This window comes from Pseudopipra pipra, chromosome 8, assembly GCF_036250125.1.
Source record: "Pseudopipra pipra isolate bDixPip1 chromosome 8, bDixPip1.hap1, whole genome shotgun sequence".
Taxonomy (NCBI): domain Eukaryota; kingdom Metazoa; phylum Chordata; class Aves; order Passeriformes; family Pipridae; genus Pseudopipra; species Pseudopipra pipra.
The window spans coordinates 12,178,650-12,322,828 of NC_087556.1; the positions used below are offsets into that span (position 1 = coordinate 12,178,650).

Consider the following 144,179-nt stretch of genomic DNA (forward strand, 5'->3'; position numbering starts at 1 on the left):
TAACTAAAATTTTAATTTTTTGCTTTTTGGAAAATCTAGCTGTTTTGTGTGACCCACAGACTCAATATGTTTGATTTTAGCTAAGGTTTTCCTGTGCAAATACTTTAAATGAACACAGTATTTTTAAAAGAAATTTCACCAATTCAAAAATAATGTAACAAAACCAGTTCAGTTTGCTCAAGTAGTGTCCTATTTCTCCACAGAGCTGGATAACTTTTTGCTGAATATAATAGCAATGTAACATTCATTTATTAAAATGCTCAGGGATGGGAAAAATATTTTGGTAAATGCAATACATAAAACTGTGCCATCAGTAAAGCTACAATTTTGGCAACAGCAGAAGCACACAGTACCTTTGACATCACTGGTATGGCATTTGTAATGGTGAGCTGAAGCCACTTTCCTGAAAGATGTTCTACCTGGAGGCATGAAAGGCAACCAGGGTAGGGGTAAGCCATCACAAAAAGTTCTAAACTGTGATTTTCTATACTTACCCTTTATATTTTCCCAGAGTAAAAATGTGCAAGACCTTCTGCTATGGTTTGTAGGGTGAGCACTAAGATTATACCAGGACATCCACCCATTTCCCAAAGTCCTTACTTACCAAGCAATTCAGTTTTGACATACTTTTAAGGAGTGTCTCTGACAACGTTGATGGGGATGAATATTTTTCACTCAGTGAGAGGAACACTGTGGTAGAAACAGTGAGGTGGACACGAGCCAGCTGGAGAATGTGTTTGTGTAGCTACCCAGTTACATCCACACCCTTTTCTGGCCCTAGTCTACAGCTTGGGCTGAGACAAGTGAAAGAAAACAAAGTGCAATCAATATTAAAAGTGGGGAAATAAGCTCGACACTTTTTTCACTAGTTTGTCAAAAAATAGATCATCTGTTCATTCGTTCTTCCCATTTCCTAGCAAATATAACATTCCATAAGGTAGAAACATTGGAAAGTTAATTTTGGAGCAATTACACCGTTGCAGACTTCCTCAGCTTTCATTTTTATTTTTCATTCAACAAGTTATTAGTGTTAATGATACCCTTGGCCAATCCCATCCTCACAGGACCAGGCGGTACATGTTAACACCTCCAAATTAACAGCTATGTTTAAGATAGAGACACTGGTAGGCTTGTTCAGCCCTTTATATGAGAAGAAGCTACTTGTCTCACTACATGGGAAAGGTCAGGTCAGTACTTGCAGGCTGGCACCAGTCTTAAGAGGTTCACTGTAAGGGTCTGCAGTAGTGTCTAGGCAAATGTAGAGAGTAAAAATAAAGTTTCAAGGAGTTAGCAGGCAAGAAAAATTTCCGGAAGAATGGTATGGCTCAAAATATTCCAATTTTACACCAAGGAGTATGATATATTTTTCCCTAAGGCATGAGTGCCTATACTCTTCTGGTTCATTCATTTACTTTAGTCTCCACTATAACTTCATCTTTCTTATTTAGGATTGTATTGAAGAAACAAAGAAAATGTGTCTTGCTAAGAATTCACATTTTACCTTCAGTTGAATTAAACAGGGCTAACATGAATGTGAATTTGATTAGGGACAAGCAACCTTATACTGAGAACTCTGTTTTTACACAGGCTTTGGAAGAGCACTTTTTCTCCTTGTGAATATTTTCTTTTTCTTTGTGAGTGATTAGAATATAGTACTCTATTAGACAAGACATATATGTGAGAAAGAGTGATGTTTGTCAATCGTATTAATTGAGGTGAAAAACCAGCCTGTATTAAAAAGGAAGGGGTCAGATTTTAATGTTTTAAAGTAGGGGTTTTAGTGTTCCACCAGCAGTGCTAACTTATGTAACATCACGGTGATTTTTATCTAGGATTGATAGATGTGCATATATGAAAAAGGTTTTTTTAATAGAATAGTTTAGTCCATATTTATGTCTGCACCAATATAACTGTTCTCATAAAACTATACACCAGAACCAATGTAGTAAATCTAATCCAAAACCTGTACACCATGTATCTGTTATAAAAGCTGAGGACTTTTAGGCCCTTGATGGATGGTACTAGGCAACAGTTTCTTCCCATACAGAGCTGTAAATGGATCAGTACTTGCTGATCCACTGCCTGTATCAGACAACTCAGGACCAGATGATACTCAAGACAAGTCCTAGATGACTGGAGAATTTTGTAGGGATATAAGGTGTGCTGATTGAGGCAAGAATTGAGTCCTTCTGTGAGACAGAGGTCCAAGTTTCAAGACATAAAAATCAAAACCTTTTGTCTTCAGGCATCTGCAGTTCATTCTTTTCATATAAAGAATTGCCTAGAACCTGCTTGGAGAGTTTCCAATTTTGATATAAGTAATTTGTCAACTCAAAGTACCTAGGAAACAAACTTTCCTGCAATGGGCTTAGTGCTAATTAAGAGAAATGCCTACTCTAGAAGCAACGTGGCAACTCAGAATGGATAAATTGCATATACTCATGAACAAAGCAAACACCCATTCTGTTATTCAGCCTAATGGAAAGGGGGGATAAAACAGAAAAAGCAAACCCAGAGATAATCCTGGGTATGTAAAGAAAGCATAAAGACAAAATCAGTGAGAGTGCAACATTGAGGAGGTGGTGACAGTAATCTCAGTGATGACTGTGGTGCACGCAGTTTGCTATACCATGAATAAAATACTGCTTTCGGACCTGATCTGACTTAAGGAGGATCAGTACTTCCACAGAAAGCAGTCAAATACTCCATTAATCAAAAGATAATTGTAGATACTATCCCAGCTTCCAGTCCCACCAGAGCCACTGTGTTTGTAGGTCCCCCTCTTGTCCTCTCATCTCCTATTAACCACTATGACCAGTACCATCCAGTAATTATTTCATGTACCTTTATCTCTGTCATTCTCTTTCATCTCCTGCAGTTGCTCTGACTCTTATTTTATCAAAGCCTTGTTTTAACCCAGCAAGCAAACTCAGAGTTTACAGTTATTGGAAGAAGGAATCTGGTGGAGCTCCCAGGGAAGCACAGAGAAGTGGCATAAAATTAGGCACTATATCCAAGTCCTGGAGCTTGCTGTACCACAGATTTAATGAGAGAAGCAGATGGGCAGAGATACTACACACAGTAAAGGCATAAACAAAAAGATACAAATGAAACCCTCCATGCATTCCCAAAAAGGTCAAATAAAGGGTCATACTTTCCCTCCTTGGGCAGTAGTTTGAGTATTTTTAACATCAAGGTCTTTAAGGGGCTCCAGAAATAACACCTAACTTAATTCTTCAGCTAGTAGCCAGTTACAAAGCACTGAGGCCATTTCAGAAACACCCTCAGTAAAGCGTCTCCTGTAGTGTAAAGGCAGCTTAGAGGGATTCTCAGGTGACAGAAAATCCCTGGGCCTCCCCAGTCCCCTGCCATTTCTCTGGCTGGAGAAGCCACCATCAGCAGCAGTTCCAACACAGACACTTCCAGGTAAGGCAGATGGCCTCCCCTGCACCCTCTTCTCTTCTCCCTAACTGCTACTGTTCTACTCCTCTGCCCTTTTCCTTGGACCCCCTCTCTTGGATTCCTGGGTCAAGCAAGAGAAAGGGGTTAGGATGGGATAAGTAAAATGGCTAAGATACTTCAGCTACTATTTTTAGACGGAGATGCTGAACTTCTAGATCAGTACTAGAAACAAGGAGCTACTGCCTTTTAAAGCTGAAATAACAGAACATTTCAGATGCCTATGTGGCAGCTGAAGAGTCTACAGGAAGCTTTGCAAAACAATGCAAAAATCAAAGCAGTATTTCTCACACAGCTACTCGGTTCCAGGGCATATTTCATGCAATTACTCAGCAAGGCACTGAAATCTTCATGTAGAGCAAGTGAGGAGGCCCCAAGACTTGAAACCACAAACTGGCCAGGTGCAAAATCTGCATGCTCCAAGAGGATCTGTTACACCAATTACCCACTTGGTGGTTTGAGACAGTCTTGCAGGAATTGTGCTTCACACTCTATCCACAGCAAATCGTTACTGCATATGGTATATATTTACTAACATTCTACATACGGATGAGCTATATGTTCATATCCATCCGTTTCCAGAATTTTCTATGTCAAAGTTATAGGAGTAAGAGTAGCTTAGAGGAAGAAAACAGGAGTTTTTATTTTTCTGCCTGAGCACTGTTTTGCAGCTGATCCTTTATATAGGTGCAAAAATCCACAGTGTAACATACCCAAGCACATGCATTTCCTAGACTCGCTTTCACAAACTTTGGTTTATGCCGCGTTTTATTGCTGGCAGTAGAACTGTTGCACCTACATAGCGAGCACAAGAGGTTGTAACATCCATAACTCACAAATACCACATGCAGATGTACTTTCACAGTTTACAGCTCTGCTGAAATGGGTTTCTCATAATTCAGAGAGTGCTTACACACTGTTTCCACCGCATAGCAAAATTATTTCATAATAAGATAAGAATCTCTGCTGCAGCAGATGAAAAACATTTGCTTGGAATATTCCAGCTAAACTGCAGATGAGTGGCCCATTGCATTATGTATATCCTGATTACAGAACCCAGGGAATAGAGTGGTGGGTTCAAGTTACCTGTTTTCTCTAGTCTTATTGACAGTTCTGGGTATTCGTTATATTTTCCTTCTGGAGCCCCATCTAAGCTAGAAGACTACTAAGAAGGCAGCAATTCAGACACCTTTAAAAGCATGAGAATCGAGGATACTTGGTATTAGGGTACATTCATTTTTAAAGTATGGAGAACCATAAACATTTTCTTAAAAAAACCCCAAATAATCACATATGTAGTTTAAAAGCTGACATCATCTAAAGTTATGAACACTGAAAGCAAGACCATAACTACATTAGATTATGAAAGAAGCCCTGACCAGAAGGGGAAAATTATGTTCTTCACTCTTACAAAGATGCCATGGAAAGACAGCAGGCACAAGAGGTCTAGATCACTAAAGGAACAGGCTGAGTAAACAGTTATAGGGAGATTTTGGATAAATTACATGATTATCCACTACTTAAGGAATAGGACTGAAGAAGATGAATCCTGTCTCTGTGTTTGCCTTTGACCTGTTTCAAGGCTCCTATTTTCCAAGTCACTTAAGCCATTCACATTATTAAAAGTTCCATGTTACAGTTCCAGTTTTTTTTTTTTTACTTCATTAGCACCACTCATGAATAAAACCAAGTGGATACATAAATGTTTCAGCACCATAAGGCTGATGTAAAATCCATATAGTTGATGTCACTTATACTCCATCCCAGCATAATCAATAGCAAAATACTGTGCACATCTTGAAGATTCTTCCCAGCCATCAGACTGCCTTGTTGGGCAGTTGTGTCTCAAGTATTTTTCAGAAGAATAGATGCAATTGACCTTGATAACTTTTTCTCTACTCTCATGTATCTGCTAAATGGACAACTTGTATTGATCTTCTCCTCACTAATCTATGACTCCTAAGGGTGAAGAGGGGACTTCCAATGAAAAAATTGCTATCTTGAACTTAAGTGGACTGTGGCAAGTGTGGCAGGAGCATCTTGCTCTGCTATGAGCAGTATTAAATCCATCCAAATGGAGGGAAACTGCCTGGAAACTGTTTTCCAGAAGAAAACTGCAGCAGGAGACCAGGATGACAACTGAACCTCAAAGTGTGGGTGCTTTTTATTTAAGCTCTTCCTAGTGGAGGCATGTGCAACCTTTCTCTTTCTTGATACGCCAATCATATTCAGTTTACTCATTCTTCTGCGTGGTAACTAGAAGCCACCAGGGCTACTGTCAAGGGGCAATCAAAGTAAAAAACTTTAAATGTTCAAATGCATCTGGTGGAGTGCATGGTGTCCCTCACATCATAAAGGGCTGCTGCAATAAACACACCCTAACTCTGCCTTCGCTTGCCCTGCTGCAATCTTTACTGTATTGTCTAACTAAAGCAATCAAAACAACCATCTACTATGAGAGCTACATTCAGTTTGGGAAAAAAAAGTATCAAAATACACCAAACACTCTTCATCCAAAACACTCTTTATTTTGACCTCTATTAGTACAAGAACCCTGTCATGTTATCTCTTCTGCTTGCTCAGAACTCCCATTTGCTTCACAGCATCTTACTAAACAGAGTGAACAGTGGAGCTGTCAAATAAGAATACACACGTTTCAGTTTAATATATCAAGTAGAAGAGGGAAGTGATAAGAATAGAAATTGTCTTTAAGGAAGGAATTAGCATGCTTACAAAAAAACCTCCACAACAACAAAACAAGTGGCCTAGTTCCCCCTTCTAGACTTCCTACCATATCCTGACTTTTCTACTACCATCTGCCAGAAAGACAAGTTCCTCAGATATGATATCTTTTTCTTGTTCTTTTTTCATTTACCAGTAAATCATGAAAAATCTTCCCCCACAGTTTATTAACTCACTAAGCCTCATAGACATTTTTGCTGCTTTAAAACATTATGCAACTGTCTGAGTTTGGGATGCAAAGTGATTGAATTCTTCTTTTATGGTCTATGCTTTGGACAGTTGCTGAGCTCCAAAGACCCTTTACACTGGTGTAGCTTGTTCCTTCTTGTGCTGATGCCCACACACTTAGATGTGCTCCAAAGGACTTCTAAACCAAGAGAACTCGTGAGCAACTGCATTCATGCTGCAAGGACTTCATCACTAAAAACCCCCAAATAATATATTAGCCCCACTAAAGGAATTAAGTTTGATTGAGCTGTTCCAAACTGCACCTCACCTTGTACTTCTGGAAAATTAGAATCTTCACCTGCACTTAAATTCTCACAAGCAGATAGCTTTGTTGCCTTAACTATCTGCTCTCAGAAGTTAAATATATCCATCTCAGGTGTTTGCAGCTGACAATTTAATAACATTTTCTACTGTGTGTACGCTGACCTGCATTTTCTGTTGCTTGTAACCATGCCTTTTCAGGACAGTGATTTTTCTTCTATCTCAGTAGAGATGTACTGCTCATTACAGAAAACAGAGTTGCCAACTTTGATGCTTCAAAGGTCAGATTTTTTTTTTCTGTTAGGTAAGTAAAGAAGGCATTTCCCCCCCCCCAACACTTTATTAGAAAGGCAGCCTTTTTCAGCCTTCTGTCGCTCAGGAAAGAGCACAAGGAGTTATGCTCAAGTTTTAAGTTACCTCCTGGGAGTTCCTTTGAAAACTCCTAGTTTGATTCCTACGGTGCTTATACCAAAGCAAGAAATAGCTGTCCTGTTCCACACATCGCAGGGAAGGCAGCAGGGAAGAGTTTATGAACTGTAATTACCCACTCAGGGTACCTTACAGCTTACCCACTCAGGCTCCTTCCTAAAAGAAGAATCATTCATCATCCTCTTTTGTGCTACCGACTCCTTAAAAGGCCTACTCAGCTTAATCTCCCGGGTATCCCACCACAACCAGGCTCCCTAAGAGCCTATGCCAGGGCTACCTAGATGGATTTCAAAGGGAACATCGCGCCGCTTGCCTGCCTTATTTGGGAAACCCTCACTCTGCACCGGCTTGGCACAACCTCAGCGCCCGCGCAGGGCTTCGTAAACTGGAGCTCTGACAGAGATTTAACGACAGGGAAGCTCAGATTGCGATGAGCTCTGAGCACCGGCAAGAAACAGAAACGAGAGTGAAAAGGGAGGGCGGGCTGACTAGAGTTGAGCGAAACTTGTCGAGTTAAAAACAAGCCCGAAAGGGCCCGGCGAGGAGCCCTCGGGAGGGCTCTGCGCGTGTTTGGCACAAAAATCTCCAGGAAGGAGGAAAAGGAAAGCCGAGGAGCGAGCGAGGGAGCCGGCGCGACCCAAGGGGGGCGAGCGGCCAGGGGCCGGGGGTGTCCCCGGCCAGCGACCCGGGACCTCCGCGGCCCGCTCGGCCCCCCTGCCCGCTCGCAGGGGCAGGGCGGGGGCGGAGCGGCGCCGGGACGCCCCTGCACCCCCGCGGCGGCCGGGAGGCCTATGGGGGCGCGGCGCCGCCGCCGGAGCGCCCGCAGCCCCTCCCCGCCGCTGCCTGCGGGACTGGGAATAAAGACAGATAGCGGGGCAGGCAGCGGCTGGGCGGGAGGGAGGGAGCGCGCAGAAAGTTTCGTGCGGAGCCCGCGGGCGGCGGCAGCGATGCCCGTGCTGCGCGGAGCGCTGGGGCTGGGCGGGCGCCGCCGGCCTTAGGGGAGCGAGAGCGGCGCGGGGCGCGGCTGCGAGCCCCCGGCCCGGCCCGTCCTGTCCGCTCCTCGGGCGGCCGAGAGGAAGCGCCCCGGGCAGGGACGGGAGAGCGGCGCTGCCGGAGCGGGGGGAGCGAGAGCGGCACCGCGGGGCCAGCCGCGCCGGCAGAGCCGGGGGGAAAGATGAGCTTGTTGTCAACCATCGACACCAGCGCCGCGTCCGTGTACCAGCCCGCCCAGCTCCTCAACTGGGTCTATCTCTCGCTACAAGACACGCACCAGGCCAGCGCCTTCGATGCCTTCAGACCCGAGCCCTCCTCGTCCCAGCACCCCGACCTCGGCTACACCAAGAGCACCCCGGAGCTGGGCTCCTCGCTCAGCTCCAGCTATCTCAACAGCTTCTTCCAGCTCCAGCGGAGCGAGGTGAGTCCGCCCCGCCGCCCGGCGCGCAGCCCCCGGCCCCCCCGGGACACAACCGCCATGATGCCTCGGCAGCCTCCTGCCCCCTTCCCCGAGCCGGGACCGAGCCCGCCCGCGGCACGGGGCAGCCCCGCTCCGCGCCCCGCTCGGCCGGGGCGGCCCGGCCGCCCGCGCCGGCTCCTTCTCCTGCTCCTCCTTCCCGGCCCCTTCCCGCCGGGCGCTCCCTCGCTGCCCGTCCCGCTAACGGGCCGGGGCGAGGCGCCGCCGCGGCCGCGGCATTGGCGCAGCCGCCGCCTCCTCCCGCCGCCCGCCGGCGGCGCGGGGCGCCCGTGTTGACAGTCTGGTCAATGGTTACACCGATTTCCCGTGCGCGGCCGGGACGCGGCCAGCGGGACGGGGGGCAGGACGCGCAGAAAGTGCCACATCCGTCATAATGTGCAAAAATACCACCGCCGCCGCCCCCTCCCCCTCCTTTCTTTTTTCTTTTCCTTCAAAGTGATGTTTAAAAAGCTTGCTACGAGAATACGTGTCGCTTGTAAGAGAGATGAGGCCGGCACTGTTTGAAAGGAAGAGATATAAACAGGAACGTGACAAAAGCAGTGAAAAAGTTTTGTGCGCATTTCGTAACGCAAGAACAAGACTAAATGAAACCAGAGGGAAGGAAGCTAAAAAACTAGGGTATGCGAAGACAATTCGCTGTGGAACTCCCTGTCACAGGAAGTTGTTGAGGTCAAGCACTTCTGCATTGGAGGGATTTCACATGTGCGGAGATACTGCAAGGTGGCACCTCACACACCACAGCTCACAGCCTCTCCAGAAAAGATCCAGCTACAGTTTTGCACCCTACTGTGGGACTCTTGCCGGAGGCATTCAACAGTGGCTCTGTTTGACGAGGGTTAGATGGACTATGCATCCCTGCCTGCTCTGGCACTTCCCACAGAATGACATTTCAGAGTCCTTCCAGCGCCATTTGTGTTAAATATCGATTTGAAATGTATTCTCAGTCAAAATACACATTCCTGTTCTGTCAGCAGAGGGATGGGGTTATTAATTAAAACCAAATCAAATTCCCCAACTGGTCTCAAATTATAGCTGCTAACAGTTAAGAACCAGAGGTATACACACACATTCTTTTCCCCTTAATTCGAAACTTTCTTCTTTCACAGAGCACATCCAGTCTCAAAATAGGCACTGTTTTTGAGAGTATATAGTTTGCAACCTGTTCAAACTGATGTACCTAGTCTTATGAAGGTCGACACGGCATAGGCAGTTTAAAAACACACAGACTTAGCAAGCACATTGATTTTGGAAAAAGACTAGCGGGGGTGCAATTTAAACTATTAGCTACCTACCTGTTGGCAGCAAATAGTAGATTTTGCCCCTTTCTGCTTGGCTTACGAGCTTTGTGGTGCCCAAGTAGCAACAAGACTCCAGGAGTTTGGCCTTACATGGACTCCAGAGTGGGACTCGTTCAAGCCTGTGTTTGTTCAAGTCTGGATACATTTTCTGCTCACAGTGGGTCCTTTTTCTTCCTGGGAGAAAAAGGAAGAAACAAGTAAATGGTGGCTGCATTCAGGAAGCCTTTGAAACAGTCTCTGAGAAACAGTTTTCTTTTCCCCACAGTTCTCAGAGTTCATTTTCTGCTTCTACTATACTGTGTGCAAGTAGGGGCTAATCCTTTTGTCACACTCCCTTTCCACTTAGCTCACATTTCTTTCCACTTTTTTCCCCAAAACTTTTCTCCTTTATTCTGGAAAATCATTTCCCTGGTATGCCAGGCCTTCCCCAGGCCCCTGCCTCGGCTCCACGCAGTCAGCCCCTTTGCAGCCTCTCCTCGGCTGCACTGCTTTTGGATCCTAGAAGTCACCTTTGCTGCATTTCTGAATAGATTCCTATCATCCATACACTGTATGGATGCAACTTTATTCTGCCTTTTTTAACCTCGTTACGGTTTCCTGAGGCACATGAACAACAACTAAGAATGCTGGCTCTGTAGAAAGCCAAGAGCATTCACCATTCAGGAAATAAGCCATTTCATTCTATACAGATATTTTAATATTTTTAAAAGATCAAGCACGTTAGTTTGTTCCAGTTCACTTTCCAGCCTGTGACAATAGCATTGACTATGCGACTGATAGAGACACTTCTGTGTTTCCAGTATTTACCTGAACTATGTGTAACTACATGGTAACCTGAAAAGAGGGAAGGGGACATGGGAGTGCTTTTACCCTTCTGGATATAGCCTGAAGGAAGTAAGAAACCCATTAGTTCCCCAGGCTAACACTGCCTGCTTACACAGCAGCTTTCATTCAAGGGTTTAGAAGGTGCTAGAGATACTGTTGTTCAGAAGAAGTTCTGTCAATATATTAGGTACTCTGTTCTTTCCAGAGACTGGAAACTAGACTTCTCTTTGGCAGGAGTCACCCAAGAGTTTCCGACAATGTCATGCTCTTAATTCTTGAGATTCTAACATCTGTTTATTTGCAGATGCCATTGGGTATACACTACATATTTCAACTGCGTAAAATTATTTTGGAGCACATTAGTACTGCATGCTGCTTTTGCATCAAGTGGGCTTATGCTATCTTTGGAACAACACATAGCTTTCCACAGTTAAACTGTTGACTGTTTTCTACACAGTGCTTGCTTTGGTTGGCTTTTTTTTTTTTTCCTCACAGTTTTGTCCTGGGTTGGCTTAGGCTGGAGCCGAGCTGTGACAATGATTGACACATAGCTGTACACAATATTTGGAAAGTGACCTAATGAGGGGCCAAAATAGCAACAGATTGAGAAATGATAGGATCATAGGGTGTAAAATAGTCCTGCCTTCTGTATGTTGCATTGCGATTGAAAATTTCTGGAGGACAACACTTGCAATAAGACACAGCGCTTGTGAAAAGTTGCTATTATACCAGGTTTGAAAGTCTGCATGGCAGTGCCTGTGTATGTGACTTGCATACTGACCAAAGGAACAGGACAGAAAAAAATAAAAGTGCCAGCACCCACAGAGTAGTCTTGTACTTCACCAAGATTTTTGTCCTCCAGACTTTTTCCACTACAATGGATGCCTTCTAAATAAACATGATGAACACAGCTGTTTGGTGCATAAAAGCCCATTGTACCAGGGAAAAAAAGCAATAATAAAGGTTTCAACAGTAAAGCAACAAAGAGTGTTTTGTTCCATACGCAAGACTCATTTTGCAAAACAGACCTGCTTTAAACCAAACTTTACTGCAGCGTTTATTGTCCTAGATATGAAATGAAAGCATGTTAGAACATTAAGATGCAATAAATTGGCCATTGAACTGAGCTCCACCCTCATTATAACACCATCCATCAGAGCCAAGTATTTGAGGCTTTGTTGTGGGGCTGGTTACATGGAATTTAATGCCTTTGAGACACAGCCAGGTATCTGTGGCTTTGTCATTGAGGGATATAATTGAGAAACCTAGAATAAGGGGTAAGAGACTCATACGGTATTTTTCTATACTCACAGGAGGCATCCTACCAGGTCAACACTGTCTTTGGTCATACCAAGTCAATGCTAGCTTTGGTCAAGAAGAGACAGTGACCAGTAACTAGAAATTATCATATTATAATAGTTAAGTGTGTTTCTCAGAACTCAGAGTGCTAATTGCAGCACAACCTGTGAGAAGGAGCCTGTGTCCTAATGAATTCTTTGCCCATGTGCAGTACTCTGTGTGTCTTTCAAGAGGGAAATTCCTTCTAGAAACCTCTATGGCAACCGCTTTCTGAATCTAAACCATATTTTATTTAAGCACAAATAACTGCATACACCAGATTAGAAAAAAATCACCTTTTTCAAGAAGTAGTTAATGTTTCTGACTCACAGACTTCCAGATCCAGCCCTTATAAGCAAGAGGGAAACTAATTGTGAGAGAACACAAGATAGTTCAGTTTACAACAGTAAGGTATGGATTACTCGCTTGAAAAGAAAATCAGTGGAGTTAAAAAGTTTACAGAGTGTGCTGTGGAAACTAACATTCAAATCCCTGTGAAACTGAAGCAGGTCTACAGCACTGGGATAGATACTGGGATAGATTAGGTAGCTTCCCAAAGAAGACAATAACATTCGTAAGTTAGCAACAAAAACCTATAAAACACTGTCAAGAACAAAAAATGTAGGGAAGGAAGTTGGCAGTTCTACAGAAAATATATTTTACATCTGTCTTTCATAGAATTAGAGGGATAGACACTAGAGTGGTATTTGATGAAGAAGATTTGTCCTAGATGAATTAATTTGGAGGATGATTATAAGATTAGAAAAATCTCCATTCTCATAGTATCAGAGGAGTATATGGATTGCTATACCAGATCAGGCCATTGACCCACTAAATTAAGTGCAATATCTCTGAAAACAGCCATGATCGAAAGATTTAAAAGAGAGGACAAAACACCTTATAAGAGGCTGCTCACAACCAGTATGGTCTGGGGGCAAGCACAACAGAGATGCAGATTAGCAGAGATTGCCATATGCTCCAAAACATATCTGATTTGTTTATGTAATACAAAATTAATACAGTTGTTCTAACATAGACCATGTTTTTGATCCACAGAGTGCTTAATGTGCTAGGCTCCTAAGTCAGGACTTCTTGCTTTCTCACTTGCAGTCTAAAGAACCACAGTATTATCTCTTCTTATTAAGCATAGTTATTGATAGAGTACCACAGTGATGCCTGCAGTACATGAAATTATCCTTTAATGGTGATTATTTGATCGATTTCCTCATTTTCATTTTTCTCACTATTCTTTGTGCAAGTACTAACATTTCAGTGCCCTTATCCTTCTTCAAACTTTATTTAAAAGGCACTAGCACAACAATTCCAGCATTGGAGGAGTTTGTGCTCTCTGCCTCAGGGTGACTGTACACTACAGATATTTTGTGACTACTTAAAAGTGCCAGTCAAGTAATTTCAAACTGCTTTTCAGGAAGTTAAATGACAATTCTCACATTGGTCCTCGTAAGAGATCCCAGGGAACTGAATGTCTATGTTAATCAGAGGACAATATGCATTTGGAGATCTTGGCAACAGCAGCCTCCTCCATCCTCCCACACAGCCAGCTCCAGAGCCCTTTTGATGATACTGCCTCAGCACATGAAGTGCAGCTTTCACAGCCCACTCTATTCTGGTCTCAAAATCTCAGATCCTATTACAGGTATTTGTGCTAACAGCTATTTTGTTTCCAATTCCACATGAACATAGGCTTTAAAATGCAGAAATTCAGGGGTTTATGTCTACAGTCATTCTCTTTTGCTCCCCGTTTTTATTTCTGCAGCCATGGCCTCCTGCTTTGCTACTTCTGTAGTCTTTGGAAAACACCCTCTTTCGCCAGGGAAGAAAAAAACCCATATGTGAATGTATTTTAGGAAGTGGAGTCTGAAAATAAGATCTATATCTTGTATAAGAAGTGTGAAACTGAAGTTATCGTCCAAATTACACTGTTCCATTTGTATTGCCTGGGTATGGCTTTAGATTTCTCTGTTCTCCAGGACTAAGTTTTTTGTTTGCGTGGTTTTTATAAATGCACTGTACTGCATATGGTAGATACTCTTTTCTTACTCTTCACAATGAGGCTGAATTACCTAATAGCAATTTGATTGCAGGGGGAAGTACGCAAGAGCCAAATTTGGTTCACTTAAGCAAGCATTCTAAATACAATTACGTTGCTTTTACTCTGGCTTCCTTACCTGAACAAGAACAGCAGAAAGCTCCCAGAAGTAATAAGAAAAAGTTGTGTTGAATTTATTCCAACAGCTAGAACCTCTTGTGTTGTTCCTTACCCACAAACTGCCCCCACTCCCAGCAAATGCTGCTGTAGCTCTGCAGCACACCTGCCCTACCTCAGGCTTTAACTACTTCGAGCATGACTTACAGCTGGGCTTCAGTTCATTACTACGGAAGTGTTATCCACCATAGTCTTCTGCAGCTACTTGTTTTCACATAAAAATCAGAACCATGTTTGGAAAGCTGGCAACAACTAAAATACTAATTGCTGAAAGTAAATCAAGTCTTCTAGGAGAGGGATATGGGCTTTCTGCTTTACTGTTGACTTCTTTTTGATAGGTTGAAGAAAAAAAAAGTAATAGAAGATAGACCAATTATATATATTATTCCTGATTAGTTGAAAATCATTGCCAACTCCTTTAAATCACTTGGGATTTTGTGTTTATGCAAACTCCTCATTGAGGGAAGCACTGGCATGCACTTTCTGCCTCACAAAAACATCCACATCTTGAAAAACTCGTCAGGCAATACATAAAAAATCACCCCAACCTATAATTGGAGGCAAAAGCACATAGAATTCTTGTTACAATTATATTTTATACACAGAGCTTTCATTTACAGTTTTTTATGCGTTTACAGTGTCTTCCATGCCAAAGCACCCAAACAAAGGGGTGATGTAACTGTGTGTTGGGTAATGATTTTTCATCCATTCCTCTTTTGCTCTGCAGACACAGACTCGGTTATTCAGAATAGAAAAGGACGATCCTTCTCCAATGAACTACACAAATGATCAGACAACTAAGTCTGACTTGAACCAATATATTAATTTATGAAGTGTATGGAACAAATTAAATAACCAAGATGTGTACTCAACTGCTTTTATCCATAAGCCAATCCCCCTCTTCCTCCCAACACACACACACCCTCCCCCCCAGGCCTTTTTTGTTTTGTTGATTATTTGGGGGATTTTGTGGACTTGCACAAGATAAATAACAAGAAACTTTTATCAAAATATTGCATGTTATTGACAGATACAATGTGAGGATTAATGCAGAGAAAAGTTTTCTAGATCAGAGTTTAAGTGGGCCATAAAAGGACTCTGAAACTTGATTTAAGTGAAATTTAAATCTAAGACCAGAGAATCTTTTCTGTGCTACTTTAAGAAGCATGAAAACCAGTGACACAGTGCAGTTGCAAAAAGATGCAGGCACAGATATTAGAAAGCCAAATCATAGAATACTGATACTATGCATTTGCATAGAAACAAAAGCAAGTGTGTCCTGTTAGCCAAACTAGATGCATACATATAAATGCTACCTAAAAAGTGATACTGGGTGTCACCTTCAAGTTTCTGAACTGATTAATAATATGTCACAGTTAATATCTGTACCTTTCCCCAGTTTCTTTTCCTCAGAAAAATTGCCGCAGCCTGATGCCCATTTTGCTACTCTGCTGGATTGCTCTTCTTCCTCCTTCAGAAAGCCACAATTAAATGATTAAATTAAATGAGGAGAATGTAAGTGTTTGCTTCATGGCAGTTTACGTAGGTTCCGTGTGGGTTCCAGAGTAGTTATAATGGATCAAAGGAACTAATTACGTTTTGCAAAGCTATTAAGATCTTAAAGTAGTGCTGACATAATTCAGACAGACAGTATTTCCTATGTGTCAAAACTTAGATCACTTCTTTTTTCCTGAAGGTTGGTTTTTATTCTCAGAATGATTACAAGCAATCTGTGATCTACTAAAAGCAGAACCTAAAATTATAGACAGGTTCACCTGGGGAAAGCAGAATAAATGCAGGGATGTGAGTCTTGGGCTTTGTCCATGTCCCTTATTGTCTAGCCAGACCAGCACAGCTGTGGGGAGTTTTGGTAGGTTTTAAGTTTTAATGTTACAATCCTAACCCATTTCTTTCTGTTGTGTGTTTTGGTATAAGCAAATACTAACAAGTCCAATATTTTGACAAAGAGGAATTTTAAGAAGCCTCTTGTAGATCTTTTTTCTTAGCTCTTTCAACTGCTGCTGATAGGAAATACTGGTCTCCAAACCCGTGTCTAAAGAAATACATTTTGTGTTTCTACAGATTTAGTTTAAGATTAGCAAATGCCCTCATGATCCAGGACTTGAGCTCATATGCCAAGCAGGAATATGTTCCTGCTATATTAAATGGCCACCCACCACTACTCCCTGCACGTGGCAGGATTGGGTGTCTCTTTTGAATCAACAGAAGTGCAGTACCCTACATAGAAGAATCACAGGTATCTGGAAATACAGATATTTATTTACACTTCATCCAGCTAACTGCCAACTAAGCAAACACTTAAATGGAATCAGCTTGCTCTCAGAGATTTCTCTTGCTACTAGGAGCTCCAGGTGTCTAAGTGATTGTAGCAGGGGGAGTTGGAGCCGATATTTCTTCACACTAAGACAGCCTGCTGGGCAACTATTTGTAAGTAGTCATTAGGGCTGTGGATATCTGTGGCTGAAAGGATAGCAAAGGAACTATTGTACAGTCATTGCATCCTGAAAATGGAGGACTAGCAAGAGTTTTTAAGAGGGTTTGAGCATCACTGATCCTTGAAATAAAGAGGCATTCTTATATAAGCATCTTTCTCAAACATATGTTGAAACTGAAATTAATAGAGTAATAGATTCATTCCTCTAATAGTCCCAACTTAGGGGGGAAAAAAAATCCTTAAATCTCTTTGGAAACCAGATTACTCAATTGTTATTTTATAATTTATCTGAAGCAGATTGTGATGTTTTAGGTTTAATTGCTCAGATCACACTTCAAGCTGTGCTGTATCACAATTGATGAAGAGGGTGGCTTTAAATGTAGATAAAACTGTCTAAAAGCTGGAGTCACAGAATGAAATTCCAGCCTGTCATTTAGTATATAGAAATAATTTATTTTCCTCACTATATTCAATTTAATAAAAGTTTTTGTCTTCCCATGAGTGCAGGAACTGAGGCCCTGAGCGCATTGCGAGGGGCCCGTTCTGGGCAGATGATGTATTGTTTCTACCTCTGACAGCGACCTTAGCTTTGCCTCTTTTAAACTTTGGCAGGCATTGCAGAGGTTTCTGTGCCAAGAAGGCATTACTGAATGTAAATGATATAAACAAAACTGTCTCAGACTTACGGTTCTGTTTAACCCAAAATGGACATTTCTTAGCAAAACCTTTCATCATGCAAGAGCTGCACAGGAGGTAAATGCTTTCCTAAGTTTGTCTTGAACAGGCACATATCTATTTCCGGGTGTTATTTTTCTTATGTTTGGAGTGTCAAAAGAGCCACCAAACGAGAGGAAACCCGACTCTTGTTTTCCAAACTGCAGGTCAGATTGAGACAAGATTTCCTGCAGGAAACAGAGATGTTAACAGAAAGTGCAGGGATCAAAACATGTCCATCCGTTTCTCCCCTCACTTTATGCCATACAACCTTCATAACCTCCTCCTCACCCAAGAACCCTGTCTCAACCAGAGTGGCTTGTTTGTCAGCAGTGTGAGGAGGCAGTAGGATGGAGGTGCATGGCAAAGGCCCTCCCTGTGGCCTCAGAAAGGTCAGGGAAGTTGTTGGTGGGGGGAAACCCAGCTTCAGGCAGGCAAGGGATAGGCCGAGAAATGAAGGCTCCTGTGGGGATGTGTTAAAGTAATTTGCCACGTGAATGGTCTCCCTAATATAGTGCTCATGTGTTAGAGCTTCTCTTTAGCATAAGTGGGCAGTTGTTTGGCATTTAGTGGATGAAAAGGATCCCTGCAGAATTGGTGCAAGATTCAAGATTTAGAAAGTTCCTCCAAGACTGCACACCTTTGACCAGAGCAAATCTCTGTCCTCTTCCACACTTGCCTTTAAAGACTTTTTGTGATGTCCCCATACATTGTGTAAAATGAGTGTTCTCACTAACATCGACAGCAAACCCTTCCTGAGGCTGAAATAAGGAGGATCACACTGCTAGGAGAGAGCCAAAAGACCTACGCAAGCTCCAGCAAGCCTGGAGATGGTGACTGAGCAACTTCTTAACTGTCAGCATTACTTCTATACCACTGTATAGTAGACAGGGAGAGGTATGTTTTTTAACATCTAAAGATTTGTGAAACTTATCGAATTCTTTGGATCAACATGTTAAAGACCAGCAGATGTAAAGCAAGGCAAGGTGGTGTTGGTCTCCAGCCTTGCTGTGAACTGTACCAGTCATGTACAGATAGGGTGTTGCACCCACTTGCTGTTCTGCAGAATCTCAGCAATTACATCCTGAGAAGCCACAACCAGCCAAACTGTCAGATTTGGAATAACTAGATTAGAGAGATCTGTCTGCTAGAGTAAAGATTTGTCGCCCTTCAATGACTAGCTTCACAACCACTAGCAGGTCACACAGCATTCACGGTTGTTTCCTTAAGATACTGTTTCTGCAAAAGGAAAGTCCTAGTGCCATCTATCTGAAAATATTTATAAGTAGGCATTAGTGTTAGCAATTTAACATAAACATGTATTTACCTAAAACCCCCTACAGAAGAAGGATGAATTAAGGTATACTTGGCTAATGTAACTAGCCGGGAATGTATTAAGGTTTACTTGGCTAATCTGCATTTATCTGTGGTTTTATATGAGGAACTTGAGCAATTCAGATTTTACTGAAGTCAGCCCAAAGACCAGATTTTTTGACAGCTGACTTAAATGTTGATTTCAGAAGGAAACAAAAACCCAAGTCTTTTTTTCCTTTCTCCAGGCAAACATTTTCTTCACTGAGTGATGAGCTTGGCTTGCAGTTCTCTGATGATAAAATGTTACTGAGCAAACTCTTAAGCTTTTTTTTGTAATAGTATCCAATTTATCAGAGGAGTTAAAGCAGACACAAGCTATACAGGAGCAGTTTTTGAGGTTTTCCAGTTCAGCCTTGGTAATTAAACTTCTCTGTTTCTTCTGGCTCAAATTAATACAACTAAATTTATTACAGTATTTTCATTTAATCCCTCTGTTTTCAGAAGGATTTGGGGTTGGCCATAAACATTGATGATGATCTTAAAGGTCTTTTCCAGCCTAAACAATTCTATGATTCTATTCTATGATTCTGCATTAGATGTTTTCTTTGGGGACAAAACCACTTGATCACTTATAAAGAGCTGAAACACAGAAAAGTCACAGATCTGAAGTGCTTATATCCACACGTGGTCATCCTCAGGTGCAACTGTTGTGCTTTCACACATACTACATAGCCCTGTGGATAAACCCCATGAGAAAAGCAAGCCTTAGGACACTAGGAGAGAAGAGAAAGATATAGGCCCTCAGGTTTTGTGTATTAGCATGTACAAGCCACTGAATTACTGTTTGGGTAGCTCAGATTTCCCTCTCCTCAAACACAAAAATAGCAACTGAGCGAGGGTTTGGCTATCCTACTGTTATATCCATGACACAGCACAGGGATGCACTCACTTCTTAGCTTCACGAAAATTCAAGCTGATAACTTTAGCACCTTTTGACATTTCAGTGCAGGGCTAATAATTTGCATGCCTAGTCTGGTTACCATCATAGAGCCTTGAGAATGTTTGCAATTTACAGTATATGCAAACCTTACTTTTTCCACACTGATGACAGGGCAGCCCAACCTGCCTTTTCCAACGGGCTTCAAAGAGCCATGGTGCCTGTTGACTTAAATTTAACTCTGGCAGTTAAGATTGCTTCATTTTTGTTTGCTTTATTAGGTTGGCAACATACTAAAGGAAAAACAAGTCATCAAAAATTCTCTGCTCATTGCTTTTCAATTACAGACTATTTTATGGAAACATTGATGACTGGAGTAAGTTATAGGAATATTGAATTGGTACAGGACCTCACTTCAGTATGTGCAGTTAAAACAAACACGGAGAGAACCATGAGCACCAATCATACTAACTTAAAGAGCATCAAAACAGACCTACTGGCCAGATACAGCCTATCAACCACATCAGCCAGCACAGGTCATTCTAGCTTCAGGTAACTAATGGATATGAACCCCTTTATCATTGCCTTAAGGGTCCAACAGCCACAAACTGAACTTGGGGTAGAAACTGATTTTTCCAGGTACTTTTCCTGTCCATACCTAAAAGCTTCACTTCTTAAATCCTAATGAGAAGATACCATTCCCACATAAACAGGTTGCCATTGCTTATTAATATCAGCTGTTCTGGTAGATAGGTAATCCTTTCACCTTTGGTCAGAATTCAGCGTTTCATAATTGAGATGCTACTGTGCTATCTGTGCTTTCTGGTCCTTGTTAAAAATACCTTTACAGCTAAAGCAGTAGCCATACATACCAGTGGAAAACTTGGAAAGTAAGACTTGCCACTTACTTGTTTGAATGTTTCATTGCATATTCCTAACAGTACTGTTGTCTTTATTTTCAACATTTCACCACTGCTAAAAAAGAAGCTGTAGAGATAAAGGCAGTGTTTCCTTTTCCACCTCTTGGCACATCAATCCCAAAAGCTGTCTCTGAAAGGCAGGGAGCCAGCCAAGGGAACCAAGAGCATTTGCCAATCATTCACGTAACTAGGAATTTCATAGAGGTGAGTTAGATGCTGGAACTCTTGAGTCACTTGCATGTGTTACCCAACTGGAAATCAGAGTGAGGAAGCTATAGAAGACAATAGCTGCCTCTTTCACAAAGGACCACACTGCAACTTTACAGATTACGTGGCCTTTAACTGGAAACACTCAGCAAACAAATAACAAAGGAAGCTTTGCTTCCCAGCACCACCAACAGATATATTTTAAAGATCTACCAAGCAGAGAGGTTACCTTTGGAAAGTACAACATCAGACTTTCAGTTCAGTTCATTTGACTCAGTCAACAAGTTTCATAGGAAGGAAAACAAACAAACAAACAAACAAACTTCCCATCAAACCAGTTTCTAAGTTTTACCGTCAGATCCCCCATCCCCCAGTAGAGCAAGATAAGGAAATCCTGAATTCATTGCAGCTGGGCTGATGAGCCTTGTAATTAGGACATGCAGTGTGGTCTTTTGGCGCTTTGAAAGCACTAACCCTTTCACTGCCAAATCCTTTCTACCCTGTTAGAGCTCCAAATGAGACTCCATTGGAGAGGTACTGTTGTCTACTTTTTAAAGAAATAGGTTGGCTTTGCTACTGGTGCATTGTGAACACAGAGCAATCATTACTTTTGGTGGAATTCATCAGAGGAGCAATCTCCCTGCCACCTCCCAGATGTCTACTAATACACTTGAGACCATAGTGAGTCAGAATGCATTTCTAACTTCCTTTTTATTTTCTGTCTGAGACCATCAACATTCTCTCTGATCATTCCCTGGACATCCCCTTTGAGTGTGAAGCTAATTCTAAAGTTTTAATTCAAAATCCTTCTTAAAAATCCCCTTTGCAGCAGTGCAAACAGTAAGGGCTGAATTGCTGATCTGCACAATTAAATACTCCAGAAAGAAAAAAAAACCCCAAACAAAACTTTTGGTTCATTCACACCTTGTCTTCTACAAAGACAAAATGGACTGAAATACCATTTCATCATGTTCATTACATGCCCTAAGCTTTCACTATTTGATTCCAGGGGCCAGGATGAACTTTCGCATTACCACCCTTATTATATAACTTGGCTTTTGGGAATGGCTTATTTCCTCATCTCCTTCTGACGAACTGGAGATTTCCAGAGCTTGAAACAGGACGTAGCACCATTTGTGCTGGTGCTCTTTATAGCAACTTTCAAGTGCAACAGATTTGAGACCATTTTCCAGGTCAGATTGGCAGGAACCATTGAAGTGATTTGCTTGACTGTACCCAGAGGGATGGGCTGCATTTTGGGATCATCTAGGAATTTGCTTTAGGAAGTCATTGTTCTTTAAAGTACCAGTGACATCAGCAATGTGCATCTTCTCCTTTAGTGTCATCTTCTGGGATGATGTATTTGTTTCTTCCTTTTTTAACACTGGGCCTCAAGATGATTATAGGGAGGTGTTTTGTGGTGCCATGCGTAGACTGGATGTTTTGCCATGTCCAGCTTTGGCAAATATTGCACAAATGCACTGCCAGCTGAACCAGGTGGCCACTTTTAGAGCCATGTGCCACACTTTGGCCACAGAACCAATGGTGGCTGCTAAGATTATAATTTAGTGTCAGTGCAGCCCATAGTCTGATGGGATTCTGGCCTTTGGCAAGGCTTCTGGTTGAAACAAAAGTTTGTAAAGGTTTGCTGACAGAGTGGGCCACCTTATGTTACAGTATTGATCTGAAATGTGCCCAGAAGCGTTGGTGAGGAGTAAATTACATAATCCCCAGTTTCTCAAATAATTCCCAAATTTCTCCCTTTTAATGAGGGCAATAGCTCAGTGTAAGAGATTTTAGAAAACAGTCACCACTGCAAGCCATATATCCAATCCAAAGCCCACTGAAGGCAGCAGATAGGTATGTTTTCTTTTGTCAGTGAGTTGGCCCTGGGGGCAAGAATAGCAACCTCCTGATGGCCAGGAGTTACATATTCTACCTCCCCAGGAGATATTTTAGATTTTGGCAATAGGTAAAGAATTTGGGATTTCACACATTCTGTGTGTCCATACATACAACTTTCTATAAAAATCAGATAATAAGGAATTTGCAAAGTTACAGATGCGTGTAATGCATGTGAAGTACTTTAAGAATCTCTTAGAGGCAAGAGGACTCTTAAAAAAAGATTTTATATTATTCCAAGTATATATTAGAGAAAGTGGCTCCTAGGGAGACAAGAACTTCTCGAAGGCTCTTAATTAATACTATTTTGGCATCCATAGCACTTCCGCTTCCTCTTAACAATTTGATGCCAAGAATTTCTCATTCCAATAGCATCCAATAAATTCTACAAAATAAATTCTAGTGACTGCTGGAGGTATCTTTAGTTGCTTGATGGCTAAAGCAGCTAAAATCTTTTTATTCGTTTTTGAAATAGCTTTTCCTTTTAAAATCTATAGCTCTAACCCCTGAAACAAAGTGGCTGATTCTCCTCTTAGCAACCAAAACGTCCTGCACCAGCACAGAACTGTGCTGTACAGGGAGTAAAATTATGGGCATTTCAGTGCCTGGACACACGTGAAGTCCCCTGTGAGATCAGATTCTACTCTGGGGCCCTTTGAGTTGATCCTGCTGCTGTGCACCAGCTTCAGTTTTGTAAGAGAGGTCAGTGTTTTGTTTGACCATAGTGGAACTGGGTGAAGCAGATTATCTCAGGCTAAATTTTTCTTTACAGTGTACACCATCTGCAGTGGGATGGGATTCAGTGAGAGCTGGGACTCATCCAGATACTTGTGCCTAGAGCCTAAATATCATTCTTTTGGTGTGTGACTGTCAGCCGGAAAACACTCAGTGTGCAGACATCCTGAATGTTTGAGATCTCTGAAATAAACGTATTTTCCATTTCAGATTTGTTTCACAAACTCTCTAAATCAGTTTCAATGCATGTCTTCAATATGTATATAACAGGTATAGATGTATGAAAACATATATGACATATATAAAGATTCCTCTGAAGTATCTGGATTTAATAGCACTGAAAAACAAGGTCTCCACAGAAGCACAGCATAGATTGGATCTCTTCTTACCTCACTTCCTCATAAGCTGGTGGTAATTCTCTGATGCCAGAATTACATAGGCATAGCATTACAGACCTAAGGTGGAAACACCATGTGAAAAGTGTCCCATAACTTAAGGACGGTGCCGACAGTCAATAGTTGGTCCTATTTCTATAGTAATTCATTATTATGTTAATGTTTTTAAGAGTTATTTCCTTTTTAAACTCCTGCTACAGTTTATTCTGAATGTTAGCAAGTTAAAGAATGAATCCTTGTTATCTCCATTAGGGAGAATAGCTATTTAGGTGTTGATGGGTTTCCTGCTGTTCTAAAACTACTGAATGGCAAATTAGGAGCTACTGATTTAGATTTGCAGATTGAGAGAGCGAAGATCCTATTGAGGTGAAGTACAAAACCCCAAGTATTTACTGTTTATCAGGAAATGTTTAAATTGCAGTAGGTTTCCCCTTAGAAAATCCAAAACAGATATAGACCTCAATGTTTCTTGTTATGATTTGAACATGGGACTCTATATTGACTGTCTGATTAACCCAATTAGAAATTAAAAGTTATTTTGCATTTTTCTTGGTCTTCTTTTCCTTTCCCTGACTTCACTATTCGTTGCGTAAGTAGTTTTGGACACAAAAACATTTCTTTTTGTGAGTTGTTCTTTCAGCTTTTTGCCTGCATATTCTAACATACCATGAATTTGTACAGTCAAACACAAGAAAGCAGTCACTGCTTAGTGGAAAGGTTGGACTAAGTGAACCATGGCAAGCTCAACAGTTTCCTCAGCAGTGGGGTGACCAGCTCCATTGCACTGCCGTTGTGAAACTTCTTTATTAATGGCCTGTATATTGCTCTCCTCAAATATGCAGCCATGTTTCTAATGAAAAAAATCACTTTTTTGCCCTGCTCTTTTTATCCTTCTCCTACTCAGATCTGCCTCAGACCAATCAGTACTATGTCGCATGCAATTCTTTTCTTTTCTTTTGCAGGCTCTGAGCAGCAGTCTGTACAAGAGTGCATCGCCTTATGGCTCACTTAATAACATTGTGGATGGGTTAAGCTCCCTCACTGAGCACTTCTCTGACCTATCCCTTTCTTCAGAAGCCAGAAAACCCAGCAAGAGGCCACCTCCTAACTACTTGTGCCACCTCTGCTTTAACAAGGGACACTACATCAAAGACTGCCCACAGGTAAGGAATATATTATGGAAAAATCTTCATTAAAATTTTCCCCATTCCCCGATTTAGTAACACAGAATTTGAGAGGGAGTAGCACTGAAGAAATATCTTGACAAAGTGCCAAGCTAGCCATGTGTTCTTTTAATCTAGTCTTTATCACAATGCAGATGGAAAAAGTAAGCTATTTCATTTGCCTGATAAGTATTACAGAAGATATTAATCTACGCACATGAGTAGGTAGATTTTGGAAACTTTAAAAATGGCTACTATGAAATTTTCTGTTACAGAGATTGTGTAAAATACGTTTTCAAGCAACACCCTGTGTAGTCAGTTTGGCAATAGCACTTAATAAAAATATAACAAGTTACATATGCTAAAGGAGAAGAAATTGTTACATTGGAGAATTTTGAATCAGTAACACAAGCTCCAGGTATTTCTGGTGCAAACTCTCTTCTGTCTTATAAAAGAGTTTTGCTATACTTGGCAAGATGTGTTGGTCTTTGACTCCTAGAACTTTTCTGTAGTGGCAAAGCTGGCAATATTTATTTCCTTAGAAAAGAGGTATAAACCAGTGTGCAGAGGTATAAACCACTCACCAATGTGCAATTTATTTTTTTTCCTGAGGCTCCAAGCCACAGTGTACAAGGTTTTTTCATTTTCTCTGGTTTCAGCTGGATCCAGTTTTGTTGCTGGCTTAAACTTTCAGAATTCCAACAATATCCTATGTAGAGTCCCAAGGAAATTAAAATGCTGCCAATACTTTAGAAACACAGATGTGGACATTACCAGCATCCACTTCACTATGACTTTAACCTCTTATCCTCTTATTGTATGACTTTCAGCAGAATTAATCTGCGTAAAATTAACTACAGTTAATTTGCAGTTGAGGATATCAGACATATATTAGCCAAAACACAAGCAGAAGAGCGTCTGCCAGCTGAGTAAGATCAGCATGAAATCAAGTGTAACATCAGATGAGCTTTAACTGGGTGAATTCTTCTTGCTGTTATGAATAGACTAACTTTATTACTTTAGCTGTATTTAATTCTAATGAAAGCTATGGAATTAAAGTACATTTGCAATCTTAGGTGTGGCACTTGAAAATGGTTTTACTTATTATTTCAATATATATTGAATAAGAATTTTCTTTAGGAAACAACTGTGAAGTTTTCTTTGCTGGAGATCAAAAGTATTCTGGTTTGTGCACTTCTGTGTTTAATGTACTTAATTTAGCATGTTACAGAACAAAGTAAAGATGGGACCATGTAATAGCATACATTGCTTATCAAGGGGACTAAAACTAGAACTACTAACTATGTGGTGGAGTAAAAAACTGCTAATCTGGGGTTGGATGGCTGTGCTTTGCCGTGCAGTGTGAGAAACCAAATGAATGCAACAGGTCTCTTGACAATCAGGACGTGCAAGCTGCAGCTCACACAGTTGGTCCCAAGTGAATGTGTTAGTGTTGGAGCAGCAATGCATTGTTTATTTCACAGGCATTCTTATGGTTTGAGGCACTAGGGATTAAAGAAATTTAGTGAAAATTGAAGACATATGCATAGAAATCCAGGAGATCCAAACAAATAAAGGACTGTGGAGGAACAGTAACTCACTTAAACTGCACAAACTGCACATCCTATGTTGTTTTTTTTTTTTTTTAAAGATTTAACTTAATATCTTCAATTTCTCTGTGAACCGGGAAATGGAAAGACTTCCTACTGGATGTACTCTGTGGCTGTCCTATGAGATAGGGAGGAATGACTGAAGGAACACAGGACAGGGGGGCACCTGCTCACTCACTGCATGTGGTCTCCGATGGTTACAGGCAGCCGTATCATATAGCCCCTTTCAAAAACTGATCAAGTTCTGGTTGGGAAGCATTTCAGTATTTTGCCCTTGCTACTGCTGATGTGAGAAGCTGCTCCAGAACCTCAGTCCTCTCCTAACTAGAAATCTTCCAGTTTCTAGGATGAGTGTAACTCATGGCCACCTTACAGTCATTTGTTCTCCTGCCAACATTGTCCTCCACTGAAATAGTTCTTATCCCTCCCCGGTGTTTATCTCAGGGTGTATTAATAGACTGCAATCATATCCTCTCTCAGCATTCATTCTGTAGGACTAACCGAGCCAGGTTTTCTCAGTCTCCTCACAGAAAGTGTACAGACTCTCTACCTCCTTCTCATGGCTGTTCTCTTGTGCTTTTCATCTCCTTGCACATGTGTGACTACATGGACATATGGTCAGGTCTTGTCAGTGCCTTTTGCTGTGTGTACACATATCTGTTTCTATAGATTATGTTAGTTAAGGAACAGGTGATATGATATTGGTTCTGCTCTGTTGGAGATTTCTTCTAACACAAGCAGTTGCTTTATGGTTTAATCAGCATGAAAGTGCTTTCTTGAAAAAAAAGCAGAGTTAAGCATTCACAGAAGTTTACACATTTCCTTATGTTATCTAAATTTGAGGACAGATCTAAAGAGGATGACACTGTTTGCACAAGTTATGTTCAAAACATTGAAAACATCATGCTCAGGAAGGGAGCACCAGTGGCAGGATCAGGCTTTTGTCATAAAAATCCCCATTTGTTACCACTGCTTTTGACAATAACTGATTTCTTAGTATGAACATTACATGCACTACTTAATAGCTTATATTTTGATGCTTAGTTTTGCTAGTGCTGTCAAAAATGAAATTTGGTTTGCAAATCCTACCAATAAAGGACTGTAGCTATGCATTTTTAAAGTACTTAAACCTGGATAGAGAAAAGAGATAAAGTAATCTGATCTAGACAAAATGCATATCAGTAAATCATATGGTATTTTTATTTTCTTTTTATGTAACTGCCTAATAAGAAAAACATTTTGAAAGGGGGTGTTTTATGGAGTTTTTCCTGCATAGCAAAGAAATTGTGTAACAAGTTTAGGCCTTTAAAACAAGCAGAATTAAGTGAGGGTATAAACACTGAAAAGATATTGTCTTTTTCTGTTGCTGTAAAAGTTGATGAAAATACATGTATCGGTTCAGATTTATATCCTAAGTGATGATCATATTTCAGGAGGTTAAGTCATTATAAACAAAAATTGCCAGCTTTAGTGTTTGACTATCTCAGGTATCTGCAGTTTGTCCAATATCATGTCCAAAATTATCTGTTGGAAATTGAAATGGGATTTAGCAAATTACTATTATTTTAGCTTTTAGTTTATGTCATATATAGTGATAGAAAGTGGGATTTTTCTGTTAGAGAAACTACCAAAAATAAGAGCAACATTAGGACTACAATTCATAATTTCTAATTTGCTTATATTTGAAAAAACTGTTTGTTGCAATTACTATGTCTATAAAAAACAGAGCACTTACCTTTAGCATCATCTTTACAGCATAGCTACATTTGTGAGTTTCAGTGGCTCAGACAATAACATCTTACTCATACCTCTGATATTCTTTCACGTACAGAATTCTCGTTGACTTGAATGAACTGAAAAATGTGTAGAGAATAAAGGTTAAAAGCACTATTCTTAGTGTAGTGATCTCTTAAATTATCATTGACTGTGCCATAAAAAAATAAACAAACTATTTCTCTTTAACTAGCAAGGAAGGTGAGGAATGAGAGTACTTTTACTATGTAGTTTGCTAGTGGTTGATTGCATGATATATAAATATATATGTATATAGATTTGTCAAAACTTTGTATACTTATGTGCTCAAAGGTACGGTGCCAGCTTACATCTTACATATGCATGATAACCACAGGACCTTTTTCCCCTTACCAGGACAAAAAATGACGAGTTCTGGGCCAGTAATAGTTTAGATGTGTGATACTTTATGACATTTATTTATATAGCAGGTGTAGAAACTCATGGAAGACCTTTTTAAAAAAGTTGTATTGTCACTTTTCACCCATTGTCACTGTAGTCTATATTTAAATCCTATAAAATATAAACAGTGAGTTCCTTTGTACTATGTGTGGCCTTTACAAAATTCATCTTGTTCCTTTACATCATAGGGATGTTATTGACATGACCACTCTTCCATGATATCATCAACCTAAACTCAGACCTGTCATACGTGTTTAATTTGCAGAAAGTATAGGATAATGGGATGTACAGTATAATGGAGTATGGTGTTACATGCAGCATATATGGACATTTGTGAGTGAAACACCTAGTTCAGATTCTGAGATGCTGCAGAGTGATTGAACCTTTTCCACTTTTCAAAAATCTGCTGTTGGAAGGAAATACATAGACAGAGATCCTAGACCTCATTTATTGCTTATGTCATTCCCGTTGTTAATTTGGGCAATAAAGGCAACAACAGAAGTCCAAGCTTGGAGCTCCAGCAAAGCATCTCTGTATTCAGAATTTCCAAACACTATGTTTCTGCCAGGCACCAGTTCCATATTCTGGTGTCTCTGTCCTAACTTTATTCAAATACCTGTGCCAGTGCCAAGCTCTTTGAAAAAATCTTTCTAACAATTCCTGTAAATCTCTACACAGGCAAGGAGCTCTCACATCATGGAGACTTGGTGGCGAAAAAAAAAAGGGCAAATATCACCCATAATTCTGCAGTCAATTCCTGTGCACTGCAACTATTAGCCTAGTCCCTGGGAGATATAGAACTGTTGTATGTGTTTCCCAATTTTACATAATTCTTACAGAGGAAAATGTATGTGCATGCTTACAGAAGTACAGACATACTACCACAGACGTGTGTGTAATGGGAAACTATATTATTCTCTTTTTGCACTAGACTTTTAAATTTGTGACTAAAATGCATGGCATGATCCATATTAATAGGGCCAACACTGGGAGTCTTCCGCTGCCAACAGTGATCTTTGAAGCAGATCCTGAAAATCTAAAGTGCCTTTAGAACACATATTCAAGTCAGTGGGAGCAGTAGGTAATTGGTGTGGCTGCTTGAGCTTGCATAGATTTGCTTTTGTGGTTTCATGCAGGATGTGGAAGAAATCAGTGTCAAGCTGAGTTTAGTCTTTTCTTCTCAGTCCATAGCTTGATCTGCCAGATCATGCTGCCCTGAAGCTGTCCCTCCCTGTGGTCAGATATAGTGGATCTTTGGCAGTAGAGTTGGCTCAGCAAGCAGCTATTTGGCTGCAAGACTGGAGCGACTCTCATGCCTGAATCATTAATCTGATTTGTCTTGTGCCTTATGGTTGTGCAAGGATCTCAAAGGTCCACAACATTCAAGGAGTTCACAGCTGTGATTTCTCCAGGTACCAAAGGCTGACTAAGATGGCAATGAGGACCAAGCTGGCATCTTTACAGAGATGAAAAAAAAAATTTACCTTTCTGGGTTTTAGCTTAGAGATCTTAATTTTTTTAAAAAGCAAACCAAACACAAACCTCTTGAAATTTGTTTTTCTTTTAAAGATGATGTTTCAGAGAGCTCTGGAATTAAAGGAGATCATAGATCATTTAGCAAATCTTAAAATTCACTCTGAAAATAATAGTTTTTGACAGTTGCTACACTTTACAGTAGTCTTCTGGATGTTGTGTGATTGCCTCCAAATTAATGTGTCTTTTCTCTGTTCAACTGAGTGAAATATTGGTATTGTTACTCAGTTACAGGATGAGGGGTCAATCTCCCCAGCCTTGGAGGAGTCTGATACCCTGTATGGGCTCAATTTTTTCCAGTTTCACTATAGTTTTTAATCAGAGTGTACTTGCTGGCATTTGATCTGGTGTGGTGTGGGACACGTAATAAAAGAAAACAATAGCTAAACTCATCCCTGGTGCAGTAGCACTGATGTTAGTAAGGTCAGTACTGAGAGAGAACCTAATAGCCTGTATTACAAGGAGGGAAAAGGTGTTAATCTCTGCTATGTGTAATTGTTTTCAAACTGCATGTGGCACTCCAGAGAAACCTCTATATATCCAGCTCCTTGTTTCTGTAGCTTTGAAATACATTTTTATATGTTAATCCATTTTGTATGGTGCACATTTCTTCACATAAATATAGCTCTGTAAGAAATTGTAGTTCTGTAAGTACCTATGCACATACTAAACTTCCACGTTACAACATGCTGGAACAATCTGAGGCTCTCAAAAGTCCTGTTTATACACAACATGCTACTTCCATTTATACTTATTTTTCCATTCAGAACCTGCATAAAATTATTTTAGATGATTTGGATGTGGATGAGATTTTTTTTTAAATTCTTTTTTTTCTCACATGCAGCCGCTTTGACAACTCCATGATATAAAATATACTACAGAATTTATTGCAGGCTGTTGGATTTTTTTCTCATATACTTGAACTTAGCTCTGCCAAATTTTTTCAGAGTTTCTGAGATTAGCTGAGTATATTTTCCCAGATAATTTCTACTTTTATTATGAAGACTTGCAGAAATAGTGTAACAAAAGTGTAGTGGGCTATAATTTGGTCACATCCATTCTACCTCTGGAAATGTAAGTTGCTTAAGAGTCTAAAAGATCAAAAAATACCCATTCTGCACTGTTTTGGAAATTCTGGATAAGCTGTGCGTATCATTATTTAAACCACTTATCAGAGAAGCAAGTAACTCAGACAGCTGTACGTGAGTAGGGGGGATCCAAACAGCCCTGTTTTGAGAGCATGTTCCCAAAATACTAGTTTTGAAACTGCATCTGTAGTATGTGGCATTTATGTCCAGTTGTTTGATAAACGGAGTGCTTGGAAAGAAGATACTGAGCCTTAACATACCAGAACAAGAGCAGTTAGATAGTGAAAAAGAAAACAGAAATATCTAATAAACTGTGTCTGTGCCCCTTTCCTGTCTAGCACACTACTCAACATTACATTCCCAAAAGTCTGGCAGACCAGCCAAAACCAAACTCCTCCTCCAGGCCCATCACTAAGCTGTTATTACTGCGGCTCAGTCTTTATATACTAATACAAGTTCAAACTATTTTTTTTTCCTGTGGGAAATGCAATGTAAACAGAGGTGATAAAGGCAAATACTGTAATAGGGCAATGTTTGTTTGGTCTTTGCAGTGACCTTGGAGTGATAACTATCAGGTCCTGCATGATAGTTACCAATGGACTGTGTGACAGGTGTTGGAGGATCACCCATCAGAGAATGTGATTTCATTTCATTGAGGTTATCCAACTACCTTTTATTCACTTTGAAATCTCATTTGCATATTCTCTATCTAGATAATTTCAAGTCAACTGGCAACAAGGTGGGTATGAGGAAAAGAATACTATTTAAATGTAAAACCATAAGGGTACCTGGCATTTCAACAGAATAAGGTTTTGGCACTGGTAAAGCCTCATCTGGATCCAGGTTGAGCACAGAAATTCAGAGTAGACTGGAGAGGAGAAAATGTTTAATTTGCGGTCTCTGAAACATAACTTGTGTTGAAAGAGTGAAGAAGTGGTGTTGTCTGTTCCTACAAAAAGACACAGTAATCTGCAAATATGCAGAAAGCCTTACATGGAGAGCACAGTTTGTTTTCCATATGCACAACTAATGAGTCCAGTACTGGACTTCAACTAGGCTGCAGTTTCTGTTAGGCATTAGAGTGCCTGGGAAGGCTCTTGATCATTGGAGGGATTTCAGAACAGTGTAGATAAACACACATCAGGATTTTCCTTGCTGATCCTGTCCAGAAACAGGTTAGGAGAACATCTCAAAACATCTCCCAGCCTTATGTTTCTGTTATTGCATATCTGCAAACTAATATTACAACTCACTATCTTAAATGTGCATAATTTATATTTAAAAACCATGAACAATAAACCAGACCCAAATCCTGTGCAAGTCAGTGAGAGACTTTTATAAACTCCTTTGAACTGGAGTTTATGCTAATGCATTGGTCTAAATCTGAACTCTGTTTACTAACAACTTGGTAGTTACTTAGTTTGCAGTAAAACTCCTGATAAACCATAATTAGGTGCTTAGCTTGGAAATTAGTACTGAGAGCATCCCACTTGACAGTGGAAGTAAGGTCTGGTTTCCAGCCCTCCACAAGCTGATTTGTAGATAAGGTAAAGAGAGAACTAGCAGGTCAAACCACACTAGTTTATCAATTCCTCATTTGCACTGATAAGAAGTGAATAATGGAAGATTAAGTGAACCACATTTTCTCACTTCATAAAAGTATTTTGATTTAGTGTGAAATATAGGTTGTGGAATTTCCATTCATGATTGGAAACATTCAAGATCTGACTGGACAAAGTCCTAGTAAACCTGCCCTGACCTCAATGTTGGTCCTGCTTTGAGCAGAGGTTGGACTTGGTGACCTTCCCATGTCCCCTTCAAATTTAATGATAATGTGGCTTATGAAAATTAACTAAATTTTATGCTCTGCAGTAAGAGATCACTGCTCTTCAAGATCTCTGTGTCTCCCAGCTCCAATGTCTACCACAATCCTTCCTCACTGTGCTTTTAAATAAAATACTCTTACAAAATACACTACTGCTAAAACATAAAAGTAGAAGCAAATGGGTATTTTTTATAACATCAAATACAGAAAACAAAAGGCTCTCTTAAACCTAATACTCGTCAAAATGTTCATGCACAAACACTTCTTGTAAAAAGGTAGCGTCATTTAATCTATATTTTAAAAAATCAATCAACTTTTTTTTCAAATGGAGTTTTTTCTAGGAAAATTTATTTCAACAAGCTACTCAGCTGAAAAAAGCAAAAGAGGTTGAAGCAAAAATCTGAAGTGGAAGCTTTGGACTTCGCAATGGTTTGGATTTGTTTTGCAAGAGTTTGTTTGGAAATGTTTCAAAAACTTCATTTACCCAAAATGAACGTTTATATCTTGGGGTTTCTGGTTTGAAATTCCAAAACTGTTCACATCTGCCAAATGTATCAATATTTCAACTCTCCTTCCCAGTTTTAAGAGAACCTCGTTTCCCCGTTTCTCAAAAATGAAAATGCATTTTCCGATAAACCTCATGCCCAGTTAAAGAAGGCCTACAAGGTCTGAGCAGAGCCTGGGGTGGTGTCACAAAAATAGGAAACACTCTGGCTGTTGAGGAGAAAGTGACTGTCAGGGGCGTGAACCATCTTGTCTCTCCCTCCCTTTTCCTTTTAGCTTACTGTACAGAGGAGGAAGCTGGCAAACAGCAAAAACAGGGAAGAACAAGAGCAAATGGCTAAAGGCAGATCAGCAGTTTCTGCTGGCTACAGCAGTGGCAGCTCAACCCCTCCTTGCTTCTCTGATTGTCCTGGGACAGTCTGTAGATTGTGAGGGCACAAACCCAACCCAGGGAGCCCCTCTCATTTTCCTGCTGTCAAGATGTATCAGTCAGTCCTGCCCTTCCCTCCTGTTATATAGCTTCCCTTAAGAAATATAGATACTAAATGAAAATTAATCCCTCTTTCATTTCCCTGATATAGCACAAGTGTTGGTGGTATTCTACTTTATCTAGCTTATGTCAATCAATGTTATATATTTTGATATGGCTCCTTCCATAGCTATTAAAAGGTCTACTATGAGATGTGAACAGAGTTTCTGAGGTAACTAATGCCATCTATGCCTTGTAGGATTGTATGTATCCTTCAGACTGGCTGAGCAAGTCTTAACTCTAATTTTATGGTTGGTTTGTGGTAAATTATTTCCTTTCATACTACACTGAATTTATTTAAATAGAAGACATGAGACACTATTAACCTGCTAGATGAGAAGCAGAAGAGAAGGCAGCGCTGCATGGATCAGGAATGCAAGTCTCTGTGCTGATACATGGATGTCAGCCTCATAGACATCAAGCTCAGGATAAACTTAGTGAAAACTGCATTCCTTATATTTTACTGCATGCATTTTATATTTTACACTAGAGATGATCTCTCATATTACTGATAGAAGACTGTTATTTAAGGAGATATTTACCAGGTTTGTAGAGGCTTGTTTTTCAAGATCAAAAAAAATTAAGAAAAAAATTTGTAAGACAATTGTCTTCCAAGTTTGCTTCATTTGGCAAGAAAGTTTTTATAGTAACTAGAAAAAACAAGAATAATTTTATTTCAGAGCCCCGTCAGTGCCAGATTATTAGCTAAGGCAATAAAGCCCATATGCGGCACTCAGGTTGAAACTTTTGGGGATTTTAGCAGCAACAGCAGAAATTTTGGAAATGATGTAATCTTGATAACTAGTTCATCCTCCGATTTGCAACTGACTTTCCACAAGATACTTCCTACTCCTTGTTTCTAACTCATTCCCCAACTGTGCAGAAACGTGCATGGGAGTAAGGCAGCACCTTTTGAGATCTTCTTTATTATTGAGTCCTGTAAACAATTCTTTTTTCATTCTGCAAAGTAACACATTTCAACTAGCAGTCTCAAGCTGTAATTTTGGACATGAGCTCAGCGTAACACTGAACATTTCCCAGGTTCAAGAGTTTCACATACGAAATACTGGTTTCAAGTCCATTTCTAATTTTAACCCACATTGCAGGTGTGCAGCTATAGTTAAAGCTTTGCAACAGCCCAGACAAATCAATACTTCCACCTGAGCCAGCCTACCCACACCACCTGGCAGCCAAGAACACCCAGCCCAAGCACACATTCAGCCCTCCCAAACGCTGCCCTGTGGGTCTTACATGGGTGAAGAAAGGAGCCCCTCAGAAGGCTTCCCAAGAGCAGAAAGGCCCTCTGAGATGATTTTATATAAGTCACGTTACTCCCAAACTCATGATTACACAGTTGAAGAAATTAGAAGAGCAAAAAGTAGGGAAGAGAAAGGCTCCTTTCAAATAAATGGCAAACAAAAAGGGTTTATTAGAAGATCAAAGGAGATTCGTCATTAAAATAAAAATAGTTTTAAAAACCAAAATGAATTAGTACATTCCAGACATGCATTTTGTGTTTCTTTCTTAATTTTTGTATATCTTATTTAGCAAGTTAGAGCTCTGCAATTGAAAACAGATTGCTGTAAACCCTAGTTAAGAAGACTTAATAGAGTAGAGCTAAATGACAAAACTGCACTGTTGTCTCATAAGTTTTCTCAAAAATCATGAGAAAAGTCTTCCTGCACTGTCAGATGTCCACGGGCCAGATTTTCTGTACACTTTACATGAGGGCAAACCAACACCAAAATAGTTGATGGGGATCCCTGACTAAATAGCATGGCACTTGAGGTCTGGGAGCCAGATGTCCTGCTCTGGGGAGGATGGATAAAGTAGGTTGTAAAGATGGATAGAATACTGTATGCCTGCAACTGTCAGCCTTAGCAAATAAAAGATCTATCAGTCATCTAGAGGTTGTTAGCATAGCACCACATACAGGACTGACAGATAGTTACTGCTGTTGTTCTGTGATGAAAGTTGTGGTTATTAATAACAGTCTGACTTTTCGGCCACTGCTAACACTGCTGTTAAACTTTTAAAAAGAGTTGTCTCTCTTGCTGCTATCATTTACTGCAGTCTCCTAAGCAGCAGGTCTTACCTCTAATTTTATGCTTGATTTGTGATAAATTATTTCCTTTCATACTACACTCCATTTATTTAAATAGAAGACAGGAGACACTTACTCCTACAAAAGTAGCCGGCTACAAAAGTAGCCGTATTTACATGAAACTATTGGAAAGGCTTTGTTGGGGGTTTTTTACCTGTTGACATGTTTAAGTAAAATATACAATGTTCTCTATAGCTGCTTGAGCTACCATATATCTAGTCTTAGTAGGTACAGCTAATATGGCTGTACTGTTTATGCTGAGCTCACAACATGACTCACATGTTGTATTTGTTTGCAAAGCTGGAGAAGAGAATAGGGCATTTTTTTTTTGACCATTAACGTAATTTTAACTCTCATCTGCTTTCTTCTGAGCTCCCATTCCTGATTCAGCACGCATGAGTCTGCTAATGAAATCCAGATGTCAGACGAAAAAACAATAAGCTCTCCCACCCCTCTGGTGGATCAGGTTTCTCAGAGAATGAAAAAAAAAAAGAATCAGGAAAGATTCCTAGAATGTCTGAAACTTTAGATTTCAGTGTGTGTTCAGAGAGCATAGGGCAGCAGGGGGGTGGTTTGATAGCAAGTCAAGATTCTTGGTGGAAAGGTAAGAAGAAATTGAATGATTATGTTATCTGTTACTCTGAACCATAAACAGACCTAGTATATCCCAAATTCAGTGCTACCACTGAAAAATTACACAGAATGTCACCAATAGCAGCTCTGTCAGACATAAAAAGTACTGTGATGTAAATGATTAAATTGTTATATTCCTTGGCTTTGCTGTTTCAGAGTCCCTGGCCCTCCTGAGACTAAGTAAACCTGGGAGGAAAAATTATAACATCAGCCCCCAGTTCACTTTGGAGGATTATTCACAGAATCTCAAGTCCGTGACTTGCGGCTTCCCCTCTTTCAACCTCACCTTAAGCCTACCCCTAGTCCTGGGTTGAGCTGTACATAAAGTGCCCAAAGCCCTTTAGAAGACCAAGACTTGTCCTCAGGGAACAAATTTTTCATAGCCCTCAGCTTCTTTGGCAGCCTCTTTCCAGCCCAAATCCGACTGCAGCCTTAGGTTTTCTTCTCTCAACCCTGACCATAAACCTCAAGTTTAGACAAGAGAAGTTCAGTCCTTCCTACAGCTGAAGCTTTGCATTTTGCTTTTCTCTACTCTTTTTGATTACTGTAATGTATTATAATCCTGGAAATTTATTACACCTTAGGCCTGAGAAGAAGGGGTCAAAAATTTACTTGGGCTGAGTAGCCAATTGGAAAAGAAATCTGTTTCATTTTTAGAGTAAGTACTTAACAAAAATCAATTTTGTTGAAGCTTTTTATGTGACTAATTCAAATGAGTGTGCCCAGTAATTTTCAGAAAAGTGGATAATTGAAATAAAAGTGGTGTCTTCTGTACTTCCAATAACATTGGGATGAATCAGGGTTTGTTTGGACTCTGGAGGTGTCTTTCCATAGGCACACTGAGGCATTGTGAGCTTTCCTCATTTCAGCTATATTTGACTTAAACTAAGTCACAAAGTGCTGCTTTGCTGGAAGAAGTTTCCTTTGTGTCTGAAAACAGAACGGTCAACAGATGTGGCCTCCTCTCAGGTTGCTGCACCTCTCCCAGATCTGTCTGATCACAGTGCTTGCAGACCTGTGCAAATTCTGACTCTGCTCTGGGCCAGCTGGCCAGACTACTTCTGATGCAGAAGTCCTGTAACCACACTTGTTGAGATGCAATATGGAGCTCCATAAGTTTAGGGTTTTTAAATGCCACATCTTTCAGTACTGCATTCTCTTCCATGGAAAACTGTGTTTAGACCTGTTGCGATGGAGGTAAATCTTCCAGCCATCAACAGGCAGATACTTATGGATGCTGCTTAGTAGTAGTTGTCGTGGTTTGGACCTTGTTTTCCCCCAGAGGCTGAAAAGTGGTAGACCCCAAGGGGTGGAAACCCTTGGAAGTTTTGAAATTCTGCCCAATGGGCGCTCCTGCAGAAATGTAAACATATCACAACCAGACCGGAAGAGAAGAGTTGTAGTTTGGGTTGTTGGAGAAGTGGTGGCCATGTTGTGAGCCACGAGGAAGGGGCTCTGTGCCCCTTGGGGCCTCTGGCCCCCTCCCAGCCCCTGGCTGGGGGCTGCAGGGACCTGGAACAGCATAAAGCTGGGCTAGGTGCCTGTAGTTATGCTGGGAGACGTTTTTCTCCATGGGTACAGACAGCAGCCGGGACTGACCAGAGAAACGGTGGCAGAGAGCCAGAGAGATAAGACCTGAACTGAAGAAGCAGCAGAAACAACATGCAGCACCGGAGAGAAGACTCCTGGAAAGGGAGGAGAAGAAGAGAGCAGCAGAGAGACAGAGTTTGGGGTAAGAGACTGTACCAGATCCCCCAAAACTCCCTTGGAGACCCTCTTGGGGAAGAGGGACATGGACTCCTATTTTAGAGGAGCCTTGGAGTATGCAGCACTAGAGAGAGAGAAGCTGAGAAGCTCAGAGCATCCCGGGAGCTGGACCGGGACGGCCAGATGGAATGCAGGGGGAGTTGACCTTGGCTTCCCCCCCTTGCACTGCTGCCGCGGTGGCAGCCTGAGAGGCAGTGGCACAGAGGCCCTGCAAGAAGGAGCTGAGTCTCCTGAAGATACCAGACAGTCACGAAGACCCCCCTGTGTCTTCGTGATATGACGTGGTGATACGACCTTGTCTGGGGTTACGAAGCCCACGGAAGACCCCTCGGGTGAGGCGATGGGGCCGAGGGAAGTTGGATATCTCCCTCGTTGAGTGCTGGAAGAAAGCCAGCTATCAGCTGCTGCATGTGGAGAAGACAGACAGAACCTGCTGCATTAGAAGATCCTGCCGCTTAAGGACTGGAAGGGATCTGTCCTTCTTTCCCTCCTGGACTTTTATTTGGAGGGGAGAAGAGATCTGATCATTGTAAATACTATATGTCATGGTAGAGATAGTTGCAATCGTGTGTATAATGTGATATGGTATTTATTTGTACAGTCACTGTAATATATTCCCTTTCCCCCACTTTGAGTCTGGTGTGTTTTGTCTGGAAAAACCCATCTCACATTAGGTTGAGATGTGGGGGGGAATGGAGCTAGGGAACTGGATTTGGGGACTAGCTCAAACCATGACAGTAGTTTAGCATCTGCACAGACTCCAGAGCTCTCTGCTGTCAGACTGAACAGAGCTATTGAGATTTGTGCCTCCTACAAAGGGAACCTCTCTGTAACTACAGGCACTTCAAAGTACACATTCACTACTATGTATTTGGCCCAGGTTATCAAGCTGTTCATTATTCATGAACTGCTCTTATCTGAACTGTGGTTCTCACTGGTCATAACTTGTGATGATGGATGGTTAAGAGCTGGATGCAGGGTGCAGACTTTGCATTAGAGGTGGTGTTATTTTAACCGGTTCCTCTGGTAGTTGTACACAGAGATCCAACAGGATGATTGTGCACAGAAACCACAGTGGGGACCAGTGGCAGAGCTGTAATCACTCACTGCTCTTGAGGAGGGCAGGCTGAATGATCCTTTCCATGAAGGATGCAAACCACCTCAATGCAATCCCTTGGACGTTGCCATTCTTTTTTTCAGGAGAAAGAGCAGTATCTTATGAAAGCATCGCTCTTCATAAACATTTCTTATCGTGTCTTTTCTTTCTGCCCCATAGTCTTCTCTGTTACAACCCCCTGATACATTTGATGTCTGATAAGGGCCAAAAGCAGAAGCTAGTAGAGATAAGAGCCAGGGAAGTGAGAGAAGGAAGAAGACAGCTGTTGCCTGAAGACTACCAGCTGTTGAAAAATAATCAGAGAGGGCATTGTACAGCATCACCCTAAGGTTAGTTAAATAAGGACTTTAACTCCCATCTCTGTCTGTGTAAGAGACCTGCTTGTTTCAGTAGGAACTGAAGACAGACATAAGCAACTTTGGCTGATCAGCCTTCAGAGACAGGCTGTTGTCTTACGCCAGCAGAATTATTGGAGCATGTACAGAGGGTGTGACCCTGCTGACCCCACGTTCTGCATCCTGTCATACCTTTTCTTTATCTCACCTCCATTCTTGAGATTCTTTCCCAATCAATTCCTTTCCTTATCCAACTGCTAAAGTTAAATCCCTCATTTATTTTCCAGAGTATCTAAGATCAACATTTTGACCCATTCAGTCTCCTTTCCAAGGTGTCTTCCATTGGTGTCAGAGAATTAAGGCTAGAGAATGAATATTTAGCACACCAAAACAAATGCAATGGGGAACGAGAAGCACATCTCTCCTATTCCTTGTATACAGTTCCCACAGACACAAACCTTGTCTAGCTTTTCCAAACTCAACCATTATTTTCTCTTTTAATCTCCAGTGGCTGCCATTTCATCATCACTGTCATTTTATTAACAATTTTCAAAATCTTTACTCCCTCTTCTCCATCAGGTTTTACCTCACCACCTCTCCTGAATTTGCAGGAATTTTTTGTATGTTAGGCCTTAAACCTCAAGGCAGGCAAGCTAACATGGTCAGCACTCAGACAAATAAGCATGATTCTGTTCAAGTCTGTCAGGGTGCATTTTTTTGTAATATTGGATGATCTGGTCCACAGTAACAAACACGAAAAGCCAGGCAATAATGTAAGCTGAGAATTTCAGCTGGCTTGGCATTCTGACTTCATATAGCTGTTGTTTTTTTGTGGTGGAAAGAATTCAAAATGCACAATGGATGGATATATGAATCTTGAGTCATCAGAAGTGGCAAGAAAACTTCCTTGAGTAATTACTGTACATTGTACTTTTCCACGCATTTCCACATAAACCAACATTTATCATTCTGTACAATGCTCCTCACTAGAAACCTGTTTGCTTCTTTCTAATCCAAGGCTGGAGAGATACAAGATTTGAGGACTTGTATCTCAGCTGATAGCAAGTCCCTTGGCTCGGATGTTCCAGCAGTGCTGCAGAGCTGGCCTGTGGCAGATGCACACACTGTTCCCAGCATTTTACTACCCACTTAGATCCTTGGAAGGAATAGGCTTTCTGCTTGTTTCTGCACAGGTGACCTAATTGCTCAGAGAACTAAATTAGAGTAGGATTTTTTTGTTCTTTTTAATGACTAGTCTTGATTAAAAACAACAAACCAAAAAAAACCTCAGTGCTGTAGCGCACAAGATCATCAGTGATGAAGACAAAGGTTAGTTTTTTTCATAGTGTCATACTGGAAACTCAAATTTAGATGATTCTGAATCACTCTACTGAGAAGAAACCTAGAAGTAGAATGGTAACAAGTTGTAGCCCTTTGATTTTACATTTGCCCATGCTAAAACATGCCCATGTGCCATTTATCCAATGTTTGAGATCACTGTATCAGTTACTTGACCTCTTCATTATTTACCACATCCCAAGCACTCTGCAGACTTTTTTAGTTCTTATTACTTATGTTCCTCTTTTCAGCTGCAACTCTTGTAATATTATCAAACTGAAACAAAAGTGTTGCTTCAGCATCCACATGTTAAAAATAACGAATTTTTATTTTCAGATTCAGCTCACCCCTAAACTGCTTTTGACACTGAAAAGCACTTGTTACAACTAATTCAACTATGGGGATGATTCAGGGAATAGTGAATCTGTCAGACTGAATTACTAAGTCATTGTTATGAGTAAGAGTCAAAGCTGTTCTAGTATTTGTCCAGGGTATAAAAGCCTTTCTAATTTTGAACAGTTATTTTTTAAAATTTTTTTGGGTTTGAACCATATTTATATAATTGTTTATATTGGTAAAATTCTGCTTATGGCCCTTTACCCTTTAGGATTATAGTATAATCATAAACAGGTAATATAATATCTTAAAGATTTATCTATAAAAACTAATCAATAAAAATTGCCTGCAAAGAAGGTTTTAGAAGAACAGCACTTCAAAGTTACATTTGATGAAAAATCATGGGGTTTTTGTGCTCCCATGAAAAATCACAAAACTAAAAAAAAGTAGAGTTGAAACAACATAGCTTCTGTTTTATCAGACTAATAGAACCTTAGAAATAAACTCAAATACTGTTTTCTGAAGGTTTTTTTTTTTTAATTTGGATAATTTTAGAGAAAAGTTATTTCACTGGCTTTTATGATCACCCAATGATGTTTGAATTTGTGATGCCAGTAATTTTGCTATTCTGGTACAGAAGTTTCTCTGAAATATTTTTTCTCCCTCGCCATTTGCTTCTTATACTTTCAGTCACACTTTGTGGGCTTGCTCTAAGGCCAGTAACTCATTTTTAAGGCATACAAATCAATCCTAAACACCTTTTACACACATAAATATACATCATCACTCAAACTAATGGTTTCTAAACGCCAGCATAAGTTGTTGTCACTGTTCTAATTTCTCTCTCACTATTAAATCAACCCAACAATGATTTCTGTTTCAGCTAGTCGAGACATACAGGAACTAAGGACCAGGAAAGATTAGGAACCATTTACACTGAACGTCCATGTTTTTGGCATATCATTTTAGTGAGAGAGTTGTATAATGGTGGTGATTCCTGCCAGAGCCATTTATTAAAGTTTTTATGTCCTTATAATTTTTTACCTTTAACTAACACTGTTTCACTGTGGAGAAGGCTACCCAAGAAAGAGACGTTAAACACATAGCAAACACACCAATGTTCTGCCAAAGTTTGAGGGAAAATAAATAACTTAATGGACTGCAGGACTGCAACAAACCTATTACAGGCTACAGATGCAGCTGTATTTAAACATCAGTCTGAATAAATGCTGCTTTCTTGTGCCTTTTTGGTCTTGGAGCTTTTACTTATTTCTCACTCAAGTCAGCCTTTAGTCCATGGGAAAAACATTGCCTTGGTTTTCATATATTTTGTCATAATTCCTGTTCTCACAGTCTTTCAGAAGACACTCTTCACTACAATAACCATCAACAGGGAGGGAATATCTTCAACAGAGAAATTCAGCGTGCACTTGTGGATTATTATTATCTAGAGTGTCTCTAAAGGTACCAGTCTCAAGATAAAATACACTTATGAAAAACTCCAGACTAGAATTGCTAGTCAGTGTCAAAGTATGTTTCGCCATCAACTCTTGTCAAGAGTCATTCACCTTTTGCATATCATATTACAAGATCATGTTCTTTCTATGTGACACAAAAGAAGAGGCATCCATGTGCTTCTGCCCAGGAGCCTGGGCGAGTTTCTTCCATCTTTCTGGAAAGTGAGTAGGGTATGTTACCTCTTGAAGCACATGATAATCCATTTTTCTGTACTGCATCTTAGTTATACATGACAGTCTTTGCAACACCATGCAGAGGATGCTGGCTAAAGAATGAACAAAGAGGACATTGTTACAATGTGCATCTTCCCCTTGTATAATTTTCTGTTCCTGCTAAATTCCTCCAGTCCAAAAGGAAAACTGGATTTTTTTCCTAGTTCTCTTCCTGAGATCAAAGTGCTCAGGGTACACATACTCTGTTTGTGTGGAGCACCTATTGCAGTGCAACCCCACATGAACTTGAGCAATTGATGGACCTTGTGCTTCCTGGAAGGAGGATCCAAGGTGCTGCTTCTCAATGAACAGGAAGATGGAGGAGGGAAGACGACAGCCAAAAGAGTCAGAAGTAAGTCCCTTGGCTGCATAGAGAAAATAACTATATATCCCTAGTGAACCTGGTCTGAAATACCTCACTAGCTTGCTATGGAGCAGTAGTTGGAAGTGGATTCTGTTGTACTTCCCTGCTAGGGGTGCTTTGAAAAGCTGCACTGATGACTTTCACTTTTGGTGCTAAATGGCTTTATCAGCCACCTTTCTAAAGTACCATCTCTCTGCCTTCCTCCTGGCAAACAATCCTCTGTGTACAATGTGCCTCAGTTCTTCATTCAATTTGCTTTTAATAGAAGTAGAATGCTGAGTCTTTTAGAATTACCAATGAATTGGTGGAGTTTAAAAATAGCCACTGGTCCTCTTACGTTATTGAAGAGGTCCCTCCATGCCCTATTGTCAGACTTTGTCCCCATGAATTGTCCTGTAACTCTGACTCATGAAACAAGGAACCAAAGCTCTGGAGGCAAAAATACCAGTATTAGTTTCACCAGCTGCTGGTTTTCTCCTTTTCATTCTTGTTACTCTGCATAACAAAGCAGTTCACAGAATCTGGCAAATCTGGAACTCAAGTCCAACCATAATTTCTGTTAAATTAGCATAATGCTTATATTGTTACAAGGAAACAAAATATAAAGGAAGATCATACCCTGATTACCTGCCTTAATTTACATATTACAGGTTTTGCTGCTTGGAAAGAGCAAAAAGTGTGCGCTTCCCTTAGGGTACATAACCCCCAGGAATATATTATTGACTGTTTAGCACAAATCACCATAAATCTTATATGATGCTGATCTGTAGGATAAGGATCTGTCATGGTTCAAGAAAACACAAACTTCAATGGCTGCGTGATTTCCAACTTTTACCTCCAAATGCACTGCCTCACAGTCCAGCTCTGTTCATACTTCTGTTGACAGGCCAAAGTGGTTAAAAGCTGTATTAAGAAAACAGACAACACAAAGAAAGACTGTGTGCATACATGTACACACACGTGTGTGTGGCTGGCTGTGATGGAACAGGGAATGCTGTGGGAAGCTGGGCTTGAGGAGAGAGCACGCTCACTCAGCTTCCTCGAGAAGGAAATCAAATGTAAAGAGCAAAAGAGGGGCTTCCTGCCAGCTGTGTGGGACTTGCAGAGGCATGCAGCCTTCCTCTGCTGATCTAACAGGGAACTTGCCTTTGCTGTCACTTGGCAGCCAAAAATGAACTCCTATGAATGCCTACCTTACTAGAAACTAATAAAACACAACATTGAAAGTCATAGTGGATGAGAAAGAGCTGTAAAGTTTGGATTTGAAAGAGGCTCACTAGCATTCAGGCACACTTTCTCTGATGGCCTTTGGTATATGTATGGGTGCTATCAGTCCATTTATTTGTAGACAAGCATCTGTAACATAAAGGCTCTTGTAATGGCTGTGACACCATTATTCACACCTTCAGTAGAAGGGCCAAGAATGGATCAACACTGACCCCCACCTACTCTTCTAAAGAGGTCCTGTGGTCAAAATGGTGTGTGATATGCCTGTTCGTGTAGTCTCTCAAAATTACTCTAGCTCAATCCTTGTGCTGTGGCAGGATCAATATAGAAAGCTTTACCTGTAACAAACTGTACCATTCATGTCATTAAAGGCAGGGCTTTGAAACCTAAAAGCTATGTATTGCAAAACCTGTCTGCAAGGTATAGTCTATGTGTTTCTGTATGTATCCAAATAGAAGAGTTTTGCAGGATGCCTGACAAGTTTTTGTGATTTAATCAATCTCAGCGAACTAAATCTGTCTAAATACTTTAAAACATTCCCATGTGTGCCTGTCCCTTTGATAGCATGGTTGGCTTTTGTATGGCATAGTTGCAAGCTGAAATGTGAAATAAATGCTGTTCCATCCTTCTGAGAGGTTTCGTCCAAAGTTCCCCATCTCATGTTGAAATGTGGTGACATTCAATATGGCAGTCCCATTCATAAAGGAATTTATTATGGCATCTTGAGTACAAGATCCACTAGTAATGCTCTGTCTTTTTACTGTATCAGTGTGGAGCTCTGCATCACAGCATCTTTAGGCCAAATCATGGACTATTTCTAAATACTTTTGGTCCAGAAGCTGCTCTTTGATATTGCTTCATGTATCAAAGCCTAGGCAGTTCAATTCTGCTGAGTTATGAAAATATTATAAACCGAAAAAAAGATAATCTCTATTCAGTGTTCGGTGAGGACTGTCCCATCTGCTATTGTCTTCTTCAGTACCACATATTCACCACAGAAATACAACAGAGAGATTGTGTGCAGACCTCCCCAGTTTAGCTGCAGTGTGCAGTATGCTCAGGAATTTCAGTCACAAAGAAGATCCTTTTTTACAAGAAGGCGGTAATGTGCCCTTAGAATCCATTCATATCACGTAAAACAGAACTGTGTTTGTTCTGCCTAATGGACTTTGCATGGGGCATCTTTCTAGCACAGACAGAAATATATTCCTTGGCTCTACCAATTTGCCCTGAGGCACTGCAGTACCCCACAGATTCTCCCCAGGGAATTCATGCTTTTCAAAATCATAGCCAGGTCCTCCTTGGTTAATGCATGTGTCCCTGGAACTTGTAGCATGTTGCTATTGGCTCCATGTCATAACTGTAAAATATAGGCTGAAAACAGCATGAGGGGTTTGTGTCATTTCTTTAATATAAAGAGAAACTTGACTATGTGTCTGTAGTTAATTGAAGTCAGTCTTATTGCTTATTTCATTGAGGAAGGAGATTGTTTAATGAGAATCATGTTCTTACTTCAATTACAGTATAGCAATTAAAATAGCAGTCCAGTTAGCAAAGTAACATGGCTTTCAGTAACTGACACTAAATTAATGGAAAAATTCCTGGAGAAGTTGACTTCCATGGAGGCCTGCTGAGTCAGCAAGCTCTCCAAACTTTCTGTTCTTTGATAGTTACAGCACTCAACTTTACAGTCATGTATTCTCTAAATCGTGTATTTTCTAAAATACATCTTTGTCTTCTGTAGGTCATCATTAGTTTTACTAGTTGCAGAACCTGGGAGTCAGAATTTTTTTCTTTTAGTAAGCACAGAAGTTGTGCATATTGACCTTAAAATCAGTTCTGCTGACTGTCTACCACAGACGCAACAATAGAACATAGAAACTTATGTGGTCAGTCAGTTAGGCTGACTATGGACTCACTGAGGCAACAGAATGAATCCCAGCCAGTTTCCTGCACAACAGGCTTTTGAGATATTTTCGTTTCCATTTAGACTTCTTGTAATGTGTAGCTCATTAATTTGCAAGTGAGAGAATGGTCTTGTGGTTTAAGTTCTGGACTGGGATTCAAAACCATCTAGGTTGAAAGCTGACTAGTTGTATACACATGGGTTAATGATATTAATGATGCTGTATATCGATGTTTTACAGATGAGGAACTGTGACAAAATCCCACCTTACCTACTAGAGTCTGAGGTCTTGTGGCCAAAGCATTTTTCTATCATTTTGTATATCTCCCACTGCAATATACTTGGGGTCTCTGCTTAGTAGTAAATGATAAATAATTTTTAGACAAGGGTTGAAAACCACTTAATCACTGCTGGTTTGCACAGGTCTGGGGATAAGTGTGTCAAGTCAGCCCAGCTGAGATACCACAGGTTTACAGAGTACTATTTACAAAAGGCATGAGAAACCAAAGAAGAATTCAATTATGGTTCAAAACCAAGGGGAACCTGGTTTAGCCTTCTGGATATGCCAAGCAGGGCTGGAAAGCAAACGAGAACAGTCTTTCATGAGATTTTCCTACTTCTGGTCAGGCCAGAAATTTTGCAAGAGCAGCTTTTCTCATGATATTTTGGCACTTTTGCTTCTGGTCTTGCCCAAAGCCTGGAGGCAGAGCCATGTGAAAATGCTAATGGAAAAAGCAACTTCTCTCAATGTGTTTGATCTTCAGCTACAGCCTGAAAGATTCATGTTCTCATCCTTTATCTATGTCCAGCTATTACTTGCAGGTCTAAATATTTTTTAACTCATGTCTCGTTCCTTTGCTGCTGTAAACTTGTGGCCTCAGATTCAGCTTAATCCTTCTTCGCAGGAAGAAACTGAAAGCATAAAATGAGGTCTCAATCTTAAAAGAGACAACTTTGAATTAAGGAGAAAAACGTGCTGTCCTTAAAGCCAACGTTGAAACTACCTTAACACCACTGTCTGCCTCAGAACTTCCCCACTGTCATCAGTAACAACACTACAAGAGCTGACATACTGTCAGCTGATACAATGTACTCCACATACCCTCAAAACAAAAGCAATCCCCCCTTGTTTTCCAGTCCTCAGTGTATCTCATCATCTAGAGGATAAACTCCTCAGGGCAGAGAGTGCCTCTATCCATGAGTTTCTGCCAGGTCTACTGTGACAAGCCTCACAAATAGCGAACAAAGGTATTCCAGACCATTCTTCTTTGGAGCTTTTATCCTCCATATACTGTAATGATAATGTAGTGAATCATGGAATACACAAGGGTTAATAGGAAAGGATGTCTGGCCCTCTTACCAGGAAGCTTTTCTTCTACCCAAAAGAACAGAGGATCTCTGCACTCTCCCTTTGACAAAGGAGATGATCTTGACTATGGCTAGCAATCAGAAAAAAAAACTTGACCTTACACTTACCCCTCTTCCAATTTGCCAGATGACTGTGTTCTGATTAACTTCTTATCTAGCCTGTTTATGGCTATTTGCAGCATTACTCTAAATACAGTGACATTTGTGCCAGCATACCTGTCTGATTTCTCTCTCACCCTGTTTATCTGCAAACACTTGTTCAGTTTAATCATCTGCCAAAACCAAAAGTTGCAATTCGGGTAATTTATAGTAAGAAACCTTGTGGGTTTTTTCTGAAGTGGAGAATAGGAGCAAATAGGAGATGAATGAACTGAGCCTTTCAGTCTTTCTTCAGTGTGGCACAGAGCACTGTCCTCACCTAATCAATCTCACCCCAGAACACATGTATGAGTATTAGAACCTATCACATATGTTCTTGAACTGTGTTCTGGAGACAGGTGATAATCATACTCTAGACCACTGAAACTTCATTTAGTCTGCAATTTATTTCTTGATTCAGCTACAGCTGTTTGTCAGATGATAAAAATAGGCTCCCATGTTGGTGCTATCACTGCCTATTTTGATTAAAACAAGATGCATGACAAGATCCTGTTCTGATCCATATGATCCAGAATAAGGGAAGAGTGAAGAAGTTTTCTTGCTAGCAAAGTTATGGGGAAATGAAAGGGAAAATTAACAAGCAAGAAACAGACAACTAATTCCCTTTTTAGAGGTTTTCCTAGAGTTTGCAAATTGCACTGGATAAGAACACAGCACTGCAGTTTTCTTATCACCTCAGTTTGTTGCATACATATAAGTAGAAGAAAGGTACTTGCCATGACAAAACCACTAGCCCAGGTGGAAGTCAGTGGTTGATCCTTGCTTGCTCTGTGACAAGCACAAAATAATACTGCATAGTTCTTCAGCACTTAGTAGGCCAAAGGAGGAGTTAAGGACTGGACACAGTGAACACTGTGTTGGGCTTCAGATGGACTCACCAAAAGCAGTCACTTCCACTGATGCAATTGGTAGGGTTCTCAAAGTCTGTGCTTCTCTCCAGTTATTGTACCAACCAAGAGTAAAAGAACTTCAATGCATTCAGAGCCAGGTTCATGATGGACAGAACTGGAAAGGACTACAGTGGAGAGAAGTTCCATAGTTTGGTACTGCACTGTAATGAGGGTGTTAAGTCTGGACAGAGGGTAATGAACCCAGTCTGAAGAATACATAACATCATCTACCCTCAAAGTACAGACAAAATACTCTGCACAGTGCCCTGTTAGTTTCAGTACTGATGAATTTTCTTTGCACAGAAAGTATCCTTACAAGACTGTTTGTACTGTTTTAGAAACCTTGCATTAATACCTTCAAAAGAAGACATTGAAACTAGGACTTCAGGTGACTTTTAATTCCACTGGCAATACTGTACTTGACCTCAAATATCTCTAGCTAGTATAGGTGTTACTCTCTCTAGAAGTCATTGGAGTGGTGCAGGACAACAGCAGCAATCAGAAATTAGGAAAGAACATGAGACCAGCTAGGGAGGCTCAAATAATCTCTGAGTTACATGACTCAAACTTCACTAGTGACCTTATCAACATCTTCATGTGTTATTAGGCGCAGACTGTGGAAGCAGCACAAGAAGTTACTGTTTTCAGTCACAGGAATTCATCAAGAATTAGAAACAGTTGATTTAATTGATTCAGATAAAATATGACTATTTGCAAAAGTCTGTACTGAACCAGATTCCAGCTAACGTTTTATGGAGCTCAAAGTGTGGGCATTTGGCTTTGTCTCATCCTGTTGCATGCTTGTAGACCTTTGCTAAACTGAATTGCAGAGGGACAGGAAAGAGGCATGCTGAATAGTACAGGAAGAGTTAATATTGATTTATTCCATACAACCAGGGTACAGGTGATACTCAAAGTCTTTCATCTAGATATGTCCAATTCACTTTAGCAGGCTTAGAATGTTTTCAATAGGAATCTAAACCTGGGAAAGTTTATCTGAACCTCTGAGAATTCTGCCATTATCAAAGAGTATTAGAAAAGAGAAATAATGTAGCCCAGATCAAAGTGAAGAATATCAGGTTACCTACTAGCCTTGAATGGACTTAAACAAAAATTTCTAGAATCCTTACTCTAGAAAAGAAAATGGCTTTGACTGTGTGGAAATGAGGTATACTAAGTGCCCAGAGCTCCTTGATAGGATACAAGAGGGAAAAAAAAAAAAGATCAGAAAAAAACCCACACAACCCCCACCATCCCAGAGTGTTGCTTCTCTATCCCACACGTCTTTGTAACAGGAGATCTTTGATCATGAAGCACCTGTTGTCTCTCAGAATTGAACATGCAATATTGAAAAGAGCGGAACACTTTATTAAATTATTTACTTATGGCCTTTGTGAAAGCATTTCATAGTTCAGCTGCCTGGATTGCTTTCTGCCTTAATCTGGCACAGCTTTATCTCACAGCAAAAGGTGCTAAATCATCAAGTGTGTTCAGGCACGTCTGTGATGTCATACCACATGCAGTAACAATATATTTATTATGTGATGTGGTGTGCATCTGTCCTAGTAGGTCATTCCTATCGTTGTCTTCATCAGCAACACGCCTTTTTTTTTTATTTTATATGTGCAATGTTTTGTTTTACTTTGAAAGCACAGATAGCTTTGGCAAGGACTCAGCTTTAAAAGTTAGCAGTTGCATGGACCTAACTGAACAAGGGAGCTGATCAAAACCAAGAGATAACAGTGTATATTTATAAGGAGATCTGTTTATGGAAACCTATGGGAAAGGCCGGCTTCGTTTTCAGAGAAAACAGAGGTTGTGCATGCTCATTATGGCTTTGGAAAGTTTTCCTTTTACCATTTTTCTTTATATTCTGAGTGAAAGTTAATTGCAAATAAATTCCTGCTACTCCTGTCAGCTCTAATGCTCTGTTAAGCTTCACTTTAATACTTCGTTGCTCCAAAATCTTGGGACAAATTATCACCTGGCTTAACTCCACCAACTGTGGTGAAGCTACATTAGAATGGATTTGGCCCTACAGTTTATCTTTTTTCTTTCCAGTGCTGTTTTTGCTTGGCTCTGTACATGACCAGAATATAAAGACAGCAAGCTTACATTAGAAACAAGTCACTAGAGAAACCGAGAAATCTTTCTAAGCTATCAAATGTCTTTTCATGGGGTGTAAATGACTGCACAGTTCATTTCCTTTCTTTTCAATATCTGCTGGCAAGAGGACAGTGCTAACTGTCATGTAAACATCAAGTTTTACAAAAGATTTCTCCAAAGTAAGTAAAATACTAGTTTGCATTGGTTAGTTCACTTTTCCCATTGTTTATACACAAACCTGAAATTCCCACTACAGAATTACAAACACAAACGATTACAACCCCCAGAAAGGTTCATTTCAGAGGACATAATCTATTTCAACGTATTCATGGTTCAGCTGGTACAACAGCCTTCTGAGTTTATTGCTGGTCTGCTGTGCAGCAGACCCCTAGAAATTCTGCCAGAGAATGCCTTCCCAGTGATCTAGGTTAGCACAGTCTTCCTCTAAAGCAGCTTTCCCCCTCTTGCTATCCCATTTTACAAGATTCGGTGATGGAGTTTCACACTGAAGTCAATTCCACATGCTAATTAATGGTTTGCTTTCTTATTATCATTTCTTTTCAGGGTAGAAAGAGAACTGCTTTTGTAGCCTTAAGGCACGTGGCAGGAAGAGATGGAAACACTTCTTTCATAACTTCTGTCTGATTATAGAGCCCTTTGATCCTAGAAGATTTACATTCAAGTGAAACACAAAAACTGAAACAAAACAACCATGTGTAATCACTGGTCATTATTACAACTTGGAGCATCTTATCAGGCAGGCTTGTAACAAAGTGGCATAACCTCACAGACACACATACAGCAGTATCTGCCTACTACATTATTTTTTATAAACATAGTGGAGGAAAAGAAACATTTTCAAGGTTTTGGCTGAATTGTGTATTTGAAAGAGTGTTATCCTGTTGGCACAGAAGAATCTAAAGATGATGGAGATCAGAGCACTGGGAGAGCACTGCTCTTCCTCATGTAGTGCACTGTGCCAGCAAGTTCTTTGCTGAAGATGACTCTGTGACAAAGTGCTGGCTTCACTTTAAACACTTTAGCTAAATTGAGAGCTGTTGGAGATCTACATAAGCACATAAGAATCTATGAGTATAGATATCTGAAATGCTATTGGTAGCATTAAAGTAATGGTCCCTTTTACATTGTCACAGACCTAAATCTCACCTAACCTGCACATATATGTCTGTGCCAAGATGGTTTGCTCCTCTCTGATGCTGAACCTACTGACTTGGAAACAGAAGCACAACTGTACAGCTTGTCCAGCTAAGGGCACGAGAAGCATTGTCATCTTACCATTGGCAATTCTTTGTCTATTCTGACTAGAAAGTGAGGAAATCAGAAGGTAGAGACACATGAACTTTCACACTATTTGACTGTAGTAGATATTTACCCAGTTCTAGCTGCGAGGGAAAGTCTGAGCAGGATGGAGAGGAAGGATAGTGTTGGAGGCTTGGAGGAAGCAACAGTCACAACCCAAAATGGAACAACCCGTTGAGTTAGCCTTGCCATTTCCTCAGCTGATGCTGCTGTGTTTCAGGCTGTATATTCTCAAGTGTTCTGCACAATCTGACTTCAAGCAGGTGAAAGAGTGGCATGTCTGCCATTTTCTAACCTGACAGCGATACCTTACTTAGACATTTAAACTGAAGTCTCACATACAATACAAGAAGGCAAACAAAACCTACCACAACTTACTTCATAGTAGCCTGACAATCTTCACTTAAAACTGCCTGCAGTAATTCTTTACTCCCTTGGAACTTGTATTTGATGTATCTACAGAAGTAACATTATACATCTGAAATCTATAGGATATTTACTTACTTATTAGCAAAACATCAAGACAGGGATTTTACTGTCAAATCTTACTGCAGTTTTATGAAGTTGAGTACTTGACGCATTAAAGCTCCTTTAGAAAACCTGATTATTTTTGGTTTTTTCCTTACAGATTATTTTCTGAAGTTTTATTTGTTACTTCATACAAATACCTTTTTACTTACATCTTAATTTATGCTAACACAGACATAAGTCACCTCATCAAATTGGGTCTGAAATCCTCACCTCCAACATTTTGGAAACTCAGTGCAACACTCTAAAGTCATCTCATCTGGTCAGGCATTCTGCTTTGGTGACCTTGGGGGAGCTACTGCTTGATGTAAATGACAGTTACCAAATTCCCAAATCAGTCGCCAATAATTTATACCTATATCTGCAAAAACACTTTTTACCCACAACACTTGACTGCCAAAGCACTTCTTATCATTTGCTAGATTCTTAGCTTGAAAGAAGAAAACAAACCCTAATTTTTACTGACACTTGTGGAGCTTTCCCACCCTGCTGAGGAAGCCTAAATACAAGCAGATTGGAGCAGAACAGGAACAAAGAAGCCATGCTGGAGAAACTTGCTCTAAAAACACAGCTGAGCATGCCGAGTTCCCAACGCACCGGAGACGCAAACAATAATGTAAAGTGAGGATGGAAGCTCTTGCTGTGAAACCTCTTTTTCTCGTGCATCTCTAAGAATCTGTCCAGCCCAAAAGCATTTGCGCGAAGGCCGGTGCGAGGCTGCGCAGCTCGGAGGTACAGCCAGAGCTTGCAACTCTGCATAAAGCCTTTTGTGTTTAGAAGGGGCCAGTCTCTTGCTCAGGGAGCCATGTCTTATTGTTCACCCACTGGGGTGCTGCCTGCTGCTCCTTATTAGGGCCCCTGCCTCTACAGGCATTTCTTGGTACAGTCAGTGCAAGCATTTTTTAACTGTTACTTACAAAATGGCAGTGGCTTCCCCAAGGCCATATCTTTGTTTCTTTGTACAATGCTGTGATTGTGTAAATTGTCTTGCGTAAGCACATCAGCCCACTCTGGAATTCATTTTTTCCCCCCTTACGGCCTTTCATTGTTGTTCTTTTATGGTGGGATTTGTTCTTTTGCCATCTTGTCACAAATCCATTCCTGTGGCTATGTCACTTTTAAGAAACAGCATGGCTAAGTCTAGCCTTTCAATTTGCAGAGGTCTGGGGAGCAGCTACTTTTGCTGAGAGCGCTGTTGTCAGCAAACTGAACAGGCTCTCTTGCACTGTCACACAAAACTGCGGAGGCCCCAAAACCATGAAGCCTAAAGCAGCCACTTGTGTTCTTAAATTGTAATCCTGTCCTGCATATAGCTCAACAGTCTTCTAAATCTAGTGGTGTGACTTGTAACATCAAAGCGGGGAGTAAGAGAGAGCTTCCTCTCTAGACTGCTCAGCCAAAGCAAGTCCTTAAACCATGAATGCAGACACTGCAAGCCTCAGCATTGTGTGCAGATATTTCTTCTTTCATTTGTGTAAGGAACAAACCACAGCTGAAAACCAGAGTCTGAGGAACCTGCAGTTTCAGTTTTTGATTGATACCATGGCACAGCGTTTTGGAGAGTCTTTGTTTCTTCCCCTGTTTCCACATTAGCTATAGTTCCACTTCAAGAGTCACCTTAGTAGTGTGTGAGATCCTTCTCTGGATTGTGGATCTGACCCCTATTTCCTCAGCTGCCAGTATTCATCTGGAAAGTTATAAAAGGGTGGCCTGAAAGCACATGTAGAGGTTTCCTTTTTTCCCTTTGCTATAAACAGAAGAGGGCTGGCCGGCTGCTGGGCTTTGCTGGCTCAGCATGTGTAAGGACCTATATGGGAGAAGGAAGGATGCTGCAAGACAGACCCTCGGGGTTTGTTAAAGGCCATGTCTGCAGAAACCATCCCAGTTGACACTGACAGCATTACACAGGTTGCCAGCTATGCAGTAGCCCCGTTTGGGCCTCAGGAATACAATAGTCACAACCAGTGTTGGACAGGAAAGAGTTAACTATCAGGCTTTCTTGGAAGAAAGGAAAATTGCACTTAATTAGCATGTGCCACCTAGAAGGATTGAGACTATTTATGTTTTTGGCCAAAGACCCACTCTAAGGGAACACATAAATCAGGATCAGTATTGTTGATTTACCAGAAAGAATGTAATCCAGATCCTTGTTATCCTAAATGTGTTGGTTCATCATTATAAAACACGACCCGTGGAGTTTACTTCTTACCACATCTACAAAGGTAGCCACATACTCCACTAAATGACCAGTAAGGAATAATCTAAAGTCTGACTGGGGGCAATGGAAATTCCATTGTCTTCCAGCAAGCTTTGAAATGAGCCTGAATAGGTCAGACACCCTGAATTTTTGCATATGTGTTATAATAAAATCATACATTCTCAAAAATAAAGTGCATCATCTTCAACACAATAATTTAGAAAGAATTTACCTCTTAATGTTAAGTTATATATTATTTAACAACTATACTGCCTGAATGATGCTAGATAAATATAGGGTTATGTGGCTGTTGTCAAGAGGAATTAAGGAGCTTGATGTGGATTAGAGGTATTTTCTTTGTCTTTTAATGGCATGATCTTGATATCATCCCCAAGTCTAACATTAGTTTTTATTCAATAAAATCCATTAGCATAAAACATAAATGCTGCAGATAAAGTGGGAGCCGCCTCTAACAGTGATTTTTCAGGTGTGCCTCACTCCCTTTCTGCCCCCTAAATGTATACTATACTGCTTGTGTGCATTTCTGGTGAGCTGAAAGAGCCGCAGTCCACATTTCCTAAAAACCACTTAGGGAAGGCTGGTGAGTCTCAGTGATCCAGAATGAAATACTCTTTTGACAGCACAGTGAAGAACAACTATACCAGCCCTTTCTCTTTGTGTTTGTCAGCTTCAGTGTTGATGTATAAATATCACAGCTAAATGTTTTCAATTCAGAATTGGCTATGAAGCCCCAGCTGAGTTAAGAGATGTTATACAGGCTAAGACATTACTGCCATGCCCTGACTTATACTTCTGATGCTGATGTTTGGCACATGTCCTCAACTAAAACATTTCATGTTTACTGCTATTAGTATTATTCATGTTCATGCTGTATGTGTGTCCCAACACACCTGATCACCGAATTTCAAGGCAAACTTTAAGGAGAACTATGGTGTTGGTTGCTAGCTAAAGCTGACAAGCACCTGCCTTTACACACTGCTGTTGTGCTCCCCCTGCTAGAACTGGAGCACAGTCTCTTCATCATGGCTGGACTTTTCTGCTAGCAGTAACAAGAAGGGAGCATTGGTTTAAAAACATTTAGGTTAATTTTTATCTCTCTGTATTTGTTGGAAGCTTAGCCTAGGAAACAAGAGCAAGATTTCTATTGTGTTAAGAAGGAACATTCTGAAAAGCAATAAAAATGGGAAATAGCCCATTTGAAAATGACCTGATTGGTCACATTGCTTATCCCATAATCTTAGGAACCTTGGAAATATTCCTTCTGTCTATACTTTGGCTTCAGCTACAGCAGGAAGTATTGATTATGCTTGGTCTAAGGAAGTAATGATGAGAACGAGTTTATTTGCAGAACTAAAATGTATGGAAGGCAGCAGGAGATGGGACCTGCTTTTTGCTTTTTCCTTTGAGAAAATCCTGAAATACACAGAGTTGGCTTGATAAGGTCTCAAGAGAAGATGTGCAGATGATCTGACCGCAGAGATCATATATATGTCAAGAGATAGAAAGCAAAAGTCACCAGAAAGGTACAAGTTCACTGGCTATATGCAGAATATAGCAAGCAAGAGAATTAAAGCCTTATTAATCCTAAGTAAAAAACAAGTTTTAAAAAGACACACAGCTTCATCCTCCAGTATTAGTTTCCTCCCTGCCTGCCCAGGTCAGTGCTAAGCTGACACAGCCAGTGACCAATGGTGCTCTGCACCATTTGATGTGCAGAGCAGACAGGGAAGCAGCAGACCCAGCCATCAGATGGATGGACACTAAAGGAAAAGTAAGCATTAATCCAGAGGATGATGCTTTTGGGATGAATCTTACATATATTTTATATTACTCAGATCAGAAGGGTTCAAGTGGCTTGTGTTACATAGAAGGAGATGAGTAGTGTATAAAGGTGAGGAACTAGACTTTTGCTTTTTTCCTGGCAAAGAGGCAAAACAGATTTGTGTGTTTCTTGCCAGGAAAACTAAAAGGGAATTAAGCTGTAAAGCAAGGCCTCATTTCCCAAGTGCTCAGTATCTATAAATGGGAATTGGACATGGCTTGAAAAAGGCCCAAGTATGTGAAATCTTCAGATAATCACTGCTCTTTTCTATTTCCTTTCATTTCTGTTTTTGATGAGACTGTCCTATAAACAGACATTTCTGTCCTCTTCAAACTGAATGCTAAGGAACTCCAAAGTTAGCAGGAAAAGATAATCATCACACAGATTAGAATAACAAAAACTGCTGTTGAGGGTCATTGAACTAGACCAAGAACAATTTCAGCAGCCAGGCCTATATGCTGCTGAGCTTATTTAGAAATACCATCTCAAAACTTACACACCCTTTAACTAAGTACTGAAAATTTAAGCTAGGTGCTTAGTTCACTATTAAGTGAACTTGCTATATGGACATCAGTGTTCTACTAGGAAATCTAGATGCATGCAAAGAACTGATTTAAAAGTCATCAACCCAATCACCTATGCCACAGAAGATGCCTGCAAAGAATTTCTGCATTCTGTTTATTGTGGGACTGCCTGACTTAGGAAGGATGATGAAGGGCAAAAGGTCATGATGTGGATTGCATGCAAACACCGACCTAAGTTTCCAAAAGGAATTTATCATTTTGAAAAACAAAGCCCAGACACATCCCTCCAAGTCTTCTTGGGCACTAAGTTCTTTGAGGTATTACCCAGAAGGGACATGAGTTCAGTACATCTGTACAAAAAAGGAAGTGAAGATCCCATCTTTTCGGTTGCAGTCTTGAAAATAACTACATAATAACTTCTACTAACAGGGTGGATTTTTTGGTTCTCAAGAGCTGATATGATACAAATGTGGGCTATTTGGAGGCAGAGACTTTCTGTCCTCCATATCCAAGTTACCCACCCACCCAAACAGAGAATTGTGTGCATGGAGGTATATACGGATTCCCGCAGATAGCTCAGGGCTGAGCACAGCTTTGCAGTCTCTGCTACAAACATCCTGTCCCTTTTGCTTGAGAGCAGGGTGCCAGCAGGGAGTGATAAAACAGAATAACATGTACACATGGTTTTCAAAACAGAGTTTTCAAAACTCTGTTACAGTTCTTAAACATCGATAGGGACCAGTCATCAAATGTGCATCACCCACGAGAAAAAAAATAGTTTCAGCTCTTTGAAGTGGTTGAGAGTGAGAAATCACCCTGTACCTGTGCATATAGATGAGAAAAATGAATACATAAAGCTGACAGTTTTCTCTATGCCCTTGCCATAAAGTGCCAGCCAAAGGAGCTACAACTTCTGTTCATACATAGATGAAGATTGCTCATTGTCCCCCACTCCTTTCACGAGGTTCATTCAGTAAACTTCACGCCAGCTTTTCTCCAGCATCTTCGTCAGCAAAACTAACAGAGCAAAGAAGAGCTCAGAGCTGGACTAAAGGAGGCTCAATTGTCCTGAGAACTTTTCCCAAACACAAATCTTGGCCTGGCAAGAGTGCAGAGAAGGCTATGGGAAAAATATATCCAGCATGCAGGAGGCCAGGAGGGCCTGACATGTAGTAGTGTCCTATGGTCTATCACTACCACGACTTGGAGAGCTGCTCACTTAGAGGGGCTTATGAGGTCACTTTGAATTTGTGGTCTGAAACATCTTTCCCCCTCTTTCTCTTCTTTTGAGTCCAGACTTCCTTCTAATAACATTTCATCTTCCAAGAGAAACAGTCAAAACCTCCAGCTTTAAAGGAATATATCAAACATGAAGGTCTATAACCCAACTGGAAAATTAATACCAATATATTTCATTTAAAGAAATTAACTTGATATGAACAAATCTTTAATTATAAGCCTGAAATGCGTGTGAGGGTCCCACTAACCCCAACCAAACAGAGGCTTTCTGTCTGCATTAACCTTCATCACAGCCCCTGACTGAGGTGGGCAGCACATCCTCCCTGCCACAGACCACTAAGCAGTGCACAGAGGAGTAAGGCATAAACTGGAAGAAGCCAGATTCAGTCCCAGGCATCATCAGGGAAGGCAGCTCTTCCCAGCCCCATCCTCAACCACAAAGCTTTTGCCCCAGAATTATCTTCCCTGTGCACACACTTCAGTGTAAAAAACAACATTTGAAATTAATATCTCAGAAGCTTCTGTTTTTTGAAAATTACATCTGATATCAGCCTACTGGCAAAACACATCAAGTGTGGGCAGAAGAGAAGGGGAATACAAAGTGGAGGATGTGAACTTCCACAGACCTCAGTAGGAAAACTGTTGTTATCATTGGCCTGAGTATTGTGGCCAATTTGTAATTAAATTACAAATTACTTTAAATTGTAAAAACATCCATAGCAAGCCCTGGAGAAGAATCCCCAGAGTGGCAGTAAATAAAGGGTGTCCTGTCCCTCTTTATGCCACAGTTACTGTGGGAGGTTATTTAAAATCCTATCTTGGCAAATGCTGCTTGTCAGAGTTGATGAGTTGAAAGGATGTGCATGTACACAGACCCAAACAAAGAACTTCTAACACACAGAAAAATTACTGCAGTTAACGGCATGGGATGTTGAGCAGTGCAACAACATTTGCTCTTATACTTTGGGCTAGTTCTGAATTTTTACATAGGCTCCTATTACCTTGGAAATGGCAGGTGGCTTTGCAGGGATCCTTGGGGCTGGCATCATGGGGGAAAGTTAAGCTCGCAAAGTCTTTCCTTGTCAGACCCCTCACCACCCTGGGAAGAGGACAGATTTCTCTTTCTGTTTTGTCCCTGGTCTGGAGAGTCTTTGCCTGGAGTCCCACCTGCTCCTGCAGCTCACATCCCCTGAAACCAGACCCCATCCAGCAGCTGCATAAACCATTGCGAGCAGGGCTGCAGCGGGGTGTCGAGCACTTGGGAGCACATGGGGGAGTGACTCTTTCCTTCCTCGCTCGCCTCCATCTTCCCCTAAAGTAAACAACAGCAGTCCCCACTGTGAACCCGGTTGCGAAACCGCCTGGCTCTGAACTTTAGCTCGGTGCCGAGCAGCTCTCGCAGGGGCTCTGGGCTGTGTGTTCCTGCCGCCTCCCAGGCTGCTGCCAGCCAGGGAATTCTTTCCATCGCTCCTGCGGACACCCTAGGAAAGGAAGCTTGCTTGCAAACATGCAGATAAACGTGGTGGTGTGGGCAGCTTACTGCCTCATTTTACCGGGGCCAAGTCAAGACTGAAAACGCATTGAAATGAATTGCTAATAACGATTTACATACAGCTGGCTCCATCAACATTTATCCCGTGTCAGGTAGCTTTTATTTCTCCTAGAAGCTCTTAGCATAAAAAAACAATGCAAAAAAGCAGGTCAGTCAAGTTGCAAAGTTCAGTCATAGACAGGAGTAGGAACTTCCCTCTGACTAGATAATGCAAATGATTTTTGGTTCAGACATAATTATAACAATATGTAGATGCCGATGTGGGTTTTTCCCAAGATGGAAATTCCAAAACTGGCAAATGCTACCACATCACAAATGAGGAAACCATTCCCTTGGTGAAGAGAGGATGGTACAACATTAAATCGGGGGAAAAGAAAACCCTCAAAAAGCCAGTAAATGCATTGAAGCTATCCATATGCAGAAGTGGTGGTCCAGGGATCTGAGCAGTAATGCTCTGCAGATGCCTCACAATCCAAGTCATGTTTAAAGGAATCCTTAAAGTCTCACCCACACAAGAGATTATAGTTTGAAGTCAGCTCCAGGAAACAGTATTCTGCAATGTTTCTTTCATATTAGAGGACTTTTCTGGGTTCTCTTTTTCATTATGATTATAGCAATCAGATAAAGAATCAGGACCCAGAGCTCTCCATTGCTGAGAGCAAGTTTATCCCTCCCCCTCTAAAGATTTCTCTCCGGTCAATATTTTGGTTATACGCATTTAGCTTTTGTACCATGGCATGAGGGAAAGATACTGTCTTGACATTTTTTTAAAACTGTCTGTAAGCATGGAACTTCCACTCAGGTTATTTATTTGGGCTTTATTACTTGGGCCTTTCTTTCCTGTCTATCTAAAGATGCAGATATGACTGTGTATTCCCAGGCTGTAAGAAGTAAAACTAATCAGTGTGTATTGAGGGGGAGAACCTGACAGGAAGAAAAAGAGGGCTCTAATTGTAATGAGAACTGAAAATATATTAAAACCAGGAGAGAAGGAATGAGCTTTGGGAGAGCAGGTCCTTGTACTGGAGCTAAGCTGTGTTCAGCACACAGGCTCTAAATCTCACCCCAGCTTACCAAGTCTCAGGTTTCAGAGCCCTGGAAGATCAGCAGGCTGAGCGGTGTGGTAAGATGTACTGCTCACAGCCTGTTTCTCTCCCTCAGGAGAGAAATCTCAGTTTAGTTCTGTGTTTGTGGTAGGCTTTTAGCCATTTTCCATCACTTTAGATGTGGAAGTGTATAAATTCGTTACAAAGGTAAATTGAATTGGGCTTGCTTTTTGTAGCAGAGAGGAAAGTGGGAAACAGCAAACAACGTGCCATGGATACACAGACTCATAAAATGTCCGAGTGAAATTTGAGGTGACTCACCATTTTAGTGTATTTTGTAGGCCATGTTCCAAATTGCCAGCTGTTATAATGTGTGTAAACCTCCTGTAACTGCAATCAAACTAGTTGTTGCTCACTATTTGAAATTACTATCACTACCATCATGCCAGTGTTGTTCTACCAGTACACAGCTTTGCTCAATGTTTTTATTTCTTCTTCATCCCATAGGGATGAGGAGTCATTAGATGCTTCACCACTCTCTTCCCTAAAATCCAGGAACATACACTCCTGCCTGTGCTTTCCTAGCAGTTCCAGAGAGAACTGTTTCATGCTATGTACATCATCTAGAGAGCAAAGAAAAAAGAGAGATTTCTTTTCTCCCTTCCTTTCCACAGCATAGAAAAAACTAACTAGGATGGCTAACTTTTCAGGCCTCCCCTGTGCAAAGATACCTAAGCAAACCATCCTTAGAGCAGCTGCATAGCCCTAACTGCATATCAGCAGGGTGCCTGGCACCTTTGGCTAAATGCATCTTCACAGGAGTATTTTTTTTTACTGTCTGCACTACGGATCTTCTTTCAGTTAGATATCCTCCAAATGAGTGCAGATATGTTGGATGTATTCAAACAGAAGGACACTTCTCCTGCAGTCAAGCTGAAACCCTGGTTAGCACAGGATTCTGTACTTTCAACACACAGCTTTCTCTAGTTTCTAATGTATCATAAAAAAAGAAAAATCAGTTCTTTCTGGAACACAATCTGGTGCCAGAGGTTACAGCAAATTCTAGCAAGTGGATAGAAATTTTCCTCCCTAATCTTGTTTTCCTCAGGGAGTTGTGGTTTCCACGTAAACACTTCTATGATCAGGCCCTTTGAGACATGCCTGGAAGAATATATATTCTGCCTAGCACATATCTACCATATCTTAGCAGCTAAGAAAAATAATTCTGCGGTCTGACTACACTTCACCACTGTCACCTCAGCCTGGCTAAGCTAAAAATTAGAGTAAAGACCAAAGTAAAGATGTTGAGAGAAAGCTATGGCTGATAATGGCTGGTGTGTTTTTTCTGGATTTTGTTCCATGTATTATAGCTTCAGGAAAGAGTGTTTGAAACCCATGAGTTATGGTAAATAATGATAGGGATAATATAACATGATAGTCATTCATTTCTCATTGCACATGAAGCAGCAAGCAGCACCAGCCTGTGACATCCAGAGAATTTGCTCTAAAATTTAGATCAGTATTTCAAAACATATGAAGGACTTTTTTCTTATCTTTTTTTTGTGTAAGGTTGGATATACATTGTCTTCCTATAGCAGATTCCCTTTGATGTCCATTCGCATTTCATAAGCCAAGAGCAATACAGTTAGGGCCTTGGAGGACAAGGGGAAAAAATGTAAATGTAAGTTGTTCTTGGAAATTATTTGGATCCCAGCTCCAGACCAGAGAATCTTTGAACCTGCCTGAGCAAACTGTTCAGTGTCTGAGCCCAGCCCAACTCTGGATTTGCAGTTATAAAAAGGACAGGATTCAAACCATGGACCTGGATGCTCATAAGCTCCTGGACATTCTGTATTTCTGTATTAATTTTTTTTTATCCTGAATCCAGTCCTAATTATTTATACAAGATATCTCCGAATCTTTTGGGTTTTTTTCCCACATGCCCTCACTTATAATATTAGGATGGTATTAAATATTTGTAATGTTTACTAAGCAAAGCCCTTAGCAGTGTCGGGATCAGAGTACCCAGAGATTCCTTCAACAAATTCCAAGTGCAGGCTCAAATAAAAAAGGCAATTCTGGGATTTATAATTACAGGATGTTTATATTTAAAGTGTGCACCTCCAGTAAGCAGGTTCTGAATTCATCTTGGACATAATCATTGACATTCTTCCCTCTTAGCAAAGCAACAGCTCTTTATGCCACTGGAACAAAGGGGGAGGCAAACAGAGCAGAAGAGTGTGTATGTGGAAGAGCTTGCAGTCTGGTCACTTGGTGACTCAAGGACGGCAAAACAGAAACTGAAGCTTAAGATGACAGGAACAGAAAAGCTTCATGTCCAAGGGGTGAGACTGATTCCAAGAAAGTTGTGGGTTGGTTTTTTTCCCCTTCAAACAAAGCCTTTCTTCTCTGGTCAAGTCTAAGCTCTAAAGTAGCTAAAATAGCTTTTTCTCTCTCCAGTTAGTCTCTGCTTCATGGTTTCTTTTAAAGAAGGATTTTTGATCAGGAAGTCATGTTGGTTAATAGCACAGGACAGAGCTTCCAGAGGAAAGTTCACCTACAGCCATTTCTAAAGTTGGTAATGATGTAGTTTGGGGCCCTTTCTGTTTTCCCTAGAGAGCAAGATTGGAAACCAGATCCTCATCCAAATCCAGTAGCTCTTGGTTTTTAGACACCTGAGCACTCCTTATTCACCACAAAGCCTCCAAGCGATGCTGGGTATCAGAGTGAGTACATGAGTGCAATAAACTTCCCATTCTTTGCTAAAACTAGGTACTCGAGTCCCACTGTTTCTGACAACTATTGTCTTGCTTTCAGCTTGCAGTTCTTCTGGTTTACAGACACACTACATCTGTGCCTTATTCTCTGTGTTCACCAATACTTTTCCATTTTCTCGTACCACCCTAATACTTCCTAGTAAGCAAAACAGTACGTGTGGTTTTGCAGTTGCTGCTGATTTTATATCAGAACCTTGTAGTCCCAGATAGTATTGCAACAATCTGCATAACTTTAAAGAAGTAGGGCAGATTGGGATGTTAACACACCAATTGGCCCCTTATCTGTAATCTAGGTCTTTTCTCTAGATGCGTATCAGTTAAAGCCAGCTCAATAGTCATAAACTTCTATTTTCTAGCAGTGCTTGTAACCTGCTGTGTAACAACCCTTTTGATACTAAAGATATCTCCTGCCATGTTTTCTCCACTGCCAAGCACCGATTGTTGACATAAGTGTTTCATTTAATAAATACTACCAGTGTGTATGAGCATCAGGGGATGATTCAGCAGCGTCAGGGGCCCCGTGGCAGCAGTCCTAACAGGAAGACAAAAGTGATTACTTCATAGCAAACGGAGCAGGCCCCAAACCTAGGACGCTTAGAGAAACATCCTTTTTGCACTAAATTGTCATGCCTCTGGGTTGCATTAATAATGACAACATGTGCATGAGCAGCAATTTGTCAGGACAAGCACGTCTGTCTGATAAAAGGCAACATACAATGCCTGAAATCAGGAACTGAGCCCTGAGCCAGGACACCTGGGCTCTCCTCCCAGCCCTGTTGCTGCCCTGCATGTCTTCCATCCATGTCTGAGTTTCTCATCTGTAAAGTGGGGATCATGACATTCACCTCTCTAAAGCAGCCTGTGGGTCTCTGTAAGATCATTATATTAACACTAATCAAAAAAATTTTCCATGCACTATCATCTCAGCCATACCTTTTTAAAGCCTTTCTTGAGAATCAAAATTATTGAAACTTAGTAAGTCCTACCTGCAGCTGACTTGCCTTGGCAACCAGTTAAACACATTAAGCTTGTGAACAAAAACTTATAGCCAGTCTTGAGGAACTGACTGTGAGCCTAGTCATTCCTTTTATTTTTTATTTAGAAAATTGATAACAGACTTCCACAGTTAAATTCATAAAATCTGCTCATCTTTGAACTGCTATGCCAAAAAAATCAGCCTTTTATAGCAAGACTTCTGCATGTGTAAATACTAAGTTACACAAATACAAGTGTGTACTACTGTTCCTTCAGTAGCCAAGAATTTTAATTCAGCTGCTAGGCTGTCATAGCATTTTATCTAAGACACAGTTTCTGTGAGGTATAAAAAAATAAAATGGAGAGACCAGATATCTAGGTATCCACAGATGAAGATAAAGGATGAGACATTTATTCATTCAGGAGGACCACATGCTCAAAAAATAATTGCATTTGCATCCTAGTGGTATTCATGAATGAAAAAGCATTCAGTGAGAGGAATGAATGTTCACAAAACTTCCCTGAAGAAATCCAAATGTTCAGAAGTTTAGTTGTCAGTAACAGACTGATTTGTGGTAAGAGTCTAAAATTCATGAAAGGTAAGTTTGCCACATTTGCTACTGGATGAATTCCAGTGAACCTTAATTTGAGACTGGTTGAAGAATTAAATGGTATTTTAATTATTAAACATCTGTATGAATCTAGTGTAAATTATAAATCCTATCTGTTCCACATGATTTTTAATAAACTTGGGTTATAGTTTCAATAATGTATCTTGAATAGGTGTTGTACTTTTAAGGACTGTGAAAAGTGCCCTTTCTGTTACCTGACACAGGCAGGACTGACCCCACTGCAGACCCCACGTCTGTGAACGTTGAAGTCTGTCCCGTCCGGGAATACAGCAGGAGCAAAGAGCAGAGCCAAGTTAGACCTGCAGGATTACTGTGTGCTCTTGCTGGATGAAAATCTTGTTTTTAAATTGACTCTGAAATAAATATTTAGCTATAAGCCTTTGAGAGTCATGGTTTGTTTGGGTTTATGTTCTACACCATCATGTCACAGTATTTGGTAATTCGCATCCCTTGGGGTGGCTTCCTACTTAGAGCATTACACAAAGAATGCATTTTCAGGCTGGATTTCCAGTAAATAACCCTGCAGTTCCAGGAGATTGACTAAAATAGCAGCACGCCTGCAGCACAATGCCACTTTAGTTAAGTTCAGATCTCTCTCTTACTCTGATTACATCCTCTTCTGTCTTTCCCCCAATACTAGCATAATTGTCAGTGTCCTCTGCCTATGAGCATCTTGGTTTTCACCAAGTTCTTCACAACCTCATCTTTGCCTGAAACTATGCTCTCGTGGAATCCTGCACTTTGTGTTGCTTGATTCATGTTTCCAGCCCTTTCCATAGTCGTCATCTTCCACCATAAGAGTAACAATGGCCAAGTTCTACCAATACTGCCAAAAGTCTCAAGATACCCAGCACCTTTTCTCAGACTATTAGACAGAAACAGCCTCAAAAGAGAGATCTCCCTTAGTAAAGAACAATGAATAAACAGATACTTCAAGAAATTTTAAGAAATCCTCTAGTGGATGTAAAATCTTAAAGTGTATCTTTGTCATATTGTTTTATGAGTTGCAGTTGCCACATGTCCTTCTGAATACTGTTTTTTATTAACTGCAGATGAGTTTTTACCATGCCTAACTCATTGTTCTCACTCTTTATAAATCCTTGATTCTGGTTTTGAATCCAATTTGATTCGCAGTCTCAGTGAGTGCCAGAGATTGGAACTATGTATTGTATGAGGCATAGTCCTTTAAATCTTTTCAAAAGAGCTAGGAGAACTTCTAGTTTACCTACTCTGCACTTCTGTTATGTACTCCTTCAGTTACTGTGTATAAACAGTCCCAGTGTTTATTTGGCCTTCAAAACAGCCTTCTGAATCTCTACACTTTATTGCTGCCTGCCTGCAGATTGCTTCAAGTCAAGCTATGGACACCCACTGATGTCCCCACATCCACAAATCCTGTTGTTGTATCATAGAAGGCAATTGTATATGATTTACCCTCAGTAAATCCATGCTGACTGTTACTGGTGACCTCTGTGCACACACAGAAGTAGCTTCTAAGAGGATGTGCCCTGTAGTTTTTCCAGAGACTGAAGGCAGGCTGACCAGCCTTTGATTTTGCAGATCACCCTTTTGGTGTCCTCACAGTCAAGTCAGAAGAGGTAGCAGGGTCTTTGTGGATCTAATCTACAATAAGCAGAATAACCATTGCAGATTTTAACCCTCTCAGAAGGAATTGGCCAGAAATACACTACCAGATTAGAGGAAAATCTCTGTTGGACAACTCAAACAGTCATAAATCTGAAGAAACATTAGTTACATTTGTTTAACTTGTAGACTAAATGAGCTCTTGAAGGTGACCTTATAGTTTTACATACAGATACTGTGCTTGGTTCAGCCACTCCTGAAATGCATTCTTCTCTTTTTGTCAGCTAGCTTACTCCAGGACAGGGTGCCAACTGGCTGGTTGACTTATCAGGGTGAGTTAGTGGTGTGTTGTGAGAAACGTACAAATGCTGAAGAAATATTTTTTGTCTTGTTTTCATAGTGTTTTCTGCAGTCCCTTGCTTGCCACTTCATTTTCTTTTCTCTACTCCTTGTTTTCCTTTCAGCCCTGAGCATTTATTCTCCTCTCCTTTCTTTTGCTGGCCTAAATTGGCAGGAGGTATTGCTGAGCAGAGGAGAAACCTCTCTCTCACATCTGTATAGCTTTACTACTGCTCGCATTTCCGGGGCAGTACTTTCACTTACCCCATATTTCACTCTGCAGAGACAGCTTGGCTAGAGCATAGCACATTTTCCAGTCACAGATGTCTCTATCAGATTCATGCCTGGTTCTTGGTAGAAAGAATTTTTTTAGTTGTTCTGCTTCAACTGATACAAATGAACCCAAACCAATATACAGCAAATTTCCTTATCCTCTTTACCTTTTCTTTCTGATCCTGTGTGTTTGCTTCAGTACTCACATGAGGAAAGGCTGGTGTTTAATTCTAATTAAAAAATTAACTGATATTTCATTAAAGATAAATGACTGATTTTTTAATACATTTCTTTTCAAATAGCAAAACATCTGACTACAGCTCTGGTCTTACAATAAGTGACAAAACATACAAGGTCATGAATTTTCAGTCAGATACTTGTTTGTATAAAGATTTTCCCTAAACTTCAGGGGAATTTCCAACTGCACTATAGGTCATCCTGCATGAATCGAGTTGTAAGTCTGGAAACTAAGATTATTATTTTTTTCCACACAAAAACTTTAGCTGACTGATTTTAACTTCTGGAAGAGAGTTCAGTTCCATCGTAGAATCTAAGTAGTCTTTAACTAAAGTACGTGCAGATCTATTGCCAAGAAAAGAAAAGAAAAAACCAAACTATGAAGAGAAGCATAAGGTATTAGTAAGGTGCTATTTAAACACTGTTTTCTCAGAACTGTTGCTGAACTGGTCCCTGCTAGTGATGGAGTGTTCTCATGCTGACATACCGGCAGCAGGTCACAACAGAGTAGCTCAGTTCACATCAGTGCAGCCAGCCAGCATGTTTGCACACCTACACTGTCAAAATTGTTCAGTGCATGGATTTTAAATACAATAGGAAAAATCAGTTTCTTAGGCTGATCTTATCAACTTCCTTGATCTTTTACTTTTATTCCTGTCTTTCACATTCCTTCTTCCCACCATTGCCATCCAAATGAAAGAGGTGCAGGGAGAGGTGGGAGAGAAGGAAAGAGAAAGGAGGAGCATATTTCATTGGCTAGTCCAACTCAGACACATTCAAAGAGTTCTGCTGGGCAATCTTGCATATCAGGTTTCATCTCTAGTCAGGATCCAAAAAGCAGTGTCCTAGTGCTCTCCAGTAAAAGGGTAAATGTCACCTGCAAACAGACCTTCTATACTTGCTGGGTTTTTTTCCCAGCTGAAGAACTGAGATAAAGTGGAAAAGTAAATCGATCAGTTTTTGCACAGGCACTATTTCCAGAGAGCAGTGCTCCCAGGGAGGAGCAGTGGCTGCAGCAGAGGACAACCTACGGTTGTCATCAGGGTTCTGTGCAGGACAAAAATGGGATGTCTGCCAGTTCTCAAACCGAATGGGAGCAAAGCCATAGGTATACAGTCTCTAACTTCCACAGCTGCCAGGAAAGCCTATGTTACATCAGTAACTCCATAGGTCTCCTACAACCATTCATCCCAGTCTGTATCACTGCTCTGGTTTTAATTGCATCAGAGGTGAACTCAGCAGAAAAGTATCTTTGTCCTGAGTGACAGACAACTATTTACTTCCAGTTTTATGCAACCCTATGTCATCGCCAGAAGAGAAAGACAACACCCACCCTCACCAATCAGTCTTCTCTCATGGTGTGTCTGGTACAAGTGAGCGAGCATTATAAAGCACTACAGCAAAAACTGTCACAAAATCTTAGTTGCATGAAACAACCATAGAGCCTAGGAATGAGCTGTTTTCATGTTTGTTTACCCTAGCATCAATATGACTTTAATGGGTAACGTAACAGGTTGGGGTTTTTTTCAAATATTTTTTTTTTATGTATAAATAAAAGGCGATTATCTCTTCCTAGCATAGTTTGCCTCAAAAAATTACACTCTGTGGCATCCTGCGATCCTGACAGCTGTACAGTTGTTTTACATGGGAATATAGATGCATGTTTGTCTTGAAGAGCTCCCAAATCCCTGCATTCTCCATAGGAAAGAATGGGGCAGGAAATTTCTGGGTTACTGGGCTCTTTGGCGCAGATGTCCCTTTTGCTTTCACATATTTCCACAGCAAGATGAGAGCCATCTTAAGCAAGAGACACAGAGTCTCATTCAGCAGTGGTTCTTTTCTTTTTTGTGTGCTCTAAAATAGTCTGAGTGTTAGGAAGAGTAACTGAACTTTTCCCTAGATACTCACACAGGGGAATGAAACTGGGCTGAGATAAGAATACTTCCCCCCTCCTTTAAGAGAAAAAGCAGGTAAAGTTGAGGTTCCTCCAAACTAAGTTTACTCTTGGAATCCTAAGACCATCCAGAAAATACCTGCTTTCAGTATAATTTTTCTTGTGCTTTTGATGTTAAATATGTATTTAAGAACTTGTTTGCTTGGGTAGTTAGGCTTGGGACAGAAGATATATGCTAACACCTAGATATCAGGAATTCTGTGATCGCAGGTCTTATGCTGAGAGCGTTAGGTATCACGTGCCAAAGACACAGGATTTACATTCTCTAATATTTTCCTATATCCTGCAGTCCTTAATCCCTAAGTTCAAAGAGAGTTTTTCTTAAATTAAATCAGTAATAGAATTTAATTCATTTTTCCTCTTACTTGTATTCTTACACTCTTTTTATTCTGTTTGACCCACATTGCTATAATAAGAAGAGTCTATAAAATTATTAATTTTGCCTTGCCACATTCCTTTTAAGGCAGGAGTAACTAGTAATCCATGGGGAACTGTGAGGAATAAGAAGGGCAACAACATGTCCTATGTGACATATTGGAATTAAACTCACTTCCCTTGAGGTCCTGTTCTAGATCTGGAAAGGTTTTTTTTTCCCTTAACACAGGTTCTCCTTCAGCCATATTTTGTGTTTTATATAAAAAAAAACTATAGGAAGGCATAGGCCTACCATGAGAAGCAGAAAATTATGGCTACTCAGTACTTCGTGTAAATATTCTCTTAGTAGAAGTTTTGGCTTTTGTTTTGTGATGTAACCTGAGAAACAATAGTGGCTTTCTATTCCTATGGAATACATAAAAACCAAAGAAAGAAAGAGGAACCAAAGTGCTCAAGATGTAACAAGACCACAGGCACAACTTTTCTGGAGGGTCTAAAAGGCTTGAACCCCTCTAAGGGGTTCCACCCAAGCATCTGCGGTGCAGCTTCACATGATGAAGAAGCTGTGTGCTCTCCCTCCTGGAAGCAGCCAGCATCTTAAAAATGTACAGGGACCAAAATCTCCCAGTGATTATTGCTCCTCTCTGAAGTGACCTGCTATATACATATTTAAGATGGCCTGGGGGAGGATGCTCAGTGATTTAAAAAAAAAAGAAAAAGAAAAAAAATCAGGGTTTTTTGAGGAGTTGAAAACAGGATGCCTAGGAGGTAAGGCACTAGCATGCTGGCTTATTCCAGTGTGTAGAGGAGAACTGGGAATTCAAAGTGATACCTGTATAGTACTTCAAGGAAAGCACAATAAAAACAAATGCACTGGTTGTCATAAGTTCCACATCAGTTATGAGGCTCTCACTAGAAGAAATTTTAAAACTCATAATTTATATTATTTATATTCAGTTCTCTTCAAATCAGACACCAGTTGAAAGTGAGGAAATGTTACTGCCCCTCTGTTTACATTCATTCCAGTGGCAGCTATATCTGGTTCCCACTGACTTCTACAGCACAAGTTCTGCTGCTGTTGGTTAAACCCAATTTGAAAACCACACAGGTTCACTCACTGCTCTGCGATCTGATTTCCCTGTGGATTATGAGAAGCAGGTTTTTGCCTGTACCATAATCTGTTCACACATTCTGACAAGACAATGCACAGCTCAAAATGCCTATAAATAAAGCACTATTTTAGGCCCAAACCTCAAAAAAAAAATCCTGAAACATTCAACGGTTGCAGTAGAAATAGCCAGTGTCCGTATTTTTTATGGGAACAAGATAATATCAACGTGGAATATTTTAGAGCAATGTAACCAACTTAAAACTGCTCAAGTTACAACTGATGACATTTTGACCACAACATACAATCCCCAGACATGCAATTTACTGAGTATAAACAAGCCAGAAGAAGAGGGGAGAAAACTCCTATGAGTCTGCTACATGTGATACACACAAGTGCTGCAGAAATCTGCTGATAATCCCCTTTTCAGTTTGTGTTCGCAGCTAAATCTACTTCACTTCCTACGACACTGAACATTATGCAGTCCTTTGAGGTCCATCACAGCCATAAATCCCAGGCAGGAAACAGAGCAGGAAAAGACAGCATTTCATTTTCTAAAGCCATCCCAAAGTAAGCAGGTCAAACAAAGTTTGGAATTGAAGCTCTTGAAATCCAGGATATAATTGTGTATGTTTTTCTGTTTGTTTTGTTACCAGTTAACCGGATGCAACAAATAAAACCATTTTTCTTCCTTATTTTCTCTCTCTCTCTGACTGCCTCATTGGGAGCTCCTCTTTGAGAGCCAACCTCTCCAGGAGCCAGTGCTTGAGGTCATAGCTCCCTAATTTTAGGACATCTGCTAGGTCAAATGTACTTGAAGAGAATCAGCTGCTTGCAGCCAGCACATTAACACAGCGCACTGGAGTCACAGACAAATGCTGAGGGTCTCTCTTTTTCCATCTCTCTAACAAATACAGAATCACATATATTCATATATCACATTTAAAATTTCTTGTCTTGATCAGAGCTCTGTCTTCAATAGCGATACAGAGCATTAGATTAAGAACTCAAGCTCTTAAATGTTTGAATCATCAGCTAGAGTAATTACAGAAAAAAAAATTACAAACTAAAATACTACCTTCACTTTTGGCCCTAGGTATTGAATCTGCCCTGTACTGTACTCTTTCTGGTTTTCTGGAAAAGCATAGAAGTAAAGATACAAAAAAAACCCCCTAATTTACTGTGTTGAACACCTGAAAAATAGATTGATGAGCTATACTTTGTGAAAACAAAACCCTTCTTGATGTCTGAAACTCAATATCCAAATCCAAAAGAGTCTCTAAAGCACTAGCTGCTTATGAAGCACTTGATACCCCTTCTTGTATTCATTATTTAAAACATTTCAGTTATTTCAGTAGCAGATATAAGAAAAAAGCAAAGAAATACCCAGTATTTGTGTTCAACTCTCCAATTAACAAAAATGTGTATACAGATGAAGAGGAAAAATGTATTTAGTAAGAAATTATTTCTTCTTTTTAAGTCACCCAGGGTTTGTCCTAGAGCTCCTTCAAGCCGCCTTTAATGCCATAAATGAAGTGTTATTTGGAAATAGAGCAGTCAGTTTTTACAGTAAGGAAAAAATCTGCTTGGAAAAAAAATACACCAGGCCTGATTCAAAACTTGCACACTGGAGTGCCAGGTTGGCAGCAGTTGAAAGTGCAGTGGAATTGAAAGGTTTCCATCTTGCTAAGCTTTAACGCAGCGTGTTAGATATTTGTACTGCTTTGGCACAGACCTGCAGCCCCAAGTGTACTAATTTCTGTTAAGCTTTTGAAACTCTCATTCAGGTGCCTGAAAAAGCAGAAGGTACAAGGAAATTGGTAACATACCCCTCAGGGACTACCTAAAAGCCAGTCAAAATTGCAGTACCTGTATTTAGGGAATTGCAGTAAAAAATCCTTCTGTGAAGTTCATCTCTGTAACAGAGTTTAAGAGGGAAATGCTAGGAGCTAGATTCACAGCCACTGTAAAGGCATCAAGCAGCATTTAACCATATATTTATATTTGTTTAGACTAGCTAAGTCCTCACCCATCTTCACCAAATCTAGTGTTATGAAAATAAATAGGAAAAATCATATATTAAAGGCCCTTTTAAGCTCTGTCCACTATATCCTCTGCCATCCAATACACTTTGTTCTTTCCATAAATACTAAGAACTCATTTCAGTTTTGCACCTATTCTTTTCAAGTCTGCTGACAGAAAACATTAAAGGGGAATGGTATACTCAGAGATTGATGCAGGTTTTCTACAGGAGTCTGTGTCTTTTGCAGTAAACAAAGTCTTGCAAGAAAAGTAAGAATAAGGGAATAAACAAAGGTAGCGCATTAATAGTTATATTTTCCACCTCAAAGCATTTTCCTCATATTTTATTCTGTAGTAACAAGATCAAAAATTGGTTAAGTTTAAATTTTCATTGGACAGCCCCTAGGGAAAGCTCTTCTGCTTGTCTGCAGGGGCCGTACAATCCCCAGCTGAGCCCAGGTGCAGGGAGGCAGTGCAAGCTGTCAGCCTTGCCTCCAGTCCTCTCTCTGCCCTTGTAAGATCAGCACACAGGAAGAGCACGAGGTAACAGCTTTGGTCTGCAGGAGTTTGTCTCTCAGGAACTAGATTGAAAAACATGTCTTGGTAAGTCCAACACAAGCAGCATGTTTGAACCAAGACAGCTCAAAAGGGAAAACGGAGCCTTTTATAAAAACATTCTTGCTAATCTACTTGATACCATTTGAGCCACCAAAAAGCGCCGGTCTGAAAACAAACATATCTTTCTTATGCTGACTGTAAGTCATTTTGATTCTATCTGCACCTCTCAAGTTAGAAGGCAAAGTGTAGGGAAAACACAGGTTTTCATGGAACATTTGACAGTTGCATTGTTTATCATCTCCACCCAAAATAAGAAATATGTTACGTTTAGTTACTTGTGATTGTTTCAGTGGAAGTGAATTATGACCCAGTGCTGCCACTTGGTTAGCACATTCACGACATGGTTATTAACTCATATCAGCTATGCTCTATCAGATAGAGTACTCTCAGGTTATATTTCTGAGCAGCAAGACCAGAAGGGAGTTTATGGATGAAGACACCACCACTGGCTCGGGGCACCCCTCAGTTGCAAGTTGGTGGAGTCTGGAGGAGCATACTGGGGTAAAACTGTTCTATGCTTAGCTTGGTTTTGTACTCTCCTCTGACATCCATGGCTGGACCTACCAAAGACTGGAGCAGCACTTTGTCTGGTGCAGTACAGCAATTCTGACATGCACAAAATGATACTGCTCAAGGAAGAAAATAACTGCCTTTAGTTACAATAAAAATAAAAAAAGTCCAACTCCAGAGATGGCAATACAGTTACCATACCTGCTATTAGACATACATTAACAAAAAATAAGTCATTAGGCATGCTATAGAACAGAACAGAATCTTAACATGGAACCCCCTGACTGGTTACTGATGTCATGCACCATTCAAGATGTGATTCAAATACTAGGTAGTAACAACCTCAGAAATTCTTTACAGGTTGTGGAGAGGGAAATAGGCTTGCAGCTCATTTATTACATATTATTTGGGAAGGAAAGAGTTTAATTAGAAAATAACAGGGAATCTTTTGTTTTCAAATACAGTTTAGATTTTATTGCTTTTAAAAAGGTACAAAATTAAGGTTGAGGCTGCTTCATCACTTCAGGGGTGATAAAAAGCTTGCATTGTTTGAGCATTCAGCATGGTCTGATCTGGTTTTGGAGCTGGAAAGCTTAATTCTTTGTCAAAATAAGACAGTTAATATTTTTAGCATGTCATCAAACAGATGACAAACACATCATGTGACTCAGTTAATTTCTGAATGGATTTACCAAGTGTGTGCAGTGAGATGTGTGTCAGCACAGTCCTTTATTTGTCTAACACACAGAATGTGTGGGCATGGACAGGTCAATGTACAAACATACCCTGCACTCACTTTCTGAAGTATTGGCTCATGCTGAGAGCCCTGTTTAACAGCATCTGATGAGAAATCTTTCTTAAACCCTTTTTAATTTCAGTGCTGTCAGGATTCAGCTCCTCTGTGTTAATGTTAACACATACAGTAAGAAAAAGTTAGGAGTACACTTAGCATTAAAAGCCTGTGAAATGTACATTAGACACAAACCAGTGCTGGTCTCTGAATGATACATTTTTATCAGCCCTACACACAAAGACTACCAAATCACAAAGGCGAGAGACATGAGGGTCTTTTGAGCCTGTCCAGGAGACAGGAAGAAGACAAAGGAAAGGCACTTGTGCCCTTTTATCATACCTTAGGCTCAGAACATCAGGTTTCAGCATCACTGGGTTTTGTAAGGGGTTCCTTGGAAGACAGTGAATAAGCAGAGGATGGTCATATCAGGGGATCTGAAGTCTGGACAGCAGTTTGACTAAGGTTTTGAGTATAACTGGGTTTTGAACTATGATATAAGCAGATTTTTTACACTTACTAGTGAATCTAGGATCAAGCTGGTAGTCTGTTTCTTTTTGAACAGCAGATTTTGCTGAATTTTTTTTTCAGCAAATTAAATACTACTTGGTACTAATCTACCAAGACTACTTTAGAGGAGGTTTTTTCCTGCAAAACTTACCATCCCTCTCAGGAGACATGAAGACTTCAGCAAAGAAATTACTATAGCAGTAATAAAAGAAATAAAAGAAAAGCAAAGGCACAACCTGGTATTTCTAATGTGTGAGCAGGAGAGCTTTCTCATCCACCATCTTTTGATGGCAACAGCAGGAACTCTTATAGATTTCCGCAGTCTCTGCCCAACCCCAAGTACGTGCACACACGTAGGAGCAATGTAGAAACTTGCTCTAACTCAGTGTGCTGGCAGCCAAACTTAACTAGAATACAGGTCTCCAAACACTGAAGTCCTGCTCTTGGACCTCATCCCTCTGAAAGTTAAGAATTAATTACTAGGAGGGATTTGGGGGGTTTTCCTTATTCTACATCCCCTTGCTCTTCTCTGCTTTCTGGCTTTCTTGGTGAAAGTGCCCACTGCTCTCCCGTTCTTGCTCCCCTTCCCTAGTTTCCATGGTTCAGATGTTTAAAAACACTTTGTAGAATTCTGCAAGCTTCTTCCAGCTGTGCCAAAGCAAACTTGAACTCACAGCCTTCTGAGGCTTTCCCATCACTGCTGACACTCTCTTGGTGATCTGCCTGCTATGGAGTTTTTGCTGGGGTTTTCTGACCATTTTTGCACATCCACTGTGTAACAGCTAAATGAGCTATGGATGCCAAGGGAAAAAAAAAACCCTACATTGCTTTCCCTTGGTTAATTGCATTACAGAGCTGTTTAAACACACACACAAAAAGACAGAGAAACAGATGGGGAAGAAGGGGCAGAAGAGAGAAGCAGTGTGGTCATGTGTACTTGAGAGAGCAAGGGAACTGTAAATGAAGGTGGTCTTAGTGAAAAGTAGCACTGTCTCTTTAAAACTAAAATGTAAAAAAATACCCTTGGTGTTTTCTTTAGTCTTTTTCATTCTTTGGCAGCATCCCAAAGATTTCACTGTCCTTGTCTCCAGCATCTGGAAGCCATCAGGGTAAACAATAGAGTGCTAGGAACTGGAACCCCTGCCTCAGCTCCCGTGGGACTTTGCTCTGGAGAACATGAGAACACAAACCATTGGACACCATGTGGTCAATTACTTCAAACTAACAAATCTGTGTGCCTTCCTATTTTCTGTTTTCCTTGGCACCACATGACCCTTTCACAATGGAACCCAGCTGTTGAAAAAGCCAGACATTTTCTTTTTTAACCTCTTGCTTACTTTTGTGCTTGCTTTCTGCAGCAAGCTCAGGGTTGGCACGTACCCCAGGTAAAAGTGTCCCGCTTATTAAAATCCTGGCTAGCTGTAAAGTTTGCCTGTATTAGTCAGCAGAGAGGCTCGAGAGTATTAACTTAACAGGATCATACTGCAATGAGGACTCCACAGGTGGTCCTGTGTTTTCTGGGTTTCCTGACACTGCATGCCAGCACTTAAAGCAGATACACCAGGACACTTTTATAGCCTGCCTGTTTTGTGCAATCAGTAATTGTATGTGCAGTTGTGACCTACTTTTTAAAATTTGTTCCTAGTGCAGGTGCTATATTGGCAATTGCAAAGAGCTAAAGTCATCTCAAAGCCAAAGGCTGTTCAGGGGGCTGCCCCTTTCAGTGCTGTGAAATAAACTTTCCTCTGGATTAGCCATGCTAGATCCAGGACTAAAGCTGGGGCTAATGAAGTTGGGGGCTGACAGATTCTTGTTCTTTCCAGCCTTCTGTTTCAAAAGACAAGCTTTAAACTGTGTGAAACAGATGAGTGTTACTGACCAAACACAAGACTTCTATAGTATATTTAGATGTGTGGTTTACTCTGGTTAACTTTTTACAACGAGTGGGGATGCTGAATGGATGGAATTCTGCGAGATTTAGGGCCTCGCTTTTAGGTCACTTTTAAAGTTTCTGAATGTTCCTAGCACACACTGAAGAAAAAAGCAGCTGACTGCCATACATGTTCCCAGATTCAGTTTTATTTCTGGCAGAAAGGTGGGTATGTATGTAATGCTACCCTAGGAGACAGGATAAAACAGGGTGCCATGCAGTTGGATCCTTGCAGCTGGCAGTGCACCCAGAGGTTGTGGCTTTACCTGCATTCTGGCACTCAGCTTCACAAGCTTTGACCTCACACAGCTTCTCTGCTGTGCAGCCAGTTATGTCAGTTGGTAAAGGTTAGGGAGTTGGCACTGGTGCAGTCAGGAGACTGGTGCAGGGTAACTGGATTCAGTGCCAGCTGTTTTGATTGCATCTGTATCCCAGTGTGGAAGGGCTGTTGCAGTGGCTGCATCCAGCCTTTCTCCACTGATCCTTGAGGCTGGCCTTGCCTCTGGATACAGGAGGGCCTTTCTAGGGCATCACTGTTCAAGTCCTGACATCTTGGTTACCACTGAGCATAATGTGCTATATTCATTTCCAGGGTGCCACATGGAACTATAATACCTAATTTCTACTAAAATTACAGAAATCTGTAGAAACTTAGGACCCATTTCCAGCAAGCAGTGGAGTTCTTTTTTCTTTTTTTTTTTCTACTCTCTTTAGATTTAAATATAAAACTTTTTCACTATAATGACCTCACATTAAAACACAACCCAACTAATACAAACAAAATGAAACAAAATAATAATACACATGTATCTGCTGTGAGCCACAGACAGCAACCATAATCCTGAAAGCTGACAAGTTTAAACTTTAAAGGCAGACAAAGCAGGACATCACTTGGGTAGGCTGGATAAGCAGGGAATGCTTTCAAATGTTACCTTCAAGCTCATTAAATAGATGCTGTTGAGCCTAAAACTGAGATGGATGCCTGGAATTGGTGGAATCTTGTTCCTCCTCTTCCAGTAAAGTACAGTGTGTATTTTGTGTACACTTTTACAACTATATTTCTTCCAAAAGAGATGAAGAGGAATCATTAAATGGGTTTGCTGGAGGAACTCTTGCTGCAGGATCTAGGCATTAAGCCATTTTGTAGCCAGCAGTATAAACACTTCTTTTTTTAATCCCAGATCCAACCTATAGCTCAGCAGTAACACTAGGGAAGCTTTTTCCCCTTTTCTGCCAACACTTTTTGATCCCAAATGTCTGCAGAATTGATTAGTGTGATACTGAAGGGGCAAAGGTGATAGGGGGAAGGGGAAGGTTAGGACTATGCAGTAGCAACTTAAAAAACACAGTACATATTTAATCTGTTAATATTTATGAAAGAGTTGGCTAAATGTATGGCAAAAGTTCAAATCAATCTAATACTTCCCTGTGTGAACATCTTGGACAGCTTCTTGTCTGGCTGACAGATACAAAAGTATAGATAAAAGTACAGTTCTTTGAAGGAATGTTCTGCCTGCAGCAAGAAATATATACATCTTACAGAAGTTAAGGGATCCTACCTTAGCTAACTAAAGCACTCCTATTAAAGCTTGAATGCAAGCCAGGACACAAATAAAACCACTATAATGGCACTGATGGATGACCTAATTCTGGCAATGAGGAGAAAACACATCCATTCTCTTCATCCTGCACCTCTTTAGCATCTGACAATACTGGCCATGAGATACAGCTGTTCCACCAGCAAGAGGTGGCAGACAACCAGAGTGATATGTTCAGATGGTTTTAGTCTTTTTCAACAGGAACACCACTTCCAATAGTTGTCCCCCTTCCCTGGCTCAGTTTTGTGACATTCCACAAGAATCAGTTTCCCCTCTGGTCTCTTATCTGTGCGGTTGCATTTGCCAGGAAGGAAAGTTGCTTTTAAATGCCAGCAGTGTGTCTGTGTGTGACACGCAGAGGACTGGCTGGTTTTCACTGCCTGCAACCATATCACTTCTGCAGAGTGAGCCCATATTCAGTGGGGCAAACTAAATTTGTGGATGAAAAACAGCTGCTTGAAGCTGAACAAGAACAAGAGCTGCTGCTGGCAGTCAGGGGACAGAGCTTTTGGAAATGTTTTAGGTAGGACTAGTGCAATGTGAAGACTGGTCAAATTTAGTCACTCTTTTAGGGCTATTGTGGTATTACTCCACAAGACTAACTTTTCATAATTCTCAAGCAAAGTTTTTCTTCCCATCTCCAAATACTGCAGTTATCCACTCTGCAGGAAGCGATCCTGGCTGCTTTACTGCTTCCTCACCTCTCTGCTTGAGTGCAATACTGTGTACCTGAATATGATGCCTACACCTCTTAGGAAGCTAAAGGTATTTAAGTACAGTGCAGCATGTCTCTCTCAAGCAATTCAAGGGTCAGCTTGTCTTCTGTAGCTCTCCACAAAACAGAAGTGCAGGCTGGAGCACATGCTGAGATCCTACAGACACTTTCACTGAGTTCATGGGATATTCTAAACGTCTTTGATTATTTGGTCCATAAAATCCTCATCTTTGCGTTGTTTCATGAACTGGGCCACATTATCTGAGGGTACCTGCCTAGTAGTATCACCAACAATTTCACTAGCACTCATCACCAAGGGCAGAAACCTTTTCAGTGGAAAGTTTCCTTTAGCTTGAATAATAAGGGCACTCAGGAATTAAGGATTGCCACAAGCCTGCCCAAGCACAAAGTATGCACATTTTGAGCTTGTCTCCAAGTAAACATGTATTGAAATGTGTATGTTTACCCTATATTTAAAAATAAAAAGTCCTGTCTAGAACAAGATTTGCACTGCACTAAAGGAGGGTGTGACGGATTGCCAAATTATGTACTGCATGGAAGTGCTTTGGTCTTAACACTGATTATACTGGAATAACAAACTTTGTAGAATACTTTCTTCCATCTTTCTGTGCATCTAAAGGATTTGTATCTTATTGCCAGTTTTGAATGAGCATGACATGCAGAACACTTCAGCTCCTGTGGTCTCTCTTTACTGTATTAGTAACATGTTTAATAGGAGTTAATGTTTGTCTGTGGCTGTTCCCTACTTGAAGGAACCTTTTTCTGTCAGTCAAGAGCATTTTTATTTCCAATTAAGTCTGAGAAAGTGATTGCAATTCTGATGTTGTAAAAGAGATAAAAAGGCAAATCTTCAAGTTCCCAGCAAGTTGTTAGTATTAAAACAAAAAACATCATCTATGCTCATTTTTTGTTTGAAATTCAGAAGAATCAAAAGGCAGTGTGCAATATTGTCCCATCTATTGCAGTTTCTATGCTCAGCTGGGATTTCCTGCTCATTTTTAAATGGAACTGGTAAATCATTAATAGAAAAGTTTACTCATGCAATTTCATGTTTAAAAATAATTTGCAAGTTGCATATAGTCAGATTTCTGTGACTTTTTCAATTAATTGCTACAGCTTGTCTTTTTCTACAATAGATTTTAATAAATAAGTCTGTAAGCTGCATTTCCTGCAACTACTTACACTAGAGTCCTACATATCACCACTTCTGACAGATCACATAGACTGTAAAGTTATATTTCTGCCTCATGGGGCTGAGTTATTACTAACCACTGAGCCCCACAGAAAGAAGTCTGTTTATCATAATGTGACTAAAAGGAGCAAGTAATCAGGGTGGAGAACAGTGCTGAAGAGGGAGAGATGTAACTGGAAAGAAAGCTTCATTTGTAGATGACAGAGCACAACTTTTCTGCACAGAAGAATGACTTGGAAGAGATTTTACTCATACTTTTTTTCCTCCACTATTTAAGTTTTTAAACATGAAGAAAACTGATGCTAAGAGAAGAAAAAAAGAAAAGAATAAGGAAAAGCATGAAAGTTATAGCTGGAAAAACCCCCACAAAAATAGAGAACTCTGTTAATTAACTACCAATAAGTTCACTCTATCTGATGGTCATTTGATCCCAATTACTCTTCTTTTTTCTGGAAGAGAACTGACTTCAGGCAGCTGATCATCAAGAAGGACATGCATGTCAACAAGGCTGAAAGAACTGATTGCATTGCTCACACTGTTTCTGCTGAGAGGAGACAGGCGTACCAAAGTCATACCTGCCTTCAGTGCTAGTCAGCATTTTGGACAGCTGATTCTCACTCAGATGTAATATACAAAATTTTTTAAATTCCTTTTAACTGTCCGAATTTCCCACCATCTACAAGTGTACATTTTGTGCCTATTTTGTCACACCTGGTCTGCAATGCAAGGTTTCAGAGCATTCCCTTCAAAATATGGTGCTGCACACTGCAATTTCTACTAAGAAAGGACCAAATGAACACATTTATCTAATATAGGAGAAAATGGCATTCAGTTTGCTGCTTCTATGGTCAGGTACCAGAACATACTGGGATTTAAGCTGTTGGTTTAGACAGTGCCCCGATAACTCTGGTTCAGCTACCATCTGGTCTTGTTTGTTTTCAAATACCTGTTTACGTGACTAAGCACTTGGCTTAGAAAAAGCAAATGTGCAAACAGTACAGATGCTGCAAAGGGAAGTTCATCTTTACACTGGCCAAAATGGTCATAGGCCCTTTGCTCCTATTCTGTATCTTGCTATGGTGTTACACCATTAGTCCAGGAATTTCAAGGCAGCCATAGGAAGTCAGTATGCCTTGGGTGCTTAATTTCTTCTGCAAACTCTACCTTGTCTTCAGAGTAAGGGGCTGTTTGGCTCTCTTCATCTAAGGGAATGAAAACATCCTTTGCTTATCTCTATCTGAAAGGCCTGAAGATAATTACCATATTCAAATGAGTGCAAAATTCAGTGCTCTAACGCTTTTGTTTATTTATTGTAGCAAACAGCTTTGTGAATAGTCTCTATTTCCTGGACAGAAGAAAAGTTCTCCATTCTTTATTTATATGCCCTTTTACTGGCAAGGTCTAACCCTTTCCTTTTATCCTTCCTATTTACCAGTGCAAATACTAAAATGACCTGCTCCCTGCTGCTGCAAGCCCCACATTGTCCCCTTCTCCCTGCCAGGAGCCAACAGCTGTTATTGTGCACAGATCAGGCACTACAGGCTCAAATCCAGGCAATCTTGGTCACTGCTTTTCTAGGGAGAAGTTTTAAACTGTAGTTTTAAAAACTCTCACTGCTGAGCAGGAGCATGGTGCAATTCTGCTTCTGCTCTTCGTTAATCCATAATGCTGGTTAGCAGAAGAGGCATGATGTTTTTTCTTTTGGTTAAACACTTGTAGCATAACCTAGTTTTAGCTGAGCCAATTGTTTGGGAGAGAGAGGGGAATGCAAGTCCTAAATTGGCCCCACACGCTTCAACAGACTATTGCTAAGTTGTGGTTGAAAGCAATTTCTTCTGCAAGTTTACAAAACTGACTTTGCTGTAACAGAGCTGCCTTAAATTTTCAGCACAGCTCTCGGTGTAGTGTTAAATGTACGCTTGACAAAGTCCCAAAACAGTTTCCAGTGAATATGGACAGTGAGAACATTTTCCAAAGCAACTTCCTATTCAAAAAGCTGCAAAGCTGTGTACATGTTACCTGGGACAGACCACCTAGCTTCTATGGCAGCACTTGTGGGCTGCCATGACCCACCCTAATCACCTGAGCAGAAGCTGCAGATGTGCCTGACAAGCAGCATGCACGCTTGGGCTGCCTGCAGGACAACAGCAGCAACCAAAGCAGGGGGTCTGTCTGCTCCCCCAGGAGTGCTGTATGCATATCCAGTGACAGGACAGGACCTGCAGTCTAAGCAGACACCTATCTTCAGGTTATTCCAGTGACAGATGGGATATGGACACCTAACAACAGCACTCCTAATCTTGTGTCCTCCACACCACGTTATGCACCAAGCCAGCCCTGGTGAGGCCTTCTGCCCCATCCCTGCAGAGCAGTGCTGCCCACTGACAGCTGTAAAATCTGAACTAATAATTTTAACTATCTCTCCTACTTGGTTAAAAAAGTCCTGTCGAATGCAGATCCATCTACACCCCAAGATGGCTGCACATAGCTCCAACTTTTCTACTAACAGGTATGAATACTGGCATTGGAAGTGCTCCTGTTGTTTGCAGGCACTGTGAAACAAAGCAGTTCAGTTTAAAATCAGAGTTCAAAAGCAGAAAAGATTTTTGCAGCTGTTGTTCTGCCCTGGAATTTGTTGTGCATATCTCCTTTTTGGGAACACTTCTTTGTTTCACAGTGCCTTCAAAAATATACTGTCGTCACAACCTTCTTGCCAAGTACCACTCCAAGCTGATTATTCACTGCTGCCCCTTTCCCAAGTCAAAGTGCATTTCTAAAACATTTCTCACATTGATGAGGAGCAACATGTTCAGTCTCTCAGGCCAACCTGTGAGGTAATTATCTGACCTCTCTTTCCTCTACATGAAGCAATGAAACGATTGTCTCATAACAGAACTGAAAGATAGTTCTTGTGTGGTTACAGTCTTCTGGTATCAGACTTCTTTTTTTTTTTTTTAACCCTTCTGCTTTGACAAATTTAGTCATAACAAATCACTCAGCTGGCAAAAACTGCAAGGTGCCAGATATAAATTAACTGGGGGACAATAATCTCAACTCAATTTTTCTTATTAAAAAGTTCAGATAAGTGCTTTTGTATTTCCCTACCTACCCCTACTTACAGAAAATATTGACATGTTTTAAGCTTTACAAGTTTTATATAAAACAACAATGTGTTATATACCTGAATAAACCCTGAGGAAAACAGCACAAGGACAGCACAGGCAGAGTAAAAAATGAGTTTCGTCCCATCCTACTTTACACACATCTGCCCTAATATTCTGAATCAGCTATTAGATCAAAACCCTGACATGAATAACACTGTGTTTAATGGCCCTGAGATGTTTTCAAACATCTACAAGAAGGGAAAACTGATGGCTATATTATTCTGGAGGCTGTTCTTAAAGTTTTTCAGAAGTTGTAATGCATTTAAGTTTACTAATATCACATAATACACAGTGATGGTTTTTCGCCATTTCACAAGTCAAACAAGCACAGAAAAAGCAAAGAATAAAACTACACACATAAACATCACAACTATTATTTGTACTTTAAAATACTAGACAGTCATTGCCCCATCCCCCCTTGTAGAGGAGAGGACTATTTTAATATGTAACATGTAATATTTTAAGAACATTGCCCACTGAAAGTCAATGAAAGAGCAGGAAAGAGTCAGGAAAGAGCTGACTGTTGGAGAAGCTGCCGAGATAGCACAGATATGAACTCTGACTGGTGGGCACATCTATGTCCGTGCAAGTTTGGTACTAACACTACACTTCCTTGCTATGCTGCAAATTACAGTGAATGTGTAATTCCACACTTTTTTCTTACATTTCTCTCCTGCATAAGACACTGTTATGTTTCTATTTTAGTTCACTGTATCTGTTTACTACAGATTATGTTTATAGTCCTTAAATAGTCTGTCCATGCACTCTTCAGCGTTTTCTTCACTCCTTCACATATTTCTAAGCAGAAAACATCTACTCCACTGTTTTACACCTAGTGGAGAATACAGGACAGGCAAGGCAAAGAATTTTTAAATAGTCCTTTGACTGATGTTAAGGATGTGACTTCAGTTCATGCTCTTTAAACTCAAGTCCTAAGTGACAGTCAGGAATGAGACACTTAGGATGCTTTAGAGTAATGAAGGCAATGTGGATTCCCTTTGTACTGCTTATGCAGATAATAAGATGAATGAGGAGCCTTTTCCAGTTTTTATCCCAATTTCATGTGCAGAACCACATCCTTAAAAAGAAGTGGGTGGTGGGCAGTCTCTAAAATGATTTCTTGCACATATTTCCCTGATTGCATCCAAGCAGTACAGAGCATGCTGCCCACAGGACAGTCTAACAGCTGTAGCATCTTGTTGTACAACTGAGAACTCCCTACAGCCATCAGAATAGATTAACAGTGGCATACTTGACACACATTTCTTCCTTTTATTTTAAGAAGGAACTTCAATGGCTTAGAACACAATTCCTCCAAAGCTGGCTTCGCTACTCCAGCATTTAGAAAGGGGTCACCTGAGGCACTATCCCACTGTCCCAGTCCTCTCTGTGAATTTCCATTAGCTTTCAATATTTAGTCTGGAGCTTCACAAATGGTCTAACAACTAATAACATCTAACAATATTATATCAAATTGAACTGTCCCATTCACCACTATAAGGAAAATTCCCTGTATTTGCTGCGTGAATTGCATACCTCATGCTAAATGTACATAATGCATACCCTTCTTTTCTTTCTGTTTACCCATGGAAGTTAAATACCTAATAAATATTCTCATCTTTCCGTATCCTTTTCTTATTGCTGCTATTAACCTCACATTTAGAGTAATTATGTATTATGATAAAATTGTTTCAGCTTCTCAAAACTGATTCAAATCCTCTTGTCATTAACATAGCCTTGCATTTTGGAAGCTATTTGGTAGCTTCTCTTCCTGAAGATCTACTGTGTGTACCCCAGCAGTTTCACACAGAAGATTTATTACTGTGAAGAGTTAGGAAAATGCAAAGCACAGACTGGTACTGCTCTCCACCCCAAGATATACTATAATTTGGGAGTGCTCTGTAATTGGAACAAGTGGGAAATAGCCCAGGGCATGTTATTAACAGCCCACAAAATTAGTTTTAACTTTTCACTAAAACACAGAGACTTCTTTAGTGAGGTATGATAATGTTTTAACAGTCTCATTAGAGGAAAATTTAAAATAGAAAAATAAAATTATTAAACCTTCCCAGATCTCCATTGCAGCAGCATTGATAACACAAATATCCCAGGGCTAACCACCTCTGTGCATCACCCCAAGTAGAGACAGATTTAAGCGAGCTCAGTGTTTGTGTTCAGCTAGTAGGTAATGCGATATTTACAAAACCAGTGGATCTGTTTTCAATAGAGCGGAATATTCTTGGTTATGTGGTGCTATCCTCAGCTGTTTACTTTAATTCAATGGCAAGGGGAACCAATGCTGTTTGTGAGGAGTCTGCTGACTCATTGAGCAGACTGTCAAAAGGGCTCTATCTCTTCCATCAGTTGTTGTTAACGTATTTGTCTCCAGTGGAAATGTCTCCTGTCCCTCAGCATCCTACAGGGCTTACTAGGATGTCCAAGGAAGAGTAGGGTTCCTCTCCTTTGTATCACTGCCTCTTGCTGGTACCTTCTAGAGAGCTCAAGCTGTCCCCTGGGGATGGCAAGGACCTGGCATTGTTAACTGTTGCACGGGAGGTACAAGTTTAGAATAACTACATCTGTGTGTAGAGTAAGCATGAAGATAAATCCATTTCTTGTAGGTTTAATTTTGTCAGGCAGTACAGCTGAGCAGTAGATTTTGGAATTGTTAAAGTAGGACTGCCCCAGAAGAAAGGCCATTTGTTGCTAGTCAGCTGTCCTAAAAAATAAACCTGAACTTGCCCCAGGACCCCAGCTGAAGATGTGGTCAACACAAGACAGCCCTCTTTCTCCAGTCCTGCCAGACCTGAAGACAAATGGCAGCTCCTGTAGAGTTCAAAGTTTGACAGAAGAACGTTTTCTGTGCCCTCAAAGGGCTTTTCCTGAGGCCCTCTGCCTCTCTCCTGCTCAATGAATGCTGTCTTTGTACCCACCGAGTTGACAAATGCCAGCACTGCAGAATAAGGATGACATTTCTGCTGTGGCATCGGGGCTGAGAAAGGGGATTATTCCGGGCAGTGCCGGCCGGGATGCAGCGCACAAGGGAGGCTGCGTGACGCCGTTGTTTGTGCCGCGACAAGGAGGCCCTTGAAGGCCGTGGCCAAGCCCGAACACAAGACCCGTGTGTGGGGAGACGTGTGCGCGCACCCGAGGCGGCGTCCCCAGCCAAGTCCGTGGCCTCGTGGCACACCTGTGTCAGCTTCCTCCCGAGCCCTCCTCATTATGCCCGGGCACACAAAGAGCCAGCTGCACTGGGGAGAGGAGCCCGCCGTGCTGGCTGGGCCCAAGGGGGGCCGGAAACCAGGACCAGCCACCGCTTTTGTCGCCTTTTAAAAATCGAGGGTTTGTGTTGAGCCTGCAGAGGATAATGAGCCTCTCACCAGGCACACACTGAACTGCACATCCCCCTGAAGCGCAGAGCGGATAAAGTTAACTGGTCCTTGGAAAGACTGAAAAAAATAAATCAAGAGACTAGAAGGCTTTTGCTGCTGTGCCAGTCTCTCACAAGGGTTTGAATCTGTGGCTTACCAGAACAGCACAGCCTTGACATTACTTCTAGATTGGGAAAATAACACTCTTAGATTCAGAGACTTTATTATACGTCAGGTGTTTCTGACTTCTTTGTGTTCCTGTTCTATTTTATCATTCCACATAGATTTCTTTCTTAAATCAGTAAGACTGCTGAAATAGTCCCACTAAACTGGGATTATTAATATGGAAACAAATCAAGGACTCCTGATTAGTTTTTCTGAATGGTTTAAAATTTTTCCTCCTACAAGATCAAAGCAAATTTACTTGTGTGACATCTCTGCAAGCACAGCAGGCATGAATCTACCCTTAGACTAGACAGGAGGAGTATTAGGGTGAAACAGGAAAGGGGAAGCAGTAGCAAAAGAGATACAGAACTGCACTCCTCCCTTCCCCAAGTCTTCATCCAACCTCTCCAATCATCTGCAGCAAACACTATGGCAAACATTTTACACCAGATGCTTCTTGCACAATACCTTTTTAAAAATGAATAGTTTCTTAGCCTTGAGCAAACAACATAGAGACATCATCTAGTAAAGATATTGTGCTGTGGCCTGTTCACTGTCTGTGTCAGGAAGACTGCCTTAGATCTTAGAAAAATTGAAGATGGCCTTGGTCACAAACATGTTCCCATGACAAGCACTGAACACAGCACCAAGTCTTGTCATGCCTTTTGTGCCCTGCAGCCCCTTGGTGGATCCTCTGATCCCATAACATTTCAACTAGGAGGTGTATTCTCCCTGTGTAATAATGGGGCTTTCACTTCAATCATCTCTGGATATACAAACTGTCTGCTTTGACAAAACTGGAATCAGATATTTTGAACAGGGTGATGAATTTCTAAAATAGGACTAGAACCTTAGGAAAAAACTGTTCTCAATCATATGCAGTAGCTGAACACCACAGCTGTCCTTCCCGTGTGCTTTCTGGTGCAGTATGTTCTTCACTAGTAAAAGAGATACCTAACTTGTTGGTGGGGTTTGGTGTTCACTTGGGTTTTTTTCTTGAAAAAAGTTTCTCCCTTCGGGGAGAAAGATTTACTCTGTAAGGCCTATTCATGTCCCAGTCCATCTCCTGATGTTTCTTGGGGACACTGTACGTCAAAGAATAGGAAACTACCAGTTGGCCTCAGGCCACTTCCCCACTTTGGTTCAGCTGCTAGCAACAGGTCTGGGGTACTGCCAATATTATGTGCTCAGAGCAATCCAATGTGAGACTATGGTGAAATGTGTCCTATGGTGACAGCTACTACTGTGTACACAGGCAGTAAAGCATTGACTTTCAGGAAGTGAGATTTTAAGCATCAATGATAAGGAAATGCTGTGTGTGAGTGTCTTTGACAATAAATTCTTAAATATAGGAAATGCTGTTGGGGCCACTGTACAAACATATTGTGAAGGTTTCAAACGGTTGATTAGTTTTGCTTTTTAAAGAAGGAACAAGCAAAGAGGTAATGGAAAAAAAAACTGGAATAGAAATGTCATCTACTTGCATGAAAGGAAATGGTGATTACAGCTCACTTGTTTAGACAGTTACCATTTTGTTTCACTTTTCTGACTATATTATGGTCAAAACAGTTTCCTTTCAAAATCTTTAATAGCAATGATTATCTTAAACTCAAAGCTCCAGCTACACAGCTGTACAGAACGAGCCTAAAACATAGGTGTCCAAAAGACTTCATTTCTTACAGTACAGCCAGGCAGCCTGATGAGTCAGACATGAGTTTCCTATTTCAACATAGAAAAGATTTTATTTCTTTTAAAAACGCACACAACATCCGCGGCCTGATTCAACCTATGACCTTTTAGTCTCCCAAGAAGTTTCAGATAAATGTCATCCTGGCTTATTTTGTGACAGATGAGAAAAACAAAATAATTAAGAGTGAAAAGATAAAGTCAGTTAACTAACAGAAGGCAGAATCTGAATAGTTGAAAAGGCTATAAATTTTATTCTGTATTTTTTGTGCAGTCATCTAGTTGCCACTTATCTCCTTTCATTCTACCACAAGTCTGATGTGAGAACTCCTGTTCACACAACACTGCCTGTATTGTCCTCTTACCTTCAGATACCCATTAGTATTCCCACTCTTTACTTATTGATTGCAGTCCTTCCTTCCTCACCTTCAAAGCACTAAATATTTCTGCACATGATCAAGAAAGATATTACAGAGGGAACGAGTTTGCCTCAGCTTGTTTTCACAAGAATTTCAGTAAAAAGTTCTTGTATCACTACAGACATCAACTACGAATCTCACAGAATGGTTAACAAAGTTTGGCAGCTGCTGATGCTGTTCTGATAGCACGACACAAGTAATTTTTCAGACGGTTCAAGTTAGTTTTGCACAGAGTGGAAAAAAAAAAAACAACAGTGAAGGAGCCTGGTGGAAAATGCAAATACAACTGCAGGAACAGGATGGACTGTGAAGGGAGGGAAGGATGGAAGAGATAAGAGGTGCAGATACCTACTATACTATCACAAACTTCATATCAAAGGACGGTTGTCTTTGGGTCATCTAAAAATATAGGTATACATGCCTATAAGCTTTCGCTACAAACCAATGGTTATGTTTACAACAGCGAGATTTTTCTGATGCACTTCAATTAAGATGTTAAAAACTTGCTCTTTCATCATGGAGAGACTTGGCCTACTGTAGAAGAAAATTCTAACAAGGAGTTCCTCCCAGGCACCTGTACATGCACAGATGTTCAAAGCAAGCAAGGACCTCTCAAGCAGTGCCGTGCACATGAACTAAGGTAGCTGGGATTTGATGGCTCTTGAGGTAGATGAATGAACACATGGGTTTCTAAAACTTTCTTCTACTCATTATGCTAATGTATAACCTGGCAGAATATTTCTAGAGGAAAGAACACTGGGACAAGAAAAAAAGTCCCTTTCACATTATTGAACACAATAACCATCTATGCCGTTTACGTATCAGCAGCTGAAGTCATGTTTCATTTTTGGGTTATGCATAGCATGTCTTTTTCCAGGCTCAAAAAGAATGCTGTAATTTAAAGCAGGCTGACTCAATTGGTGTTTTTGTATGTCATCTCATAGACAGCATGGTGTGGGGGGAAAGTGGAGGGAAGGAGGATGAGGTGGAAAAAGGGAGGGCGGTTGCTCATCTGGTCTTTATTTCCTTTCCCTGTTTCTTAATAGTTCAAGCAAAGGGCCCATTCCAGCTAGAAGCAATGACACTCTTGCTGTGGTATTTAATCTTGGAGGAGGACAGGCCACAGCCTGCCCTGTGTGCTGGTGTCCTGGGAGGCTGCATCACTATGCTGCTATGGAGTGGGGAGGTTAGAGGGGGCAGGTAGCCCTTGTGCTGCATTTGTTGCAGTGGGAAGATTTTCAAAGAGAGCCCAAGCTTCATCTTTTGCATAAAGAATTTCCTATATAGAAGTCCTTGTAACAACTGTGTATGTACTTGCCTTACCTTCTGCCATGTCCTTTTATTTACTTTTTTGATGATGTATCAGTGGAGATGTCATTTTCAATTAACTGCTTGTGACATTTCTGCCTTAAACCAGTCAGGTTGTAGGGAAAACAAACGGTATGAACAAAATCATCTCTACTTAGAGCCTTTAAAAAAAATGGCTCAAAGAGGTGAGGTCATGGTCACCAGTGACAGTCCAATAGCAGTCCGTGTTCAAAACCCTCATCTGAGGATTGTGTAACTCAAGATTCATGCATACTGCTCACTTTTGTAGTAACAAACATCGATTATACTCCCAGAACTTGAGGTTCACTAGTACTGCCCATACTCCAGGTGAAAAATTGAAACATGGATCAAGTAACTTGTCTACAAAGCCACAGAAAGAGACTGTATTCAAGCCAGGAACAAAACCTCAGGCTTGCAGAGGCCCAGCCCTGCACCTTAACCACAAGATCACATTCTTGTGATCCTGCACTCTCCTGTTGGAATTTTCTTACTGTAGTTCTGCCTATTCTCATGCAGTGTGCAGGATATGCCATAAACCAGGTCTTGAATTCTTAAGAATTTATCGGGTAGTTGAAAGAGATCCTGTCCCTTTCAGAGCAGAAGGAAGGAAGAAGGCTGAGTTCTTCTAGAAACATCCTTTCCCCTCAAACTTGCCCTTATCATCTTAACAATATTTCCTTTGCTTTTCAAGAGTTGTTTTGAAGAGATAAAACCTTTACATGAGCAAAAGCATTTCTAATTCAGGATAAAAGAAATCCACCATTATGATAATTTGTACACATATGAATGGAACAAGAAAAAAGGTTGTCAGTGCAGAGGATGCAACAAGTAACATAAAGTCAAATCAGAGCAAAACAAGCAATTTCCTGAGTGGTAACATTGATAAAGCTGCATTTCATATTGCATTGTGCAATTGCATTGAATTAGAATATTCTCTGCTTTGCCACCTCCTTCTCCTCCCTGCTTCCTAGTGCAATGCCGTCCCCTGCACAGTCCTTGCCCAGCCTGCAGAGCACTAAGCACTCATCGTTTGCCCACTTGCAGAGCCCGGGATAATGACTATTCAGGAAGCTGCATATGAACTGGATATATTTCTTAAAATTTTTTTATTAGTTAAGGATATTAAAGTATCTGTTCTATGGGGTTAAACATGTTGTGGGATACAAAGTGTTAGGATGGGAAAAACAGATAATGCTTTGGGGTGACGCAGTTCCATTTAAAAACCGGGCAAGAAATTAATGGTTTTTTTAGATATATGAATGTCAAAGATTCTAATTGGAATAAAATCATTATTTATTATAATGTCCTTGTTAATGTCATCCAAGTCCTACAAACCACTCTACCTCCAAGGGAAAAGTACTTTAACATAAAGCAGTGATCTCCCCTGACATCCCTGGACATCAACAAACTGTTTCCAATGAACAAGTGAAAGTAGAAGATTCTCAAGCTGAAATTTCTTCTTAAGATCACTGATGTATTAAAATCCCTCCCCAAGTACTTTCAACATGTATAGCCCAGCAGATATTTGGCTTAGGAAAGCCACAAGAGGTCCAGACTGACATAAGAATAAAGCCACCAAATGATACAGCTGTCATACAACAGGATTTTACAATGCCACTCAAGCAGCAGAGAAATCTATCTCCCATCATCACCTGCAGACCTCTTTATATTTAACACAGGTCTTTTCTCTACTCCCTTTGTAAATTGACACCAAAGGTATATCAAGAGCAAGTACTACAGGTTTTGCAAACTACCATGTCTGCAGTTGAAGTTACAATACAGTTTTCAAACAGTCCAAACAGTAAGGATAACACTATTATTCTGCATGTAGTTTGAAGAGAGCTAAGTCTCAGATTCCCAGTTGAAACATAAACCAAAAAGCAATGCAAGCTCTACGGTCACTGCATAAACTGGAAGATTATCTGATCAAAATCCTCTTTTGAAAATTTGCTTTGACCAATTAGTGGTGCACCCAGTCTAGCCTGGACAGTCTTCTCATGGAGTTTCTTTACCTGGAGATTTAATATGGAAAGAAATACTATCACAGGATCAACTGGAGATCTGCATCATAAATCAATCCACATCTTTTCTTCAGGTAGAGACTTTGCATAAGCACATCTCAGAACAGCAATAAAGCAGAAAGCAGCATCCCACATGTTGAATTTGGCTTCAATAGCACCTGCCACTCACTTAGATTTGGAATAAAATTACCTTCAGTGACATCTGTCCGCCTTTCTCTTTCTAAGAGTCTCCTGACCCATGGGGAGGCAAGGGGTCTACTGGAACTACTCCACTGCTTTGTAAAGGACAGAAGTTTGTAATCCTTAGACCTGTCAGCTTGTCACCAGATCAGTGCCCTAGTTGTGCCACAATGGGCCTAGGGGAATTGTGATATCCACATGAAGGCATCTGAGATGGCCCAGTCAAACAGGTCCAAAAGAATGAGTCTTGACCTCAGCTTGGAAGAGGTAATGCTAGATTATAGCAAGGGTTTGACCCTCTCTTCTCCAAAGCTTAATTCCAACTACTAAATAAATACCAACATATTTAATATAGTGTGCTACCAGAGGGGGAGGGAGAGGAGGAGAGTATTGCTATTGTATGTTTTCAGGCAACGGATGAAGAGGGACAAAAGAGTCAAAACATCAGGAAACTATTAAAATGAATACATTCCTAGTTTCTTCATAATTAATTCAGCATGTCCAATTTTGTATCAGAGAAGGGGAAAGAAGGATTTTGACCACTTCCTTTTTATCTCAAGCTGTTTGGAAGAATATGATCTTGTAACACTGAAAAGAAGTGCCTCACTGCATCCCAGCAGGCGAGTGTAATTTTAACTCTTCCTCATGCCTAATTTGATATGCAAATCTCTATGTTCTTTTTGACATACGGTTCTTAAATTATACAGCAAAGACCCAGGTTCGCTTAGGCACTATCCATCCCTATTTTCTAGCCCCATCCACCTTTTTTTCCACTTTGTACTGCATTAAACAATACCTTGAAAACAGTTTTCACTATTCAATTCCCTAAGAGACTTTTTTCAGTATGCTTACTTCGTTGCACAAGTTAATATTTGGTCAAATTTTAATGGTTATCTTCACGTGCATAAGAACCAGAGACCTATTCTTTCCTTGTGCTTGAAATTTTAGGTTCTGGGTTAGGCTGAGTTATGCAATACTTTCAAAAGAAGATTCATTAGGCAGCTATTTATATGCTCAAGTAATTCCATTGTTTTCAAGGTCCTAGGGGAACAAACGTATTAAAGCTGTGATTGGCCACAAATACAGACAATCCATTTGGGAGCTCTTTCATAGTCATTCAACGAAAAAAGAGTAGCATGTGTAGGTAAAATAAGTCCTTAAAGTACAGTTAACCAAGATAATTACTTGCAGCTTTCCTTAATAGAAGATTTGGGTAGGGTTGGTTCAGTTCTGTGGCTCTGAAAGTCTACCAAACACATTAAACACTTGATCATTGCCTGTTGCCCTGTATAGAATGTGATACATTAAATATTTGAGCATACCTAGAAAATTGATCTGAGGTTAGTTAGAATTGTGAATGCAAGGGGAGTTTCACCTTCTACTAAGGCTGCACTAACAAGCCTCATCTAGGGAGAACATTTTTCTGTACAGTACACTATACATGCAAATTTTCTTCTTTGAAAAGGATTGACTGGAAGTTTTCAGTGTTATTTGCTTGGGTTTTTTGTAACAGCCCTTTAGATAACTCAGATGAAGCTACATTACCATACATAGCCCAAAGTGATTTATACAGTGACACAACTGCAGAAATGACGGGGAACAGCAAAAGGGCCTCTCCCCACTACAGATGAAGAGCTGAGGTACAATCTGATAACATGACCTGACCAAGATCAGAGAGGAACTTAAGGCTATATACTCAGTCCAGGTATTGGAAGTCCAGCATCGGTCCCATCACCACATTACCATTCTACCAAATAGTTTTGTGTTCTACTGCTTTCTTGTGTCAATATGACCAAGTCCTTTTTTATGTGGACAGAGGCCTGTGAAAACAGCATCCTATTCCTGAATGCAGCTGTTTACTCAGACTGTATGGTACTGAGCTTTTACACGGTTTTATCTCCGTACTAGCTGTGGAATGATGACTAGGATTGGCAAAGCAGAAAACCCACCTTATCAACTTCCCAGAACATTCAGCATTGACTAATTGGCACATCAAGTATTTGTGGAATTGCCAAATATTAGCTACTATTATGCTTCAAACTAACTTAGCATAGTAATGAGTATTATATATCTTTGACCCAAGCATGGTTCTAATGATCAGTTCAACTAGACATTTAGTAGGAGAAGAAAAGCCCTTGTTCCTAAAAGCGTGGTTAGGACTCTGAAAAATCCGCAAAACCAGATTTTGATTTAAATGTTAGAATGTTTGCCAAGCTTCTTGGATTTCTAGACTTTGATCAACATGTCCATGACAACTATGTCTATTGCTTTAATCATCATCAGAAAGCATATGCGTGTTATTAGTAACAAATACTGCTGAATCTTATTCTTGGTTTGCCATTGTGGAAACAAGATCAAGATCACAGCTAACTACAATATACTGACAACACTGATTTTTCAAAGCAACCAAGAGGTAAATACAAAAAATGGCAAATAAAATTGGGCTTCTGCCATTTCAAAATTTACCTGTAAAATTTCATTGACGCAGCTTAATCAGTATGCTTTTAAATGTTTGCCAAAGATTAACACTTGGGTTGTAACAGCAGAAGTAGGGTATTTGTTCAAGAAAAAAAAAACAAACAACAGCTAATGCTATTTGGATTGCACACTACACAAACTTGCATGTTTTGTTTAATGCTCTGCTCCTGGAAAAATTGTGTTCCATTCTAAACATCATCCTGCTAGACAGATACTCCAGAGCCAGGGAAGTAGAGGACTATATTTACACTCAGTAGTAGTACATGTATAAAGGTGAAATAAAGAAAGGAGAAATGTGCATAGAAGCAAAATTCTGTATACACTTGACTGTGAAATTATTGCCCAAATAAGGTGACAGAATATACTAATTGCAAGAGCACAGTATATGACAACCACAGAGCAATGAGTAGACACACAGAAAGCCTAAGCAGTCTTACCACTTCTAATTTTACATTTCTTTGAGAGGCCAAGCATCAGCTCCAGTAATTCATTGGCCCCTTTTCCCCAGCTGAACACACTGACAGCAAGAAGGAAGGCTACAATACACATCCTGCCGTAGAGATATGCTGAGAAATCTGACCAACTTTATCACAAGCCTGACTGTAATAGTTCCATTATTTGGAACTTCTATACAAAGCCACCTCCTACTACCTTGATCAGGTTCTAAGAGTGGGAGAGTGGTACAAATGTGAAAAAAAGGTTTCAGGTAAACAATAACAATTGATGAGCTTTAACTGCCCTGAAAAACAGGTCTGTTTCTGTGACTGCAAAGGTGTAAAAACCATACACTGAACTCCCCAGGCAGAGGCTGAAGTAACCCTAAGCCATATGACAGACAGGACTCCTAAGAAAATCCCAGTCAAATAAAACACATATTGGCCTCCTGATAAGCTACCCAAACAAGTTTTCAATTTTTTTTTTTTTACTTTTCAGCCATGTCTTGTTCAGATATAATTTTGTCATAAATCTCTAATCTGAAATATCCAAAACAACTAGAAATTCCATAATATCTATTTTTCAGCAAAAAAAGACTTTTTTATTTAAACAGTAATGATGTAATGAAGACTCTGCTTTCTGACAATTATCCCTCTTTTCCTTTAACAGGCCTGTATCAAGTAAGATTTATCATATCACTAGTACGCAAATTAAACTAGAGACAAAGCTGAAAAAGGCATTAATTTGGTTTCTGTATCTCCTAGATACTCTTTCTATATTGCATGTACTAATTAAAGATGTAGCAACTGTTGATTTAAATACCTTAGAAGTCTCCAGTGTCACACATCAGCAATATCATGAACCAGCAACATGGACTACACAAAGCAATAGACCAGCTATGTTAAAATTCATTTCCTAAGCACATAACCTATCTGCCTGTTTTCTGTTGATGCTCAGATTTATATGAACACAAAAGTCAGGAAGGACAAAAGAAAAGGGTTGACCAATCTAAAGATTCCCGTTTATGTGCCATTTTGACATGTGTGCGTGTCCTCATTGTCTACACAGCATACACAGAGCTGAGAAAGGTCAGAGGACTTCTGTGAATTTCCCAACCCTCTACAACTTTCTGCAGTCCTAGTAGTAAGAATGCCACAACACCCAGTACACCAAAATCAGTCTTAATATTTTATTTTTCATTTTTTAGTTGGACATTTTGGGTATGCATTATCATCATTTCATCTTTATTAAAAATACACACTTACAGTAGCACCAAAATAAGAGTGCTAGGGCTTTTTTAATGCCATCTCCTAGTTGTGCAGACTTTCAGTCAAGAGTGTTGAAGGGTTCACATTTCAAAATACAGCTCTGACCCTCCCACTCCCACAAACCACTTGGGAGCCAGTCAGAGCATCAAGCTGTTGTTTGCTATTATTGCTTTTCTGCTTCATTTTTGATGATGCATGCTTACAAGCAGACCCTCACAGAGTTCTTCTATAAAGGGGATCCACCTACCAGTGTCATGCTGATTTCATCTTTCCCCATGCTGTACACAGCTTTTCAGCTGTGCAAAACAAACTTGGGGGAAGATGAGGGGAAGAAAAGCATTAACTACATTGTTCCTCTATATTTTATTTTGCTTTGAGGAAATTCTCAGTCCCATGTTGTTTAAAATGAATCCAGCTTTAAACAGGGCATGGGGGGGGTGTGTTTTGTTTTTGCTGACTCTGCAAACTGATACTTTGAGTGAATTGTTTAGGGAAAGCAGAGAAGCAAAGAGTCCTTTATTATGTCTGTCACTGCCAAGTGATTTGGCAGATTCCTTCATGAAATGCACTGTGTGATAGGTTGAGAGAGAGCTCGACTGGCCAGTTACCAGCAGAAAAGCTCAACTTAAATACTTTTAAAATCTTATTATGGCCAATTTGTGGTTTTGGCTGAAGAAAGAAAGAGGATGAAAAATAGAGGCAGCTGGGTGTCAGTGAGGGATGGAATATTGAGGTAACTTTCATTACTGTGCCACAGAAAATCCACTGGTTTTGTACGTTCATTGTATCCAGCTAAGGCAAACACACCCACTGGCTAGGTACACCTGCAGAGGTGGTTTCATTTGTCTCAGCATTTGTCCAAAGACAAAACAGCACAAAGGATCTGTTGCCTATGCCTTGATCTCTACATTGAGACATAAGCAATGGCTAGTTTCTCCTTGCATAAAAATCTGTTCAGTTTTGATCCTCCCCAAAGGCCTACCTGTCCTGGATGAGGTAAATCCTTGAAATGTCTGAGTGAACACATACACAAGTTTTTGCAGACATGGATAGAAACCAGGCCAGGGACTACCTGAGCCTACAGGCAATGGGACAGCGTATGTTAACATGGTAACAAAATATTGTACCATTATTAACAGGGGCATAACTCTGCCAGGTTAACTCTGGACATAAATAAATCCCTATCTGCATAAAGAGTAAGAAGAGATAATGCTCAGAACAGGAATTGCAAGATCTAAACACCAACCGAGGCCTATTATTAACCACCATTCAAATGGAGCTGGGATGGGAAAGGAATAGGAGGCTAATGGTTTAAACAAGGTAAATCCCACATTCCGTAAAAGAAGGGTCTTTAAATTGATACCAAATGACAAAATGTATATTCTTGCTCCTTTTTGGCACTTGGTTAAGAACTGGTGAAAACAGCTCTTGCCCTCTGGCTGGACGAGGGCTGAGATACCTCTGCTGCAGAGTGACTGGGTGCTCGAGCACCCTGCGGGCAGGGCTGGCTGCTCCTGCGCCAAGGAGCAAGCTGTTTCTTGGAAATGTTTGTGCAATTCAGCTGTGCTGCTGCTGGAGCCAGACACTTTAAATAATATTAAAAAAAAAAAAAAAGAAAAAAAGAAAACACCCAGCCTCAGATCTCTCAGAGTGTTAGTGTATCTCAGTCAGGTTTTGCCTTCCACCAAATACTGTCAAATATCTGTTTTGTTTGGATCTGAAGGGTGGAGGGAGTTGGAGGATTGCCTTTGCTGCTGTCAGTGCTTCCTAATGATGTTTCTCGCTAGAGAAAATGAGCTTGCTTGTTTGAGAATCCAAATTCCCTGTGGGGCACAGTTAGGGAAACTGAAGATATGGGCAGGAAAATAATATCTGTTAGGGCAACATATAAACATCCATAAAGCAGAATAGCAAAACACCTACAGAGAATGCTGTAGCTTCGCCAGCAAGCTAATTAAAGTCACTGACTAAGGAGGGAGCTGTGACAGTCGAAAAGTTAAAATAAAAATAAATCAGAAGTTTAGTCTAGCAATTATAACAGGAAATTACCGACAGAGTCAGTGCTCCTGCATTCTTTTCCTGGTTCTGTTTCCGATTTGCTGAGAAAGTCAGATAAGCGAGATTTTTAAAGTAGCTTCTAATTTGGAAAGCCTCCATTTCTAATGCCCGGCTGTACACATAGACTTCACAGACTAGCATCTTCAGTGCCCCCCTGTGCATTTGTGAGGGCAGAGCATTTCAGGGTATTGGTGTCTCTGAAGTCAACTACCAGACCTGGAGAAACCCATAGTTACAAGCCTGCCCAAAGCAGCCATCCCTGAAAGCTTCCTGTCTGTGAATTGTGGCTGGCGCAACATATTGCGGTGGGAGTCTGAAGTTTAAATGCTCTTTATGGCTGACATAACATATTGCAGTGGGAGTGTTATGTTTAAATACTCTTTGTAAACATTTACAAGACTTCTAAGACACACTCTGTCTCCAAAGTCAGTGTTATTACTTTGGAAATAATGAACTCTGTGACCTGCACGTTTTCTGAAAGGACTGCTGCTTGGTAGGGGCAAGGAAGCTGCATTCCCAGGTCTGACTGCAAGAGGAGTTTTTAAGTAGAGTGTGACTTAGAGAATCAGAAATAGCTTGCTTCTGTTCAATAACATAGCCCCAATTGAAACTGCATATAAAGAAATCTGTGATGCCTCAGGAGGAGGGGGAAGGTCTCTCAATCATGAGAGCTTTCTTTATACAGGGTTCCTATTCAATTCCATGAGAATTTCTAAATGAAGAGAGCATGTGGCTCCTTCTTACACTGACTTGTGCTACGAGCTCCTCAGAGGCAGAACCGAATTAAGTGTTCAGAATAAGGATGTCTCCATAAATTGACATTTTCCTGCCCTATATTCAATTGCAATCTCTCATCCTTATCAAGGGACACCATGGATCAGAGGGTTACACTCTGGGTGCCTGCCAGCACTCATATAGTTGTGAAAGTCAGAATGTTTCTCATTACAGCAATGAACTTTTTTTTTCTTCTGTGCAATACTACTGCAAATACGTGTGTCCTGGTGTCAACTTCATCTTTGCAATGAGCCAGAATATTTACAGTGGCTTGGCAGACTGAGTGTCATGAAACAAATTATTATAGATGTGATCGGATCGCTACTGATCTGATCTTTTAAAGAATATTGCTGTGCTGAGGAATAAGCATAAAAAACCCCAGAGAATGTTGTTTACTGACACTACAGAGGAGAAAAAAAAAGGCCAGAGTAGGTTTGGGGTCCCCTGCTCTTCCACCCACCACATGTGGGGGAGAGCACACTCCATGTTCCTTTGCCTCTTGCTCCCACGTGCAACCCTGGAGGTAACACAGTGTACACCCTCTCCATCAGCCACGGGAGAGGAGTCTCAGAGCTTCTGCCAACCACCTGCTTTTGCAGCCCATGTTTTCACATCGCAAGCAATTTGGATCTACACACTGAGAAATTGTACGAGCTCCCAAAACAAAAAACAAACAAAAAAAAAACGCCTTCCCAGCATGATGGGTCATTTAACCTTCGTAAACTTTGTCTGGGAACCTTAAAAAAGAAAAGCTGCTTAGGTGTGACATAAAAATAAGTGACAAGGAATCCTTTGATAGGTGATCATACGACTCTGCCACTTACACAGGCAAAAAAAATCTGCCATTAGGCAACAACAAACTAAACATAGTGAATACATGGACAGTATTTCAACACCTGCTAGAGACTCTGGAAAATGGCTTCATCTTTGCAGCTATGTTAGGACAGCTGTATGCAATACTCTCATCTTCACATTAACATATTAATTTTTCAGGTACCTTGCTACATTTTGTTAAGTACCACACACAGTTTTAGCGAGTGAATGTATCTACAAAAAATAAATGTGGTATTTGCATAAGGTCATTGACAACTCTACCAACTTCCCTAGATAAAAAGGCTTTCTTTAAGGGACATTTAACATTTGGACATCAAACCAGTCCATTTGAGAATCCCTTCCTGTTTCCTTCAAAAGGTAGAAATCAGTAAAACCATTTACCAAGAGCCAGAAACCAGACAAATTTAATAAAAGTTATTATTTCCACTAATCAAAATGTCTTTCCTTCATACTCAATCCCAGTTTGTGCGCTCCCATGTGATAATCCACATACTAATGAATTGCCAATATTTAATTCTTTACAGGCTGTGCAAAGCTGAATTATTAAAAATCTTCTTAATGTCAGGTTTCAGTGGAGAATATACTAGATTTCTTAACTAGAATTTCTAGTTAAAAAGTAGTCCTTTAGTAGTGAGCTACTCCTCCAGATTATATAGATATTACTAGCAATATGTATGCAAGAGAGATGATCTTATAATGAAGCCAATATTAAAACTGTTGGAGAAGGTATTTAGAAATATGCCTGTGCACTATGTTCACTGCCACTAACAAGTATTATAAGTCCTCTTGAACTTTTGAACACTTCTTACAGAAACAACTCTCAGCTTCAACATATGTACTCTTTATTAAGAGGATATGACCTTCCTGTCTGCCTTCATTATCTTTTGCCCAAAGCTTCCTAATTAAAAAACCCTTCACTTTTCTGCTACCCTCCCTCCACCCATTTTCAGTCATTCATTGCTACTTCCCTTTGTTTTGTAGGCTCGTCCAAAAGGAGAAGGCCTGACACCATACCAGGGCAAGAAACGCTGCTTTGGTGAATATAAGTGCCCCAAATGCAAGAGAAAATGGATGAGTGGAAACTCCTGGGCTAACATGGGACAAGAATGTATCAAGTGCCACATTAACGTTTATCCTCACAAACAGGTAGGAGAAGTGCAGACCTGCTGGCAACAGGTTTGGAACTAGGAATGCTCTTGACTTTGTAAAGTGTGGGTAAGGGTTAAACAGAACTTGACATGTACTACAGCATATCACAGCAAATGGTTTCCCAGATGAGCTGTTTGTCTCAGTCCTGGAAATCTGGAGAGGCGTCAGAGTTGCAATTTGAACATTCTTTTTTTCAGTAAAAATACCTCAAACCCAAAATCTTTACCTGCCTTTCTTATAGAAACAGACTGTGGGGCCTTTTAATCTGAGAGTAAAACAAGTTCACCAATAAAAATGGGCCTCCTAGTTCTTCCAATTCTCTTCATATTTATATCAATTTATTGCTTCATTCCACTGGTGTCAGCAGTTATTTCTTATGTGTACTACTTTTTTTCACCTGTTGGATTTCATCAAGGGGCTCTGTCTACCTACAAAGAGCAGTGATAAAAGAGAATACGAAGATTACTCTTGCCTAAAAAATTCCTTGGTTAATAACACTAACTTGAGACAATCTCAAAGCTTAGAAGGTCTCCTGTTCCTTGCCTCAGTTTAGACAGCTTGTCTAAAAAATCCAAAATCCAGGCTGAGCAATGAAGTCATTTATCACATGCATGGAACTACAGTCTTGAGGGTGAGAGAAATTACAAGGTCATTGATTTATAACACTTCATAAATATTTACCTTGTTTTTCTAAGTTCTTTCCATCATTTATGTTAATGTTCAAAGAGTCAAGAAATCATTCAAGAGGTGTCTCATGGACACCGTACAAGAGGCATTGTAGACTTGGATATGTACATTCTGTAGTAAAGAAGTTTTGCAAGTCATCAGTTGTCCAGAGTTGCCCCTCATGGCAACTTATCTGCTTAGTAGTACTAAAACCAGAGACATACTGTTGGAAGGGTTGCAGTTTACAGTGCTGCCATAAGCTGTGCTTGCCCTGGAGTCACATACATGGTGTTTTCTGGGGAATAATCACAGCATGTGCAGTGCAGGTTTCCACAGCTGAACCCCATTGCTATGTTTGCATGCCATTCTCTAAGGACACCATAACTCAAGGATGTGGAAGAGCTTTGCTCTTCTTGTCTATCCATGTGTTCCTGTCCCACCAGTAGGTATTGCAGTTATTTGAGATCTTTGGGACAAGACTATATTTCTGCTAGGCTTCTTCATATAAATAACTTGCAGCCAGTCACTAGTGCTCTTCCCCAAAATGTGAACTTAGAACCTCGAGCTGAAAGATTTTTACATCCCAGTGTCACTGCCTCACCTCCATGTACTTCTATTTCTCAGTGTTGCCATTGTCATCCTTCCTAGTCTTTTTCATTCTTGCAGAGGTGCTCTGTGTTGCTTCTGATTAAACATAACAGCAATAGCCTGGCAGTAAAGAGAACAGCATCAGTTCATGCAGAGCCAGCAGCAGAGGAGAGCCAACAGGCTGCAGGAGGTCTGTGCTGCTTCTTGACAGAGCCTCCTGTTTGCCAGCCCATATATGGTTTTTGTCCAAGCATCCAGTTCCACGCCAGGCTCTCTAAACATTTATCAACATTTGTGTGTGTTATTCTGCACCATTCTGGAAAATATGCTCTACCCACTCACCAGTACTCTTATACTAACAACTGTATTTTGTAAAAGCACAGTGAAAGATGTAATTACAAGTCCAGTATTTCTAGTTTGAGAGTTACAGCACAAAAAAATCTTGTGCACATGAGATGATTTTAGTAATTTTTTTAAACAGCACTGTTACACCACCTTAACATTTTTTGCATATGTTTCCTATTTATTCTTTAGATTTTGATTATTTTGTTGGTACCTACCATAGCAGAGTCATCATTCATGTTTGAATTCCTATGCACTTCTAGAAGTTTTTAGCCATCACTTCCCTCTCAGTTGGTGTCCTCAGCTAATTATGTGCTCCTTCTGCTTTTATTATATGGGATCAGATTATTTTCACTCTCATCTGAATCTTCCATTGGACACCTAAAGGAAACTCACTAAGAGAAGATGTTGCCTCTCCCTAGACACCACACTTCTTTTGTGCCATTTTAACTCCATAAAAAAAAGAAAAGAAATCAGTGTTGCATGGAAAGAACAGACACTTCGAAACAGAAGTCACTGCACTATGTGATGTGATCATAGTACAGATAATCCATAAATGGATTGTTTTCCTTGGTTTAACAAAACCCAGATGAACTGGAGAAGTCTGACCTCCATTCAAGATCAGACAATATTTACTTCTAGTGAAATTAATTATTTCTACTTTCAAACAATCTTGTCAATATTTCTCTTTGCCAACGTGTTGGAATTCATCATCTCCTTTTTTTTTACTCCTTGCCCTACCATTTGGTAAACCTGTAATTTTAACTTACAGAAACAGAGTATCTGGAATATTATTTTAAAAAATAATAGTAATTTTATCAGCAGGTGAAAATCACTGCTGGTTCCTTAAAATTGAACTATCCTTTTGTCAAGTTACAAGAGCTTCCAAAACTATAAAAACCGTAAATATCTCAGCCCATGTCTAAAACAGCCAGGGGCCACATTTCCCTGGTGAGGGCATATGACAGAAAGTCTCCATTCACCATAGTATATACAGCATAAAAACTCATACCAGGCCAAGCCAACCTCCCCTGTTCCACACATGAGCCTAAACAGTAGAGGACACATTTACAGGAAGCTGTGGATATAGACAAGATACAATAACGACCTCCAAGGGTACTTCCCATCCTCTTTTATGCCCAAGTGAGTATTTCTGCATTCCCTGAGTTTGTCACCAAGCAGATCAACCTTGGTAGAGTCTATTCAACCTTGGTAGAGTCTATTCAATAGCTGAAATCTAATCACCAGGCCTTGCTATGTCCCCCTGGAGAATAGGATGCTTGTGTCCAGTTTAGGTTTAAAAAACTTGAAATCCTTACTTTAGGATGGCTCAATATTTATTGCAGTGAATTAGGAGTTTGATCTCAGTTGCCAGATCTGCCCTTTTCTCCCATCCTCATCTCCATAGCTGTATTTCATCTTCCCCAGTTTCTTTCCCAAATCTGTGGACTTCTCATTACTGTAGCGTTTGTCAATGTCTCACAAGGGATGGTTTCGTGCCCAAGTACTCCCATGTAACTGGCTCAGGCAATGATATCAGAGCACTGAAGGTAATATTCTCCACTCTGGGTGGCTCTGGGGTAGCCATTCTAGCACATATGCTGCCTCTGTGAATGGCTTGAGCAGCTATGCTCAAATCTTGATTTCCTATCCTTACCTTTCGTTAGTGGGTCCCTGGAGAGGAAAGCAGCCACACTTCCCTGCCACCTGCTCTTTGTTCCTGGAGGCTCATTTCACTTCAGGAAACTATCCCGTGCCAATTCCCCACAAGCAATGTCTCAGTTCAGCCCTATGCTCTTAGTCCACATGGGCTATCTGTGAGAACAAGCTTTCAACCTCTCTGGGACAGGAAAAGTTTTCTCAGCAATTTCACAGCTGCATATATACTTTAGAGTGCTCTACAAATACAGCTCTAAATCTCAGCATTTAAGAGAGATGGTAGAGCATGTATTACAAGAAGTAACACAAGGGCATGATAGCAGAGCTGCTGCTATTCATTCACAGAGCAGAGAGTTGGGTGGCTCTCACACCTGAGCTGCAAAACTGCTCCTCATCTCAATCAAGCTTTGAATGCCTTTTTATTTTCATAACTAAATTGTTCCACTGTGTTCCTCCTTTTGCATTTTCACTGTGTCCCTCAAGAAGCAAACCTCCCCATGGGAGTGCTTACAGGAATGCACAGCACATGGGGCAAAAACTGTTGAGCTCAAGCTTTATCAAAGACTAAAAAGCTACCTTGACAAAGCTGCTCTATGGCAATTTCTAAAGTAGTTTCCTGGGTAGTTTCTTTAGCTACTCTAAACATAAACAGGCATCTCAGATGGGACTTAAACCCACCTCTTATTTTTCCAAGGAATTTGGATTTTGTGGTTGTTTATGCTCCTTCTTACCCTGCTCCAGCAACTAAGCCAATTCTTGTAGTCATTCTCCAGTGTTCTTGGCACTCAAACAGCCCAGATGCCAAGCTCTGAATTCTCATTTTCTTCCCCTGCCTACTATAGCAGCAACATCTGCGCCTGTGGTTACTTCCTGGCTGGCCTCTTATCAAGGCTTCTTCTCCGACTTTGTGGCTGGCTCCAGTGCTGTTTGTGATGACAGCTGTTGCACTGGTGCAGAACCAGCCATCTGGTGACCGACTTGTCCTCTTGGACACTATTTTCCTCCAGCTGTCAGGAATTTACTGTTGGACTGGAAATAATTTGGTATGTAAATACATACTTCATGATATCCAAGTTATTACTTTCATGGGCAATTCAGTGGTCCCATCACAATTCCCTTATCTGAGTGCAACCACAGCCACCTCTCTTCCCTCAGTATGGGGAGGGGGTGGGTATGATCACTCAAGCCCAATAAACTTTTCAATAGTTCCAGGCCCACAAGTATGCTCTTTTGGCCCTTTAGATTTAATAAACCCTCCCCAGCATGCCCATGCTTGTGTACTCCAGCAATGGCAATACAGTTCACCCCAGACTGCTCCTTTTCTGAACTCTAAAGAGATTTTCACTATTTACCTCATGCTGTTATCAGTCATTCCTGGCTGGCCTGTCCCAGAGGCATGCTGCTGACAGTGGCTGCTTGCTCCCTCTGAGCATCATGCCTCTGATCTGCAGCCTCCTTACCACTGCCTCCCAGATCCATAGTGACAGCCAAGGGCCTTGTTAATGTCCCTCTTCCCCCAGGCAGATAGAAAAACAGAGGGTCTGCTGCTCAAGAATGCATGTTGCATTTGATCTTTTTTTCCCCGGTGCATAATTTCTTTTATTGGACTAAAAATTTACAAATTTGTGATAGCATGTGTTTTCTAGCTATGGCTCCTTAAGACTGTTAACCTAACAATTATCCTACCAGCTATAGTTGTAGAATCTTTTTCTATTCACATCTCTAATCTGACATTTAATCATCTCATTTGCTCCATTAAGACTTGATGTAAGTAAGTCCAGAAAATTATTTTTAGATGTTTTCTCACATTGGGATTCTAATGCAATTCTTTATCCATCAGTGGTACAATCAAGCTATTCCATTCTACAGCAGAAAAAAATTCAATCTTCTAAATACAAACATAAGCACATTATTCCATTCTGCTTCGTAGTGGAAGCAATTTTCCTCAAGATATCCTGGTGATGTTTTCTCTGATACCTAACACTTCATAAAGGTGAGCTTTTTGTTTTGAGGGGTTTAGATTTTAACTGACTTTTGGGGAATGCAGAGTTCATTCAGTACATGTAGAGCAGGACAGCAATAATTCACAATCAAAAGTTAATTTGCAGGTCAGGAATTGCTATATAAATTTAAATTTATTTCAACTTCATTCCCCTGAGGCAATAGCTTTATTCACCACCACCAAATGTTTTCCTGGTGAAGCTGCAGAAAATTATTTCCACCCTGCAACTACTAGGAGAAAATTAAAGAAAGATGCACAAAAGTGAAGAATGTAAGAATGCCATTGTGGATGCTTGCATTTCAAGAAAAAAAGGACAACAAAAATTGAACTATTAAACTCTCCATTTAATGTAAAAAAGCATACCTTTCCCCACAGGAGTATAGCAGGATTTACTGTGGTTTTACAAGCTCCATTTCACCTCTTTCTAAGGAGAGGAATTAATTTTTCAGCCAAATAGCCTGTTCCCTTCTCCACACCCTCTCCAAACGCATGGCTGAGTTCTCAGCAGCAGCACAGAGCTCCTGCAGCCTCCTCAGTCACTGGTATAATTCAGGCAATCCCCAAAGCTAATATGGAGCATGCTGCAGCCCAACCCTGCTGCACCCCTCTTGTGCCAGTGTCTGCTGCTTCTACCACACAGAGCTGATAATTGTCCAGCCTGTGCCAAGGAAGTTCAGCCTTGATGGACTCACAGCTCTTTGACTAATGCCCTACACTTTGAGCATGGTGTAAGAAAGGCTCCAAGGGTGTAAGATTATCACTTTTAAGTTCTCCACAATTAGTAAGCGACAGATAGCAGCAGAACAAGAACGCTTGCTACTCAGGGTGGATGAAGGGTTCTTTTTTGCCTCGCAAGAAACCCATGAAGAGAAAACGGCAAATGGAGATAAGCTGGGACTCCATGCAGAAGTTGGGTTGAAGTGTTTTTGAGGCACAGACCATGCAAGCACACTGTCAGCTTCGAAGCCTCACCAGAAATGTAGTCTGGGCTCTGCACGGCTCTGTTCCTTCCAGCTGGCCCTTGGCAACCTGCTTTCCTGCCTTTGTAACCCCTCTCTCCCCAGCCTCTGTGTCGTAACACACTGGTAACAATAACATTTCTGAAATCAAAATGTTTTGCAGGCCAAAAAGCTGAGCTCAATCAACGCAGGGGGAAAGCAAACCACGGAGAGCTATTGTTTCTGAAAACCATCCAAAAACTCTTGGCGCTTCAAGGCATTCCCAATGTCCTTTGCACTATTTCCAGGAAAAATGATTCCCAAGGCCTTGCATATTAAAAAAGAAATCTGGCTTATATCAATAAACATGATAACTGCTGTATTTTTTCTCTTTAATCAGAACACAGCTAGCATGTAGAAGCAGTCAGAGCTGAGTCAAATAGCCTGTTTTAAGTGTAGCATTTCAAAACTCTTATTCTTTGTTGAGGAGTGTAAATTAACTCCTGGGACTCCTGAACCTGGGCTTTGACTACATTTATGTCATGCAAATTCTTGAAGAAAATTTGTGGGCTGATGTTGGTGGAGTAAGTGGTAGATAAGGCAGAAAGGCAGTTTTTCTGACCAAATAAAACTTATTTAACTCACTGTGCTGTGATAAAAGCAGTACCTGCACCAGTGCTTGGTCTGCAAGCCTAGAAACTGAATTGCTGGTTCTGATCTCAAATCCCAACATGCTGACATCCAACAAGTCATTCAAAGCTCATTGGGGTTGCAGGAGGAGGTTAAAGGATTTGGAGGAGATAAGAAGTCCGTCTACGTTCCTGACACAGGAAATCCAATTTCAATTCAAATGTAAATGGAGTTAGACTCCACATATCTGGTCCAGAACAGTATCACGGTTAAAAACATTCAATCAGAAACAAACCATTGGCAATCACCACAGAATCACTGCTATATATTGTTTTAGTATTGTTATTGCGCAACACCAGCTGTGCGATATAATAAGAGTATTGCACTTATAATCCAGTACAGTCAAGCAAGAACTTACAGACATCCCTTATTCACGATAATAAAATATATTGTCTCATTTTAGCTATTCAGAGAGCTGAGAAACCCTTCTACTCACTAGTTTATAGCTGTTCTTGCAGTGTTACATAGCAAAAAAAAAAAGCTTTAAATGTCCCTGTTCCTATCCAAAGGGTCTCAGGTAAGTGGCTTGATGAAGAACTTATAAATGAAATGTTAGATGATCAGGTGTAATTAAGGAAAAGGAAATAAAGGACAGAAAAGGAAATAAAGTATAGTCTTTAGGATTAGCAAACGTGTTAAGAGATAAGGGGCCCAAATTGTATAAGCTATATTTACCCACCGCTTGCTCCAAGAATCCTATTCTGAAGATATAAGCAAGAGTCTAGTATCCCTATAAAAACAGTGAGAAGCTTATGACTAGTTTCCAGATTTCACACCACATGCTGTCTCTACCACAGTCTCGTAGAACAGCCACTTTGTGGGAAGGCACTGTGTGATGAAACAGTCTTTGGGGCACGTTTCATGAAAACAGATAAATTATGGGTTAGGGAATTTTGTTTTGGGAGTTTTTTCCAAGCAAATGGTGCACTTTATGAAATTCTATCTCATGTCTCTGTCACCTCTCTACCTATTACACTTTCCAATATTTCCAGATTTCCAAAAATAAAATTAACTTTATTGCAATATTCAACATGGGCATTTTATTTTCAGAATGACTGTGAAGCCTTTTACATGCCATGGAAAATGAAAGAACAAAGATATACTAACAAAAAACCAGTTTAATTTCCTCCAACCATGTGATTTCACAAATATTATTAAAAATACATAATCAATTCATTAGTCAGGGTCAGGGCAAAGGATTATGTCATGAGGTTAGATTTTGGTTTGTTTTAGTTTGAGTGGGGGTTTTTTGATTAAAAGCTTTGCAGCTGCTCTACTTCCAAAATTTCGGCCTCAAAAACATGTGACCAAGTATTGGGAAAACCCCATTTCTCTATGAAGTATCTGTGCATGGACAAGACAAGTTTCTTGATATAGCAGCTAATCCCAACATTGGCAATCCCTGTTGGTATTGCTGGGTAATGGAATTCCCATGCTTGAGGTGTTAAAGCCTTTGGGACATCTCAGTTACTGAAGCTAAGAGAATAAACTCTTTTCTGTTATTGCTTTTATAAATAAAGTCCCCAATTCAGTATTTTCATAATTTGTCTACAACAAAGTTAACACCACCTTTATGAAGAATGACATTAAGTTGTGAGGCCACTCTGAACCAATGTAGAGCTGAAGGGCTGAAAAAAACACTCCAGCCCTTCAGGAAAGAAATATGGTAGCTTTTTAATGACTAGGAGAAAGCTCAGTTAAGTGTAAAAGTAGATTTCACATGCATAATAAAGAGTTAACAGTGACAAAACCTTGGATTTAATCTCATTTCCCTCCCTCCACTGCAGAGACCCCTGGAAAAGCCGGACGGGCTGGATGTTTCAGATCAGAGCAAAGAGCATCCTCAGCATCTGTGTGAGAAGTGCAAAGTTTTGGGCTACTACTGCCGCCGTGTGCAATAAACCTTCCAAGTGGCCTCTTCCCATCCCCATCATCCTTAAAGATTCTCTGGCAGCATGCGATCCACAGCAACACAACAAATCAAGATAAAAGCTAAAATAATTGCCAATATTGCCTATCTAATAATATGCCTTACTATTAATAGAATGTAACATTTCTCCTGTGCATGTGCACACGTGCAACAGGTATTTACGGGACTATGATTTGTATACATATATATGTAAATGTATATATATATGTACACACACATATATAAAGTGTTATTGATGGTGTTCACAACAGAACTACAGTTACAGGTTCTGCTGATTGTTTACACAGACCCTCTATCACAGCCAGGTGAAATGAAGTACTATTCAAAAGGCAAGGTATAATATTCACAAGGAATATGTATTTTACATATGGCTTTTGCAGAGGTTCAATAACTGTGGGGCCACTAATTCCAAGCACTCGCCCACAACATCAACATTGTTCTTATTATATGACAAGACAAAGGAAGATGAAACAAGCCACAGGATAAAGGGAGAATTATTGTTTTCCCAGTTTTAGAAAGTCTTAGAATTTTGTGCTGCTGTTTTCTTGGACTTTTTCTAGTTGTTACCATCTCTTGGGCAAGGCTTAGGCAAAATCATTTTTGCAGAACATGGCAAAAAAAGTGAATAATTGTTTGAGGGTGTGAGTTTGGTAGAAAGGGAATACCATAATGGGACCCAGAGCATTGGGAAGGATTCCAAGAGGTTTTTGGAGGAGAAGAAACTGGCTTGCTTGTGCAACAGATCCTTCTCTTGTCATATAATCCCACTGAAATGGTCCCTGTGTGTGCATGGCTTGTTCATTAGGCCACAAACAGACTAAATTTTCTATGAACAAGGGGATAAGAATACTTAAAACTGTCTCTAAAACCCTTAATTGAAAGATTAGCCAAACTTACTATTTATAGTAGTTTTAAAGCCACTTTTTGGAAATATTTTTTCCTGTTTACTACCATAGAAATTTGTTATAATACGAAACTTGTTAGCCATAGGGGTGTTTTGAGACATGGAAAAACTGTATAACCCTCCCTCTTTCTGTCTTCCTGAAGCACCTACACAGTTGAGGAGAAATGTAGGAGTTATATTTTGTTGTCCCATTTTGGGTAGAACCTTTTGCAGGGGCATTCTGCTGCAAAGAAGGATCTCATCAGGGATTGGCAAATATGAACTGAAAGTACCTTGAGACAGTATCCTCTTTGTATGTCTACATAAGAGTACATTGGCAGAAGGACACAACAAGCAATTCACTTGTAGCATTCACTAAAAAATTACAGGGATAATGTTTGTTTGAGATTGGGGATTCTTTTACATCAACAATTTCTATTTTTATGAAGTTTCCTTTAGAGAGGTTGATTTGTGTGAGTGATACTTAGAGAAAATACTTTAAATCCTAAACAACTTGATGTGAACTAAATTTGTTCTGAGGACTAATTCCATAATGCAAAGACAGAGGGGAGTTTATGCCAAGTGATAGCAGGATGTTACCTGTACGTCCAGTCAAGCTCTTAAAAAGCAAGTTGAAAACTTACTGCAAGCATTCATATAGGAAATGGGAAGCTCTTTACAAATTTTCTCTAGGGTAAAACTCTGGCCATTTCCCTGCTTTGCTATAAGCAGGGCAGAATTGCATCTGCTTATTGTGGTGGGAGTGGCACATGCATATCTTGCAAATTCATAATTAATGGGTAGGCCAGGCAACACAGCCTACTGATCATAACATGGAGCAATGGATAAGCATTCTGACCCCCGGCTTCTGACCACAGCTCTTCCATTAGCTCCCTGATTTTGGGCAAGTCACAAGATCTTTCCGGACCTCAGTTTCCCCAGCTGCAAAATGGGGATAATAATACTTTAGTATACCTACCTCACAGGAGAGTTGTGAGGTTTACTTAATATCTCTAAGTATTTTGGCATCACTGGATGAAAAGTGCTATGTAATGCTAAAATAGTATTAACTAAATTAATTACTTGGAAACTACTTTTGCCCAGTTGGCAATTCCGTCAACTAAAATAGCTGCAAATTATATTATTGAAAGTAACACTAATAAACAGTTTAGTTGCCTCAGTGAAGACATGCAGTTTTAGCATTTTCAAATGCAAACGCATTCTTTTGCACAGATTCACAAATTACCTTAGAGACAAATTCTCTCAACAAAGATACTAATCTGTCTATACAAATAAGCATAAGAAAATACACAAGCAAATCTAGGGGTGGATTTTCTAAGCTTGACCTCTAGGATTAATCTCAATAGTTTGTTTCAAGCATGAGTAATTTTGAAAGAGCAGCATTCTAAACCAGATCTATTTTTCCTCTTGAGCACTTAATAGTACATGAACAAAAAAAAAAAAAAAATCATCTTGATGATTCACATCCAGCTAAAGGACGTGTAGAGAAACCCCCTTAGATGAAGATAAGGGAAGATGTTTTGTTTGGTTTTTTTCTCCTTGAAACTAAGATGTTGCTATCAAATGTTTTGTTCTGTATTGAAATAGTTTCCATGTTATGATAACCACTAGATCAGTAAAATAGCACAACCCTTGATATAGCTGTATCAATGTATCACACACCACCAGGTTGGACAAAAAGCTGACTAAAGATACCATTATAAGCAAGTGCTGGTATTTTCATGACAGTGCCCTGTTAAAAATTTTTTATCCACATTCAACACTGCAAGGCAATGCCTTAAGCTTATGGATTTTTAGATTCTACTAAAAATACACGTGATCTACTTTAACACAATTAATGCCTATAGGTGTAGCATAATAACTCTTAAGAGCATAGTTACAAGAGTTCAGTATTTATATCAGTGATACGTTCTTAGTCAGAAGACATATAAAGTATTTAAGTAATACTTAGCATATTTGTAATAAAGAGGAGAACAGACTTTCCCCTGCACTAACGTTGGGGAAAAGTAAATAAGGAACACAGTGTGAGGAAGAGCAAAAGCAACACTGCCGTAGTTTGTACTGCCTAAGTCGGAGACCGCGGATCCCTCCTGGAGCGGGATGCAGAGGTGATCAGGCCTTGGGCACCTCCCTGCACAGGGCTGAAACCTCTCTCCCTGACAAGCTGGTGCCTGGGAAAGGCAGGAGCACCAAGCTTATGCGAGGGGAGCATTCCTCTGTCCCTCCCTGCATGAGGTTTGCTCATAGGATTGCAGCACTGGGCCCGGGGCATTTGCTCCACACTCAAGTCTGTGTAGTTTGTGAGTTGCTGGAAAAATACATCTGCATAAGTCATGTATAACAGCTTATGACCTATTGGCTTTTAGCTAATGGCACAGAAGGGACATTTCTGAATATTCTGAATTTCAAAGGGAAAAAAAATTGGTTACAAAATGTAGATCTCTTCTATTCCCTCCCTCCCTTCAAAGGTAATTCACCTATAGATGTAACTAACTTTCCAAAACTTAAAAAGTCAGATTTTTGACAGGAAAAAAAAAAGGAGTTGATTTCTCTTAAGTTTTTGTGAATGCTTCCTGATGTTCTCTTTAACTAGCTCTACATTTAGAACATCAGCTAGCAATCCTTGAAGGCATTTGTAGACAGTCTTAGCAGAGGTGAAGCAAGCATCAGTAAAGAATTTTAAACCAAAACAGGCCTCCCTAAATTGCATATTCTTTAGGGATGTACCTGAGAGCAATCTGGCTCTATGCATTTATTTGGCAAACTGGATTTTTAACCTCAGATGCTTGCTGTTGACAGCCTACCAATCCATCCAGCATGCACTTTTTTTTTTTTAAATTTCACCCCTTTTTAGAGATTTTTTCAACTTTCATTTATTTCTTAAAAAAAAAAAAAAAATTTGTTTCATGAGTTGGTCAGAACATTTCACGTTGAATTGTCCTTGGCATTGGCACTGCTCTGGAGAAAAATACCAGTAATTTGAAATGTGTGTTGTAGGTTAGCTGCTTTAACTTGATGAGGCTCCAATGAAGTTGTTACAAATACTTCATTTAATGGTCATAAAGAAAAATCCCTGTAGTTTAAAGGACGGGCCCATTTTAGCCAGTTTCTACTGCTGCTACCACAGACAGCCACACAATGATGCCACACAAGCAAAGTTTGAGGCCTTTTTGTCTCAAACTTGCTTTTTGATTTCAGATAAATACACAAGAGTATATATTATTTCTGAAAATAGGTGTATTTTGAAGTTCCCCATTATATGGGACTTAGTTTTTAAACTAAAAATGTGAAGTTACGTGTGTCTGAGAGAAGCCTTATACCTAGAAGTATTATCTACGTTTTACCTTTTTGTATAACGTGAAATTTAGATTATACATGGGTTACATACTGTGACACTCTAGTTTGGTTTTTTTTTTAAAAAAAAAAACTACTTAAAAGATCAAAAGTTAACAGCTTCTGGAAATGCCAGACTTCCTAGATTAGTGCTCTTTGTCCTGAAGTCACGCAGAAAATTTTTTTTTTCCTAGTATGGATCCTGAGAGTTGTCTACTGAACAGTATGAAATAAATCACCAACACGTGTTTTTCAAGTTAAGTAGATTGACATATATTTTCCACTTGCCTTTGCCAACATATTTTAAAATGAGATGGAACTATCCCCATACAAAAATCATTCTTTCAGATATCGCTCCACTCCCGCCTGGGCTTCAACCCGTATCTCTTTCCTATCTGCAAAACCAGTGCTGTCCATTCAGTTTGTTGTATCACTCAAGTGCTCAGAGGGCTGTTTGAGATCTTAGATATAGGGATGATGGATTGTGTTTCTAGGATGAATTTCAAAGGGACAATCGTGTGCAGTTACTAGCTATAGATGATTGATATAAATGTTTACCCCTGTATGAAGTATTTTACAGTTTTACTTGCAGATGTGTATTTATCTTGAGTTATACTTGACATAGAGTTTCTTTCAATTTTTTTTTTTAATCCTATGTGTGTATTTTGGAAACCTTTTTAGATGTTAAAATTTTTGAATGGTTACAAATATTTCTTATAATACTGAATTGTTATCTTATCTGGAAACTCTTTGCAGTAACTTTTTTGTATATATTTGAGGGCCTTTTTAAAAAAGTATTGTTTGTTTTTTGGGCAAAGTTTTTAAAATTTGGAAGCTTTCAGAAGGGCCTTTCTCTCAACTAGGATACTAACAGAGGTAAGAGTTTTCTTAAATATTTTGCAGTATTTTGCAGAACTAAGGATGTATCCTCAAGAAAATATTTATGGAAATAATTTACTTTTTTTTTTTTACAATGCTTTTGTCTGTATAAAGTATGCAACAGAACTACATTAAGAAGGAAATATTGTCTACATAAAATATTATATGAAAGTTGGTACATAATTCTGACAAAAAAACCTTGCAATTCTTTAAGCCATATTGTTTTTGTTATCCTTGGATGAAAATATCAGTATTAAGTAACCAGTATATTATTCAAGTGCTTAGACTTATATGAAAATGCTTATACAGTTTATTTATGTATTTGGGGAAGGATTGCTAGAAGAGCTATCACTAGACATGTAGCAAGTGAGGAGCAAATAACAGTAAACTGTCACTTTATGGCCTTGTGAGAGACACAAAAAACACTGAAAGCACCGTAGAGACACGGCTTTCAGAAACTCCGAAGCACAAGTGTTGGGTTTCAAATGGTGGTTCTTTCCTTTCCCATAACCAGAGGGGAAGAAAGTTGGTTGGGACACTGTTTAACTTGACTTTCACAACTCTTTGCAAACTGTGAGCTCAGCTATGCAGTATCGGCTACAGCAATAATATCAATCAAAGGGTATAAGAGGAAAAAGATTGAAGTAGATTATTGTAGGGGTTTATGTTTATTTTAATTAGAACTCATAGCAATATAGAATATGCATGTGCACGTATTCAAAGCATTTTACACTTTACATTTCATGTAGTTTGATTATATTATGAAGGATTGAGTTTTTAGTTTGATATTTTACCATGCTAAAATGGGAGGTCTGCCCAACCCTGTACTGGATTCTTGTTTTCTTTAAAAGGTTATTTAGTACAGCACTCACTGCATTGTCTAATAGTGCTAAAACTAACACTATCTTATGAATTTCTTCAGCTTTAAAAAAATTAACCTAATGATTATTACATTTGTTTAGCTGTACCCACTGACCTTGTCAGATTCAGTTGGCAACTTGTGTAATTTCTTTTTCTGTAACTGTTAATAAACTTGTACAGCTAAAACAAACAAACAAAACCAATGGACAAAGGCCTCAGAGGTACCAGTTCTGCTTCAGCAATCAAGATGACAGCTTGCTCATCTGGTGACTGTGTTGCTAAAGAGACTGTAAAACCTCTGTTGTGGATTGTCCATTCAATGGCATTCCGACATGTGCCTTATTTGCTGGATAGTATACAGCTTTCTTCTAGTATTCTAGCAGTTTAATGCTGTATTAAAAGTACTGCAAAAAAATCAGCAAGTGTGGTATGGTTTTCTTGAACGTCCCTTCCTTCGACATTTTAGTACCAGCTGCACTGGGTTCCTGGTTATGGATTGGGAGCCACAGTCTGGTGCTCGCAGTGCAAACCTGCCCCGGCATAACCGTGACCCAGACCATGGGGAGAGGAGTTTCTCCACTGCAGGGAGTCCCTGTGCTGCAACAAGCCTGGTCCCATCCAGGGTGAGGGCTCTTCACTGCCAGTGGGACAGCTTGGGTTAATGGTGCCAGCTCTCAGTTTTTAGCAGCCTGGTGTTGTCTAGCATTATTCTTAAGGAAAAATCTTCTATAATCAAAGTACACCTGTAGCCTTTAGTTGGATAGGAAAGCTTAGGTGCCAGAAAGTTGCTATAATGAAAAATAACATTCATCATTCTTGGTGAACAGCACAAGTTGGCAAGAACTAGACCTATTGAATGCTTGTTGCTTATTAGCAATGCTCTTCTCACGTCCCCAGTCAAAGTTCAGTGACAAGCAGTTTTTCTACTGAGACTGCTAATACTGTAGCTCTTGAAAGTTAAAATAAGGGTGTCATGAAATTAACTTTGGAATTTAGGTATCCTGCCTCTAACATAAGAAATCCCCTTCATTTAAAACAAGCAGAGCATTTTTACTAGACACACCAGCACACAGTTCTTCTATGCCTGATCATCCCTCCAAACACTTCATATTTGCACCTTGAAGGTCATTTACTACACCATTTGTATCACATAGCACACCTGATTTCTGGGAAGGTTTGAGTCCTCTTCTCATTCAGTCCACATGAGAGAGAGCAAAAACACATCCACATGTTTGTTCATGGGTATGCAATGCTGGGGGAAGAGGTTGGCAAGGAACTGTACAGTTCTGAAGCCTCGAAAACAGTGACTATTTCATCAAATGATCAAAGACATCCCCCAGCTGAGACCCATGGAAAGGGAAAGCACATATTCAGAGCTAGTTGATAAACTTTTGTTTGAAAAACAAAACATACTGCTGCTCACTATAAAGTTTGTCTCTAGCACTGTTCCCATAGCATACACAAGCCACAAAGCCAAGCTCAGAACTGAAATACATCTTTCCATCAGAAGCCTTGGGGGCTCCCCAAACACCAGGGCCTTAGATTCAGCACTCAACTGAGACAAGAACAAATGCTGAGTAGAACAACTGCAAAGTCCTAGCTCCCTATTACCACATTTTCTACAATTCCTCAAAGAAATAACTTTTTCATATTTAAATCAAGAATACATTAACACAAACAATATGGCTTAACAAAAATGGCCAAACTACTCTTCCCTCATTTTTCAATGCCAAGGGCTTCGCCTTCCTGCTCTGTGTGAATGAGGTCAAGAGACAATGCAACAACCCACTTGTAATAGAAGGGCCAAATAATTCCCACTTAAGAAAAATAATAGTGCTTTCATAACAGGGATTTCACATAACATTAATTCTTTGAAATAAAAAGCTGTTTCATTATTCTTCATGGAAAACCAATTTAAACAGCACACCAAGGTTACCATTTTTCAAGTTAGTTACATCACACCAAACCCCCAGTCTCAGATCTGATGAGTTATACTATAGCAGGTATTATTAGTATATTAGCAGGTGTGCAAACTGGACCTTACATCCCAATGATGAATGACAAACTGACATAATCTGAATAACACTTGCATAATCTCACTCAGGGCTTCCATACACCAATTATTCACTGCCATATATCACAGTCAAATGTTAAAAAGGCTCCTCCTTTCTCCACACCCCTATGAAAAAGTCTGTACACAAGAGCCATGGGCAAGAGAAGAAGGAACCTAAAACACAAGGGGTTGAATGATGACAGTCAGGTCTTTCCACTAAGAACCAGAAAAACAAGAACTAAATAAATTCTTAACTGAAACATGTAGAATCCTTACTTCTGAGAAAGATGTAGTATGTAGTTTGTGATCCTGAAAAAACAATGCAACATTCAGCTTTGCTTTCTCTAGTAATCACCTTCTAATCTTTGAGAAACAGATCATTTGGCAGCTCCTGTGTGGGTAACACCAGCTATTGTAACCACACCTACTCACTGAGCACACTTTGTTTTACTGAAAATAATGCAATTCCTCTTCCTCGCCACCTGTATCTCAAATACACTTCAGATAGCAACCAAACCCAGAAAACTGTTCATGAGACAGCCTACCAAACCTGCAAAACCTCATTCAAACAACACAGATCACACAGAATGTACCTCTCACAAACCCGTGGTAAACTTCATGAGATGTTTTTAACAACTGAATGTGCCGAGAAAGACCTACCTCAGTCCACGTTTATCGTGTCCTTGTCCAAAGGGCCGAAACCAAAGCGGAGGCAGTCACATTTGTGAGGTGTTAGAGCATCCCTGACGTGCAGCCCGGGGTAGCAGAGGGAGCGAACGCTGCTCTGCAAGAGAAAGGAGCACCATCAGCCAGGCCTGTTTAAAGCACTGCCCAGGCACACAGCTGTGAGGCCGATGGGACCAGAAGCAGCAGTAACTCTGGGCATTCTTCGGAGACTTTTGCTTCTATGCCATGAACTTAGCTAAATAAAAATACAGTAATCACTTTTTTGCCTTTTTTTTTTTTTTGTAAGAGGTAAAAATGGAGTTTGTATGCCCAGCTAACCCAACCAAATGCCATGCCAACAGGGAAATCAAATTATAGCCAAGAACTTTATGTGTGTTTTAAGTGGACTAGGGTGTAAGCCAAAGATTTCCTTTTAATTTCTACTCTAGCCTTTTCACCAGCTGAGTACAGAGAAAGCCAAAATACTGGAAGAAAGCTTTCTCTTACACAATTTCTGAACACATCTAAGCAGCAGGTATGGGAAATCTAATTCCAGCCAGCTTTCCACGAAGTTTCCTTACAGTTCTGCAACATAAGCTCAAAGGACTTCCAAGGAGTCAGACATACATAAGCTCTGCTTGATTTCAAGTAGCAAACCTTGAAGGAATAATGCAGGAAAACACTGCAGAAGTAACAGGAAGCAAGACCTGAAAACCCACTGCTTGCAACCAATGATAAACAGACAAATACAAGTGGCATAGGAAAAAAAATACCTTTGTTGAGTATCATCAGGTAGAAGATCAGAGCTGACACTCAGCCCCTAGAAAGGGCCTCCTTTCCCTCCACCTCACTTATATTGGCTACTTGCCCTGATTGCTGAGGGCTCCATCTGTGCTGGCCAGCTGTGTCTGGGGGTGGGGAGGGGATGGAGGGAATTGGGGGTGGGCACCAGCTCCTTCCCAGGTGCAGGGGCTTCCTGCCTGGCTATGCCTGCTGCAGCACAAACCCAAGCAGCCCCCTCCAACAGGGTCACAAGAAAAAAGAGCAAAGACATCAATGCCACCAACAGGAATCCTCACTGGCTGCTGGAAGGGGAGGGACAGTACAAATTCACATCTAGGAGAGGCAAATAACTCTCATTTTAATGTTCACAATAACTGAAATAGCAACACAGCTAAGTATTTAGCAGCTGTAGAAATTTCACCAAGGAATATACAAAGTAAGCTTTGCTGGACTGAAACTTGAATAACACACATTGTAATGAACCAATTAAAACTGCTTTCCAACATATCCTACTAAAGTTTCTGAATGTCTTGGATAATTTTTGAATACACAGTAGTTGCACATAGCAACTATTACCTTGCCCAGCTACTAAGGTGTGGTTACTACTTTGGATATTTGGCTACCCCATGTGTTTGCATTACTTTAATTAAACTGAAGTAAAAGTGACTGAGTTAAATAAAGACAACCAGTACCCACTCACACAAACATCTGAAGGAGTGAAACCAGCTTTATTGAGTTAGTCTTCTCCAGGGTGATGGACAACAATTCACTGATTCAGAAATAGCAAAAGCAAAACCAAACACAAGTAGTGGCTGACAGAGTCCCTGATGTTCAGTGAAAGACATCCCAAATGGTGCATACTAAATAACAGATTTTAAATTAGCTGGTAGTAGTCAGGAATAAGTGCATGATATTATTTTGGTTTGTTCAACTTAATGTCATAATCATTTAAAAAAGGGTAGACAAACAGAGGATTTGGAAGTAGGGACAAGAAACTAAAGAGAGAACATCATTATATGAATCTTATCACTTTAAAAGGACAAGAAGTCAAAAAATTCTGTAATGATGAAAGAAAAGTAATTTTTTCCCTGTGAAAAGAGACTGTGCACTGGGCCTCCATCTCCTGGAAAAGAGATCACTGAGGGTGGATGTGATAGTGTCCTATAACATAATAAATGACACAAATAAGGGAAGAAATATTAATTGCTTCTACAATGCCTTCCTTCTAGAGTAAGGGAATTTTTGATAAAATTTTCTGAGGTAACATAATCAAAACAAAACTGTCCCACAGCAGACTGAAATACATAGTCATGGGATATTCTAGCTGTCAAAAGGATAAATGAGATCACAACCAATTACAAAACCACATTAAAAAAAAAAATTAAAAATGCTGCAGGGGTTATTAACCAGGAAGCTGTGACCCTGGCTCAGGAAGTCCCTAAGCACAGAAGCAGCCAGCAGTGAGGTATGACGCCAACAGAAGGCTGACTGCCTGTATTTCGTATCTTTTCCCTCACTAAACTGTTGTAGGAAAGAAGATATTAGAATGGGTGCTGGTCTGATTGTTGTCCTGGTCCTAAGGACTACTTTTTGTGTGGCAGTAGGAGCTGCAATATGTGAATGTAAGCTACTTCTAGCTCTGTGTAAGGCAACACTTGCGTGTCACCCAACAGATACCTGGTGGCTTCCAGGGCAGACTCACACGGACATGCCCAGGGAAATATTCATTAGTTCCCCAGCATTTGTGCTTTGGAAGAAGACCTCGTGACTCACCTACACTCACACTTGATTGTTGACAGGAAACTAATTGAAACTCTACCATAATTTGTAGTCTACAACTGAGTATTGCACTATGGTAGCTGGTTTTTTGGGTTTGGTTTTATTTTTTCTTTTCAAAATTCATTGCAGAGATTTCGGTTAAAAAAGCTGGTCCTAATTAGCTGTGTTTGAAGTTATTTTAAATGTATCTGTACCCTGCATTCCTGTTCACTGGGCCACGCTGCCCGCTCTTCTCTCCAAGTGGTAGGACAGGGTTTATCCCCTGATTAGCCTTAACATATGGTTTTCTGAGGTCACAAGGGAATTTACTGAGTCAAGTAAAATTTCTAAGAGGTGTTTAAACACCTCCTAGCATCCAAAAGGTCCAGTAAATAAAGCTCATAAGAAGGAGGTTGTAGGCTCTGGCTGAGCCACACGCCATGCCACGATGGTAGGCAGCCAAATTGTGTTGGGCTCCAGCCATGCCATACAATGCCCTCCTGACCAGCACCGAGCCAGAGCCAAGGACACAGTGAATTAACACGGAGGTTGCTTAGCCTGCATCCCATGTTTCCCCATCTACTGCTCTTAAATTATGCCTTTTATTCCAGGGGTACAGCTTCACACCCAGGCAGCCCCTGATGTTGTTCAGAGTCCTGGGGTGCTCTTGTATGAGTGAAAACACACACGGGAGCTGCAGAGAAAGCATGAGACGTGCAGATCTGGACTGAGAAACACTTTGCAATTTATCTTTTCTGCCATGAGTATCTCTGCCCATCTCTCTACAAGGGGAGGAAATGTCAGTCTGAGGCAGAAAGAAATATTCAGACCAAAGAAGTTACATCTGGAGGCTTTTGTGAAATAAATGTAGCCAAGAGAAGAAAGTGAACTTTTTCTCCCCCGATTTCCTTCCTACACTGAGCCCTATGCACCTCTTCACACAAATTTAGCACAACAGGAGAATAGTCTCAAATAGGGCTTTACAGTCCCAGGGAAGGTGAAGTTCAGTCTAAGGTATGTGTGATTTGCTCCCTCAAGGACTGCACGTGTGAAGTATACCTTAGATTTTATTTTTTTTTTTTTAGTGAGAATTTAATACACTTCATAAACCTGATCTTCCCTTCAACACCTTACCAGCAAACCTGGCTGATTTCAAACAGCTTTCTAAATATGAAAAGTAGGGAAAATTTGTCACCTGAGCTCCTTTGTAAAGACAGACAATGCAGCTGGTAGTGTTTAACTTGTACAGTAATGGGCATATAAACCTAAATTTCACCACTGGCATGTATTCTGGCTTTCTTAGGAGTTAAAAACTGCTTTTCTTTTAGCATAGAAACTATTTGGTCTCCAGCATGTCAACAATCCCTTTCAGGGATACCTAAGGAAAAAAAAAGGAAAAAGAAATCTGCTACTAATTGACTCCAAGGCTGTGCCCCGTTCCCCAGGCCAAGTGAACAAACAAACAAAAAAAATCACAAAACCTTATCTTCTAAAAGGCCCAGCTGGTTAAAATCTTTTCAGTAACTGGAATGAGACACATCTGTTTAGATTATAAAGTTGATGAACTTCACCAGAGGCTTCTTCACCTATAGATCTATTTTGTAAGTGGTTGTGCAAGAAATAACTGGAACTTTAAATTTCATGCCCCTCCTTGCCTTCTACCTTCCCTCTTTCTCCGGCCTCTCTCAACTCTTCCCCACTGCCCGGATTTTACAGTTGTTGGTCATTTCAAGCCCGAAGTTATATTGCATGCTTTGCACCACCTGTGGTTTTTCAAGAGCAATATTTGCTATCACAACAACATGCTGTCCCCTCCCCACATCCTCAGTAGCATTTTCACACACATCCCCCCAGCCCCTCATACTTTTAAGAAACTTATTTGTTCTGCAGAAGGATGCAGGCAGGTGACCACGGGCATCTCTCTGCCCTCACAGGAAGTAAATCAAGGTCTCTGTAATACAGCCACAATTGTGGTTTCTGATCTTTCTCACACAGTCCCAGTCTCAGCAGAGAACCAAAAGGGCCTCAGAGGAGGCAGACAGCACTACTTTGCAAGGGGCATGAGCTGAGGTCTTGGTTGCTCCATTAGTTCCCAGATGTGGCCAACTGCAGCTGGGTTACAGACAAATAGTTCTGGCCTTTCCTTCTTCCCAGAGCTCCTTCTGTCAATCCTCAGGTAGCGCAAGAGCTGCAGGAGGATTTTCCATCAGGGATGAATCTGATTTTTCTAACCCATGAATGGCCTGGTTGAAGCCTCTTCACCTGTCTGAGTGGAGCCACCAAACAGCTCCTCAGGGCAGAACGACACTGCTGGAGGAGCACTTTGCTCCCCTTATTGTTGGGGGAGACAAGTGACAGTGCAATGGTTTTGCAGCACAGCAAAAAAATCATCCCAACCAGAGTAAACTGAGTATGAAAATTATCTTCTTGATTTCTCCTTTCAGCACATTTTGTTGCCTAGTGAGAAGGAGCCCAAGATGGAATGAGCAGACGGGTCTGCAGGATCGGTGCTGGCAAATGTGGAAACTTTTACAGCCTCTGGCTCCAGCCCCAGCTTGTCCCCACTTTCCATGAATGCCTAATTGAGACTGTCTGGCTTTTTCCACAGAGGTGGGAGCCAGTTTCCAGGCAGGGCATATGGGTGTATTCTGTAAGTCTTTGCCTTGTAAAGTTTTAGCACCCAAAAAAGCCTCCTGTCTCCAGCATGATTCAGTTGGCTGGCGAGGGAGTGGCTGCCAGGCACTGTTGAAAGGAGAAACCAAGGGGTAGAAGTGGGGAAAGAGCAGCTCTCTTATAAGGAAATGATGCCATGACATTCACTTCATTTTATATGGGGCACAAAACCCACTCAGGGTACTACACCAAAGTCCCTGCAAGACAGAAAGCTCATGTACAACTGCAGCACACGTGTGAGGGTGTAGCCACTGTGGCTGTTCATCCCCTGATGGGACCTGTGGTGCTTCTGGTGCGATCCATGAGCAGGGCACTGTCACCTGTCCCATCCCCCAGATTAGCATGTGCCAGAGACCACCTGCAGCTGTCTCTGCCATGAGCTTTGCCCCTCACTAGTTTCCCATGGGTACCTGAGTCATTATTAACTTATGCCCAGCCTAGATAGGGAGCAATCGGATAACACCCAGCTAAGGAGCTGTCTGGGCTCCCCAGTGTGCTGTGTTCACACTATTCCTTTCTCAGTCAGACAGACCCTGCACCTGCCAAACATAACGTGAATGATGGAGTGGCCTGGCCTATCGTGGATGTTGAGGTTTTATATTAATTACATGGAAATGATTTTTGACAATTAAGCATAGAGATGAAAGGCCAACTGGCTGCACGTGTTCTGTGGGGCATGACCTAAAAGCAGTCCCAGTGATTGAGATGATGTAGTGTGAAAGCTGGATTAAACAGGTCAAGTAAATTTGGAGCAGCTAAAATAAACTGAACTCTCTTCCAAAACATATGTTGTGCTTGCTACATAATATTGCTGTACTGTGGTAGCATGTCCTACACATGCCAAAATTGTGATACGCTTGTTCCTGGGTCACAGTGCCAGAGGGAGAGAGCAAGGATGGTTACTTTGGAAAACAGCTGTTAGAAAAGCAGTTCTGAGATAGTCATGAACACTCCTGAATGAGCTGCCTGAAAAGGCTTTGCACATCTTCCCTGCAGCCAACCTGTCCAAATAGCCCGAGCCCAAGGAAGGGATCCAGTCTCACACTGAGCAATCAAACATGAATGAATGTTCTGGGCTTTTGGTTCCCTCTATAAACATTTTCTAGCTAGTGGTAAGCTGTTTTGAAAGCCCCCAGCAGCTTGGCTGGGAGCTGGAGACATTCTACAACATCTGGGAACGATTCCTGAATCGCTTTCCTGCATACACCTGTATTGAACTCCATTTGCAGCCAGTTTGCTGTGGAAAGCCAGCCTGCACTGCCCATCCAGAGCCATGGTGGGGAGGGCATCCCCACTGGCCAGGATAGCCAATTCCTGGCCCAGTGGCATTGGTGGGGGCTGTAGGGGTGGCTAATGGTGTGAACTGCTCCCCATTCTGCTGCACTGACCTCACTTTGAGCCTTCACCAGTAACACACAGAGACCAAAATGCTTTATTGGAGTGATACGGCCATGTAGGAAAATAAAACAGTCCTCAACCACTCAAAGGCAGATTAACTAAGCTGGGCATTAATCATACTTGGAACACAACAAGTCCAAAGTGAGTTTAAACAGGGATTGGATGAACTGCATCACATGGTCCTCCGTGTCAACCCTTGCCCAGGTCAGTGCTATCCGGTCTTCAACACTGCTCTTATTTTATTTTCTTACAATTTAATTGCCATATGCTTTGTATTATCTTTGTTTTTACTTTGTCTTGGTCATCCCAATCCTTTACTACACCAGATAACCAAGAGTTGACAGCACTAAGCCATTAGATAGTAAAACACAGCACTTGAAAGATAGGAAATGTTAAGGGTCAACTCTTCAAATTCTTCCTTGTTTGGAGCCCTGCAACATGTAAACGTTTTTATCCATCTTGAACTCATCACTGGAAAAGTGTTTTTAGCCTGTATGTGTGGTTTCAGTGCTGTTCTTCTGAATTGCTTTATTTTAGTATTGTTACTAGTTGCCAAAGCCCTTCTTGTTTGCAGGGCCCCCATGAAGTGCACGTGGCATGAAGTTACCAGAGCAAGAGAAGGTGGTAAGGACATGCTGCCCCAGAGACAGCTGGACAACATGCTCCTTTTTTTTTATTTCTCCATTAGAACTTGCAAATGCACTGAGGTTCATAAGTTTGCAATTAATATCCTATATGTGAAGCATATAAATCCATGGAGAGCTTTGTGAAGGAACAGCAAACTACTCAGAGAAGGTAAAAAAGCTGACTAGAAACTTGGGGATTCCAATTAGCCATGCATGATCTAAAAGAGATGTTTGCCACACTGGTTGGTTGTGTGCAAAATTCCTGGGTACCACAGCTGCCTGCTCAGAAGCAGAGGGAAGGAAAAAAGAAGGTCAAAAAAGGAAGAAGTTCTGAACCCCAGATCTGTGTGATTGTTGCTGGAATTCAGAAATATCCTCTGGAAATAGGAAACTACTGCTGATATTCAAACTTTTGTGTTCTGTGTCTTGTTTTCTATACCTCTCTTTCTATACCTATTTGCTCTAAAATCTTGACCTGAAGGCTTAATAAATAACCATTTGCTTTGTTTCAGTGCCAGACCCACTTACCTGACAGCATAATATAGAGAGGAGCACAACCTGCAGGCAGCCTGGTGCCCACAGGGGCATTTGGGCAGTGCCTGGGAAGATGCCCTGACTATCTGCAGAATCCCAGAGCAGGTTTTTTGTCAGCCTTTGACCCTTGGCTGACATGGGCATCCTGGCCATAGGGAGTGGTGACAGTAAAGCACAACGGATAAAACCCAAAGCCTTGCAGGGTTTGCCATACATTTATTAGTGGTTAGAAAGTAAGTGTGGGGCTGACTGCAGCATAACAACTCACTTCCCTTCTAAAGCTAAACATGTATTTGAAATTGTTCAAGTGCAGCTAAAACCTCAGCACATTGAGCTTGTTGGCTATCAGTTGTTTTCTCTGGGTGAAGGGCAGGTATAGTCACTATTCCTGAGCCCTGCAGACTGGTCCTACACTGGAAAGGAGGCTGTGCAGATTTCACAACATCAGGGTGAGCCCAGCCAGGCTTACTGCTCCTTGGGTACACCGCTGTGCACCCAGAACAAGGTTCTGGCACCCAGAACAGTGATGTCTGATGACTTCTGAGGAACTGCCTGCTGTCCCCAGGGCCAGCCCAGGGATTTGCCTTCTGGCTGAGGCTCGGCTCACTGTCATGCATCCAGCATGATTCCCACAAGTCCCAAACACCCTGGAACCCAGGACTGTGTCAGTAGTTTGTGCTGGTCCTAGGGGGCCACAGTGCTCCCTGCCCAGCTGCATTTCCAGCCTTTCCATTGTCCATCAGTATCATGGGACATCCTGCACCACCGACTGCAGCTGTTATTCACTGCAGCACTGGCAGTGAGCCAGTTACGTGTGTGTGTGTGTTCAACAAGGCCTATTTTATATATGTCCAGAAGGATCTTTTATAAAATCAAACATCTGAACTATGTCAGTGCTGCATGCTTATTTCTGAAGGCTGTTTCTGTGCTGTCTGTCATATTTCTCCAGAAGACTTTTGCCAGATGGCTACAGGAGGCTGTGGTGTTCCTGAGAGCTAAATGGAGACCTGATGCAGAAGCCCCTTAAAAAAGTTCACGTATTTAGTTTACCAGAAAAACAGTGATTTTCAAGTTGAACCAAAGCTTTACAGACAACTCTGGACTTTTCTAAACATGTTAGAGCTTTTCTCCTTCTGAAAAATAAATAAAGGCTGGTCAACTACACCGAGAGGCTGCCTGGCTTATGCCAGGATAATATCCATTATTTTGGTGTGGCTGTGACCTGAGAAGTAATGCTGCAGCGTGAGGTCAGGCCAAGGCTGAGCATGCTGATTTCTCATCCCAGCTGTCTGCTGGCCAAGGAAAGATATCCAGTAGGGAAGTCGGGGTATACGTTCAAGCTCTCCTGTGCTGTAGAAAGGAGGAGAGGGAAAGCTGTATGCTGCAGGCTGGCAGAGCGCCAGGATTTACCTGTGATGGACGCCTTGCTGTCTGGTCATCTTCACAGTGGTGGAGGCAGCAACAAGGGTGGCTGGAAGCACAGCATCCCTGACAGTGTGCAAGGGCTTTCCCAGCCCTCCTCAGGGGGTGCTGCTGGGGTCCCTGCAGCCCAGAACCCTGCACAACAAGCTGTCAGGTCCCCAGGGTGGTCCCTCTTTGCTGGCACTGAGGTGAGGCTGGCAAGGGGGAACTCCACTCTGGACGGTTGGCTGAGGCAAAGTCCCCTCCCATTCTGCTTCTGCTTCGCACTTCCTTTAGTAGAAAATTCCCACTCCCAACAGGCCTTTTGGTATGAATAAAGGACCACTGCTTTATGGCTGAGCATCTACAGCTCTGACAAAAACCAGATTGCAACCACAGTTATTTCCTCTTGTATGTAAAAAGGGAAACTGTGGTATCTCACCCACCTCTGGGCAGAAATAGCCGACAAATACCAGCTTCTTCATGGCAAAGACTGCTGCTAATGGCATCTGGGCCCCACTTTAACATGTCAAACTACTAATTTCAAATGCTGCCCTGCGATGTGAAACACATTTGTAATTGGAGGAATCAGGGTGTTTGGGGAAGACTTGCCCTCATAAATAACCCCCTGGCCTAGATGTTACTTTGGTTTTACAGCTGCCACCCAACTCCCAAAACTTGAGAACAAGATCAAACCACAGCTCTGCTCACTGGACAGCTACTTGGGCAACACAAACATGCACAAATTAACATCTCTGGACATTTCCAGGAGCAATGGAAACTAATAATTCTTTTGGACAGGATGGATTTCCTGCTGAATTTAATAACAACAGTTGGAGACAACCGTCTGGATACTTGCTGCTTTGAGATAAAGAGCCAGTTAAATAACTGCAGTGATTTTCCTTGCAGAAAAATTGGTATGTGACAGCCAGACATGTACACTCTTATTTCTAGTCATCAGTGTATAACATTTATAGAACCCCCACCAGAAAAATGCTTAAGATGAAGGAATAAAACTCAAGACAGCCTACTATCAGCAAGCTTGCTTTTTACGAGGATTTCAAAGCTACACCAAATTTTAGGACTCCGGGTTGAGGCTTTCACAAGGTCTATGTTTGGCACCCAGTTCCCTTTGAATTCAGATGAAGCTGGGAGACTACCTCCCTTCAAGGGCCTTCTAGACTGCCAGTTTTTGTCTGCAGGGGTATAATAAAAACAGAGAGAAAGAGAGAAACTCCTCCAAGAACAGACTGAGAACAAGAGTAGAAAGAAATGATGAGGAGTGCTGGGAAGCCAAGATTCACATCAGGAAAGGGGGGTTTAAATGCAGTCAGAGGCCAAAAGGGAGCATTAAAGCATTCATTCTGACAGCCCATATGATACAAGTCATTACATCTCAGCCAGTGACTCCTATATTTAGCCTAATAAGTCTTCCAGCACCTCTAACCTCAAAGAGAGAGCACTTATCCTCATTTCCTATATTAATTTGCACACCTCAGATTCCAGGTGTGTCTTTTTGTGCTTTCATATAGTAAATTAAGTACCTAGTATTTTTTCCCACATTCCACCTCTATACTGTCACTCTCAGACCTTTCTTTCCCTCTCTACCATTTTATTTTCCTTTAAGCTAAAAAGTCTCTTTTTATAAGTGATTTTCTTCTACTCCAAATAATTTCTGTTGCTCTTTTCTGTGATTTGCCTAATTTTTCAACAACTTTTGAAAGTAGTCTCTGAACCACACAGAACACACCTTTGTTTGTCTCTCCTGTTTAAACTTCCCCCTCTTTCTGTTTCCTACCAACAGCAATCATAGTGGCCCTTTTGCCAGAGCACCATAAGGGAAGCTCGTGCTGAGTTTTGGCTCCATGACAGCCCTTAACTCCTTCAAACATGCAGGTTTTAGGATGCCATGTTCACTCTATACATGCTGCCTCCATGCTCTCAGCAGTACAGTTTTGCAGCTGGCTATATAAACATTTTTGTAGACATGAACCCATCAAGTCACTCTCATTATTGTCCCTATTTTCCATCATTACCTGTTTATCTTCATTCTGTCCATAAGTTTTATCAGCAGTGATTTTATATTGCTATGGATGAAAAAGATTGATTGGGAATCTTTTTATATGTCCCAATCTTTGTAAAATGCCTCTGACTACACACTCTGCTGTACGTCCTGGCAGTCCCTGGGCAGGGATGCATCAGGCTGTGTGTACCTCAGCGTCGCCCAGTCCTTGAGGGGCCCAGGGTGGAGGTCATTTCCCTGGGACACTGCTATATTTTGGGTGGGTGTGAGGGGCAGACAAGCCCATCTAGTCCTGGATATGTGACAAGTATGAGTTCACTGGGAGAGACTGCAGTTACAGCCCAGCCTTCCTTCTCTGCCGAGACAAAGTCCAGCAGCACGATGTGCTCTAAGACAAATGAACTGGCTTCCCCCAGGAAAGCTTCTAAAACTAATGGTGTTTGAGGGAAAGCATAGCTTGAAGGAATTAAACCTGACCACAATCCAAGGTGAAAATTAATTCCATTTTAAATACTAGATTTCTTATTTCCTTTTGGTTGCTGAAGCAGGCCCTGAGCTGGATCTTCACGGCTTTTACTGAGCCCTCACCCACTAGTATCAGAAAGATTGCTTTTACAGTTTTTTGGGTTTTTTTTCTGACAAGGGTTACTTTACTTCCCCCTTTATTTTTCCTATGCTGCTCCTCTGGAGCAGATTATGGGGAAGAAAAAACAAAAGAAATATCTAGGACAGCTGGCAGGGAACCCCGGTAACAGACCAGCACATTTTCCTCAAAAGCAAATACTTCTGCCAGGTCATTTAGAGGCACCTTTGTCAAACTACAAACACTTCAGGAAACCTTTGGGTCCATGAAGGTTCTTTGGTCCATCTTTGGTACAAAAGAATCTCACGAAACGGGATGAAAACATCAGTACTGCAAATCAAGGCTTATAGGTGTCATTTCGATCACCTCAAACCCATCCCTTTGGTTTACAAAACTCTTGCAGTAATTCAGTCATATCTGTCAGTGGCTGCTTTTAGCTGAAGTCACTCATTTACCACTAGAGATTCATATCCCATTCATTTAATACTAGAGAACCCTATCTCTGCCCAGTCATTTATCACTAAAGATTTCTATCTCTCCCCAAACTACCACCACGTCAGTAGCCAGCCTAGAGATGAAGCCAGCAGCGGTGTGTCTGCAGGAAGAGCTGGCCACTCACCCAGGGACCATGTCCTCCAAGCCTGAGACTTAGCCCAGTGTCTAAACATGGGAAAAAAATGACAGCATATAAACAGTGAGGAGCTGCATTACCTCCTTCAAAACAAACTCTCTGTGGGAGTTGTAAACATAAAAAGCAGCCACCATTATGTGCTGTCCCAGGGACCATCTCTAACCTATTGGTGAGGGTATGAGCTGTGCCCAGATGGAGTAAGGGCTGTAACAGACCCTCCTCCCACATCTTCATGGAGGTGCCACCAAGAGCAGGATCCTGGCGACAGCAACCTGATGGCCCAAAGCTCACCTGATCCAGCAGCTCATGGGCAGAGCCCAGCACCCACCAGGGTGGCACTGCCAGTAGCTGGGAGCCAAGCGGCACAGGCAGCTCCTGGTTTGGCCACGTTGCAGTCCAGAGCTTGGCTAACCCCTGGCAGCTACAGCAGGAACACAAAGCACGAAAAAAAGCTCCCCAAAATGCCAAGTCAGCAGTTTTCTTATCGGAGGAGGCTGAAAACTGGGCTCTGAAATACTCTGGGAGGGTTTCCCACTAAACATCAACTACTAGGCCTTTATTTATAACTTATAAAAGTAATCGCATTTCAAATCTGTCCAAGGGAAAGAGGGACTGCTTCAGGTTTTTTAAGCTATGAATTTTGTTACCAGAAAAACTGCTGTATTAAGCATGAATGCTGATTATTAAAAAGCAAAGCCAATAAAAATGATCCAGAGGATAACATTCCTGAATAGAGACCATAAACTACAAGGACAAGGGAAGGACAATCTGGAGAAAAGTGATAGGAAATTAATACTTTTCACTGCCAGTTAGTCTTACAAATAGAACAAATCACATCAGTAGACAAAATAAATATATGTATACTTTCAAACTCAACACTGATCATATGTTCTTGAGAAGAGTTTCAAGTGGGATTGAGTTTTAATCCTGAGACATTGCTAAACACAGTGGGTATTTTGCCTTTAACAGTAGTAGGCAAGGAGTTACCCCATGAATCTAACAGGTGTGAGGATTTTTGTTCAAGTAGGCAACTAATGGAGGAGAAATGAAAAGCTGTTTGCTGTTGTGCTGGGCTTGGTTTTGTTTCAAGCATTAGAGACCAGTTTTCAAAAGACACAGGGCTTGGATGCAGCCATTCAGACACAGTCATGCAGAGGTTTAGTCTAGGTCCATTTCCAGTTTTAATAAACCAGTGGCTGTAATAAAGGACAAGAAACTTGAAAATGTGCAGGGCTAAGATATAATATTTTCATAGTTCATTCTGCAAGGCAGAAAGTTGATATCTCACTAATGCGTATTAGAGGTTGTTGGAGAGTTTCCAAAAATAAAGGACCTAGTTATTTTTTTTGTTTTTATTCATTCTGCTGTATAGTCTGTGGTTTTGTTTTTTCCAGCTTTCCATTGCTCTGTGCCAGGTAGTACAAAGTATGTGTAAAACACTGACTGTCTTCATTTATGCTGATGGTCTGCTGGTAGCAATGAAATTACCTCAGCACTGGGACCCTTACAGTGAGATGCCTCAGTGACAACACTTATTGATAAAAAGCTAAAAAATAACTGGCTATAAATTAAGTGCTTCACCAGGAGGAAAGAGTCTTGTCCTAATAAATTACACTGGATTGGAACTGGGTAAAAATTTCACAAAGTACTGAAGATCTATATCAGTTTAAGGATCATACCACATGGACACAAGTCATAGAATTAGAGAATCAAAATGGTTTGGGTTGGAAGGGACCTTAAAGCCACGAGCAGGGATGTCTTCCATTAGATCAGGTTGATCAGGGCCCCATCCATCTTGGCTTTGAACACTTCCAAGAATGGGGCATCCACAACTTCTCAGGACAACTTGGTCCAGTGCCTCACCACACTCATAGTGATTTTTCAAGTAATTTTTCCTGGTGTTTTTCTCCCTTTAGGACCACTGTCATTTCCCAGCACATCCCAGTTACACTACTAGATGGCAGGGAATGAGCCAAGGACACTTGGGCTGGGGACAGAATCCACCTCAGCACCCTGATCAGCAGGAAACTGGCTCACCAGGTGAATTATGTCAAGACAGGCAAGATCAGAATTGGTTTATCATCCAGACTCATATTTCTGCCAGGTTTTGAGAGAGCAACTGAAGAATACATGTTGAAGCTGTGACTTTGACCCAGGAATACTGAAATAATAAAATAGGGGAAAATTCAGGATAACAAATTACATCAGTGAAACAGGAACAATTTGGGGTTTTGTTAAGCCCAGGACCTTAGTCAGCAATGACACACTGGGGCAATATTATTTTAACCCTTTGACTCCTTGATACAGAGTTCAGCCTGCTCTTTGAGGGGCCCTGCTCTTGAAGAACAACAGGGAACAAACCTACATTATCTGCAGGCTGTAAGTAGCCATTGAAAAACTGTCAGCTTCATTCCTATGGAACAGAAGCAGCCTCTGGACAGACAAAGGTGCACAGGCCATGCTCCAAATGCCCCAAAAAGGGGGAAAAGAAGGAACTGAGTTCTCTTAGGCAGGATAACAATGGCTGCAGCTGCAAAGTCCCACTGAAAGCAAGGCAGAGCCCTTAGGCTGTAAGTTTAAGTCATATTTAAAGGCTTAGGAGCAATGCTGACACACACTAACTACTTCTGCAGAAGCCTGTCAGATGGGTGGGAACCACCAGCCCAGCTCCCAGGGTGCCCCCCAGTCATGCTGGAAGATCCTTGTTCCCACGCCTTCCTCCCAGCTCCAGTGGGAAGGAGAAAGGGAAAAGCTTACACCAGGTTTGCAGAGCCCCTCGCTGTGGGCAAGCAGGATTTCTGAGGCTCAGGCAGTGTGAGGATACCTGTGAGACAGCACTGGCAGAAGGAATGGGGGTATGGGGATGGGAAGATTTACAGCCCTGCAGCGCTGTAGGTCGCTGTGTACTCTGTTGGCATCTCCTCCCCAGCTACAGGCTCAGATATGCAGCTGATTTCCCAGCTAACATGTATAATTTTTTTCATTTTTGTGGCTTCTAAAGTACATTTAGGTTTGGTTTACCCCCATTTTTCTTTTTCTGAAACAATGTATCAACTCCTCTCCTATGATATAAAATACTTTCTTTTATATTCTAATGCATTGCATGCATGCTGAGTTCTTTTAGTTTCCAGGTTTGTGCTCCACTGACCCACCTGGCACTCTTCAATCTCACACCCTCTCTCTTCCACCTGTGTTTTGAGTTCAGAAAACAGTCACATGGAAAGTGGAAGTTACATGTTGTTCAGCCCACAGGTCGCTATGGAAGGAGATGACATAAAGCTCACCAACTGAGGCAAGTAATTAAATGGGAGTAAAAATATCATCAGCATCTGGGAAATGCTGCTGTGCTGTCCACAGGCAAAGGTAACCAGCCCCTGGCTCCCCCCACATCCGCTGCCTCCTCCACCTTTCTCAGGAGTCAGATCTCTCAGCAGAGAGGAGCATTAGCTGCAAACTGCAAAAGTCACATTTCTGAGCATGGCCAAGGGAGTGGGGTTGTACAATTAGGGACTGGCCACAGCTTTGAGTTTGTATGCAGCAGGACCCCACAGGAAGGGCATGTCAGCCAGCTGTCACAGCACAGTTTAGCCGTCCTCTCTTGTGAATTGTGTGCTGAACCAGATGCAGTTTTATAACTCTGCTTAAGGCGATCTAGGTCAGGAGGGTTTCTGGAAAATTATTTTGTACTATTGTGAAGAGAAAAAAAACCATTTCCTTTCATCTGTTCATGAACGGAATGATGCTGAAAAGGTGGAGAAGAGCAAGATGTAATTTTCTTCCCCACTGTTCCACATCAGTTTCTATGCCTTTTGTAACTAGCCATCATACAGTCCTTCAGTTCATCTCAGAAATGAAGTTGTCCTTACAACTAAAAGAAGCATCTAGTTTTCCTTCATTATTTGCTCCTGTATCTGTGCACATGAATGCTATTTTCCAAAATCCACAGGCATCAAACCACTTTTTCAGTGATTTCAAAACAACAGCCAATGAAACACAGTGAATACAAGCACTGGAAAAATGAACTGCTCTGCCTTAACCCAACACGACACAGTGAGTCCCAACAAGCAGTTTGTAACAGCAGCCAACCCAGAGGTGGCCAACCCACTGGTGATCACCCATTTGGTGCCTTGTGTTTTGAGTCCTCAAGCACTGTGTGATACTGCTCACCCTGCAGTCAAAGGAAAGCATTTAACAGAGAGTGAATTTTCTCCCCCAGTATATTAAATCCTTGCACATCTTTTATCTTCAGTGATTTGGGATTGACGCTTTCAGCCAGACAGGCCAGACCTCCCACAGAGGGGAGCAAGCCTGCCACCCAAAGGGATGTGGGAGCACAGCTCAGAGCCAGGGCAGCTGTGTCCACCTTTGCCCTCCAAAAGTGTGTCAGTGACAAGAGCCTGAGAGCTGCAACCATGCCAGTAGACTCTGCAGAGGCAGGTGGGAACAGCACAGGCTGAAGGCAGATGCCCTGAGCCCCCTGGCCTCCCCCATTGGAGGCACAGTAGGGCAGGGCATGAGGGGCATAAAGTGGTGATGATCAGCAAACATTTCACATGCCTGGAGTTCAATTTCTCAGCAACATCTGCCTTCACTGGTAGGTTTACTGGAAAGAAGGTGGTACTAAGACGTGATTTCAGGCAGGCAGGCAGCTCACAGGCAGTCAAGGGAATCGTGTGCTCTTGCTGCAGACTAGGGGAGTTACTTCAGTACAGGGCAATATCCAGCTGGACATCAAAGGGAGCACATCCTCAGGCATCCAAACGCCCAAGTGAGGAAAGCACAAGAAGCAGCACATGTGTTCACCATTCCCTGTGACAACCTGCAGCAGTGCCATCATTGTCACCATCACATCCCCCTGACCTCATCACCCTGCTTGGCTCCACTGCCAGCCCACAGCTGGGGAAGGAAAGGCAGCAATGGCCACAACCTCCATCTCAGGTTACCCCATGGGGAGCAGCACCTGAAGGGCTGATAGCCTGCAGCCCTGAATCCAGTCCTGCCCTGAATCCAGTCCTACCCTCAGAACCTCTCAGCTGTTTGTGCCAGGACTGCGAGCATGCTGCTGCATCCAGAGGTGGTGTGGAGGACAGCCACACTTTCAGAGAACGCATCTGGCCCCAGGAACTCTGCTTGGTGGAGGATGAGCACGTTTCCTCCTCACAGGGCATGAAAAAGCTCTGCCTGCAACCTGTTGCCCCAGGGCTGCCACAGTCATGGCCACATGTTTTGGCAGTGAGCTAAATTGCAGCTTCCTTCAGGTTTCCTCTGTGGGGTGGAGGGAGTAGAGATCCCAGGGGACTGATCTGTATGGCCTCACAGCAGGAGTCCAGGCAGAGTTGTCTCTGCAGCTCCCTTGCTCTGTTGCTTGACATCACCAGCTGTGTACAGTGGGTGGTAGCAAGAGCAAGGAGGGAGGCATCTGAGCCAAAGGGATATTTTTTCAGGCAGCTTTGGGCCAGGAACTGCTTGACCTGGAGCACGCACACCATGCTCTGCAAAGTTGGCCCCAGCTCTCGATCCAAGGTGCTGCCACAAACCAAGAGCAATCTGAAAGAGCTCTCCTGTCAGCTCCAAGTAAGCGATGCTGCCGGCACCCGGCAAGGCAGCAATCCTCACTGTTTCCCCACAGTGCGGGGCCAGCCTATTGTTAACATTCACCAGTGAGTCAGGGAGCCAAGGGTTAGTGGGTTAACAGCTCCGGAACGTCATGGTGTGCTCGGGGTGGGGGACCCCGGCTTCAGCCAGCGTTTGGGTGTAGCTGCGTGCTGGCTCCAGCTATGACCCTTCCTCTCTGCCCAGCCAGCTTGCCTGGGTGCTGCTGCACACTCCTCCCTCGAGCTGTACAGCCCAGTACCGAAAAAGAATCAGACCAAAAAAATGCAAAGCTTGAACTTCAGCAGTTTAGACAAGGAAATGTTCTTAAAAAAAATGCAGAAAAGCATTTATAGGATTCTGGCAGCATGAGCAAATCATGTGAGAGGCTGTGAGGCTGAGGGTGTGTGCTGGCATCCCCCAGTTTTTAATGTACAGAATCACGCAGCTCTCTCAAAGGACACTCCGCACTTTGTTTGGCCTTGGCAAACATCAAGTTAATAGCAACACTACTTCCAGAAAAATAAAATACTAACCAAACACTGACTTTTGGCAGGGGAAAAAACCTCTAAGACACTGCATCATTTGGAGCGTGCACTGTTTAGTACTAACGCAAAATTTATTGCTCTGGCAAAACCTAAACACTAGCAGCTGCTGCCTCCTCCTCACACTCCTCTGCATCTCCAAGGAACACCTCGTGTCAGCTGTGCCAGTGGTGGGGTCGGAGCAGTGAATCCCCCAGGGCCGTGGAGCCGGGGCCAGGGCTCCTCCTTGGGCTGGGGTCCCGGCAGGGGCAGGGCTGGCAGCTGCCACACATCACTGACAGATTGCCTTTGGCTCGGCTGTTGTGGGAGAGACACCAGCGACACAAAAACCTCTCTGGAGGAAAGTGCAGCCAGACGGGGATGAGGTAGGAGTAGAGGGGGAGAGTGCGAGCAGGAAAACCACAAGACACTTGTGCCTGCTAAAAATGATTTCCACCTAGTAATTTTAGCAGCTGTTGTGCTCCTCTGCCTACCTTCCTGGATAAATTTTAAGTAGGAGGTGAGTGAAAATGAGAACAGTGACAAAGTTTTTCCCCCAAAACCTCTGTATCCGCACATTTTTAACTTCTCCTTGATCCCAACTTAAAGACACAGTCGGTTATTTTCCCCAGTTATGTGCGTTTTGTCCTGGCTGGTCAAAAGGACCAAAAATTCACACCAACTTTTCTCAAGGGTAGTTAAAAATAATGACCTGTCACAGGAGGATGGAGCGACACCAGCATCCCTGGTACAGTCCTCCACCCCTCAGACCTCCAGGGCCAGGATGTGGATGTAAAAAGAAATGCAGCTTCCAGATAAGTAATAAATACATGAAGGTATTGCCCTGCCTCAGTATGGAGGTGACCCCAAGGAGCAGCAGCATGGGGAGGTCACTGTGCCCGTCCCCTCACCCTACTCACAGGTGCAGTGGCTGGGTTTGGAGAGGATGGGGGAGGATGCCTGGAGAAGCCCTGTCTGAGTCCTGTGGTTAAACAGGTGCTCTGCTGAAACAAACACAAAGCTCCCACAGCAAGGGCTGCTGGAGGTGAGCAGACGTTTACACACAAGCTATAATCTGTGTTTTAATCCCCAAAAATATATATGCATAGTGAACATAGGTTAAGGCCAAGTAAAGTGCATGATGTGCTCTCAAACCAGGTGAAGAACTTTTCCCTCAAAGGGGAAAAGCAGAGCAGAGGTTTTAGAGCTTGAAGCCCCATTACCTGCTCATTTATGCTGCTCTTTCTCAGGGCCTTTGGGTCCGGAACATTTTGCTGAATTCCTGAGAGGTGATGAGGTGTGCTGCTAAGTTTTCCTCCAGTCTTCTCGAACTCCATCAATCCTAGTTATGACTGAATTTTAGGATTTTGTTCATTTAACCAGCTAATAAATAAACAATTCAGAGTCGGTGTTATCCTCTGATATGATTGCATCATGGCTAGGCTTTGTTAACGAAGATTTGGGAAGGCTCTATCCACGTTTGTTACAGTATGATTGCATGAACTCAAGTCAAAACCACCAGCAACTTTTTTTCCAGCTATGCTGCAAGACATCTCCTTCACTACTGACAGAAAAAGCAGCAGGTATTGAAAACCTTCTGCAGTAAGACCCCTCAAACCATTTTCCTTTAGGCATGACATCTGCAGTCAAAGAAGCCTGTCCTCATTCAGATTCCATGTAACAGAACCTGATCCCTCTCCTGCCACAGGGAGGTTTCCTACATCATACAGTTGCCTCCAAGTCCCTTCATCTTCCACCATTTATAGCTCTCAGTGAAGGTCCTTCTGCACCCCAGCTCTTTAACCATGCCCTTGCCAGTCCCTCATACCCTTGGCCTCAGCTCTGATAAAAGTAAAAAGAGCACCACTTTGCTCTCTTTTGCCTCCCAAAGCTGCAAAATCAGGAGCAGCCTTTCTGTCCTACATCTTCCCCAAGCCCATCTCTCCACCACACCAGGGCACCATGGGTGACCTTGTGCTGGAGCTGAAGATCCTCTTGGAGGTTTCAGGGAGAGAAAAAAAACCACTACTGATCTTTGTCTGCCTCCCTCTTCCCTCACCCAGCTGGCTACTGCTGGGAAATCAGTTTTGCTCACAAGAAGCAAACCGTACTCATCCGTTCCCATGAGGACAGAAATTATGTACTCATCCAGCTGGCGGCACAGCCTGGCCCTGATGTGGGGCTGTCAGACCCCAACCAGTGTGTGGGGGAAGAAATCACATGGGAGAGGTACTTGTGCTTTCACAGTGCTGCAGCTCTTTTCTCTCCCACTGTCTGGCAGCTCACCCACAGCTAATGTAGGATGCAGGCTCAGAGGGGCAGCAGTACCCTATGGCAGATGTAGGGACCACATAAAGGCAGGACAGCATGGAAAAGGCATATCCAGATCTGTACTGGAAAAATTGGAGAGCTGGTACTGGAAAAGGAATGTCAAGGCTCAGGAAAATTGTTGCCAAGGTTCAGTTTTAAGTACAATAGTGTAACAAATTGATGTTTTGGGTAGTAAAGATTTTGGGCCAAAATTCACCTGCAATCAGCTGGTTCATACAATGTTTTCAAACAAAGTCAGACTCAATTAGAAAATCTGCAGTTCAAGATTTAAAAGTTTTTCACTTGAAGGTTAATGTCTTTTTAGCCTGGTTACTTCTAAATTGGGTAGAGCATGTCTATCCAACTACAAACTCTCAGCTAGCAGCAGGACATCCAGACTGTCCTTGAAATGTCACGTAAAATAATTTGTACTCTCAGTAATTCACTTCTTTGAGGTTCTGATTGTTGATATATTGCTACCAACAGAGTATACAGCATTACAAAAGAGAACAACACTTTGTACCTCAAATGTCTTGACTTCAAAGCATTTAAACTTTATAAACAAAGAGACATAGCCTCAGTGTAGCACCAAAGAAAGCAATTTATGTAAGCAGAAAGTCTGGAACAAATAATTAAAACATGAGACTAAACAAAAACATTTGTGAGTTTGTTGAAACAACTTTGAAATATAAACTCATTTTTTTGTGTATATTTATTTGCACTTTACCTAAGGGTGCCCTTTCTTACTTGTGTTGCATCTGGAAGCACATCAGTGGTAGCCACGCGGAGCTCACTTGTCAGGCTCTTTTTCTGGCGTGCCCCTGCCTCAATCCGGAGGCAGCTTGGATGTGTCAACCTCTCTGACAGTGTACAAACTCTTATTCTAAACATCCAGGTGAAAAACAGCAGTAGCATCCCTCAGCTTATCTCAAAGCCACAGCTCCACAGCAAGTATCTTTCTTTCTCTTCTGTTACCTATTAGAGTTTTGCAGGATTTCCAAACACTAGCTCCCAAAAAACGTGTTTTGGATTATATACTCCATTTTAACATCACAGTAAGCCACTTCTCATGGCAATGAGCAGTCGTGGTTGGGAAAGGAGTTATTTTACTAATTTGTCTTCTCATCCCACATCCCGCAGGAGCTGAAGCAGCCCCTCAGGGATGGTGAGGAGAAAGACACTCTAAGGCAGCTTTGGGGGCTTCAGGAGTAGGGAAAGGCAGCTCAGCGCATCCCAGAGCAGCGAGAGGAGGCTGCGGGGCAGTTTGGTACCAGCGCTGCCACGATGCCACCCGCGATCCCAGCGGCATTTGGGGCTCTGCCATCCCGGGCTCCCGCGATCCCATCGGGATCCCATCGGGATCCCCGCTCCCTGCCCTCGGGCTCCCGCGATCCCATCGGGATCCCATCGGGATCCCCGCTCCCCGCCCTCGGGAGGCGCCGCTCGGGGCGGCCCCCCAGCCGCGATCGGGGGGCGCCCCCTGGCGGGGAGCGGGACAGCGGGGCCGGGCCGGAGCTGCGCTGAGCAACAACCCCCGGGAGGGGAGCAGCGACCCTTTTCACATCTTTAACATATACATGAACAACATTTGTTGCCCGGGATCACTCTGTTCCGTTTTGGTTGGGGTTTTTTTTTTGGTGTTTTTTTGTTGGTTGGGGTTTTTTGGTGGTTTTTTTTTTTTTAGATCAATGTTTTTTACTAGCAGGAGACAAGGAAATCAATCCCAATGCCTATTGGGATTTAACATCTAACTGTATTTAAAAAAATTAATTTGGGGCAGTTGCTTACCTCCCAGCTGAATCAAAGCCCTTTTCTGTACGCAAAGACATGCGTTTACTGTAGCATTTTTTGCAATAATATTGCTATGAAGAGGTACAAAATCCCAGAGTAAGGAAGCCAGGGAGCAGCAGCACTGCATAACTCTTCCTGTGCCAGCCCATCAACTTGAAGCTAACAAAACCATCAAGCGAGGCTGCAAAAGGACAAACCTCTTCTCCCAGAAGCTGTTTGTGATACAAGAAGGTTAACAGGAGAGGGATGGGTACTTAGGATCCTGCAGAACATGAGATCAGCAAAAGCTGATTGCTGTGTACTTACTTACCCACTGAAATTCTGACACTGGGTTGCACACCCAAGACTGACAGCCACGGGACCACAGAGGGATAGGGCCATGCATCCAGCATGCTGAGGTCCTACAAGCCTTGCTGTGGTGTCTCGTGGCTCCATAACCAGCTCCTAAAATTACCTCAGGTGTACTTACTACAAGCTGTAGCTGTGCATTTCAGTATAGGAAGACTCTTGCAATGCTGCAGGATGCATGATTTATACTGCAATAGAGCTCTGTGCCTTTTCTTTTTAAATAAAAGTGAGAGGGGTGAAAAAAGAAAGAAGAAACAGGGAGAACTACAGA

General features: G+C 41.2%; 1 protein-coding gene and 1 long non-coding RNA gene across 3 annotated transcripts; one reads left to right on the forward strand and one right to left on the reverse strand.

Annotated features, from left to right (window-relative positions):
- Positions 1-5,967: 5,967 nt before the first annotated feature.
- On the reverse strand, positions 5,968-7,836 carry LOC135417913 (uncharacterized). The gene is made up of 2 exons (XR_010432264.1): positions 7,260-7,836; positions 5,968-6,091 (listed from the first exon to the last, which is right to left on the reverse strand). It is a non-coding gene; the product is annotated as an uncharacterized LOC135417913 (long non-coding RNA).
- A 248-nt stretch (positions 7,837-8,084) lies between these two features.
- On the forward strand, positions 8,085-118,632 carry ZCCHC24 (zinc finger CCHC-type containing 24). 2 transcript variants are annotated; one of them, XM_064662562.1, is made up of 4 exons: positions 8,121-8,533; positions 24,820-25,020; positions 103,255-103,419; positions 112,095-118,632. In XM_064662562.1, the coding sequence occupies exons 1-4, from the start codon at positions 8,294-8,296 to the stop codon at positions 112,206-112,208; spliced, it is 720 nt and encodes a 239-aa protein (XP_064518632.1). In that variant the 5' UTR covers positions 8,121-8,293; the 3' UTR covers positions 112,209-118,632. The 2 variants fall into 2 exon arrangements, with proteins under 2 accessions (XP_064518633.1, XP_064518632.1); XM_064662563.1 differs by lacking the exons at positions 103,255-103,419; positions 112,095-118,632 and adding an exon at positions 72,616-72,880 and having other exon boundaries at positions 8,085-8,533.
- The last annotated feature ends 25,547 nt before the right edge of the window (positions 118,633-144,179 follow it).

Bases quoted from the DNA above. Each gene is read 5' to 3' on its own strand.
- ZCCHC24 (XM_064662562.1), top strand. From the start codon at position 8,294: ATGAGCTTGTTGTCAACCATCGACACCAGCGCCGCGTCCGTGTACCAG. The intron at 25,021-103,254 runs GTAAGGAATATA...TTTGTTTTGTAG, and splicing joins ACATCAAAGACTGCCCACAG to GCTCGTCCAAAAGGAGAAGG. The intron at 103,420-112,094 runs GTAGGAGAAGTG...CCTCCACTGCAG, and splicing joins ACGTTTATCCTCACAAACAG to AGACCCCTGGAAAAGCCGGA.